The 144,179-nt window shown below is 43.7% G+C and overlaps 1 protein-coding gene and 2 non-coding genes across 4 annotated transcripts; 2 read left to right on the plus strand and 1 right to left on the minus strand.

Moving 5' to 3' along the window:
• Nucleotides 1–17,595: 17,595 nt before the first annotated feature.
• On the minus strand, nucleotides 17,596–17,733 carry LOC114812347. The gene has a single exon (XR_003760003.1). It is a non-coding gene; the product is annotated as a small nucleolar RNA SNORA7 (small nucleolar RNA).
• Nucleotides 17,734–22,011: 4,278 nt separating this feature from the next.
• LOC100074422 (solute carrier organic anion transporter family member 3A1) lies at nucleotides 22,012–89,761 on the plus strand. Of its 2 annotated transcripts, XM_029066240.2 has the most exons (9): nucleotides 22,012–22,121; nucleotides 34,583–34,846; nucleotides 53,240–53,404; nucleotides 60,273–60,471; nucleotides 62,781–62,919; nucleotides 73,545–73,720; nucleotides 78,152–78,216; nucleotides 88,309–88,551; nucleotides 88,866–89,761. In XM_029066240.2, the coding sequence occupies exons 1-9, from the start codon at nucleotides 22,037–22,039 to the stop codon at nucleotides 88,913–88,915; spliced, it is 1,386 nt and encodes a 461-aa protein (XP_028922073.2). In that variant the 5' UTR covers nucleotides 22,012–22,036; the 3' UTR covers nucleotides 88,916–89,761. The 2 variants fall into 2 exon arrangements, with proteins under 2 accessions (XP_028922073.2, XP_028922072.2); XM_029066239.2 differs by having other exon boundaries at nucleotides 88,309–89,761.
• Nucleotides 36,048–36,185, plus strand: LOC114812738. The gene has a single exon (XR_003760389.1). It is a non-coding gene; the product is annotated as a small nucleolar RNA SNORA7 (small nucleolar RNA).
• Nucleotides 89,762–144,179: the final 54,418 nt, after the last annotated feature.

A 144,179-nucleotide genomic window follows, 5' to 3' on the forward strand; every position in this document is an offset into this window, starting at 1 on the left:
CTCCATCCCAATTCTCCTCAACCTCTCAGCTGCCTTTGACATTGTGGACCATCCCCTTCTTCTCAATACTTTATCCAAACTTGGCTTCACTGACTCCATCCTCTACCTGGTTCTTCTCTTATCTCTCTGGCCATTCATTCTCAGTCTCCTTTGCGGGCTCCTCCTCCCCCTCCCATCTCTGAACTGTAGGGGTCCCTCAGGGTTCAGTTCTTGGTCCCCTTCTTTTCTCTATCTACACTCACTCTCTTGAAGAACTCATTAGCTCCCATGGCTTCAACTATCATCTCTATGAGGATGGCACCCAAATCCATATCTCCTCCCCATTCTCTCTCCCTCCTTCCAGGTTCGCATATCCTCTTGCCTTCAGGACATCCCTACTTGGATGTTCTTCCACCACCTAAAACTCAACATGTACAAGACAGCTCCTTATCTTCCCCCCTAAAGCCTGACCTCTCCCTAACTTTGCCGTCACTGTGGACAGCACAGCCACCCTTCCTGTCTCGCAAGCCTGCAACCTTGGTGTCATCCTTGACTCCGCTCACTCACTCATCCTACATATTCAGTCCATCACCAAATCCTGCTGGTCTCACCTTCACAAAATCTCTAAGGCTTGTTCTTTCCTCTCCATCCAAACCACTACCATGTTAGTACAAACGCTCGTCCTATCCCGAATGAATTACTACATCAGCCTCTTTTCTGACCTACTAACCTCCTGTCTCTCTCCACTTCAGTACATACTTCACTCTGCTGCCCAGTTTATCTTTCTACAGAAACGTTCTGGGCATGTCACCCCCCTCCTCAAAAATCTCCAGTGGTTGCCTATCAACCTTCATATCAAACAAAAACTCCTCACTTTGGGCTTCAAAGCCCTCCAACACCTTGCCTCTTCTTAGCTCACCTTCCTTCTCTCCTTATTGATCCTAGTCCATACACTCCATTCCTCTGGTGCTAACTTTCTCACTGTGCCTCGATCTCGCCTGTCCCACCGTCGGCCCCTGGCTTACATCCTACCTCTGACTTGGAATGCCCTCCCCCCTCAAAGCCCTACAGAAGGCTCACCTCCTCCAAGAGGCCTTCCTAGACTAAGACTCCCTTTTCCTCAGTTCCCCTTCCCTTCCACGTCATCTTGACTCGCTCCCTTTGCTCTTCCTCCCCTCTCCCCACCCCACAGCACTTATGTATATATGTATATATATAATTCTGTTTATATTGATGCCTGTTTACTTGTTTTGATGTCTGTCTCCCCGCTTCTAGACCGTAAGCCCAGTGTGGGCAGGGTTTGTTTCTCTTTATTGCTGAATTGTACTTTCCAAGCGCTTAGTACAGTGCTCTGCACTCAGTAAGTGCTCAATAAATATCAATATAAATATGAATGAATGAATAGAAACTGTCCTCTCAAAGGTCATGGGATATCCTTCTTGCCAAATCCAATGGCATCTTCATCCTAATCCTCCTCAACCTCTCAGCTGTCTTCAACACTGTGTACCATCCCCTTCTCTTTGAAACATTATCCAACCTTGGCTTCACTAACAACGTCCTCTCCTGGTTGTCTCTGGCCACACCTTCTCAATCTCTTTTACAGACTCCTCCTCTGTCTCCCATGCTCTAACTCTAACCCTCTAACAGTTCTGTCTCCCCTTCTATTATCCATCTATAACCACTCCATTGGCAAACTCATTCACTCCCACGGCATCCACTACTATCACTGCAGTAGTGATAGCAGTGAAGAGAAGCCCTTCTTGTTAGAGAAGCAGCATGGCTCAGTGGAAAGAACATGGGTTTAGGAGTCAGAGGTCATGGGTTCTAATCCCGGCTCTGCCACCTGTCAGCTGTGGGACTTTGGGCAAGTCACTTTACGTCTCAGTGCTTCAGTTACCTCATCTGTAAAATGGAGATTAAAACTGTGAGCCCCACGTGAAACAACCGGATTCCCTTGTATCTACCCCAGTGCTTAGAACAGTGCTTGGCACATAGTATGCACTTAACAAATACCAGCATTATTATTATTATTACACAGATGATTTCCCAATCTACCTTTCCAATCCTGACCTCTCTCCTTCTCTGCAGACTCTGATTCCCTCCTGCCTTCAGGAAATCTCTACTTGGATGTCCTGCTGACATCTTAAACTTAATGTGTCCAAAACAGAACTCCTTATCTTCTCACTCACTCCCTGTCTTTCCCCTAACTTTCCCATCACTGTGGATAGGAACCCCATCCTCTCTGTCTCACTTACCATGACTTTGGTATTAACGTCCTCATATCTCTCTCATTCAAACCACATAATTTGTCACTAAATCTTGTTAATTCTACCTTCATAATATCACTCAAGTCTGCGTTTTCCTCTCCACTAAACTGCTACTCCATTGATCACACCACTTGTCATGTCCCACCTCTACTATTGTATCAGCCTCCTTGCTAACATGCCAGCCTCCTGTCTCTCCCCTCACCAGTTTGTACTTGACTCTTCTGCCCAGTTCATTTTTTCAAAAAAGTTCATTTCCCATATCTCCATTCCTCAAGAACATCCAGTGGTTACCCATCCACCTCTGCATCAAACTGAAACTCTTTACCATCATCTTTATAGCACTCAGTCACTTCACCCCTTCCTACATTTCCTCACTGATTTCATGCTATAACACAATCCACACACTTCACTCCTCTAATCCCAATTTTCCTCCTGTACCTTTGACCTACTTCCTCACTCTGTCCTGGAGCTACCCTCTCACCTTTATATACTCTATAGACCACCACTCCCCATCTTCAAATACTTATTAAAATTGTATTTCCTCCAAGAGGTCTTCCTGAACTAAACCTTCCTTTCCTCTATTCTCTCACTCCCTTCTGCATTGTCTATACACTAGTATCTGTGCCCTTGAAACACTTGGTATTCACCCAACCCTCAGCCCCACAGCAGTTATATACATCCCCATAATTTATTTTAATGTTTGTCTCCCCGTCGAGTCTGTAAGCTTGTTGTGGGCAGGGAATGTGTCTATCTCCCAAGTGCTTAATACAGTGCTCTGCACACTGAAAGTGCTCAATACATACTATTGATTGATTGATAGGGAAACAGATGTTACTTATCTGTCCCAAATGGTATTGAGAATGAATTCTTGTTTATGATATTTTGAGTTGCCCAGATGATGGGTGCTTGTAGTGGTCAATCTTTGTCAGCCTGACTCGTTTCATGAACTATAACATTTTATCAAAGTAATTTCTACATTGAAAAAGCACAGGGAGACCCTAAACATACTAATTCCACATCTTCCCATCATTTGGGGCTCCTTCTTCTTCTGAATCTTCTTCTGAAATTTGGGTCCCTCTTCCTTCATTTCCCCCCTCTTTCTTCTCTTCTTCCTCCTCCTTCTGCTTTCTCCTCTTCCTCATCCTTCTTGTTCCCTCCTCTCTACTCTCCCTCCTCAATTGGTCTTCTACTTAAGAACAAAGGTATTCTCTTTGAAATGACCCTTCCCATCTATAGCAAATAACCGGCAGCTTCCTGCCAGAAGATGTCTAGAACTAGGGTAGACAGGTTTCAAGTTTTTATTCATTGCTTCAGAGTAATCCCAGGGTGGTATAGATCACCTGTCTATGAATATTTCTTTTCCCTGAAAGGGATGCTGTTGTTTTTTTTCCTTTTCTTTTTTTTTTTCCCAGCTTTTCTCCTGCTTGAAAGTTCCCTAAGTGACAGCAATGTCAGATAGAGACAAACTTCTCAAAGTGACAGATAATAAAGCATGTTAAATATATCCTGATAATCCCTTCCCACAGCCCTGCTGCCTGCTGTCCTCCACTACCACTGCAAGAAAATGTGGGACAAGCAAGGCTTTGAGATTATCTGCAGAGCTAGTCCCTGTGGCTTTAAAAACTGTCTGTTTAAGAGCTGGGTCAGGAACTGCCAAAGCCTAGCCAACCAGCCCCCTTCAGTGGACTCTCAGAGAAAGCCCTTTAAATACCATTGACCAAGGTGATAATGGAGAAATAGGAATCAGAAATTCCCTCCTGCTTGACCCTTGCCTTTTTCTTTCCTTCGAAACCTCATCTCAAGCAACAAAACATGCATCTGAAAGGCGAAGGATACCCAGAGCAAACTAGGTTGATTATTTCAATCTCTTCAGCTTCTCCAGAGTGGCAGAGGATTTAGACATTTATCAGATAATTTGGGCAAAAGTGCTTTTTTTCCTGGATTTTTTTTAAATGATCTGATAACTGTGGTAGATGACCATGAAGATCCGGTGCATGGGGGTAAGGTTTGCTGAACCTCAGAACTGATGACTTACAAATGACTACTGGGAGAAGTTGGACTGAGAGTCCTAACTTTTCCTCACTCTCACCTTTCTCTCGCTCATGTTTTGTTTCTCTGGCTTGGAACTTCTTCATCCACAAATTCACCAGGCCTCAGCACTCCCCACGTTTGGTGCCCTCTTAAAATCCCAGCATGGTCTAGTGGAAAGGGCATGGGCCAGAGTCAGAGGGCCTGGATTCTAACTGTGGCTCTGCCAGTGGTCTGCTATGTGACCTTGAGCATATCGTCTAACTTCTCTATGCCTTAGTTTCCTCAGCTGTAAAATGGGGATTAAATCTTACTCCTTCCTATCTAGACTCTGAGACCCATGTGGGACAGGGACTGTTTCAAATCTGATAATCTTATATCTACCCTAGCCTTAGAACAATGCTTCAAACACAGTAAGTGCTGTACACATATTATTCTTATTACAAACCTTCCCTGATTAATTCTCAGCAACCTGTCATACACCAGCAATTTTCAGTATTTAAGCACTTATTTATGTCACCCTGAGCACTTTTGCTATGAAACTGAACATTAATTTTTTTTCCACTGATTACTCTATTTGAAAATAGTAACATGTCTGGCTCCCCCAAGACAGAATGAGATCCTTGTAAGCAGGGAATGTGAAACCTCCTTGTTTTGTACTTCCCAAGTGCTTAGTACAGTGCAGTGGGAGCTCAATAAAAAATACTACTACCCTAATTTGCATATATAAACCATTGAGGACACAAGAAATCAAGTGAACTGATCCAAGATCCCCCAGAGAGTTTGAATGTGAAAAAAAAATAAGATGGATTGTCTCTTGCCATTTGGGAAGATGAGAATAAAGGTGGTTGTGGGGTTGATACATTAATAAAAACCTACAATGTGTTAAATGCCCAGCACACTGTATTCGTTACCCTTGTTCAACCATCTGAAGCAGAAGAAAAGAAAAATGCAACTCATTTGAAAGCCCATTTTTCTCCTAGGTTTGGGTGAGGTGAGTAGGTGGGAAGGAAATGGGTGGCGGGAAATTATAAATAGAATCTCCACTGCAGTGAGCACAAAGCTGAAGGAGCAGCTGATGTTATTAGGTGGGGAGGAGAAAGGGAGTTGTCCAAGTCATTCACAGAGTCCATATATCAATCAATCAATTGTATTTGAGAAGCGCTTACTGTTAGCAGAACACTGTAGTAAGTGCTTGGGAGAGTACAATAACAGTAACAGTTATTGTAACAGTAATATTCTAACATAATTCTAGCAAGTTAACAATATAATAGACACATTCCCTGCCCACAATAAGCTTAAAGTCTAGAGGGTTAACTACATACTCTGCACACATTTATATATAGGTTATTTGATTCTATGTGTAATTACTTTGTTTATTCCTTTTGTAAATATATCTATGTCAGTCTTCCCCATTAGAGTGTGTGTCCTTGTTGGTAGAAACTGTGTCTGCTTCTGTTTTTTACTTTTCAAAGACTTGGTACAGTTTCTTATATCTAGTGAGTACAAAAAAAAATGACTACGATGACTCCTGCTTCTGTTACTGCTACTACTATGGCCATGGCTATTGCTGTTACTGTTATTGCTCCCACTATGGCACATGAATGGCAGCATTCATGTAGCAGCTCTCAATCCCTAGGAGAGAGAGGCATTGTTGGTAGTACCTAGGCCTTCCTTCAAGTAGATTAAAGCACTCTCTGGATGTTTTCTCAATCAACCTAAATCTTGAGTGACAAAACTTGCTTCTCCCTCTTTCTCCACCTCTCTTTGTCCCCTTCTTCTCCTCATTCACCCCTGGAGTAAGTCAGGTTAGGGGGTAGAAACTGAATGGGAGGGTTGGGGAGGATAGTGGGGGGAGAGAGAGAGAGAGAAGCAAACATATGGAATCATGTTCTATCAGTCTTGCCCCCGTCTACATCCAACAACTCTTCCTATAACCCCTGTCAAGGCAACTTCCCTGAGAACTGGGTTGGCAGTTCTGTCCTCCCTCCCCGTTCCAACTCTGCTCAGGGGACTATCTTAGCCTGGCAGTTACGTTTCCTCAGCTCCACCTTCCCTCAGGCCTTTAGACTCCAGAAAGGGCAGGGGAGCATCTGTCATGCAGAGATCTCTGAGAGCCAATCCTGTGATGCCAATGAAACAGCGTGGCATAGGGAGTAGATCCCAGGCCTGGGAGTTAGAAGGACCTGCGTTCTAAACCCAGCTCTGCTATTTGCTTGCTGTGTGCCCTTGGGCAAATCACTTAACTATGTCTCAGTTACCTCAACTCTAAAAGGAGGATTAATACTAGGAGCACCTTGTGGGATCTGGATTATGTCCAACCTGATAAGCTTGTATCTACCCCAGTGTTTACCTACAGTACCTGGCAAATAGTAAGTGTTTAACAAATGCCATTAAAAAAAAAAGAAACTCCCTTCTCACCCCAGTGAGGTGGAAAGAGGTCAGGGAATAACTCTGTTTCACCACGGGGGCACTGGATGGAAGAGGCCAAATCATTTACTTAGAAAATCTTCAGCAAGTCAGTTTGGAAAACTCAAAAATAAAATTCAAGGCCCCTGATTCACCCAAGCTGGGGTCCTGTGCGGAATAGATTAACCTAGAATATTAGTGCCAGAGGGAACCTTTGAGAACTTATTGTGCCTGTGACTCCTTTTAATTCCTTTTTATCTTTGGAATGAAGGTCCTCTCCCCTCCTTGTTGATCTTCGGGCATGCACTTAAGGCCTTGTCATTTAATAAGAGCAGTCTTCCCAGCACTGAAACGTCAGTGCTGGCAAACGATTCCCCGGACTTCTCCCTCAAGACTAACCCATCCCAGATGCCTTTTGTTCCAGCACACGCTCCCCACACCCAGTAATACCTTTCCTTCAGCAGACTGTCAGAAACTAGGACGCGTTCCCGCTCCCTCGTCAGCCGAACAAATAACCTCAGATAACTCTGTCAGGCAGAAAGCTTGGTGGGAATTATCAAGTACATTTGTCTTGAACTTCCTAGGCCGCCTGCACAATGTGTAGTGCTAACTTGTTCGTCAGTCATGGATATTTCTGTCACAGTCGTCTGTTCCACATTGGGTGATCTGGCTGCTTCTGGTGGCAAGATGAAAATGCTTGTGAACCTTTGTCATTCCCCCCTTGCTGGAACTCCGTGGTAACGTCTGTTGAGGACATTATCCACGTGCATCCTCGTACCTCAGTGTTTCATAATGGCACAAATAAGTCCTAGTCCCTTTTCACTGCAACAGAAAAGAATTTGGTGAGATTTATGATGATATTTCAGGTTGTCTTGGGATACAGCAATAGCATTTGGGAAAACTCAGTTTGGGATAGGGGTTGAAATCTATGGGGAGCGAAAAGCACACATACTTTACCAGTGTCCGACAATGCTGCTATTGTTGATTACCAATAAATACTGTTGTCTGTGCAGCTAAAAAATATTAGCTGATGCTGAAGAGATGGAGGAGAAGGAGAGAAGGAGGAGCAGGAGGAAAAGGAAAATGAAAAATAGGAAAAAAAAAGGAGGAAGAAAAGAATATGAAAAATGAAAAAGGGGGAGGTGGAGGATGAGGAGACAAAGGGAAAAACAAGAGGAAGAGGAGGAGGAGGAGGAGGAGGAAAAAGGAGGGAGAGGAAAAGACAGGGAAGGAAGAGGAGGAGGAGGAGGAAAAGGAGAAAACTGGATAATAATTCCACTGTTCTTCCATCCCCCTGCTGCTGCTGGCATGCTCTCATTGCTGCAACTATCAGTTCCTGCTCACTATTCCTTACAGTAGTGAGCCTTAATGATTCCATCGGGGGGATTTTTAGGATGGAAGAAAGAATTCCCAAATTTTAGTCCACCCTGCCTTAAGTAGGACAGGAGGTGACTTTAACTTAGATTTGGCTCAGAATGGCTCACTTTAAGCCTGGGTGGATATGGATTTTGGGCCTTTTGATTCCATCTTCATGCATGCCTCCTGATTGGTTTGGCTATCTTCTTGATTAACAGCTGATGCTTAGGGTTGCTGGAGGCTCTAAGAGCTCTTCTCAGCTTTGCTACCAGCCTGCCAGTTTCCTGAAAACTGCCATGTGCCTCTCAGGCCAACAGTGGAGTAGGAGGACAAGGAATGAAATTGGAAAAGCCGCAAAAGCAGTTGGACGGGCAGGAGGACTGGATGTTATTGTGATGCCCAAGGTGATTTCTGTGGATTAAAGCTCCAAAAATAAAGTTACCTCTGTCTTGCTTATGCTCTCTCCAAAGACATGTTTGGTGATGGTGATAGTTTACCCATGCAGAATCCCCAAGATGTATTTCCATGTACATATCTGAAATTTATTTTAATGTCTGTCTCCCATTCTAGACTGTAGACTTGTTGTGGGCAGGGAATGTGTCCATTTATTGTTATATTTTACTCTCCCTAACACTCAGGACAGTGCTCTGCACATAGTAAGAGCTCAATAATTCGATTGACTGACCGATTGGCTTAATATCCCCTTGGCTCATGTGCACCTAGTTTATAAACTTCTATGGCATCATGCTTTAAGAACAAGAGTGTTAGGCAAAGATTCATTTGCAAGTGCTCTTGGGATCTCTGGCCATTCTCCCTAAATTTCCCCTGCTTTTTATAATAATTATTCATTAAATTCTGACCATGAGCTAAACACTGCACTAAACACAGGCCCAGATCTAATATTATTAGGTCAGAACTTGTATGCATATCCTTAAATTAGATATAAATTGCTTGTAAGTTCGTTGTGGCCAGGGAAAGTGTCTGCTAATTCTGTTGTATTGTACTCTCAAGTACTTAGTACAGTGCTCTGCATACAGTAAGTGCTCCATCAATTCCATCGATTGTCTGATTGATAGGCACAACTCCCCGCTCCCTTGGGGTTCACAGTCTAAGAGGTTACATATTTAATCCCCATTTTCCCCGACTGACTTGACTAAGGTTATTCAGCAGGCAATTAGCAGGTCCCCTGATTTTTAGTATCAAACTCTTTCCATTAGGCCGCTGCTTTGATGGGGACAGCTTCTTGGTTTTCCTTCTTCCAACAGCTTTTCAGGGTAATACCCCTGCTCCCATCCATTTCTAGTTCTCTGAAAAGGATTTGATAGATAGGGCAGGGATATCAAGTGTAGGAACAGGGTCCTGGAATGCCAGGTGGGGTCAAGGTGAGACTGAAAGACTTTCCCAACACTGGGATTAACTGTTCTCCAGTCCCTGCTGTTCTGGAGAAACACTACTGTACAGTGTCTACTTTCTGTTCCATATGCTGGGCCTTTTCCAGGTACCTGATCTTCTATAGAGAGACTCTCAACAGAGAGCCCAGGGTTCGGAGACGTCTAGAGAAAGGAATTTTTGTCTGCATCAAATAGCTGCAGAGTCTTTCCTGAGAAATATTCCAGAGACACTTCCCTCAAGCTGAAGGAGTAGAAATAGATCACTGATTCCCATCTCCTACTCCCAAACCAATGAGGAAATAGGGCTCTGAGTTAGTGTGTGAGACCCAGGCACTAGGAGAACCAAGCCCTCCGGCTCAAGGACTGTTGGGTCAGAGTGTTCCAGAGAGGATGACATGGTGGTTCAGATCTATCCGTGAAACAGCATGCCCTAGACAAAAGAGCATGGGCCTGGGTATCAGAGCATCTGGGTTCTAATTCCAATTCTGTCATATGCCTGCTGTACGATCTTGGGAAAGTCACCACTTCTCTGTGCCTCAGTTTCCTCATCTGTAAAATGAGGATTAAATACCTGTTCTCCCTCCCTCTTAGACTGAGAGCCCCATGAGGGAACAGGAACGGTGTCCAAACTGATTAACTTTTATCTACACCAGCACTTAGAACAATGCTTGATGTAAATTAAGGGCTTAACAAATACCAACAATTAATTAATGAACTAATTGCTTCTTAATGATGAGTAGAGCCACCAGTCAGGGGATCTAACCCTGCCCCTCTTGTCCACCTTCCCTAGAATGAGGGCAAGACACTGCCTTTCTGAAATTTGGAGTCTTCATTTGTAAAACCAAGATCCTAGCCCAAATCTCCTCAGGGATGCTGTGAGGGGCCATTAGGGTTATGAAGTGCTTCGGAGAAAAAAAAAACAACTGATCGGAGCTCTTAGGCAGAAGAGAACTCTTAAATAAGTAAATTTCACTGTTCAAAGCAGCTAGGATTCAGCCTGGAAAAGGTTTTCCACAGAAACTCTGAAATGTGTCCCATTTCACTAGAGGCCAAGTCTCCACCTCTGAAACATGACATTCTGGTCACTGTGATAATTTTGAATGAAAGTATTATACATTATATGTATATATAATTATATACAATAATATACAAGTAACAATTTCATTATTATAAAGGTATTTGTTAAGCACTTACTATGTGCCAGGTATCGTTCATACTGTACTGTATTAATAATTACAGTATTAATTGCTTACTATGTGCCAGGCACTGTACTAAGCACTGGAGTAGATACAAGCAAATTGGGTAGGACCCAGTCTCTCGTCCCATGTGGAGTTCATAGTCTCACTCCCCACATTACAGATGAGGTAACTGAAGCACCCAGAAATTAAGTGACTTACCAACACAGCGAACAAGTGGCGGAGCCACTTGTGGTGGGTCATTAGAACCCATGACCTTATGATTCGTAGGCCAGTGCTCTGTCCACTAGGCCATGCTGCTTCAGACACCATCTCCATCCCACATTGGACTCAAAAGCTAAGGAAAACAGGCATTTAATCCCCATTTGACAGATAAGAAAGCTGAGACCCAAAGACGTTAAGTGGCTTAGCAGGCTAATGGTGGATCCAGGATTAGATCTGGACAACTGCATGCAGAGCAAGGACAGTGCCAACTTTTCCAACACTTGAATTACAGCTCCCCGAATTCTAGTCTATCTCAAATGCTTAGGAGAGGAGGTCGTCCCTTGTAGTATCATTCTAGCAACCCAGCCCAGCTCTGACGATTCATTTCCCTGGACTCCTTCCCTCCATCTTCCCCTCCCTCCCTCCCGGGGCTAAGTCAGTCTATATCTTGAAGCATTTTAGAGGATTTTGTTTTTCATTCTTGAGCAATGAAACCCTCAGCACAGCTGGACTGCGTGTCATGGGTCTAAACAAGTGTATCCCATCACGGAAAGAGCTACCTTTACTTCCAGCATGAAAGGAAAGTTCTTCAGGAAAGATATTAGGTGTCATAGATGGGCATTACTGCCAGTCTGTATCCCAGTCGTCTGTCTCTTTCGCATCCTTCAAGCACTGATCCCTTTCGTCAATGCTTTGAAATCTGATCTTTCTCAGAAGCCCGTGCTGTGGGGGTTAAACTGGGATGCCTTGCCAACACAACCCTGACTCCACTCAGAACTTTGGCCCAAGCCCAAGTTTCCCGGAGTCCCAGAGGCAAGTCATTGTAGGCACCGGCTGATAGCCAGCTGATCACTGGCCGAACCACTGGCCTTCTTTTAAGGGCAAGAATGTATAAATCGGCCCCAGTGGTAGGTCAGCCAGGGAGGTTTTGACCTTAGCCTGAAAATATGTCATGCCAGACCCCAGAAATACATCACCAACATTAATTGTTTCAAGTTGGCGGCAACAGCTGTCACTACAGTTCTCACAAGGGAATTCTCTACAAAAGAACTCCTCCCATCCTCCTGGAGGCACTGGCTCCCCATGAACCAATTCTGACCTTCTGCTATAGACACCCCTCCCCCATACACTGCCACACTCCTTGAATTCCTTTTGCACTCTGCCATGGATGTGAGAGCTGGTTCTTGACTTAGTAACAGAAGCATACTTTTGGATTCATTAGGGAGCCAGCTATATTGTTAGTATATCTCCCTTAGTATATAAAGTAGAAGTTTAAAGACACAGAGCAACTATAGAGAAGCAACATGGCCTAGTGACCACGTCATAGGACTAGGAGTCAGATGACTTGGGTTCAAATCCCAGGACTGCAACTTGCCTGATGTGTAACCCTGGTTGAGTCACTTAACCTCTCATTCCTCGGTTTCCTCATCTGTAAAGGGAAGTTTCAAATCTTGTTCTCCCCTCCACTTGGACTTTGAGCCCCATGTAGAACAGGCATTGTGTCCAACCTGATTATCTTGTATCTCCCCCCAGGGCTTGGTACATAGTACATAGTATCCCAATCATTATTATTATTATTACAATTATTTGTCTTCATCTGGGTCACCACCAAGTGCCATGATTGTCTCTGAGGCTGCTTAAAGATAATGATCACTAGGGAAGGTTGGATTATTGGAATGGCAGGATTAGGAGCATGGGGGGGAAGGAAAGGAGAAGGAGAAATGGTGGAAGAGGAGGACCTTGGGCAAGCCGCTTCACTTCTGTGTGCCTCAGTTCCCTCCTGTAAAATGGGGATTAAGACTGTGAGCCCCATGTGGGACAATCTGATTATCTGGTATTTTCCCCAGGGCTTAGAACAGTGCTCAGAATGTAGTAAGTGCTTAACAAATACTGTCATTATTTATTTATTTACAAGAGGAAGATGCCACAGAGGCGGGAGGATTAGGATCTGAGAGCCTGGAGCCATCCAATTTAGCTAGCAGGGAACAGAAAGTCAGGCTCCAAAGGGCCGGAGACAGGGATATTTCAAGGAGCTAGAGCACCAGGTAGGGCAGGGTCGGGGGAGTGGCAGGAGCAGAATTGAGGGAAGGGACAAGGCAAGTTTTCCAGATGCATACCTGTTATTTCTGCCTATTTATCTCTGAAAGAAAGAAGAGAGGAGTTCTTGTTGACTTCCCCTCAGACATGGGGAGACAGTTGGACCTTTGGACCCCAGTTCTTTCATTGCCACAATTGAGCAATAGAGAGAGCAGTGGAGAAAGACCATGCCTACCAACTGTATTGTATCATACTCTCCCAAGCGCTTAGTACAAAGCTCTGCACATAGTAAACACTCAGTAAAAGCCATTGATTGGTTGATTAATAGATTGATCTCTCTCCCTCCCAGAGAGGCAAGGCAGGACAGTTGAATTATGGTTTCAATCAATCAATCAATCATATTTATTTAGCATTTACTGTGTAGAGAGCACCATACTAAGTCCTTGGGAGAGTAAAGTGTAACAGAGTTGGTAGATGTTTCCTTCCCCAAAAGAGTTTACAGTCAGGAAAATGATGTACTGTGAGGTTCAGAGTCATTTCTACTTAGCACTGGTGGTCCATACTCCTAATCTAAGGGGAGAGGGCTGATTCGAAGGTGAGAGAAGATGAAGAAGGTGAGAGAGGGAGATGAGTTTATGGAGGGGAGAAAAAAATAAGATCAGAAAAGCGATGCATGTGTCTACAACAAAAAAGCAGCAAAGCATGTCTACCAACTTTGTTGTATAATACTTTCCAACTTAGCACAGTTTTCTGCACACAGTAAGTGCTCAGTAAATACCAATGATTAATTGGTTGATAAGTGCATATATTGAGCCTTACCCAAGCAGAAAATATTCAGTGGCTCAGAGGAACATCCCCACATAACTAGGCAGGCACTGCCCTCTAGTGGGGCTAAGGAGGCTTCATATGATTCCCACTTTGGAAACCAAATTCCAAAGGAAAATTTCCAGGATCTCTAGGAGCAGCGCTGCCATATATCTAGAGGGACAGCTCTGAAGCTCGGAGCTATGCTGCGATCAATTTTATGTTTTAAGACCTTCCTGCCTCAGCTCTCACCTTCCTAGATTACTTGTTCAGCAGGAGGGAAAGTCCCTCCACACTCATTCCTTTAGGGCACCGGTCTTCCATGAAGAGGGCCACTAAATCCCACGACAATCCCGGTTACACAGCCACACATGATGTCACATGCATTACCCCAGGAATACAGTGTAACTCAGTGACATCACATGTGCCCTTTTGTAGAAGAGATGCAACAAGGCCCAGTGGAAAGATTCATTCATTCATGCAGTCATATTTATTGAGCACTAATTGTGAGCAGAGCACTGTACTAAGCACTTGGGCGAGTACAATATAACAATAAACAGAAACACTGCCTGCCCACAATTAGTTCACAGTCTACAGGGCGAGACAGACATTAATATAAAAATAAATAAATAAGAGATATGTATGTAAGTGCTGTGGGGCAGGGAGGGGAGATGAATAAAGGGAGCAAGTCAGACTGATGAGAAGGGAGTGGGAGAAGAGGAAAGGGGGGCTTAGTTAAGAAGGCCTCTTGGGGGAGGTGTGTCTTCAATAAGGCTTTGAAGGGGTGGAGAGTAATTGTATAACAGATTTGATAAGGGAAGGTCTTCCAGGCAAGAGGCATGGGCGAGAGGCGGAGGCAAGATAGATGAGATCGAGAGACAGTGAGAGGTTAGCATTAGAAAAGCAAAGTGTGAGGGCTGACTTGTAGTAGGAGAGTAGTAAGGTGAAGAAGGAGCGGACAAGGTGGTGGAGTGCTTTAAAGCCAATGGTGAGGAGCTGTTGCTTGATGTGGAGATGGATGGGCAACCACTGGAGTTACTTGAGAAGTGGGTAACATGCCCTGAGAACATTTCTGTAGAAAAATGATAATACTTCAGCAGAGTTAAGTGTGGAGTGACAGGAAGCTAGGAGGTCAACAAGGAGGCTGGTACAGTAATCAAGGTAGGATAGGATAAGTGATTGGATTAATGTGGTAGTGATTTGTATGGAGAGGAAAGGGTCGATTTTAGCGATGTTGTGAAGGTGGAAATGACAGGATTTAGTGATGCATTGAATATGTGGGTTGAACGAGGTGGGGAGTCAAGGACAACATCAAGGTTATGATCTTGTGAGACAGGAAGGATGGTGGTGCCATCTACAGTGATGGGAAAGTCAGTGGGAAGATAGAGTTTGGGTGGGTTTCTGTTTTGGACATGTTAAGCTTCAGATGACAGCAGGACATCCGGGTAGACATGTCTTGAAGGAGAGGGAGGGAGATCAGTCCTGAGAGTCAGGTAACCTTGGTTCTAATCCCGGCTCCACCTTTTACCTATAGTGTGATCTGGGACATTACAGTATAATGTAATATACTGTGCCTCAGTTTCCTCATTTGTGAAATGTTTCCTCACCCTTAGTGAGGCCCATGTGGGACGGGACCTGTATCTGAACTGATTATCTTGGATCTACCCTTGTGCTTAGTATAGTCAGTGCTTGGCATACAATAAACACTTATCCTTTTTCATTTCTATCAAATGTTTTACTTCGTGATTTCTTTTATTCCAAGCTCGAATTCCTTTGGGGCTCTGAGAGTGTCGGCCCTTGATAACACCCTTCATACTTAAATAAACCAACACTGACCATTTACCTATGTGTGTATATGTGGCTGAAAAGGCCAAAGAGAGGTCACAGTCCCAAAAATTGTGCACAAGAAAAGAAAGCCAGATAGGGAGACCTTATAAGTGAAGAACTTTCAGCTTCTTAGTAGCCCAGATGTTATAACTCTCCTATCTTACCAATATGAAAACTGAGGCAAGGTGAGTAGCCTGAGGACTCCTACCTCTGTTTAAGGCTTTTTGTGCTAATTAGATTTTTCCATAGTAATAATAATGTTATTCAGTACAAGTATAATCAGGTCATACACAGTCCCTGCCTACTGGGAGTAACAGTGTAAGAGGAAGGATGAAGACAGATTGAAACCCCTTTTTGTTGATGTGGAAACTGAGGCTCAGAGTCAGTCAGTCAGTCATATTTATTGAGCGGTTACTGTGTGTAGAGCACTGTTCTAAGTGCTTGGGAGAGTACAATACACCAGAGTTGATAGACACATTCCCTGTCCACACAGGTTTATAGTCTAGAGGGGGCAATGCCTTCCTCTAGACCATGTTATGTCTTCCCCATTTATTTTTAGTGGTGCTTGTACAAAGATACTCAAGTTGTATATAATCCATGACCCCCATGGGGCTCACAGTCTTAATCCCCATTGTGCAGATGAAGTAACTGAGGTTACTGAGAAGTTAAGGACTTGCCCAAGGTCACCCAGCAGACACGAGGAAGATCCAGGATTAAAACCAAAGTCCTCCTGACTTTCAGGCCCGTGCTCTGTCCACTACACCACTCTGCTTCCAACTTCCAAGAAATTAACCCACTCACCCACCTCCTAACAAATATTTTACCTATTACATTAGTTCCCTTAAAAATATGGCAAATTTACTTCTGACACCAGTTTTCTGGTGAAACTTGCACTTCAGCTCTATAAAGCATCTTACGAAACCTGAATGGAGAGAGAGGGATATTGGGCAAAACACTACCAGTTCATATCTGTTATATTGTGTTCTCCCAAGTGCTTAATAGCATGGCTTAGTGGAAAGAGCCCAGGTTTGGGAGTCAGAGGTCTTGGGTTCCAATTCCGACTCTGCCACTTCTCTGCTTTGTGGCTTTGGGCAAGTCATTTAACTTCTCTGTGCTTCAATTACCGCATCTGGAAAATAAAGATTAAGACTGTGAGCCACACCTGGGACAACCTAATTACCTTGTTTCTATACCAGTGCTTAGAACAGTGCTTGGCACTAGTAAACGCTTAACAAATACCATCATCGTCATCATTATTACTATTACAATGTTTTGCACACAGTATACACTCAATAAATGTTGATTCATTGCTTCAAATTTTCCCTCTCCTCTCTTCCATTACCCCAATCCCTTGACATTTGATGTTCAAAGTTCTTTGAGACAGTCCTTTGTTCCAGTGACTTCCTTAATCATTTACCATAGGCTTCCTGGCACCACAGAAAAGAGAAGAGTTTGGGCAACTTATTGATATTAGTTGTAATAGTAGCAGGCTACATCCCTGCTGTTATCTAATTATTCCTCACCAAGTCCTCTGGGCGGTGGCAAGTATTCTCCATCCTTTTGTAAGAATTTGGGAGAGTTGAGATGCAGATGGGTCTTATCAAATGTCACACACAAAGGAACAGTTCATTTGTTGCCGAATTGTACTTTCCAAGCACTTAGTACCATTCTGTGCACACAGTAAGTGCTCAATAATTGTGATTGAATGAATGAATGAATAGTAGAACCAATAAACCAACAATTGCCTACCCACAGTTCTATCTGGCATCACTGAAGAACTCCCAAGTGCTTTGTTCAGTAAGCACACAGTAAGCTCTCAGTAAATATGATTGAATTGAATTGAAATTGAACTCTGACAAGGATGGAGTCTCCCATCAAAGCTTTTCTTGCCTTATGCCGTCCAGTCGTCTTCAACCCATAATGACGCCATGGACACATCTCTCTCAGAACACCCCACCTCCATCTGCGATGGTTCTGGTAGTGTATCCATGGAGTTTTCTTGGTAAAAATATGGAACTGGTTTATCATTGCCTCCTTCTGCTCAGTAAACCTTTGAGTCTTCACCCTGGATTCTTGCCCATGCCGCTGCTGCCCAGCACTTGTAGCAGATTGCCTTCCACTCGCTAGCCACTGCCCAAGCTAGGAATGGAATGGGTATGCCTCTGCCTGACTCTCCCTCATGTAGTCGAGACTGGTAGAGTACTGGGAACTCTCCAGGTATGACACTGAGAAGGGCCCATCAAAGCATAATAATGATAATAATGGTATTTGTTAAACACTTACTAAATACCATGCACTGTACTAAGCGCTGGAGTAGATACAAGATAATTGGGTTGGACACAGTCCCTGACCCACATAGGGCTCACAGGCTTAATCCCCATTTTACAGATGAGGTAACTGAGGCCCGGAGAAGTGAAGTGACTTACCCAAGGTCATGCAGCAGAGAAGTGGGGAGCTGGGATTATAACCCATGTCCTTCTGACTCCCAGGCCCGTGCTCTAACCTCTAGGCCATGCTGCTTCTCACTAGGAAAGCATGACAGATTGGCCCCAGTCCTGAGACTGCAGGACTGAGGACCTGTGAAAGAATTGGTTGTAGCAGTAGTGGTTTTCACAGTGCTTCCCACACTCTTTTATCTTTCTGGTCCTGGCTAGTTATGTGGAGAATGGAGAGCAGTGACCAAATAGGGAGGCAAGGACATGGTCCATTGCAAAGCACGCACAAAGGTCTTGAGGGATGAGACCAATTTTTGAACAAAGTGACTTCCCCCTAGTGCTGATGCTGTTTTGTGGCTCCATGACCCAGAACATTAGCTTGGTAACCACTGCGATCTTTGCCACCCACATTAGCCAGCTATTTCCTTCAGATTCCTTCTGGACCAGCTAGCAGAATTCCCTAGGTGGCTCTTCAGGTGGAAAGTTCACTTTCCAAGATGACCCAGTCTCCGCAGACATACAGAAATGAGAGTAGAAGCCAGGTGTCCTGATTGCCAGACCAGTGCTCTTTCCACTGAAACAATAGCAAGCCTAGTGAAGACATCTCATCCTCTGAAGGCTCATATTCTAGACTGTGAGTTCACTGCAGGCAGAGAACATGCCTGCCAACCTTTTTTGCATTGTACTCTCCCAAGTGCTTAGTTTCCTGCTCTGCAAACAATAAGTGCTCAGTAAATACCATTATTAGATACTCTGTGCATACAGATACCTCCTGCCTAGTCTCTGGCAGTGCGTGGGATGGAAACCAAACTGCCTGATTCTCTTCGAGGAAGGATGTCAATCCCCACTAAACTGTAAGCTCATTGCGGGCAAGGAATATGTCTGTTATACTGTTATATCGTACTCTCCCAAATTTTTAGTACAGTGTTCTGCACACGGTAAACACTCAACAAATACGACTGACTGACTGACTACTGTTAATAGCACTGTGTCCAATCACCATCGTCTCTTAACTACAATAGGTTAAGCTTATTAATAATAATGATGATAATAATAATGGTATTTGTTAAGCACGTACTATGTGCCAAGCACTGTTCTTTGTGCTGAGGTAGATGCAGGGTAATCAGGTTGGACAGCCCCTGTCTCACACAGGGCTCACTGTCTTAATCCTCATTTTACAGATGAGGTAACTGAGGCACAGAGAAGTTAAGTGACTTCTCCAAAGTCACACAACTGATAAGTGGTGAAACCGGGATTAGAACCCACGACCTCTGACTCCCAAACCAGTGCTCAAAATGTGTTCCTTGTTTACACAGTGCTATAATCCTCCCTTGTCATTGCCCTTCTTGCAAGAACACAGTGACATATGTGGAACTGGGAGTCTCTCCTCCACATCCAACCAGCTCATCGGGGGGCAGAATGATAAGATGATGTCATATCTCAGCAGAGACATGGTGTGGGTAATCCTCTCAGAAGTTGGAGCAAGGGAGCTCTGAACTGCTGATTCATTTATGGTGGCAGGGACCAGGAAGTTTTCTATAAGTTTAGCCTTTTTTTTTGAGGCAAATTTTAGCACAGAATTTTTAGCGTAGAATCACCACCTACTGCCTAGCTCCGTTTCTGCCCACTCGATGTCTGGATCTTGGTATTAATACATTGGAAATACAGCAGGTGGCAGCAGTAGATCATAACAACAGTATTTCCTTAGGATCACAGTGAAATTTCTGTTGCCTCCTTTAGTACATATAAAACTCCTACAGAGAGCTATTGAAGATCATTGAGGATTTGTACAGAATTGGGGTTATGGATGGGATTCTGGCTTCAAAGTAGAGGGAAAGATACATGTTAGCTCTACTACAGAGGGAACAGGAGCAAAGTGGGCAAGGAAGTCAGGGAACAATCAGAGATCTAACAGTAGTGACTGAGAACTTGAAGGCTTTGGGGGAAGATGAGGTATTCCACGTAGGTCATGTTGAGATTGAGAAGCCACCAAGATATCCCAGAGAATACTTCAGGAAGGCCGAGGGAAGACGGCTCGTAGAAGAATAGTGAGGATTGAGGAGGCTATTAATCATCTATATGCATTTGGGAATAGAAGCCAATAAAGAAGTTAAAAAGAGAATGAGTGAAAAAGAAAGAGTGGGAAGGGAAGAGTATTAATTAAATGGACCCTCTCATCTTTCAAAGCCTTTCTTGACAGAGTAGTTCATGCAATCAATCGGTGGTATTTATTGAATGCTTACTGTGTGCAGAACACTGAACTAAATACTTGGGAGACTACAATAGAGTGAGTCAACGTGATCTCTTCCCTCAAGAAGTTTACAAATCCATCCTCATACTATTCAGCTGAGGGTATGGTTTATTTTTACAGTAGCTCCTGCCATTCTGCGGAGGAATGGCAGTGGGCAGTTTAGATATGGGCTCTGATACAATGAATCCTGGCCCCTTTACTCTCTAGCAGCATGAGAGTAAAGAGCAAGTGTCACAACTGTGAGAGAGAAGAATTAGGGGAAGCCAAGCTTAAAAGGTTCAGATCCACCAGTTTCACAATGTGAACAGTACAAACAACGTGGCCTTGTGGAAAGAGCACAGGCCTGGGAATCAGCAGGCCTGAGTTCTAATTCCTATCCACCATTTTCCTGCTGGGTGATCTCGGGCAAGTCACTTAAGTTTTCTGTGCCTCAGCTTCCTCGTCTGTAAAATGGGTATTAAATAGCTTAGTAGTCACCTTCAGAGTCTTATTAAAATCACAGCTCCTTCAAGAGTCCTTCCCCGACTAAAAACCCATTTCCCCTACTCTCTCCCATCTCTGTCACCCTGGGACTTGGATTTGTACCCTCTATTCACCCCATTTTCAGTACCACAACACTTATGTACATATCCATAATTTGTTTCAATGGCTGTCTCCGCTTGTAGACTGCAAGGTCGTGTGGGAAGAGAATGTGTCCTCCGACTCTGTTGTACTTTCCCAAGTGCTTAGTACAGTGCTTTGCACACAGTAAGCACTCAGTAAATATGATCCATTGAGAGACTGACTATTCTTCTTCCCCTTTAGACTGAGCCCACTGAAGGACAGGGACTGTGTCTGACCTGATTATGTCTACCCCAGCTCTTATTGTTATTAGCAGTAGTAATATAGTAATCAATCAATGGTATTTACTGAGCACTCACTGTGGACAGAGCACTGTATTAAGCACTTGCGAGAGTACAACAGAATTAATAAATGTGTTCCCTGCCCATAATAAACTTACAAGAGAAGCAGTGTGGCTCAGTGGTTAGGGCATGGGCCTGGTAGTCAGAAGGACCTGGGTTCTAGTCCTAGCTCCACCACATGTCTGCTGTGTGACCTTGGGCAAGTCACTTAACTTTTCTTTTGCTCTGTTACCTCATCTCTACAAAACGGGGATTAAGATTGCAAGCCCAGTGTGGGACAGGGACTGTCCAACCTCATTAACTTGTATCTACCCCAGAACTTATAACAGTGCTTAGCACATAGTAAGCCCTTGACAAGTTCCATAATTAGTAGTAGTAGTAGTAATAGTAGTATTATAAGGTCTAAACCCTGAAGTCTGGGAAGGTTCAGGCCCTTTCCTGGGATGAACTTTCTCAAGATCTCAAGGGCTCTGATGATCACTGTGTTTTGTTTTCTTTTGTTTTGTTTTTTCACTCTAGAGACCCCAAAGAATAAGAAAACAAATCCTAGATCACAAAAGAAAGGCCATAGTCGATTAAGGGAACACACATCCCTTTGGCCTCTGGCCTAATTCTTTACTGGTACGTCCAAAAGAAGTGTGGGTATTTTCAATTCATAATGGCACCTGTCCCCAAAAGTTCCTTCAGATTTGTTCCCAAACCACCCCCCAGCCTTGTACCCACCTGCTCCTCAAAAGCTTCCATGAGAACAGAAAAAAATTTCCACAAATCCTTTTCTGCCTCATTCTGTGACTTTAGTATGACCTTGCTATCATACCTTCAGCCTGCGTTGCTCAGAGCCACCTTGTGCTATATTTGACTTTGATGAAGCCATACATTGAACAATTTATGCCTCTTATCCCATTTTTATGGTTCCATTTTCTTGTCTCTTTGCAGGGATCCTCTTTACAATGCTGGTCTTCGGGCCAGCCTGTGGATTTATCCTTGGCTCTTTCTGTACCAAAATCTACGTGGATGCCGTCTTCATTGACACAAGTAAGACTTTTCTTTTTTCTAACTTCCCACTTCTGAACAATATTGCCCCAGCATGGTCTAGTAGATTGAATGAATGAATGAAGAGCACGAGTCTGGGAATTAAAGAACCTGGGTTCTAATCTCAGTCTGCCACTCACTTATAGTGTGACCTTGGGAAAGTCACTTAGCTTCTCTAAACCTCAGTTTCCTCATCTGTAAAGTGGAGATTCGATTCCTGTTATTCCTCCTACTATGGTTGTGAGCCAAATGAGGGACAGGAACTGTGTCCGATCTGATTATCTTGTATGTACCCCAGCACTTAGTATGGTGCTTAGCACATAGTAAGCCCTTAATGGATAACACTATTATTATCATTACTATTGCCTGTGATTAGATTTTAAGCTTCTCAAGCACATGAAACACAGCTTTTCCTTCTTTAGTAACGTTTCCCAAGGACCTCTTACTGAGCTCCACACCAAGTAAGGTGGTCAGTCAAGATTCTAGTCAGGTAATCAGGACTCAGTAGTCATAGTAATACTTATTAAGTGCTTCTTGTGTGCAGAGCACTGTACATAGCACTGGAAAAAATACACGGGTGGGAATTAAACTCAGTGACTGGCCCTCAGGGGGACTCACAATCCGAAAAATGTGAAGTGGAGATGGGGCTGACAACACATACAGAAAGAGAGATGAAACAATAAAACACTAAGATGAAATAAAGGCATGGATAGATACACAAAATAAAAACAAAGCTCAGTAGGGCACTGTGGCTATCATTATTATTAAGCACCGTCGAGTCGTTTCCAATTCACAGTGACTCCATGGATATACTTTCTCCAGGAAGTCCTGTCCTCTGCCATAACCCGCAACCTTTCTAAAGGTTCTTCCGTTATCGTAGTTATGGTCTCTATCCAGCTAGCTGCTGGTCTGCCTCTTCCACGTTTTCTCTGGACCTTTCCTAGCATTAGTGTCTTCTCCAGAGAAACAGTCCTCCTGATTATGAGTATAAAATATGCTAATCTAAGTCGAGTCATTTGGCCTTCCAAAGACCACTTTGAATTAATTTGCTCCATAATCCATTTATTTGTTCTTTGGGCAGTCCATGGTATTCACAAAAGCCTTCTCCAACACCACATTTCAAAAGAATCAATGTTCTTTCTATCCTGTTTTTCCACTGCCCAGCTTTCAGATCCATACATTGTCACGGAAAACACCATAGAGTTGACAATTTGTGATTTTGTGGCAATTGTTACATCAGCACAATTCATTACTTTTTCCAGACTCTTCATAGCAAGTCTTCCTAATATTAATCTTCTACATATTTCTTGGCTACTAGCTCCTTTATTATTATCAATCCCAAGTTAGAGAGCAGAATTTGAGGCTCCTCTTGGCTTAGGGTCCACAGTCACAAACATGGCCATGGCTATCGTGTAGTGGATAGAGCACGGTCCTGGGAGTCAGAAGGTCACGGGTTCTAATCCCAGCTCCATCACTTGTCTGCTGTCTGACCTTGGCTAAGCCACTTAACTTGTCTGTGCCTCAGTTACCTCATCTGTAAAATGGGAAAGGGACTGTGTCCAACTCGATTTGCTTGTATCCACCCAGGACTTAGTACAGTGCCTGACACATAGTAAGCACTTAACAAATACCATCATTATTATTACTACTTCAGCAACAACTGCTATGGTCTTCTCAAGGCTCTGTGGAGATGGCACCAGGCGGCAGCTGCTGTTCTCGGTCCCACCCGGACATGCCCGGAGCATTCATTCATTCAATAGTATTTATTGAGTGCTTACTATGTGCAGAGCACTGTACTAAGCGCTTGGAATGAACAAGTCAGCAACAGATACAGTCCCTGCCATTTGATGGGCTTACAGTCTAATCGGGGGAGACAGGCAGACAAGAACAATGGCAATAAATAGAGTCAAGGGGAAGAACATCTCATAAAAACAATGGCAACTAAATACAATCAGGGTGATGTACATCTCATCAAACAAAATAAACAAAATAAATAGGGTGATAAAGATATATACAGTCAAGAGGACGAATACAGTGCTGAGGGGGTGGGATGGGAGAGGGGGAGGAGGAGAGGGAAAGGGGGCAGAAGAGGGTTTATCTGTGGAGAGGTGAAGGGGGGTAGAGGGAGCAGAGGGAAAAAGGGGGGAGCTCAGTCTGGGAAGGCCTCTTGGAGGAGGTGAGTTTTGAGTAGGGATTTGAAGAGGGGAAGAGAATTAGATTGTCTGAGGTGAGGAGGGAGGGCATTCCAGGACCGCGGGAGGACGTGGCCCAGGGGTCGACAGCAGGATAGGCGAGACCGAGGGACGGTGAGGAAGTGGGTGGCAGAGGAGCGGAGCGTGCAGTGTGGGCAGTAGAAAGAGAGAAGGGAGGAGAGGTAGAAAGGGGCAAGGTGATGGAGACCCTTGAAGCATAGAGTAGTGACCCTGGGAGTTGTGATGGGAGGGTGGAAGGTTCCCAGAGGACTCACTCAGCCATCTAGGGGAGAGAGGACTCCTGTGAATACTCTTCAGATGTTTAAATTCTCATGGTCCGTGGTGCATAGGGCATGTTGGGAGTAGGGGCCTTGGGAGTTGTGATGGAAAGGTGGCCATTTTCAGCTATTTAGCTTGGTTGTCTGGGTGACAAGAGATACTATTTCCAATACAAGACTAATCTAGTAAAAATCCAATACTAATGCAATACTAATACAAAACTAATACAATGCCGATAAAATAGTAATGCAATATTGATACATTACTAAGACAATACTAATACTAAGACAATAGTAATACAATAGTAATACAATATTGATACATTACTAAGACAATACTGATACTAATACAATGCAGTATTAATCTAAATTAGTATTAGATTATAGAGCCCTTCAGTTTCACCTCTCTGGCTTCTCCTAGCAGAGCTGGACAGAGTCACTCATTTTGGCAACTTCATCAGCCAGTATGTAGTAGTAGTAATCATATTTACCAAGTGCCCCCTCAATGTAATGTCCTATATTAATCTCTTGAGAAAGTATCAGAAGTGAAAAAGACATTCCCAGCCCACAAGAAATTTCTATCATTCAGTGGTATCTATTGAGCTCTTACCGAGTGCACTCGGGAGAGTATGATACAAAAGATTTGTTAGACATGCTCCCTGACCACAAGGAGTTTGCAGTCTAGAGGAAGCTTATATGCAAGTGGGAGCTTATAAGGGAGATGTGAAGAGATGTCCTTAACTGAAAGGAATTACCAGGACTATTGCCGTGACAATCTCAGCATTGCTACCACTGTCAAGGAGATTGAGTTCCCCTCTTTGCCCTTTACGGAGAGTTTCTCCAGAGTCAAGGTAGAAAATGCTTTTATTCTTCCACTCTTCCATGCCAAACCATCCTGTGGATCAATAAAAGACTTCAAATCCCCTTGTTCCAATCCATCATTTTTCACCAGTTTTAAATTCACAAATTCAGGCAAAATTAGCAAATGTGGTTTTTAAATCCAATCAAGTCACCCTGAGATTCACCCCATTAATTCCTCAATCTATTTCCGCACAGTTAAAGATGTTACGAATTTCCAAGTTAAAAAATAAAGTGCATCATGATTTATTTATTAATTTTTAAGTGCCATATCTGAACCCTAGGAAATTGAACACAGTTGTTAGCCAACAATAGACTAATACATTTAATCCCTTTCATGGCTAAACACATTTTAACCCTGTTCATAGTTAAACAAGAAAGAATAAGGCACACAGTCAGAATTAACTGTTAGCATTTGAAGTCTATGGGGGAAAAGGCTACTTTATCTAACAAACCATTCAACCTTTACATCAAAGGTACTAACAGAGCTTGGGGAATAATGATAGAAAAAAGAGAAAAAAAACTGCAGAGCAGTGGGGAAATAAAGGGCAAGCAAGAAAAAAAAAACCTTCAAAAGAGGTCCAAAATATCAAAAGTTAATTTTGCTTCATAAGCCTGCATACTAATTCTACTTCAGCAGCTCAAGAAAGGTGAGAAGGGGTCTTATATTCCTGGACCAAGATACTTGGATATGACTTCTCAGTGTCAACTCCAATATTTTTAAATCAACGGAGACAACAGCGGGCGTCGCAAATTCTTTGTTTTCTTCCTGCTTGTAAGGTTTGGTAGTGCTGCTTGTGCTGACCAGCAGAGGTTGCTACAAAGCCATTTACTGCCTGAAATGTGTTTGGAGGATTCGGTGGTTCATTTTCTTTGTTGCTTGCTGAGTTTGAGAATCCTCGCTGCTCTCCATTTGAGGTCTTCAATATGTTTTTATGAGTGCTACCCCCCACCCCCCTTAATCCTTGAAAAATAGCATCCTTCTCTACTTAGACGGATGTGCCCTGCAAGGTGAAAGGAATAAGTGATGAGCATAGGTGGGGAAGAGGCTGAGGATGAAAAGGAAGATTAGAGAATTTATATTCATGAAAGACATCCTAAAAACAAAAGCAACTGAAACTGGGGTCAGACACAGCCAAGGATTTTGTGGATGTGACTACAGAGGTGTGTTCATTGATCGACTGATAGATTGATCCGACAAATTGTAAACCTTAGGGTAGCGGTGGAATCACTGGCCAGACTCGGAAAGCTTTTTCCATTGCTTGTTATAGAGGTCTTGCTAGGATGAGCTAACCCTTACTCATATCCTGATGTCCACCCAGTAAAGCAGCAATGTGCTAATTGTTCTGACTCAGCTGGTTATATCCCATTGTGACTGGTGCGAAATCAGTTGGAGGTTAAAGGAAGGAAGCACACTGATAGCATAGCCTCTCAGTTCTCCACACTCAGCTACTGGCTATGTCTCCTTCCAAGCCTTCCTGATTTGGGACTGATTATTCTTCAGCCTCTATAAGGAGCATTCCACAGTTGGGTCTCTCCCAGCTCTCTCTCACTCTCTCTCTCAAATAACAACCTAATAACTTTTTCTCCATTCCTGCATCCCTCAGCATTAGACAGCATAGAATTGAGAAAATAAATACGGAAATGATCTGCCCCTAAATTGCCTGAGAGTCTCCTGCCTCCCCACTTTCTCATGCACCATCATAACCCTGAAACAAATTTATTCAAAGAATATGACCAATTCACTCATCATCATCCCTGCTTGCCTAGACACACAGAGTCTCCTAACTGGTTAGTTTGCTTTCTAGCTGGCTTTGCCAAGGACTGGAAAGTAGCTTAATTTGTGACCTCAAACCAGCAAAACCACAAGTCCCTAAAGAGAGGGAGAGAGAGAGAACATGGAGCCATTTCACCCATCAAAATCACCCTTACCTTTCTGTACCTGTTTATTTAAAACATTTCCATTGTCTGTAATTTGATGTTTTATAACTTATTTATATTTTCTTGACATCGGTTCCTGCTTCCCTAATAATAACAATAATAATAATAATAGTATTTGTTAAGTGCTTACTATATGCCTGTCACTGAACTAACTGTCAGTATATGTAACTATATTACTGTCACTGGTAATTGGGTTGGATACAGTCTCTGTCCCACTTAAGGCTCACAATCTTAATCCCCATTTCACAAATGAGGTAACTGAGTCCAGAGAAGGGAATCGACTTGCCCGTGGTCACACAGCAGACAAGTGGCAGAGCCAGGGTTATAACTCAGGTCCGTCTGACTCCCAGGCCTGTGCTCTACCCCCTAGGCTATGCTTCTTCCCTAGATTGTGAGCCCTTGTGGGGCAGAGATGGCTTCTGATTATTGATCTTGCAACTATCTCAGCATTAGCACAGTGCTTCACAGAGTAAATTCATAATAAATACTACTACTAGCTAGCTAACTAATCCATCAGATGGTGAAATAGCTGAAGAAAGCTGCTCTTCCCGCCACTGCAGCAGACCTTTAGGTTTCCAAAGGTCAGATTCTAGGGCAGAAAGCTTAAGAAAAAGAAACTTCCACAGTGACAGGACCAAGGAAAGGAATAGTGCTTACTCTGTGCAAAGCCCTGTATTAAGTGCTTGGGAGAGTACAATATAACAGAGTTGGGAGATATGTTTCCAGCCCACAAGCTTACTGTCTAGAGAAAAAAATCCCAGCTGAATTCAGATGATGAAGTCAGATTTACCCTCTTACCCATGGAAGCAAATTCAGCAGATTTCTATTTCTCAAGACTGAATGTTTCATTGGTGATGGGAGAAATCCTAAGGACAAGATAAAAAATTCTGTTTCATTTGTGAACACCTCATCCACAATAAATCACCAACCCTGCTACACCTGACCATACATTCATCATCACCATCATCATCATCATCAATGGTATTCTTTGAGTGCTCTACTGTGTGTAGAGCAGAGTACTAAATGCTTGGGAGAGTGTAATACAACAAAGTTGGTAGGCCCATTCCCTGCCTACACAAGCTTACTGTCTAGACGGGGAGACAGACATTAATATAAATAAATAATTCACATTGCAAGGGAACAGTTACTATTCACACATGGTTCTTATACTGTGGGTTTAACTCATTCACTTTGTAGTTGTTTATAGCGAACCCATTCTAGGGGAAATCATGAAAGAAACGTAGAGAGGTTATCTAGATTATCAGTCTGCCTCCTCCAGAATTGGAAACTCTGAAAACTGTACTCTTCAAAATTTGTTGGCTAGAGTCCCCTTAAGTGGCAATTCATCAGGCCCTCGAAAAGCCTGTTCAGCTTTCCCAATTGACATTTTTTGGCTTAGTGGGAAGAGCATGGGCTTGAGAATGAGGGGAATGGGATTCTAATCTGGGCTCAGCCAATCACCTGGTGTGTGGCCTTGGGGAAGTTACTTTGCTTTTCTGGGCCTCAGTTTCCCTCATATGCAAATAGGGATTAAACTCCTCTTCTCCCTCCTTCTTAGACCAACAGGGACAGGGACTGTGTCCAATCTGATTATCTTGCAACTACCCCAGTACTTAGTAAAGGGCTTGGCATATAGTAAGCACTTAAAAAATACCATGGTTATTATTATTATTAAACAGGACTGGGGCCAGGATACTGTAATTTAAGCATCCTTAAGATGACAGTGTTCAACTCCAGAGCTTCAAGGGGATGCTTTTCAAAAGAAATTTCCAAACCAAGAATCCATGCTAAAACCCCAGAGTTTTTCTAGTCCCAAAGTAATTTCAAGTGTTGTTTTTTTCCTAACGACACTGTGCTTTGGACAGATAGATGGGAACTCCGCATTTCTCCAAAAAGGCAATTAACAATGTTATGATTTTCGATCTTCTACTTCTATTCCTCTCCTTCTTTCAGACATCTTCCCCACTTGTCTTTGTAGATAACGTTATTGTTTCAGTTCAAACACAGCTCTCTCCAGAGTTGCCCAATTTATGAACAGTGTTCAGCCATTCCACTCACATATTCAAATCAACTACGACTTAGTTGACAAATTCACAGAAACATTTTCCTTACATCCCCAGGATATTTTCACACACAGAGAGAGCACACATTGTTATGGCTTCTAACTAAACCATGACTTCTAATGTGTTACTAATTTTGGAGCCCCAAAATAAGTACCTGGTTTTCTCTTCCCTCATTCTCACATCTGCCAGCTTTCCAATTTCTCATTTATGGAGCACACAGGCAACAGAGGAGAAAGCAGTACGTTTTACATTCTTTTGTTTTCATTTATCGCTCTACAGCAGGTGAAAAAGCATAGCAAATGATTGGAGAATATATTCCTCCTTAGCTGCCTGAGAGCACTTGGCTCCCTTTGCTCTTTCCCAGTTTGCATTTATTTTTCAAAGGTTCAGGTTTATGTCAGAGCAGAGAGCCTCCATCTCCTAAGTTTGCATCTCTTCAAAGCCAAATCCCATTTCAACCTATATAAAGAAACGCCCAATCACCAATCTCAAGTCTTGATCCCAGAGTGGATTGCCACTGTACTTTTTCGATATTCAAATCCTGTTACCAACCATTCCCAGTGATCAGTTTAATTATCCCCATTTTCCAGACTGAGAAGTTGAGGCAGGAGGGGTTAAATTGTGCCAATGTAGACTGCAGCAAGTCTGAAGTAGAGCTAGAACCAGGAAGTTCCTCAGTTCTATGTTTACTAAAAAGACTCCCCTAACTTTCCCCTGGTGAGAATCCACAGATGCACACATATTCACAAGACACGGTTCGTGGGTAAGACCACACCATGAAGCTAATCTGAGTTTATGAACAGCGATCCTCATGCTTGGCAAATTCCCCAAGATTGAATGTTTTAGAGAAAGCTTTAAAAATAAGTGATTATTCCTTTGCTCAAGTCTTCTTCTAATGGTCAAATTTGGACACTGAGAGAGGAGTCAGGGTCCTGCCTGCTTTATTTTGTTTTGTATTTTTTTGTGGTGAGCAGTGCCAGGAAAGCTCTACTATGGACCCTCAATTTGGCAAATCACCCATTTACCCTCAATTTTCCTGGAGCTGAATGGCTCCTGACCTGTCCAGACTATTCTTTTTCCCCACTCTCAAAGTTTCTGATTTCCCTTTTCCTGCTGTTTTTGTTTTTGCTATGTAGAGAGCATGAGAATGATAGGAAACCGAGAAAAAGAGCTCCTGAGAAGCAAAATACAGTGGGCGCTCTGTGCCCAGGGTACCTATAATAATAATAATTGTAGTATTTTTTAAGCACTTACTATGTGACAGGAACTGTACTAAGTGCAGCATTCAAAAACAGAGGGGATGGCATGACTGGTGGAAGGGATTCAATAGACAGATTTTTTCACTAATCAGGTTCCTCCTAGGCATGATGAGCACTCAACAGGCAGATTTCAACTACCATCTCTATGCAGATGATTCCCAAATCTACATCTCCAGTCCTGACCTCTCTCGTCTGTAGTTTTGCCCTTTCTCCACCCTTCAGAACATCTCAGGATACCTGGATGTCCCACTGATTCTTCAAACTAAACATGTCCAAAACAGAACTCTTCATCTACACACCCAAACTCGATCTTGCCCCTATCTTTCTCATCACTATAGGCAATACTGTTGCCCTCCTTATCTCACAAGTCTGAAACCTTGGCATTGCCTTGACTCATCTATCTCACTGAACCCACATATTCAATCTGTCACCAAATGTTGTTGGTTCTACCTTCTAATATTGCTAAAATTTGCCCTTTCTTCCCCATCCAAACTGCTACTAAACTGATCAAAACATAAATCCCTCTACACTGTAAGCTCGTCCCTCTAGACTGTAAGCTTATTTTGGGCAGGGAAAATGTCTGCTAACTCTGGAGTACTGCATTTTCTCATGTTTAGTACAGTGCTCTGAACCTAATAAGTACTAAATAAATACCACTGATTGATTGATTGATTGATATTCTATCCTGCCTTGACAACTGCATCTGCCTTTTAGTGAACTCCCTCCTTCCTCTCTCTTACCACTCCAGTCCATACTTCACTTTGCTGCCCAGATCCTTGTCAGCTGAGTGACTGTGGGCAAGTCACTTCACTTCTCTGTGCCTCAGTTCCCTCATCTGTAAAATGGGGATGAAGACTGTGAGCCTCACGTCCGACAACCTCATTCCCCTGTATCTACCCCAGCACTTAGAATAGTGCTCTGCACGTAGTAAGCGCTTAACAAATACCAACATTATTATTTTTCAAGAAAAAAATTCAGTCCATGTTGCTCCACTCCTCAAGAACCTCCAGTGGTTGTCCACCCACCTGCACAACCAATAGAAACTTCTTTCCATTGACCTTAAAGCTCTCAGTCACCTTGCTCCCTCCTACCTTACCTCACTGCTCTCCTACTACAATCCAGCTCTGCCACTTGCCTGTTGGGTGATTTTAAGCAAGTCACTTAACAACTCTGATAGTTTCCTCATCTGTAAAGTGGGGATAAAATATCTTTTCTTCCTTCCACTTAGACTGTGTGCTCCATTTAGGACAGCATCTGTGTTTAACCTGATTATCCTGTATCTACCCTAGTGCTTAGTACCGTGTTTGGCACATAGTAAGCACTTAACAAATGCCACAATTGTAATTTTAAATAGCATTAATAATGTTACAATAGGGCTTCTGAGTTTTATGAGGCTACCAGAGAATTGAAAGAAATAGTCCTGCAGGTGGATTTGTTTTCATGCAACTGAGTTTGTCTGCCAAGTGCACTAACATTGATTGGTCAAGATGTTCACTGTGGGATAGTAGCTAATGCTTGAATTAATGACTGTCACCTTGGAAATGTTAATTTGGATTTAATAATGGAAAGGATAATCTCACAGGATTTCAGTTTGCTAAATTTGCTATTGCTAAATTTGGTGCCATTTAGCAATAGAAGTGAACCATAGGGAATGGAAAATAAATCTTTGGACCACTTGGAAGGGGTAAGACCATATGATTTAAGCCTTATCACTTAACACTTCACCTGCTGGATCATTCCAGGTTATCCCTTAAGAGAGCATCACTCAAAAAAACAGCAATGTGATCTGTTGAAAAGAGCACAGACCTGGAGTCACAGGACCCAAGGAAATCCCAGTTCTGCCAATTGCCCACTATATGACCTTGGGCAAGTTACTTTCTCATCTGTAAAATGGGGATTAAATACTGCCTACTTATACTGGGAGCCCCATTTCAGACTCTGATTGTCTTGTATTCACTCATTCAATTGTATTTATTGAGCACTTACTATGTTCAGAACACTATACTAAGTGCTTGGAATGTACAATTCAGCAACAGATAGAGACAATTCCTGCCCAACAACGGGATCACAGTCTAAACGGGGGAGACAGACAACAAAACAAAACAGAACAAAACAAAATAAGTAGTCTGGCATCAATATCATCAAGATAAATAGAATCATATATATATACACATCATTAACAAAATAAATAGAGTAATAAATAATATATACAAATACATACAGTGCTGTGGGGAGGGGAAGGGGGAAGACGAGAGAGTGGGAGAATCTACCTTGCTACTTAGTAGAGTGCTTGGCATGTAGTAAGTGCTTAAAAATACCACAAAAATAATAATTCTAAATCTAAGCATTATTATAATTAATAATAATGATAATAATAATAATGATGATAGTAGTAGTAGTGAGAAGAAAATTTTAAAAGTCAGGGACAGGAAACTCTTTTAAACTCTGAGAGAAATAGAACAGTGGTCTCTTGCTGCCCTAACTCTCAGGGATAATAATGATTGTTGTATTTGTTAAGCGCTTACTATATGCCAAGCAATGTACTAAGGTGCTGGGGTGGACACAAATAAATCTTGTTGGACACAGTCCCTATAATAATAATAATGATGATGGTATTTGTTAAGTGCTTACTATGTGCACTGTATTACTAAGCACTGGGATAGATACAAGGTTATCAGGTTGTCCCATGAGGGGCTCACAGTCTTAATCTCCATTTTACAGATGAGGTAACTGAGGCCCAGAGAAGTTAAGTGACTTACCCAAAGTCACACAGCTGATAAGTGGCAGAGCCGGGATTAGAACCCACAACCTCTGACTCCCAAGGCCGTGCTCTTTCCACCTAGCCATGCTGCTTCTCTGCTTCCCTATCCCACATGGAGCTCACAGGGATTCAGCCATTGATCCCTTTGAGAAGCAGTGTGGTCTAGTGGAAAGAGCACAGTCCTGGAAGTCAGAAGACCTGGATTCTAATTCTTACTCCACCACATGTCTTCTGGGTGACCTTAGGCAAGTCACTTTAATTCTCTTTGTCTCAGTTCCCTCAAAATGACAATTCAATAACTGTTCTCCCTCCTACCTAGGCTGTGAGCCCCATGAGGGACCCAATTACTTTGTATCTACCCCATTGGTTAGTAAGCCCCTAACAAATATCACAATTATTATCGTTATTATTATCACTTTCCATGTAACCTTCAGGTGGGAGGCCAGCAGTGACAGGAAACCTCTCAGTCAGTCAGTGGTATTAATTGAGCACTTACTCTGTGCAGAGCACTATACTAAGAGTTTAGAAGAATACTACGTTCCTCGAGTACTAACCTTCTCACTGTGCCCCAATCTCACCAGTTTCACTGTCGACCCCTGGCCCAAGTCCTGCCTCTGACCTAGAATCCCCTCCCTTTTCAAATCCTCCAGACAATTACCCTCCCTCATTTCAAAGCCTCATTGAAGGCACACCTCCTCCAAGAGTCATTCCCAGATTAAACCCCACTTTTCCTCATCTCCCACTTCCTTCTGGTCCCTGACTTGCTGCTCCCTTTTCTCTTCCTCCTACACCCCCCACCAAGCCCCACAGCACTTAGGTATATAATTTGTAATTTTATTTATTTGTATTGATGTCTGTCTCCCCCCTTCTATAATTTGAACTCGTTGTGGGCAGGGAATGTCACTGTTTATTGTTGTATTGTACATTCCCAAGTTCTTAGAACAGGGGTCTGCACAGAGTAAGTGCTTAATAAATAAGATTGAACGAATGAATGAATGAATGAGTAAGCAGACACATTGCTTGCCCACAGTGAACTCACTCCAGGCTGTGCCTTTAAGCCCGTGTATTTTTCACATGGGCAGCATAGCTGACATACGATCTTGCCCACACAGGTAAACTGGACATCACTCCAGATGACCCCCGGTGGATTGGTGCCTGGTGGGGAGGCTTCCTGCTCTGCGGTGCCTTACTCTTCTTCTCTTCGCTGCTGATGTTTGGCTTCCCACAATCCTTGACCCCGCACCCAGACCCCACAGCGGAGAGCGAGCAAGCGATGCTTCCTGAGAGAGACTACGAGAGGCCCAAGCCCAGCAACGGAGTTCTGAGGCACCCGCTGGAGGCCGACGACAGTGCCACCTGCTTCCAGCAACTCAGAGGTAGCACATTCCATTAGGGCTCACGGGATGGGAGAGAAGTGGGAGGACTGCCCAAGTCAGAGGGAGAAGCAGCGAGGCCTGGTTGATAGAGCCCAGGACTGGGAGTCAGAAGGACCTAGCTTCTAATCCCAGTTCCATCACTTACCTGCTGTGTGACTCCGGGCAAGTCACTTAATTTCTCTGGGCCTTAGTTACCTCATCTGTAAAATGGGGGTTAATGACCCTCATGTAGGACATGGACTGTGTCCAGCCTGATTAACTCATATCTAACCCAATGCTTAAAACAGTACCTGGCATATTGTAAGCGCTTAAAAAATACCTGTTGACTCCCTCTCAGACAAGAGGAGAGCCAGTCTTGACCGTCTTATTTCTCTTCTTCTTCTGATTTGGGCTCAGAAAACAGTTTCTTCTGTGACGATTTTTAGGTCCAGCTACTTTGTCAGGTTGATGTGCTGGTAAGTCAGGTTCCCCCCCCCCCCCGCAAAACTGCCTTCCTAGAGCAACAGTGTTGCCTAGTGGAAAAAGCACTTCAGAGGACCTGGATTTTAATCCCAGTTCTACCATGTCTGCTGTGTGACCTTGGGCAAGTCTCTTAACTTTTCTGTGCCTCAGTTTCCTCACCTGTAAAAAATGGAGATCAAATTCTACTCCCTCTTTCATTCATTCATTCTATTGCATTTATTGAGCACTTACTGTATGCAGAGCTCTGCACTAAGCACTTGGAAAGTACAGTTCAGCAACAAATAGAGACAATCCCTGTCCAACAAGAGCTCACAGTCTAGAAGGGGGGTCTGTGAGTCCCTTGAGGGACAGGGACTGTCCAACTGGATTCTCTGGTATCTACCCCAGTGCTCAATACAGTGCTTGGCACAAAATAAGTACTTAACCGGGACTATTTAAAAAAATGCACCCTTATGGAAAGAGCATGGGACAGGTAGTGAGGGGACTTGGGTTCTGTTTCTGGATCTGCCACTTTCCTACTCTGTGACTATGAGCAATACACTTAACTTCTCTGAGCCTTAATTTACTCATCTATAAAATGGAGATAAAATATCTGCTCTCCCTCCAATTTGGGGCAGGAACTGTGACTGGTCTGATTACCATGTATTTACCCTAGAGTTTAGCTTGGTGATTGGCGAATAGAAAACACTTAACAAATGCCCTTATCATTATTATTATTCATAGTAATAGCAGTGCTAGTCTGCTCTAAGAATTGCACCTGGAGAGTTTACAGTACTCTGCCAGTATCGATTATGGGAGGGAGAGTCAAACAGAGACATATCCATCCCATTCCTAGCTTGGGCAGTGGTTAGCGAGTGGAAGGCAATCTGCTACAAGTCAAAACTCACCTGTGCTGGGCAGCAGTAGCATGGGAGAGACTTGAGGGTGGAAACTCAGGATAACTACGTAGAAGGAGGCAATGGCAAACCGCTTCTGTATTTTTACCAAGAAAACTTTATGGGTACACTTCCAGAACGATTACAGGTGGAGGTGGGGTGTTCTGGGAGAGATGTGTCCATGACAGCACTATGGGTCATACACGACTCGACAGCATATGACAACAACAACAGCAGTACTAGCAGTAGTAGAAGTGGTCATTAGTAGAAGTAGTAGTAGTAATAATAATAATGATGATGGCATTTGTAAAGCACTTACTATGAGCCAAGTACTGTTCTAAGCACTGGGGGAGATACAAGGTAATCAGGTTGCCCCACGTGGGGCTCCCACTTTTAATCCCCATTTTATAGATAAGGTAACTGAGGCCCAGAGAAATGAAGTGACTTGCCCAAGGTCACATAGCTAAGTACCAGAGCCAGGATTAGAACCCAAGACCTCTGCCTCCCAAACCCAGGCTCTTTCCACTGCTTCTCTAATGATGGTATTTGTTAAGTGCTTACTATGTGTCAAGCACTGTTCTAAGCACTGGAGGAGATACAAGGTTATCAGATTGCCCCACATGGGGCTCACAGTCTTAATCCCGATTTTCCAGATGAGAGAACTGAGGCAGAGAGAAGTGAAATGACTTGCCCAAAGTCACACAGCTGACAAGTACCAGAGCCGGATTAGAACCCATGACCTCTGACTCCCAACCCCGGGCTCTTTCCACTGAGCCATGCTGCTTCTAGCCATAGGAGTAGTAGTAGAGCCCCTTCATAGGGCTTGCCAGGAAGATAAAGCTGTTCAACATCCTGTTCTGGCTCCTTGTGTTGACAGCGTGTATGTTCCACTGGGAACACCACAGGCTCAGAGTTCCTGGGAATGCCACTGGAGTTTGTGAAGATCAAAGAGAAAGGGGGCCCCTGTTCACCAAGGAGCTCTGCAAACTCCAGCTCCATAAATCACCCAACATTCTTGAGACTGGCAGCTCCCCAAAGGAAGCCTTGCCCAGAATAAACAGGTCCAATTCAAAGAGCTCTAAACGTCCAATTCAAAGAGTCCTAAACCTGGTTTTCAGCAATGCCATGGCAGTGACACTGGAATTCACTCCTCCTCAGGATGGAGCAGCCAGCCCCGGACATTGAAACCAAACAAGCAAAATGCAGAAAAAATAAGAGCCAGTACTCATTAAAACCTGCCAGATCCAATATAGAAACTAAAGTTGCCATCGACAAGCCAGGTTGTGACCTGAATGCACGTGGGCTCTTTTACTGATAATGAAGATGATTTTATATACCATTGCTCATTTCCAAAGACCATGGGGGCATTAGAAGCAGTCACACAAAAAAGGACCAAAATTCCCAGCAGCCCAAAAAATGAAATGCAAAAATCATGAACAAATCTCACAAAGGCAGAGGTTTGGTAAGCTATATGGGTCAAATGGGTATGATGCAAAACCTTTATTCAGGTCATGGAAACTAGCAAATCTTAACTGTTTCATATTTACCGTGTCTAAGCCCTCAGCACTCCATGAACTTCTTCAGATCATTTATCCACACTAAACAGTTTTAGTGTATCATTGGAAATGAGTTTTTATGTTCTAAGAGCTGGAATCTTTGTACAGAACTTCATAATTTTGTTTCAGTTTTTAGTGTGGAAGCTGTGTGTTTTTTCCCCCACTTGTAGCTCTCAAATTTTATTTTAAAATAGTAAGGGAAGCAGTATGTCCTAATGGATAGAACACAGGCCTGAAAGTCAGAAGGACCTGGGATCAAGACCCAGCTCCACCTCTTGTCTGCTCTTTGACCTTGGGCAAGTCACTTGACTTCTCTGTGCCTCAGTTACCTCATCTGTTAAATGGGGATCAAGTCTGTGAGCCCCATGCATGATAGAGACTGGGCCCAACCTGATTAGTTTGAAATCTACCCCAGTGCTTAGTACAGTGCCTGGCACAAAGTGAGCATAGAACAAACACCATAAAAAAGGGGAAAATTAGTTTTTCCATGTCAACATGTAGGAGAAGATCTGACTGTGATCAGATGAGGAAGAGAGACAACGCTTCGCAGAAATCTGAATTCCACTATCATGGCAGAGAGAGTCTATATGAAAGGAAGTTTCTTCTCTGGACATGGTTCTTCCTCCCTAGGGCTTATATTAAGTCTGTGGGCACACAGACCACTGTATTAAGCACTGGGATCAATACAAGATAATCAAGTTAGACACAGTCCTTCTCCCACAAAAGGTTCACCATCTTAACTCCATTTTACTGATGAGGTAACTGAGTCACAAAGAAGTTAAGCGACTTGCTCAAGGTCACACAGCAGACAAGGGGCCGAGCCGAGATTAGAACCTAGGTCCTTCTGACTCCCCGGTCTGTGCTCTATAGGCACAGAGTTATGTGCAGGGGAGTCCTCTGTAACCAAAAATTTCCAAAACAAGTTCTTATCTCTCCACTTTCTGTTGGGACCAGCTTCTCAATCTCAGAGCCCTCATGGGTATTTGGTATTAGGCAGCCAGCTCGATGCCCACTTCAGTTCTCTTCCAACCCAATCCAGCCTCCTAAAATAGGTCCAAAGGCCAAACTTGGAGCTAAAACACATCACTGGTATCCATCCAGTGGGGTCAGATCCCCAGTATTGACAGGGTCCTTGTGGAGTTGTTTAGTGCCTACTTTATCTGGAGTGGATTAGCCTGCTAGGGGTTAGTGAGAGGAACAGTTGGATTCTTTCTCTGCCTGTCATGTGCAAGAAGATCAGAGTTCACTGTCTATGACTAATCATTTCAGGAAGGTGCTCTTCCAGAGTGGTTCTTCCCCAGCTTTTCAGTGTAGGTTTGTCACCATCTGTCATCCACACAGAGAAGGTGAAATGGCTCTAACCTTAACCAGGATCTCACTCTGGATTTGAAGGGTTTGATCTGTTTCTTCATTCAGGCATTTGATAAGCACGTAAGTACATGCACATAAGCACGTAAGCACATGCCAGGCTCTTTATGAAGTGCTAGGTTAAATGCAAGATAATCAGGTTAGATACAGTTCCTGTCTCACATGGGCTCAGTCTTAATCCCATTTTAGAGATGAGTTAACTGAGGCAAAGAGAAGTTAAGTGACTTGCCCAAGTTCACACAGCAGACAAGTGACTGAGCCAAAATTAGAACCCAGGTCCTTCTGACTCCCTAGTCTGTGCTCTATCTACTAGATGATGCTGCATTCTTGAGAGAAAAATGGCAGTGTCAGAGTTCATTTCATACAGACATGGGTAAGTGCTGCTGTTTCTCTCCAGATATCTGTGCACGCATGCACACGTATGCGCGCGCGCGCACACACACACACAGACACACACACTGCGACCACCATGCAAAATCTTGGGCTCAAAGGCTTGAAAATGCATTCACATCCCCTGCAGGCCTATAGGAGAAGGGAGAATGCTCTACCTTGGAGACTGTGGCTTCTTACCCTCCCCTGACCCTGGGGAATATTTGTCCCTAGATGACAGAGCCCATTAACAGGAGTTTAAAATCTGAGGGGAAAGTCTCCTCTTTGATCACCACAAAGAAAAGCAGAGACATCAAAGGCTGGGCACTCTGCTGCTGAAACCATTTGGACCTTACCGCAGAGAGAGTCTCCTTCTGTCACCGACTTCTGTCTGAAAAGACAGCTGCTACTAGGACCAGTGGGAGGCCAGTGGAGAAGGAGGAAGACTAGATCTGGAGAATTCTCGGGGCACGCAAGAGGTTAGGGTGGAAGTAGTGGGCACAGCTAGGTGGTGTGTTCAGAGTGGGCACTCACTGATGAAGATGCTGATGCCCTCTGCATACAGTTTGTGCCCAGTGAAGCAGAGCTACTATTTTGTGCACTTTTGGGAGCCCACCAATCAATCAATCGTTTTTGTTGAGCACTTACTGTGTGCAGAGCACTGTACTAAGCACTCCGGAGAGTATACTACAACAAGATAATATTGAACAACACAAATTTTGGCTTCAGATGGAGCCCGGTCCAACAATGTTATCCAGAGAGCATCGGAACAGATTCAAATAAATTTGGTGGTCCTTTTTTGGAATCGAGTCTGCAGCAATTTAATTGTTGACTGCATTGGGCGGGAATGCTTTTGGAAGATCACTTTCCAAGGGAAAATGTGTTCGAAGGCCCAAATTTGCCCTTGGAAAACCCAATTATCAGGCGTGCTCCTGACAAAACTTTAGGGACCACAGGCCAGTTCTGTGTCCTGCCTGGACCCCCACTCATAAACCGATCTACTGAACTACCAGAGAAGCAGTATGGCGTAATAGATAGAGCATGGGCCTGGAAATCAGAGGATGTGCGTTCTAATCCCTGCTCCCTCAAATGTCTGCTGTGTGACCTTAAGCAAGTTACTTTACTTCTCTGTGCCTCATTTTCCTCATTTGTAAAATGGGATTAAGACTGTGAGCCCCATGTGGGACAGGGACTGTGTCCAAACTGATTACCTTTTATCTACCAAAGCACTTAGAACTGTGCTCGGCAGACAGTAAGCGCTTAACAAAAATCATTATTATCATTAGACAGGCCAAAATTGCCTGTTAAGTCATGCTGCCTTTCTGGAATGTCTAGGATATAGGCCTCTTCAGGTAAATCTAGCTGCCCCAAGCAGATCCACTTGGATGTCTCATTCAAAGTTCTTGGTTCCTGAAGTAACAATGAAAACCTCCCCCAAAACCTCAAACCTACTCCCCCCCAGTGTTTGAATTAAAATATGTCCCATCTAAGTTTCACAAGGAAGGTATAGTAAGCACTTAACAAATACCATCATTATTATTATATCTACAAAATCTTCAGCATTGAGGAAATCTCAGGAGAGACCTAAATAAAATCAGGTGACTCTGCGGTTCATTCTCTTGAACGGAAGAATTCCAAGCAGGTGAGGAAATAGCATGTGCTTGAATAGCTTCTGATGGCATTTTCTGAACAAGTGGCACTGGAGAATCAACAAAGACCCCGCTGAGCTAAGCTAGTCTGGACTGTCTCAGGATGTAATTCCAGTAACCCTTGAATTCCAGGCATGGTGCCAACTTCTTGTGTCTCTCCTAACTTCTTAGGCCAGGACAGGATCCCCTGACACCTGAATAACTTGTCCTGTGCCCCATGTCCTGACCAACCCACTCCCTTTGATGCCCCTTTTATTTCAGGCAAGTTATTGTTTCAGGGAAGAACCTAATCACTGGGTAACTTTGAAAACATTTGGATGCCTGCATGATCTGTTTTGGACAGAGAACAGTTCCGCTGTCCTACCATCTCTGACTCATTCATCTTTCCTTCTCTTCTCCTGCTGTCACAAATCCTGTCCTCCCCCATCTTTCCTATCACTATAGAAAATACCACTATCTTCCCTATTTTGCAAGCCCATAACCTTGGCTTTGTCCTCAACTCATCTCTCTCATTCTACCCACGTATTCAATTTGTCTCCAAATCCTATTGGTTCTACCTTCACAACTCTGCCAAAAATCCACCCTTTCCTCTTCATCCAAAGTGTTGCCATGCTGATCCTATCCTATCCTATCCTATCCTATCCTATCCTATCCTATCCTATCCTATCCTATCCTATCCTATCCTATCCTATCCTATCCTAATCGTGGCTACTGCATCTGCCTCCTTGCTGACCTCCCGGCCTCCTGTCTCTCTTCTCTCCAGTCCATACTTCACTCTGTTGCGTGGATCATTTTTCTAAAAACAAATTCAGTCCATGTCTCCCCATTTCTCCAAGAACCTCAAATGGCTGCCCATCCACCTCCGCATCAACAGAAACTCCTTACCATCGGTTTTAAAACACTTGATCAGCTTGCCCCATCCTACCTCACCTTACTAATCTCCTACTACAGCCCAGGCTGCATGCTCTACATCTCTAGCATCAGCTTACTCACTGCCCCAATCTCATCTATCTCACCGCCCTTTTCCACATCCTCCCTAGCCTGAAACTCCCTCCTCCCTCCATAAATGCCAGACTACCACTCTCCCCACCTTTAAAGCATTATTAAAGTCACATCTCTTCCATGAGATCATCCTCTATTAAGCCCTCTTTTCCCTGATTCACTCTCCCTTATGCATCGTCTATGCACTTGGATGCATGACCTCTGGGCATTTGATATTTGCCCCACCCTCACCCCCATAGCACTTATTTACATACCTTTAAATGATAAATTATAAATCACTAATTTATATTAATGTGTGTCTTCCCATCTAAACTGTAGGCTTGTTATGGGGCATGTCTGCTAATTCTGATGCACTGTACTCCCTCAAGTGCTCAACATAGTACTCTACACATAATGAGTGTTCTATAAACACCACTGATTGATTGATCTCCCACTCCCTCCCTCTGGGAAAACCTTTCCCCACCTCTTCTGAATTTGCAAATAGCCATGAGCTTTTATCTGTGGTTTTAGCTTAGTTTGATTCTGCTACTCTTCCTACCCTAGAACAAGCTATATCACTGTCTACAAAATTAATCCTTAATTTCCTCTTCAAAAATTATGGGAGTGGGGGTAATTATGCAGTAGACACAATTACAGAAGTGAATATAGTACTAACTGATAATAGTAAAGTTCTCTGCACCTAGTAAGTGCTTAATAAATAAGGTTGATTGATTGATAATATGATAATATGAATAAGATATATGTCTCCCCTGCCAACCTACTTGTTTCTTGGCCTAGTATTTTATAGACTACCTTAAGCACAAAACAGGTACCACTTTCCATCAGCTTTCCAGACTTGCAAGTTCCTAAGTCTCCCCCATCCTAAAAAAACCCGCTCTTGACCCCACTTCCCCCTCCAGTTATCGCCCTATCTCCCTACTACCCTTCCTTTCCAAAATCCTAGAACGAGTCGTCTACAGTCGATGCTTAGAATTCCTTAACTCCCATTCTCTCCTAGACCCCCTCCAATCTGGCTTCCGTCCCCTCCACTCTACCGAGACTGCTCTCTAAGGTCACCCATGACCTCCTTCTTGCCAAATCCAATGGCTCCTACTCCATTCTAATCCTCCTTGACCTCTCTGCTGCCTTTGACACTGTCGACCATCCCCTCCTCCTCCATACCTTATCTCACCTTGGCTTCACGGACTCTGTCCTCTCCTGGTTCTCCTCTTACCTCTCTGGCCGGTCATTCTCGATCTCCTTCGCTGGACCCTCCTCCCCCTCCCATCCTTTAACTGTTGGAGTTCCTCAAGGGTCAGTTCTTGGCCCTCTTCTGTTCTCCATTTACACTCACTCCCTCGGTGAACTCATTCGCTCTCACGGCTTTGATTACCATCTCTACGCAGATGACACGCAGATCTACATCTCCGCCCCTGTCCTCTCCCCCTCCCTTCAGGCTCGCATCTCCTCCTGCCTCCGGGACGTCTCCACCTGGATGTCGGCCCGCCACCTAAAACTCAACATGAGCAAGACTGAGCTCCTCATCTTCCCTCCCAAACCCGGTCCTCTCCCAGACTTCTCTATCACCGTGGATGGCACGACCATCCTTCCCGTCTCTCAGGCCCGCAATCTCGGTGTCATCCTTGACTCGTCTCTCTCGTTCACCCCACACATCCTATCCGTTACCAAGACCTGCCGGTTTCACCTCTACAATATCGCCAAGATCCGCCCTTTCCTCTCCACCCAAACGGCTACCTTACTGTTACGGGCTCTCGTTATATCCCGGCTAGACTACTGTGTCAGCCTTCTCTCTGACCTCCCTTCCTCCTCTCTCGCCCCGCTCCAGTCTATTCTTCACTCTGCTGCCCGGCTCATCTTCCTGCAGAAACGATCTGGGCATGTCACTCCCCTTCTTAAACAACTCCAGTGGTTGCCCATCAACCTCCGCTCCAAACAAAAACTCCTCACTCTAGGCTTCAAGGCTCTCCATCACCTTGCCCCTTCCTACCTCTCCTCCCTTCTCTCTTTCTACTACCCACCCCGCACGCTCCGTTCCTCTGCCGCCCACTTCCTCACCGTCCCTCGGTCTCTCCTATCCCGCCGTCGACCCCTGGGTCACGTCCTCCCGCGGTCCTGGAACGCCCTCCCTCCTCACCTCCGCCAAACTGATTCTCTTTCCCTCTTCAAAACCCTACTTAAAACTCACCTCCTCCAAGAGGCCTTCCCAGACTGAGCTCCTCTTCTCCCTCTACTCCCTCTGCCATCCCCCCTTTACCTCTCCGCAGCTTAACCCTCTTTTCCCCTTTTCCCTCTGCTCCTCCACCTCTCCCTTCCCATCCCCACAGCACTGTACTTGTCCGCTCAACTGTATATATTTTCGTTACCCTATTTATTTTGTTAATGAATTGTACATCGCCTTGATTCTATTTAGTTGCCATTGTTTTTATGAGATGTTCTTCCCCTTGACTCTATTTATTGCCATTGTTCTTGTCTGTCCGTCTCCCCCGATTAGACTGTAAGCCCGTCAAACAGCAGGGACTGTCTCTATCTGTTGCCGACTTGTTCATCCCAAGCGCTTAGTACAGTGCTCTGCACATAGTAAGCGCTCAATAAATACTATTGAATCTAAATTACCTGGTGGTCTCTTCAACGATCCCTCACAGCATTTATTCCAGACAAACAGGGTGTCCAGAGAGTCACCCACATTCTAGCATGAAGACTTAATGAGGTTCTTGACTTCTGAGGTTCTAGATAACCGAGGTTCTAGTTCGCTGAGGCTCTAGGTTCCCGAGGTGGCTGCATTACCCCAAGGCTTTAGGTTCCCAAGGCGGCTCCAGCATCTGCGCACTCTAGGTTCCTGAAGTTCCAGATCACCAAAGGTCTACACTCATGAGGTTCTAGATCACTGAGGTTCTAGATCACTGAGGTTCTGGATCACCGAGGTTCTAGATTAGTGGGGTTCTAGATCAGTGAGGTTCTAGATCTCCGAGGTTCTAGACTGTCGATGTTCTAGACTCGTGAGGTTCTAGATCACCGAGGTTCTAGGTGTCGGAGGCGCCTGTTCCAGGTCACAGAGACTCTAGGTTCCCCAGGCACCTCTGGCACCCAGGCTCTAGGTCTGTTTACCTGAGATGACTCTGATGGTTCCCGAGGTGGCTCCGTTGCCCCGAGGCTCTAGGTTCCCGAGGCAGCTCCGGCGTCTGGGTGCTCTAGGTTCCTGAGGTTCTATATCACCAATGGTCTAGAGTCGTGAGATTATAGATCACCGAGGTTCTAGATCGCCGATGTTCTAGACTCGTGAGGTTCTAGATCACTGAGGTTCTAGGTCACCGGCGGTCTAGACTCATGAGGTTCTAGATCACCAAGGTTCTAGGTTTCCGGAAGTTCTAGATCACTGATAGTCTAGACTCGTGAGGTTCTAGATCACCGAGGTTTTAGGTGTCTGAGCTCCAGGTCCCAGAGGCTCTGGGTTCCCCAGGCATCTCTGGCATCCTGGGTCTCCGGCACCTCAAGGTTCCCGAAATGACTCGAGCGCCCCAAGAGTCTGGGTTCCTGAGGCGGCTCTGACTCCCAGTAGGTTCCCAAGGCAGCTCGAGCACCCTGAGGCTCTAGGTTCCTGAGGCGGCTCCATCACCCCGGGGTGTCTGAGATCCCTGCTGCAGGTCCTGGAGGCTCTGGTTTCTGAAGTTCTAGATCACCGATAGTCTAGACTCATCAGGTTCTAGATCACCCAGATTCTAGACTCCTCAAGTTCTAAGTCACCGAGGTTCAAGGTGTCCCGGAGGCTCCGGGTTCCCCAGGCATCTCTGGCATCCTGGGTCTCTGGCACCTCATGGCTCTAGGTTTCCAAGGTGGCTCCGTCGCCCCGAGGCTATAGGTTCCCGAGGCGGCTCCCGCATCTGAGTGCTCTAGGTTCCTGAAGTTTTAGATCTCCAGTGGTTTAGATTCGTGAGGTTCTAGATCACCAAGGTTCTAGATCGCTGAGGTCCTAGACTGTTGAGGTTCTAGATCGCCGGTGTTCCGGGTTCCTGTGGTTCTAGATCACTGAGGTTCTAGATCGCTGAGCTTCTGGGTTCCCGAAGTTCTAGATCTCTGATGCTCTAGGCCTGTGAAATTATAGATCACCAAGGTTCTAGATCACCAGGTTCTAGGTTCCTGAGGTTTGAGATCACTGAGGTTCTAGACTCACGAGGTTCTAGATCACCGAGTTTTTTGGTTCTTGCGGTTCTAGATCTCCGAGGTTCTAGACTCGTGAGGTCTGTGGTGAATGGGCTGTCATTAATGTGTGGGGAGTTTTGCATCAGATCAGCAATCATTTAACTAGGTCGGGGTTACATTTCCGATTTGCATACTTTTTTCATTGTGACCTCCCTTAGAAATGAAATCAATATTAAAAAAATAGGACATCAGCACTACCTCAGACTTCATACGCACCATTTATCGGTGAAAAGGACCCTTAGTCCTTGACACATGCCATCAACCTGGACTGAATTCTTCAGTAATTATGGTTCGCACAATGTCTACGAACAACAAAGCATCATCTGAGCTAGGCCAGGAATTACCCCCTAAAGAGGCTTTCAGAAACTGTACCTCTTCATTTTCTGTCTGTTACCTGCAATGTGGTAAGAAGCACTATATGATTCTGAATGAGAGTTTTCTTCCTCCCACATTCATTCTCCTGATTGATCCTGCAGTCATCCTGTGTTTATGACTTCATATTCCAGTGGCAATTGTTAAGCACTTACTAGATACCAGGCACTGTTCTAAGCGCTAGGGTGAATACAAGCAAATCAGGTTGGACACAGTCCCTTTCCCTCATGGCGGGGGGGGGGGGGGGGGCTCACAGTCTCAATCCCCACTGTCCAGATGAGATAACTGAGGCACAGAGAAGTGAAGTGACTGGTCCAAAATCACACAGCAGACTTTGAAGAGCTGGGATTAGAACCCTTATATGGGGCAGACACTTTGTCCAGCCCATTATCTTGTATCTTCCCCAGTGCTTAGAAGAGCGCCTGGCACATAGGAAGTGCATAGTAAATACCATGATTATTAGTTATTATTAGCACTCCATGGTTTGGTAGGATAAAAGCTGAGAGGGGACATAACTGAAGTTTTCAAAATCATAAGGGGAACACAGATTACTCTTCACCAAATCCCACCAAATCTCACGGGATAACATGTTACCCAATTATTTGTTTTTTGTAGTATTTGTTAAGGGTTTATTATATGCCAGACACTGTGCGAAGGACTACATACAAGAAAATCAGATTGGACTCAGTCCATGTCCCATCTGGGGCTCACACTCTTAATCCCCTTTTACAGATCAGGTAACTAAAGAACAGAGAAATGAAGTGACTTGCCCAAGGGCATATGGCAGTAAAGTAGCAGAACTGGGATTGGAACCCACATCCTTCTGACTCCCAGGCCCGTGCTCTATCCAGTAGGCTATGCTGCTTCCCAATTCCCAAATGAAGGTGGGAAGATTAAGTGAAAGAAAAAAAAATATTACTCACATGGAGAATGTGGGGTGCCAGTGGAATTTATCTCAATAACTCGTGTGAACCGAAGTTATCGATAGGCTAAAAGTCCATAATGGGTTACTAGAGGGGAGAAAAGGGAGAAGAGAGCAAAGGTAGGGATGATAAATGGTCTCTCTATAACCATTATGATGCTTGTCAAGGAGAGTAACCGTCATATGTTTCCTCCAATTTCTTTAGGTGCCACTGTCAGAGTAGTGACTGGGCTGGAAGGACAGTTTGGTCTAACCCATCAGTAATGGCATTGCTGTTGGACATATTTTTTTTAGGAAATTACCCTTTGTCCTTTGGGTTTAGCAATTCAGTGATCAGAGGAGGGAAAGGAAGCAGTATAGCCTCGTGAGAAGCAGCATGGCCTGGTGGAAAGAGAATGGGCCTGGGAGTCGGAAGACTTGTATTCTAATCCTGTCCATCACTAGTCAGTTATGCAACCATGGGCAAGTCACTTAACTTCTCTGTGTCTCGCTGCCTCATCTATAAAGTGGGGATTAAGTCTGTGAGCCTTTTTGGAATAAGTACTTTGTCCAACCTGATTTTCCTGTGTCTACCCCAGCACTTAGTACAGTACCTGGCCATTAGTAAACGGTTAACAAATACCATTAAAAAAGATAAAAAAAGGAAGGGATATGTTTTGAGGGAAAGGCAGATACTGAATGGTTTTGTTCCCAAACACATGAATGACTTAACATCATGGAAATTATGTCATAGTAATTCTCTTCTGACCCATCTCAGGGTCTTACATGGAGAGTTTCCAGTACTCTACCTGTCTCAGTTATGGGAGGGAGAGTCAAGCAGAGGCATATCCATTCCATTCCTAGCTTGGACAGTGACTAGCGAGTGGAAGGCAATCTGCTATGAGTCAAAACTCACCCAGGCTGGGCAGCAGCAGGTTGGGAGAGAGTTGAGGGCAGAGACTCGAGTTTACTGAGCAGAAGGAGTCAGGGTAAATCACTTCCATATTTTTACCAAGAAAACTCTATGGATACACTACCAGGATGATTGCAGAGGGAGAATGGAGCATTTTGGGAGAGATGTGTCACTGGGGTCACTATGGGTCGGAAATGACTCAATGGCATAAGACAAGACAATTCTCTCCTGAGGTAAAGAATTGGGGTTATCAGGATTGACCATAATCTTGATAAACCTTTCGTAGTCATTTAATCATTAGATGCCTTCACTTCTAGCAGTCCAAATTTCTTAAGAGAAGCAGTTTACCAAGGTGATCTTTCAGAACCCGGCTATTTCATGGCCACTCATATATTTGGTTATTCAAGGTCTGGCATACTTCATCTTGGCTCCCTCAATTCCTTTTAGTCATTCTTCTCCCTGATCCTTCCTTCAATGATGTATTTTCCTTGTCCTGCTCTGTTGTGCTTCGCTTCTACTGAGTTTGCTTTTCATTATTTTAAAGGTGGATGTTCATTTTGAGATTATTCTCCTTTGCTCATCTGTTTGCTCTTTTCTAGCCTTCTGGGACAATACAACTCATCCTAATGTCTTACACTTGCAGGTTTCTGAAGGGCAGTGTTTACGAGTACTTAATTTACTCTGTCTCACACCAAGCACAGAGTTAAGTGCAAGAAAACTCTAAATATATACTTTCAAGGATAGTGATTTTCTAGGGTGTTTTGGGTTATGGTTTTGAACTTTGTTGCCAAAAGAAAGCACGTTCTTTCTCAAGGGGTCATTAAAAATAAAAGAATTTCAATGGTTTCATTGTGAATTTGTTAAGCATTTACTATATGTTATTATTATGGTATTTGTTAAATGCTTACTATATGACAAGTGCTGTTCTAAGTGCTGGGGGGGATACAAGGTAATCAGGTTGTCCCATGTGGGGCTCACAATCTTCATCCCCATTTTACCAATGAGAGAACTGAAGCACAGAAAAGTTAAGTGGCTTGCCTAAGGTAACACAGCACATGAGTGGTGGAAACACGATTAGAATCCATGTCCTATGACTCCCAGGCCCGTGCTCCACCCATTATGCTATGCTGCTTCCCTTCATGAAGGGATGAAAACAGGGAGTGGAGCAGTCCAAAACAGGATGTTGGGATGACACCAGGGGATGTGCCAGGCACTGAAATAAGCCAGGAGTCCCAGAACTACTAAAGCACTATAGGCTCCACCTGCCCCCTGAAGATGTTTTGACCAAGAGTTCTGGTGAGGTAAAGTTGTTTGCAAGTCATGTGATATGATTCCCTTTCAAATGAAAGTCTTGTTGTCAAAATCCTAAATAAATAAGTCTTTCTTACTGGTCCCCTAAGCAGTAGTCAGCTCTGCTGATATGGTACCTTCCTGTGGACCCTGGCCTTGGATAGCTCTCCCACCATCCACTACATTCTGTGGGCAGGAGGTGATAGATGTAGATCCCAGGAGCTGGTGGGTGGGGCAGCTCAGGGCTAGGAGTCAGCTGACCTGGGTTCTAATCCTGGCTCCCACACTTGCCTGCTGATTGACCTCAGGCTTGTCACTTAACTTTTTCTTTTCAATTTAAATTCATTTGAAAAATAATTGAATATCTGTTTTCCAACCCCCTTACAATGGGCGGGGGGGGGGGGGGGCTCCAGTGTATGACAGAGAATGTGTAGCACATTCATTCATTCATCCATTCTATCATATATATTGAGCACTTACTGTGTGCAAAGCACTGTACTAGGTTCTTGGGAGAGTACAATACAACAATCAACGGACACATTCCCTGCCCACAATGAGCACATAATAGGGGCTTATCCAATTACTAGGGAGGGTGTTGGGAAGCATCAGTTCAGATACCAGCATATTTATTTAATTTCTGCAAGATATCCTGGCATCTTTCTCGACCCTCTTTTTGTTATTTTCTACCACTTGAAGAAAGGTTTCACTATCAAACCTCATCATTGTGGGGATGTTGGTTGAATAGTTGTTGAACTCTTTCAGAAGGACAGGACACCCACAGTGCTCCTCCTCCAGGCTGGCCTCTGCCCTTGCATCTGGAACACAAAGAACCTGAAAATGCAAACTTTATTTAAAACAGATGGGATTTTAGAAGGCATCTGTAAATCAAAAAAGGAAGCTTGTCCCTGTAACTGCTGACCTTCCACCCCCCACGCACCTCAGTATTTGAGCACTCTATCTCAGAATTTGTTGAGCATCAGCTCTTGTGGACCTTTTTTTTTAAGGATGTTTAAGACTCAGCTGGATCCGTCAGGCAAATTTCAAGTTTGCTTTTCCCCTCACCATCTCCTCTCCCTCCCCAACCATCTTCTAAGAAATTCAAATCAGTAGGAGGCTCACAGATGACTGAAAGAAGTAGCAGGTGGTTACTTGGTATGATGATGGGTTGGTTTGCCATTCTGTGTTTCTCCAGATGCTATGTCTTCTCTCACCTAATTATACTTCCTCCATCCTTAGGAAGTGAGGATTCTAGGGGCTTTGAAAATATTTTGGGATGAAAGGACTGGAAATGCCAGAATGGCCCAAGAATCAAGCTAATTATATCTCCTTCTGAATAGAACTCATAAAGGTCGGGCTGGGTCCTTAAAATGCACCTTGTATGAGCCCAGACAATGCAATTAAACTAGGAAAAAATGAAGTGAATCCTGGGGAAAAAAACCAACAAGAGGTCCGGATGGGTGAAATTTGTCATCTCTGGGTCTGTAATATGTTCAGTAAGAGGGGAAAAAAATGTAATGCAAACAAGACCCACTGAAGCCTCACCAGCCCTTCACTCAGATGAGCCTGCAACTTAATGATTTTCCCATCTCATTCAGGGAGAAATTAGTCACTAGGTATTGAGACAAAAGCAGGCAGGCTTCCAGCTCAATGAGGAATCCTTCCTGCTGAAGCTGAGTTATCTCTGGAATAATTAAAATGTCCATTGAAGTAGAAAATGTACCATGTATGGATTAATCAGAGTTTGCATTTGTTAATTAGGCTTTCCCCAAATCCTGTAGGCTTAACCCCAATCTAGAAAAGGATAAGAGGGATATTGGGGGTGTTAAGATCAATCAATCAATCATTCAGTGGTATTTATTGATTGTTTACTGTGCAGAGCTCTGTTCTAAGCACTTGGGAGGTTACAGTACAATAAAGTTGGTAGACATGTTCTCTGTCTACAAGGAGCTCACAGTCTAGGTGGGGGGGGGAGAGGGGAAGTGCATTAATATGAATAAATAAATTATGTAATAATAATAATAATAATGTTGGTATTTGTTAAGCGCTTACTATGTGCCGAGCACTGTTCTAAGCTCTGGGGTAGACACAGGGAAATCAGGTTGTCCCACGTGGGGCTCACAGTCTTCATCCCCATTTTCCAGATGAGGTAACTGAGGCACAGAGAAGTGAAGTGACTTGCCCACAGTCACACAGCTGACAGGTGGCAGAGCTGGGATTCGAACTCATGACCTCTGACTCCAAAGCCCGTGCTCTTTCGACTGAGCCACGCTACATAAGTGCTGTGGGGCTGAGGGTGGAGTGAATCAAGTTCTTAAAGATCCAAATGCAGAGATGATGCAGAAGGGAATGGGACCAAAGAAAAATAGGGCTTAATCAGGGATGGCCTCATGGAAGACATGATTTGACTTTGAATATGGGGAGAGCGGTGATCATCATCATCATTACCAATGGTATTTATTGAGCACAGGCAGTACAGTGCTTCGGACAGTACGATACAACAGATTTGTCAAATATAAAGGAGGAGGGAGGTTCAGACTAGAGGGAGATTGTGGGCAAGGAGTTGGTGGAGAGGTACATAAGAGGAACAGTTTAAAGATGCTGCGACCAATTTCACTCTTAACAGAGACATATTAGGGGCAGAACTAGGTCCCCAACCTTGGGACATGGCATTAACTAGTGGACTTTAATCTCATTTGTCTGAATTAACAACTCTTTCTGTGAGCTGGCAGAAAGACTAGGATACTTCAATTTGTCAAAACGGGGCAAAGGATTAAGGGGAATTTGTTTGACACATCCCTTCCTCTGGCTACAGGAAGACATGCTTAGCATCATCATGGTTAAACCTTCCTCAGCTTGCTGAATAGTTCAACCTTAGGGTCATACAGGATGTTTACTCAAATGGCAACAAGGGACTCCCACAGGTCAGTCTCCCCCCCCAACACCCCTCAGTCCTTGTCCTTTTCAGATTAACTTCCTTAAAGGGTCCAGTCCACCACTGGCCACTGGAAATGATGCCCTTATACCAATTATCTGACCCCAAAGACCAGTGGATTCCCCCTTTGATTATCTTAATGTGCTTGTGTGGTTGCTGCACTTCTTGGCTTTCAATCTTGCCTATAGAGGGATGATTTAAGCACTGGCAAGTGAACTAAATGTAGCAAAATTGCCCTTGGATGAGGTTGTCCCCTTGAGATCAGAGAAAGGAAAGCTGAAAGGTCTGGGGCAGAGGAGACCCGGGAAGATGCAGAAGGGGCAGATGTAAGCTTACTGTGGGCAGGGAATGCATCTGTTTATAGTTAGATTGTCCTCTCCCAAGCACTTAGTACAGTGCTCTGCATACAGTAAGTGCTCAATACATACAATTTGAATGAATAAATGAATGAATAAACGTAAACCCAGAGGTGGAAATTGATCCTTTGCTCCCTTTTACTTCCTGCAGTGATCCCCAGAGTGACGAAGCACTTGCTCTCTAACCCTGTGTTCACCTGCATCATCCTTGCGGCCTGCATGGAGATCGCTGTGGTTGCCGGCTTCGCCGCTTTCCTGGGGAAATACCTGGAGCAGCAGTTTAACCTCACCACTTCCTCTGCCAACCAGCTGCTGGGTGAGTGGCTTCACAATTGGGCTTGGGATTTCTTTGATTCACGAGCCGAAGATGAGGGAAAGAGAACTGGTTTACACTCATATGGGAGGGTACTAGAAAGATACTTTGAGAAGCAGTGTGGCCCAGTGGAAAGAGCATGGGCCTAGAAGTCGGAGGACCTGCGTTCTAATACCAGCTCTGCCACCTGTCTCCTTTGTGATCTTGGGAAAGTCACTTCACTTCCCTATGCCTCAGTTTCCTCATCTGATACATGGGGATTTAATAACTGTTCTCTTTGACTCAGAGACCCAAATGGGACAGGGACTGTGTCCAACCTGATTATCTTGCATCTACCCCAGCACTTAGTTTATCACTTGACATGTAATAAAAATAATAATAAATAATAATAATTATGGTATTTGTTAAGCAGTTACTATGTGCCAGGCACTGTATTAAGCCCTGGGATAGATACAAGCAAATTGGGTTGGACACAGCCCCTATCCCATGTGGCGCTCACAGTGTCATTCCCCAATTTACATATGAGGTAACTGAGGTCCAGAGAAGTTAAGTGAATTGATCGAGGTCTCACAGCAGACAAGTGGTGGAGCCGGGATTAGAACTCATAATCTTCTAACTCATTCATTCATTCTTTCATTCAATCAATCGTATTTATTGAGTGCTTACTGTAGGCAGAACACTGTACTAAGCGTTTGGAAAGTACAATTCATGGACTCCCAGGTCCATGCTGTATTGTGCTGTTTCTTAAAACAGTAGTAAGTGCTTAACAGATATCATGATTATTTCTGAAGTTAATGCCCTATCAACTGGCCATGCTCAATGAGGGAATCCACTGAAATCAACCCCTCCTGGATTTTTCCACAAATTCGCATGCACTCAAAGTCATCTAGTCCATCATTTTCTCTGTAAGCATGATTGAAACTCATCATTCTAAAAGAATTATTAGCCAACAGAAAGCCAAACTGCTATAGAGACATCAGTGATGGCTGCCCCATGGGCCCCTGGGGTAAAAAAATTCCAGTGAGTGACAATTTGAATAGAAATCATTACCACAGGAAGTGACAAAGGCCAGAAATATCAGTAGATTCAAGAGAGGTTTGGATAGATTCATGGAAAAGCATTTCAAGAAAGAAGCTTCAAGACTCAGCCTGGGTAGTGGAAAGAACATGGGACTGGGAGTCAGAGGACCTGGGTTCTAATCTCCACTCTGTCACTTGTCAGCTGTGTAATCTTGGGCAAATCACTTAACTTCTCTGTGTCTCAGTTTTCTCACCTGTATAATGGGGAATTAAGACTGTGAGCTCCATGTGGGACATGGACTGTGTCCAACTTGTATTTACCCCAGTGCTTGGTACAGTACCTCACTCATAGTAAGTGCTTAACAGCTGTGTGACTGTGGGCAAGTCACTTCACTTCTCTGTGCCTCAGTTACCTGATCTGTAAAATGGGGATTAACTTTGAGCCTCATGTGGGACAACCTGATTACCCTGTATCTACCCCAGCGCTTAGAACAGTGCTCTGCACGCAATAAGCACTTAACAAATACCAACAGTATTATTATTAGTATTATTAGTATTATTAACAAATACCATAAAAAAGTTTAAGGATGTAGATGAAAAAGTTTGGGAAGCTTAGTTGACCCAATCCTGGGTGGATATCCACATTGTCCATTATTATATGTTTCCTCCAAGCACCTCGTTGTTAGTGTTGGAGACAGAATAATCGGCTAGACACAATATTGGCATTGCTCAGTGTCTCACCTCTGTCTGTGGATTTTCGGGGCCACCCTGAAATGGAATCAAACTTGGGTACATCATTTGGAGCCTGGGGCTGAGAATATTGTGTGTTTCCAGTGCACCTATTCTAAGCCTCTAACTCCAAGACCCAGTAGTATCTGGAACTTGGCTCCATTGTTCCCTGCTCTCCCATTCACCCTAACAGGCAACAGAGGGAGATTTCCCTTCTCCACAGTGCCCAAGCTGAAGCTCTGCCTCAGGCCTTGGGCCTGCTAGAGTTATCTATTCTATTCTTCAAACTGTCCAGGGGAGGAGATTCCACATCCTTCTAAGGAAAGCCATTCCAGGATCTAAACCCTCTTCCAAGATTCAGGGGAGCATCTGATATGAGAGCACCCAACTCTGTAGCAAATCTTAAAGCTTTTAATGTGCTTCTTGGCATGGACACTGAAGGAGGATATGAGAATCACGCAGAATATCTACAAGCTCAGGGCTTTGGAGGGCAGAGGCAAATTGAAGCGGCTTCAGCTCTGGAGAGGTTATAGCACAAGGCAATCAACCCACTGCTGCCTGACACAGCAAAGGTCTCCAAGAGATAGAAGGCAGAGTTTGTCTCTTCATTTAAACATTCTGCCCTTCTATGTTATCCTCACACACACATAACTTCTTCCCACTTAAACTCTTGGGAACTGAAGAACTTAGTCTATCACCTCCTGACCCATTTACTTCCCTTCTTTAAATACTGATTTCCTTCCAGTCCGACTCAGCTGTTAACAGCCAGGAGGCCGTGCCAGAGAGCGGCTCTTACTTTTGGATTGATTTGGAATAGATTCTTAACAGGGCCCTGCCTCTTAAATTCCAATTGTCTTCTAGGCCAGAGATTCCCCCTTAACCCATGGCTATCCCAAAAGTTTGGATCAACAGAGTGCCCAGTGTATTGGGTATTTCAAACAATCCTTTGTATTTCTTGAGCTCTTGCCATGTGCAGAGCACTGAACTAAGGGTTTGGGAGAGTAAAATGCAATAGAGTTGGTACACAAGATCCCTGCCCTCAAGGAGTTTACAATCCCAACTTACGGGAAAGGTTCTTCCCTGAATCCCAAACCTCCCAGCCATCAAGATAACCAGTTGCATGTGGTGGTTGGCTCCAGTCCATATTCATTAGAAATTTGGATGCTGGATCATTCTGGCAATGGGGGCCCTGGAGCATCCCATATTCATCTGGGAGTAGACCCTGTTGATGGCTTTTGCCGGTTTGGAAGAGGGACATTTTCAAGCAGCACTAAAACCCCATTCACAGCCCTGGGCAAAGCCCCAAAGTCGTCAACAGATTGGACAGAGTTCAAAGAAGAGAAACAAAGATGATTAATGGGCTAAAGGGATTGATTAATGAGGGAAGGTTAAAAGAGCTAGAGCTGCATAAGTTAGCTTAAATAAGGATGGAATTTCATGGGGAGTTATGGTAACTGTCTCCCAGTATTAGAAAGGTGCATACATCAAGGAGGGTAACTATGGGCCTATAGGAAAGATACTATAAAAGAGTTGTCCTAGTCATTAACTGTTTAGTCAAACTTTTACCATGGAAAAGAACTAGGGTTTCTGCAAGGGTAGATTGGAATATCATCACTTTCAGAATAACTCAGGGAAGCAATGTGGCCTGGTGGAAAGATCCTGGACATTGGAGTCAGAGAAACTGGAGTCTAATCCCAGCTCTGCCATTTGTCTGTTGTGTGGCCTTGGGCAAGTCATTACCTGTTCTCCCTCTTACTTAGACTGTGAGCCTCATGTGGAACTTGATTATCTTATATCAATCCCAGAACTTAGTAGAGGGCTTGATACATAGTAAGAGTGCTTGGTACATGTAAGATCTTAACAAATCCCATAGTAATAATTGTGGTATTTGATAAATGCTTACTACATGCCATGCACTGTACTAAGCACTGGGGTGGATACAAGCAAGTCGCATATGACACAATCCCTATCCCAAATGGGCTTCAGAGTGTCAATTCCCATTGAACAGAGGAGTTAACTGAGGCATAGAAAGGTGAAGTGACTTACCCAAGGTCATACAGCAGACAAGTGGCAGAGCCAGGATTAGAATAATAATGTTGGTATTTGTTAAGCGCTTACTATGTGCAGGGCACTGTTCTAAGCGCTGGGGTAGATACAGGGTAATCAGGTTGTCCCTCGTAAGGCTCACAGTCTTAATCCCCGTTTTACAGATGAGGTTACTGAGGCACAGAGAAGTTAAGAGACATGCCCACAGTCACACAGCTGACAAGTAGCGGAGCTGGCATTCGAACCCAGGACCCTCTAACTCCCAGGTCCATGCTCTATCCATTATGCCTCACTGTTGCTCTATTATTATTACTATAACTATCCATGAGAACTGCAGGGCCAGAAAACAGGAGGCTTAGAAAAGCATGGTCAACCAAGATTCCTCAAAGAGTTCTCCTAGCTGCCTTCTGTTTTGCCATTTCTTGTGGTGACAGTTATGGAAGCCACTTCTCCAGAAGTCATCCAGACCTGCATAGGGATCTCCCCACCTTCAAACCTCATTAAAATCACCTCTCCCACAAGAAGCCTTCTCCAACTAACCCTCATTTCCCCTACTCCCTCTCCCTTCTACATCATCCTTGCACTTGGATTTGTACACTTTATTTACCCCACCCTCAGCCCCACAGCACTTACGTACATATCCACAATTTATTTTAACGTCTGTCTCCCTCTCTAGACTTTAAACTCATTGAGAGCAGGAAGCATGTCTACCCGCTCTGTTACAGTGTACTCTTTCAATTGCTGAGTCCAGCACTCTGCACACCGTAAGTGCTCAGTAAATGCCATTGAATGATTAATTGATTGATTGATCAAGGCCTCAGACTGCAGCTGATTGATTCTCCTACTCAAGAGGTAGCAGATGAGTGATTTACAATCTAACATTTCCTCTAGCCTACAGATAGATGGCTTTGCAGCCAGCACCTCTAGCTCAAAATGTCTCTTATTTCCTCCCAAACCCCCTCACCACCTAACTTCCCATGCAATTGCCAATAAAAATTATTAAGCAAATCAATGTGCTTACTGTGGGCAGAACACTAAGTATTTGGGAGAATATATTAAAATGGAGTAGGTAGACTAAAGTGTACTATCTGCTTTGTCCCATAAACCTTGATTCTTGGTATTATTTTAGACCCATTGTTCTCCTTCAATTCTCACAGAAGCAGACCATGGGCCTGGGAGTCATAAATACCTGAGTTCTAATCCTGGCTCCACCACTTGTCTGCTGTGTGACCTTGGGAAAGTCACTAAGCTTCTTTGTGCCTTAGTTACCCCATCTGTAAAATGGGACCGTGAGCCCTATGTGGGGCAGGGACTCTATCCAACCCAATTATCTTGTATCTATCCCAGAGTTTAGTACAGTGCCTGGAACATAGCACTTTAGAAATACCAGAATCATTACCATTATATTATTTAGTCTTTGCTAAATCCTGTCACTTTTGGTACCCCGGAATTTTCTGGCTCCAGGTCTTCCACTCCATCTAAACAGCCACCCTGATCCACATGCTTGTCACAGACTTCCAGCTCAGCCACCTCACTGACTGCTCTCCTTGTCTTCAATATTTCCCCTCTCCAGTCTATCCTTCATTCTGCTTCCCTGATCACTTTCTAAAATGTAGTTTTGCACACATCTCCCCACTTTTCAACTTCCAGTAGTTAAGCATTCCAATCTGCATCAAACAGAAACTCTTGACCACTGGCTTTAAGGTTCTTCATTAGCTCTATCAGGTCTTCCCCCACAAAACCCCAGCTTGCTCTCTGTTTCTCCCAAGCTAATTTTGCTCCACTGTTCTCTTCTCTTCCACCTTCCACCCTTTGATCACCATCCTTCTTCCTTCCTGAAACTCTCTCTGACTTCAACTCTGCCAGACCACAGGTCCTCCCGTCTTCAAAACTTCCTTGAAATTCTACCTTCACTAGGAGGCATTTCTTGATTAATTTTTTTCTCCTCAGCTCCCACCCTCTCAATTACCCCCTCAATTATCATCTCAACAATTATGTGCACATAGCAGCCTGTAACATTTAGTCCCATATCAGTTTACACATCTACTATTTAGCCATTTGTTCACATATCAACCTTTCTATTATCATTTTCCTCTTCTAAGTAATTTGTACTCTATCTCTCAGCTGTTCTATTGTAAACTCCTATAAAACAGGGATTGTGTCTTTTCCATTAATTTTACTCACCCAAATGCTTAGCACAGAGTAGGTATTCAGTATGGATTCACTATGGATTCACTATGTGAATTCACTATTCAGTATGAATTGATGTCTCTTGAAAGCAAGAAAAAACAACTCCAGTCCCTGGTTTTAGAAACGAATAGGCTTCAACAGGCAATATTAACCTTTACATGTAGAAATAAAACATGAAAAGGTAGTCTCATCTAGTAAAATAACAGTCAGTTCTGCAGCCTTGCAGATTACTAATCACCCAGAGAGAAAAACTATTTATTGAGTGAGGAATCATTCTGGATTAATTTACTATGATTATTTTATTTTCATTATTATCATTATTATCATTACTATCACCATTATTGTACTAATAAGTGCACAGTCTTGGCACATAGTAAATGCTTAATGAGTACTATTCATTCATTCATTCAATAGTATTTATTAAGCACTTACTATGTGCAGAGCACTGTACTAAGCACTTGGAATGTACATATCGGCAACGGATAGAGACAGTCCCTGCCCACTGACAGGCTTACAGTCTATTATTATATACCAACCACTGTTCTAAACACTGGGGCAGATGCAAGATAATCAGGTTGGAACAGTTCCCCTTCCCACATGAGGCTCAAATTCTAAGTACTTATGTTTTATGAAGTAAATTGAGTTGATTTTTTTTTAAAGTAGACTGGTAAATTCTAGGATCTTTTAATGAGGTCTGAAGAATTGAATGAATCACCTCTTTGCTGTGGTTGGTACCTTATAATGTGTTAGATCCATCACTGGAACTCTTGTCATTAAGTGTGAACTATTTCTGGAGAAATATATTTGTTCTTTGGGGCTGATATGCCTTGACTGTCAGCCTTCTAGTTCCTCCAGGAACAATCTTTGATCCTTTCTTTCCCTTCTAGGGATGACTGCTATTCCATGTGCATGTCTGGGGATCTTCTTGGGAGGCCTCCTCGTGAAGAAGCTCAGTCTTTCTGCTCTAGGAGCCATTCGAATGGCCATGTTAGTTAACCTGGTGTCCACGGCTTGTTACGTCTCCTTCCTGTTCCTGGGCTGTGACACGGGGCCTGTGGCTGGGGTTACTGTTCCCTATGGAAACAAGTGAGTATTGGGGTAACATGGATGGGGTGGTATCCCATGGGGAAGAGAAAATATAAGGGAGTCAGCATGGCCTGATGAAAAGAACATGGGATTGGGAGTCAGGGGTCTGAGTTCTAATCCTGGCTCTGCCACTCACCATGTGGTGTGACCTTGGGCTTCCTCCTCTGTAAAATGGAGATTTACAACCTGTTCTCCCTCCCTTTTCAATTGAGAGCCCCATGTGGGATTTGATTATCTTGTATCTTGGTACATTTGGTACAGTACTTGGCACATAGTAAGTGTTTAACAAATCCTACAGTGATTCTTATTATTCTTACCCATCTGAGTATGTGGAGAGCAGATACTCAAATCTTTGAACCAGAACCCCATCCCTAGCCATAGCAACAGCCAACAACATGAAATGGCATTATCATGGCCATGCTCACCAGCCCACCCCATTTTCCCCTCTTTTCTGAGCAGTGAAATAGCAGTCTAGGGCAGTTCCCAGTAAATGACTTTGCATGGGAATTTGACCTCAAATGGGTAAACAAACAAATCCTTACCTATAAACTGACTGGTCTTCTGACTTGCTTGTTTCAACTTGTAATTTCAATCAAATAGCAAACTAGCCCACTATTCTTGCAGGTCCCAATCCTTTGGGTGAGGTTAGGTTATGCTTTAATGAAATCGGGCCCTAGTCCAAAGCAAATCATTTTTGCCCATAGATGTGGTGGTCTGTGGGCCCCAGAGACTGTGGGAGATAGAGGACTTGAGTTTTAATCCTGGCTCTACCACTTGCCTCCTGTGTGACCTTGGAACAGTCATGTAACTTATCTGGGCCTCAGTTTTCTCATTTGTACAATGAGGATTTAATTATCTGTTCTTGCTCCTACTTAAACTGTGAATCCATGTAAGACAGGGACCATGTCTTTTATCTGCCCTAGTTCTGTGTGTAGTTCTTGGTACATAATTAACACCTAACAAATATTACTATTATTATTACTGTTGTTGTCATACATATAGCCCTTTATACCTAGGGCTATACCACCCTTCCAGGGCCATGGTGAACCTGTTTATGTGACTGATCATACCCCCTTCCTACTAACAAAATACAGTATTGAGGATGCAGGTGTATCGTATCTTTATTTGGTAGTTATTTTCTATAGGCTCATTTCTTCTCTCCCTGGGCATAACTGATATGTATAAATATATGACATGTAGGGAAGAAAATAAGAAAAAGCATATAAATCCAACCACACATATGAAGCTGTAAAATAATTGTGACTGAGGAAGGCTCTCTAAAGACTAGGATCTTTTTGTCTCTTCAAATAGCCAGTTCATCCATCAATCAATCACTCAGTCAGTGGTATTTATTGAGCGTTTGCTGTATGCAGAGCACTGTACTAAGCACTTGGGAAATTGCATTACAAATACTTGGAAGACACGATCCCTTCCCACAGTGGGCTTACAATCTACAGGGAATAGGTTGGAGAGAGGAGAAGTAAGTCAGGGAAGACCTCCTGCAGAAGATAAGATCTCAGAAGGGCATTAATAATGGGTCTGCTGGATGTGAAAGGAGACAGAGTTCTGGGTAGGAAGGAGGAAGTGAGGAGAGGGTTGATGGTTGATAAAGCTAGAGAAAGGGGAAATGAGTAGGTTGGTGTTAGAGGAGGGAGGTGATCTTTCACTTACGTTGCTAACAGTAGCAGCCAGAGTTTCAATGAGACGTATTTGACTGCTTTGCCCAAACAGGTCAGATCTGGGTCATTGTGGATATTGTTCTCCTGGACTCTAAAAAGGGCTTTTCCTTGAATCTCTGATCTCTTCACAGTCCTCCAGAATGTCCTTTTCCATAATTGGATTTCCTGGAGGTGGTAACATCCTGAGTCAGGGCCCCCATTCCTTTCCTTTGGTTTTTCCAGAACTGTTTTTGACCTACAATGGAGATGTTTGCTGAGTCCAACTCAGCCAGGACCTACAATTATTCTCTGAGAATAGGTTAGTCCGTCTGAGAGGGGACTGATCAAGTGTAATGCCTATCCAGAAGAAGAACAGTTGGACATGCCTATGGAGTGTACTGCCCACAGAGATCTGAAAGGCAGAGCTCCTTTCAAGGAGGAGCTAGACATGGGCTTACTGAATCTAGTTCTTCACCGGAAAAAAGGAAGGATGGAGAAAAAGAGGACTTTGACCTCCTCCCCACAGCCTCCTTTCTTACCAACTCTTTGTACTAGATGCCCAAATATTAATGGACTGAATGAACATGTTCCTTTTCTTGGGGAAACTAGCTGGATTATTTGGGTTTTGTTTTGTTTTTTTCTCTCTTCCAGCTCAACACCTGGCGTAGCCCTGAACCCATATTCCCCATGCAATAATAACTGTAAATGCCAAACTGATTCCTTCACGCCGGTTTGTGGAGCCGACGGGATCACCTACCTATCTGCCTGCTTTGCTGGCTGCAACAGCACGGTAAATATGGTTTATTCTCCACTTCTCCAGGAGGGGGGAATGGCGATGGGAGGGATGGGGAAAGAGTCCAGAATGGGAAGCTGTCTGGGAATTGAGGTGACTAGGGTGGTCTGACTCCTGACCTAAGAATCATCTTCTCCCAAAATAAGAAAAATTCATTTTAAAAAATGTCTATTTTTGGAGAATTTTCCCCAGCTACCTTTCTCTTCTAATTAGGAGCGTCCTCAAGGGGCTGGAAATACTATTCAGGTTTTCAAGAATAGTCTATATCCAGAATCCAGATGACTTTAAAGAACTTATGCTGATATCTATAGCCCAAAAATGCAGTGGGAGCTATTTACCAATCAGTTTGATCATTCAGTGGTATTTACTGGGTGCTTACTGTGTGCAGAACACTGTATTAAGTGCTTGGAGGGGAGTACAATACAATAAAGTGGTAAACATGATCCCTGTCTTCAAGGAACTTAGATGATAGATTTTGGGGCAGTGGCATTTTCAATATTTTTTACCTGTTTCCTCTGGCCCCTTGTTGCTTTCATTGGTACTAATAATAATAATACTTATGGTATTTGTTAAGTGCTTACTATGTGCAGGGCACTGTTCTAGGTGTTGGGGTAGATACAGAGTAATCAGATTGTCCCACGTGGGACTCACATTTTTTAATCCCCATTTTTACAGATGAGGTAACTGAGGCCCAGAGAAGTTAAGTGACTTGCCCAAGGTCACATAGCAGACAAATGGCAGAGTCAGGATTAGAACCCATGACCTCTGACTCCCAAGCCCATGCTCTTTCCTCTAAGCCACACTATTAGAGGTTCCAGCATCCAGCTGTGGGCCCTCTTCAAGATCTTCCTCTCTTCCTTTGCCCCATAAGGCCCTTTTTGTTTGGGGTTGTTGGCAGGGAGGGAGAGTGGAGCAGAATTAATTTCTTGTTCCTGTTTCACTCAACCCTGCCTCAGCAGCAGCTATCTTCCTGCCAGCTACCTCAGGGCTATCCACAGACAAATAAAGGACATCCTCCTTTCCTGGTACCCACCTGCCACTACTGGACCAAAGTCTGGGAAAACCACCCTAGCTTTTCCAATAGATCTGTCCTTCAAAACCTTCCACATCCCCTATAGTATCCCTAAGCTTGGTGACATAGAATAGATTGAATCTACTAGTAGAGCTGTCCTTCAGTTCGAAGATAATACTAGCCAAAGATTGAATAGCCGTTGGGCCTACCTCAACCTCTGCTTTATTCCAATGGTGAAGGGAAAGGGTTAAATAGTTGGAACAAGACTAGAAGGTCTAAGTGAGTGTGAGAAGCGCTGCAGAAATCATTAACACTATAATCCGTTCCTCCGTGAAAATTCTAAGTCCTAAAGTTTCAGGACAAAGACTTGTTCATTCTTGAAGGGGAATTTATCATCATCAGATCCATCCTTATCCTCTGGATTGTAAGCTCTTTATCAGCAGGGAATGTGTTTACTAATTCTGTTGTACTCTCCTAAGCACTTAGTCCAGTGCTCTGCACATAGTAAATGCTCAATAAATACCACTGATTGATTTATTGATTGATTTCCCCTGTCTCTTTCTTTATCCTTTCCCCTCCTTATTTCCCTCCTCTCTTCCTCTCCTTGTTCTTTAGAATTACTCTTTCTTCCTCATCACTATTTTGATGTGGGCCAGAGTCTAAAAAATATCAATAAATGCTAGGCACCAATAGGAAGGACATAAAAACAAAAACAAAAGGGAGAGTTTGGACTCTATAAAATTGTGGTGCAGATATTCCTGAAATACAGCACTGCTTTTAAAGAAAGACACACTTGGGTGGTAGAAAGTACAGAGAATGGCAAACAAGGTCATCGGGTAGAGAGAGCAACTTCCATAATAAGCCTGGGGACGATGTAGACATTTATAAAACCACAGTCGTTGTGGGTAGGGTCAACCAGAATTGCTATTTACCAGATCCCACACCACCAGAGCAAAGGGGTAACCCACTGAAGTTTGAAAAGATCAAAGGAAACACATCTTCCTATAGGAGGTGGTATGCAAATGAACTTATCCATCCATCGATCAAACTTATTGATGGTGTCTATTGAGTGTCTGTTAAGTGTAGAAGGCAGTAATTAGTGCTTGGTATAGTGAGCTATAAGCAAAAGACACAGTTCTCACCCCTGGGGATTTTACAATCAATTGGATTAGTATTGAAATGGAAACTACCTTGTTACCAGAAGAAGCTTTTGCAATTGGGAAACATGAGGAAACTCAAGAGGAATTTGTTCATTTCAGGGACAGGAGGCCCATAATGAGCTACTAGATAGAGAGTTAAAAATGTGGAGGTGAAAGTTAGGAATGTTAAATGTCTGCACCATAATCCATTAGGATGGATGTCAAAAAGGACAATCATCACATAACTGGTTACAGAACACTGGATGGATGGGCCAATGGTTTTATCCTTAGTGCTATCCATGTAGGCAGGAAATGTGTCTATCAGTTCTGTTACCTTGTACTCTCACAAGTGCTTAGTACAGTGCTCTGCACATAGTAAGTGCTCAAGAAATGTGATTGATTGATGGGTTGTTTTCCTATTGCTAGCCAACTGGGGAGGGGATTGATAAAGCAATAACGTCATGAATCAGAAAAGGAAGAAATAGAGCTGATATATTTCTATTTTATTTTAATTAAGTTTTTGTTGATTTAACATTTGAATTGCTCCCTTTATTAACATTTTCCAACAAGGAAGATGGATGAGAGGGTGTGGGGAAAGCGATTTTAAAATTTGATTAAAAAGCAATTTTTTAGGTGAATGAAAATGATTGAAAAAGGATCGAGCATTGGCTTGAATAAAAACTCTCATGTCATGATTTTCTGTGACAACAATTCCATTAAAATTTTAATATCGGAAGAATTATATTGTAAATTAGTCTTTGTTATTGTCTTGTTGCCGGAATTAAATTAACTCAATATATAGTGCTGTCCTGAGACTAAAGTAGTCTCTGTTTCAAAAATTCACTGACCCAAAAAAATATTGGGGGATGGGGGATGCATTTTTCCTGATCTTGCATGTTCAGAGGGTCTGATTAAATAAAAGCCTAACTGGGTATAGTGACTGCTTTCAGCTGCTGAAACAGCAAAGCAGCAGAATCCAATTACCCCGATCTGCTTTTCCCTCCTTTATTTGCAAAACTATATTGCATTAAGATCCCCCAGCTTCCACTCCAATTATTTATTTTTCCCCAACACTCTCCATAGGGCCTTTCTCGAGCCTGAGGAAAGGCTAATCAGAAGACATGCAGTCCAAATGGAGAACGCTGTCCACTCACCCCTTCAGGAGCAAAGAACAAGTGAGGGTCAGTCTCAAGTGTTAGGGATAGGGAGGTTCCCGGTGCAGGGAACCATATCAGGCTTTAAGGCAGCAGAGGGAAGAGGACTCTCAAGAGAAAACTGCAGTGATGGTTATAGTTTCCATGACAACTGTCACAACCCTCCCCACTCCCCTCACCAGCCCCAGGGCCATTGAAATCACGTCTGTTTGCCTAGTTTTATACCTGACAGACTATTCCTTGTTTGGAGTTAAAGGAATAGGGGTCGACATAGGAGTGCTCAATGTTTTTGCGTCCCATCAAGTGGTTGGGTGGCCACTGGTGGCTCTAGGAAATACTGGACTTCCCATTGCCAGACTGGAAGTAATGCACATAGGTTACCAACGTTTCATTAATGATGCAACTCAATAAAATGGCATAATTAGCCATTTTATTTTCCCTCCCAAGTACCTGTCATTCAGCATTGCTTCCAAGCCCCCAGGGTCGAGTGAAAGGAGTAGGGCTGGCAGGAAGGTGGAAGTTTAAAATAGAAAAAGAGAACCAAAGACGCCCGATGATGTATCAGCCTGAAGATAGCTCGACTTGTAACCAGGCCAGATCCATGGCCACCCTAGTTGGTGGCCACTGACTCTGCCCTCTGGCCAGAAATGGGAGCCACCTTATAGAGGCATGCCAACAGGGTAGACATTAGTGGACTTAGGCTTCGCTAAAGCCCCCCTCAGACGCTGCACCAAGTTTGAACTGGTTCTGCCCTGCTCGAACAGGTTTTAGGACCACCAGACTGCTGGCAAGGAGACAAGCAAGTGGCCCGTAGATCCATTCGCCAGCCTCCACCATGCTTGATTTTCAAGCACCTCTAACTGACTGGGCTACTTTCAATCTTCCTCCTCAGGCCCTCTGTTGTATTTGGATCTTGCCTCTCTTGCAACTTGCAACTTGTATTTGGATCTTGCCTCTCTTTTGTTTCCCTTTTGTTTTTTCCTGTTTGTGGTGTAATTCCCGCGTGGCTGAACTGAAGATCCCTGCTTCTGGAAGGTTTAGGGCTAGAGATCTTGATCTTGATCAGACATAGGGATTCCAGTTAGAAGACTGGAATCTTCTAATTGGGAAGCAGCGTGGAGAGAGCACCGCCTGGGAGTCAGAGCACCTGGGTTCCAATTCTGGCTCCGCCACTTCATTTATGTATTCAGTTGTATCTATTAAATGCGTACTGTCTGCACTTGCCTCCCGTGTGACCTTGGGCAAGTCACTTAACTTCTCTCTGCTTTAGTTTCCTCAACTGTAAAATGTGGATTCATTACCTATTCTGCCTCCTTCTTAAACTGTGAGCCTTGTGTGGGACAGGGACTTTGTCTGACCAGATTAATTTGTATCTACCCCAAACACAGACAGACATAAGAACATAAATCCTGAACAATGCCATTAGTATATTTAGCCAATTATTTTGTCTTCAACAGTAGCACCGGGGTGTTTGGAGGAACCATATAATGATAGCCAATTTGAATATCCAGCCAGGATTGGATCATCTAAATTTCTGAAACTTTCCCCTCTACATCCATAACCATTTTTTTATGGTTATTTGTTAAGTGTTCATTATGTACCAGGCACTGGGGTAGATACAAAATATTCAAGTTGGACCCAGTCCACGTCCCACTTGGGGTTCACAGTCTTAATCTCTATTTTATAGATGAGGTAAATGAGAAACAGAGAAGGTCAGAGAATGCAACCAAGATCAAACAGCAGACAGGTGGCAGAGCTGGGATTAGAACTCCCAAACCCATGATCTAACCAATAGGCCATGCTGCTTATTCCTGACTCTCAACTCACCTGCCCCCATCCCCTTTGTTCATAATGTTCTTCCAATTTGGAACTCCCTTCCTCCTCACGACAGACAGACCACAGTTCTCCCCACATTCAGGTCCCTCCTAAAATCCCACTTGCAGCATGCTTTCCCCAACTGGTTTCCCAACACCCTTAACCAAGTCTAGTACCCACCTAGCACTCATAGGAGAACCAGTGAGGCTTAGTGGAAAGAGCCCAGGCTTGGGAGTCAAAAGATGTGGGTTCTAGTCCCGGCTCCACCACTTGTCAGCTGTGTGACCTTGGGCAAGCTGCTTAACTGCTCTGTGCCTCAGTTACCTCATCTGTGAAATGGGGATTAAGAGTATAAGCCCCATGTGGGACAACCTGACTACCTTGTATCTACCCCATCGCTTAGAATAGTGCTTAGCACATAGTAAGAGCGTAACAGATACAATTATTATTATCATACATGTATTCTCAATCAATGTATTTTTACCCATATAATTGTAAATATTTGTATTAATCAATCACTTAACAGTATTTATTGAGGATTTACTCTGTAGAGAGCCTATTACAGAGTGCTTGGTAAAGTACAATCCCAGCTCTGCCACTTTTCTGCTGTGTGACCTTGGACAAGCCACTTAACTTCTCTGTGTTTCCCTGTCTCATCGGTGAAATGGGGATAAAGACTATGAGCCCCATGTGGGACAACCTGATTACCTTGTATCTACCCCAACACTTAGAACAGTGCTTGGCGCATAGTAAGCGCTTAACAAGTACCATCATTATTATTACAATAGAGTAGGAAAACATGACCCTTTGCCCTCAAGAAGTTTAGAGAAGCAGTGTCACCTAGAATATAGAGCATGTGCCTGGCAGTCACAAGGACCTGGTTCTAAACCTGGCTCCACCATGATTCTGCCATGTGATCTGGGGTAAGTCATTTTACTTCTCTGAGTCTCGGCTACGTCATCTGTAAAATGGGGATTAAGACTGTCAGCCCAGTGCGGGATAGGGACTGTGTACAACTCAGTTGCCTTGGATCTACCCCAGAGCTTAATACAGTGCCTAGCACATAGTAAGCGCTTAGCAAATACCATAATTATTATTATTTTTATTACAGTCTAGTGGATTTTATGTTTGTCTCCCTAGTAGAGTGTGAGATCCTTGTGGTGTGGGACCTGGTTCATTTCATTATTCTGTACTTCCTAAATGCCTAGAACAGTAGCACCACACCAAGTGGGTGAAAAATTGTGCTACTTCTACACTACTCTAATATACATATATACTCCCTTCCTCTTTACTTTTACTTTACTTTATATGCCCTTACACTTTACTTTCAAAAGTAATTATTCCAACGGGGCATACACTATCAAGTAGCGAAAAAAAGTCAAAAGGGACCAAGATGGCTGTTGAAAAGCCTACATTTACAGCCTTGATTGTAAGCTTGTTATGGGCAAGGAATGTGTTTGTTATATTGTTAAACTGTACTCTCAAGAGCTTAGTAGAGTGATCTGCACAGAGTAAGTGTTCAATAAATACGACTGACTTACTGACTGTCTGACTGCACTTGGGAAATCGGGCTGTTTTTCGGGACAAAACCTGGATGGAATTTCTCGAATCTACTCACCCTGTTGCTGGGTATGGTTTAGTTTTCATCTGAAAGTTTTTGTTTCATGATGCCAATTAGGATATTTATTTTATAAAGCTAGAGAAGATCCTGGAAAGGGAACAATTCAAAAACGATGGGCTAGTTTGGTCTGAAATAGCCCTGAGGGGAAGCCAAATTGCCATATCAGGCTGGAAACCTGGAATCCAGGTAATGGACTGTCAAGAGGGTCTCATATATATTCTAAAGCTATGGCCAACCAGGGCATTTAGAGCCCCTGAATGCTGCCTTCTTGGCTGTGCTTGTACCCTTCAGATCTCTTCTCTCTGTTCCTTCCTCACTTTCTAACTGGAGTGGCTGGTGCAGACAAATTAATTTGCCTTGATAATGGCCACATTTTCTCATTCACCTGCTCCTGCTGACGATTCAGTTCTTCTGCAGTGACAAAGCTACGGTTTCAGGAGTATCAGAGTTAAAGGTGGGAAAGACAGTACTTTCATTTCAGGATTTTTTTTATTTTATTTTTTTTTAGTCATTATTCTTCTGTCAGTGACCCTGCAAGTGAGGACAGAGACAGTATTTCTTTTTGCTGTTTTCAATTTCCCCTTTGGCTTGAGGCATATGGATTTCAAACCCAGCTCTTAGTGATGAGATTTCAGGGCTTTGTAGAGTAATACCAACCCAGTGTGGGCCAATCAGGAGGTGAGATTCTAAGCCACAAAAAGACAATGATAAATTACAATGGAATTCCTATGGAACTACAGTGAATTCTGAAAGAATCTATAAATGCCTATCACCCATAGCAAAATGTTACCATTCAAAGTACAAAGGCAGAATTCATTGTTTGTGGGGTCCCTGTCTATCACTGTGCCAGTTATGGGCATGTCAGCCACAAAAGGTCAAAGATCTCATGAGTAAGAGCTTAAAGTAAACCAGATAGATTACTGTTCTGTCAGATGTCCCCTCTAAACTACACAAGTGTATCTTGAAATGTCATGGAAATCACTATTTCTTCTTACACCCAGTGATTTTCAACAGAATGAGCATCCCAATACTTTTAGTAACCCCTGCTCGAACAAAGTTGCTTGTGCATTCAGAGAATGGGAGGAAATATATATATACAGAAAGCCAGTTTTCAGTGGTCTGTTAATACCTTTCATTAGCAGCTTTAGTCCCAGCCTCCTTAAAAATTATTTTTAATAGCTTTGAAATTTACAACTTGAGAGATATTGAGTCAGAAAGTAAGACAGCAAAGCAGTTTGCATTTGTTGGTGCTACTGAATCACTTTTGAATTTCATTCCACTCCTGTAATTTGAAATGAAAAGATACTGGATGTGTAACCTCCCTCATCCTAAGAAAATTATTAATCAAAAGTTCCTGCAATAAGTGATTTTTTAACCCTCCATTTATCCTAGGTCATGGATTCTTTGTATTTAAAAAAAATCTCCATGGTTGCGTGTTTCTGAATGGAAACGTGTCTCAATCTAAATTAACACCTGAATACATAATTGGAGTAAAATTATCCAAGTGCCATTTTATTCCTCTTTCATCACTTTCTTCACTACTTTATTTGAAACTCACAATCAAGAGATTAAGAAACATGCATTTCCTCTTTCATTATATCTCAGTGATCTTAGGGTTTGCCAAATCTCTGTTCTGGGTTCAAAAGACAAGGACTCACTACTGATTGGAGTTCCAGCTTTTCTCTTTGGTGTCATAACGAAGGCACCCAGAACAGCCTAAATATATCTCTATCTTCCTTCTAAACCATAATGACTTCTTTTTCTTTTTCTACAGCTATGAGAAGGGGTGGGGGATAGGAGAGAGGAGGCAAATCTCAAGTAAATAGAGGAGGTTTCACATTTTTTCTTCAAAACCGTATTCAATTCTGAAGTCTGTGATATTTGTGACTCACAAGTAAAAAAGTCCAGAATTTAGTGGAGATCAGTCTATCTGTAGATTTTCAAGGGCCAGTCAGACACTCTTTTTTTTAGCATGAGATATTTCTGGATCACCTGTAGAAAGGTATCTCTGACTAAAAGTGATTGGAGTTCAATAAGTCAATCAACCTGTATTTGTTGAGTGCTCTCTGTGTGTAGCGCACTGTACTAGGCACTTGGGAAAGTACAATAGAGTTAGAAGACATGGTCCCCACCCTCAAGACACTCTATCTCTCTGAAGCTATTCGGTAGCATAATTATAATAGTGATAATGAGATCTGTTAAGCGCTTATCTACTATGTGCCAGGCACCATACTAAGTGCTGTGGTATATACAAGATCATCAAGTTGGACACAGTCCATCTCTTACATGGGTCTCACGGTCTTAATCCTCATTTTATAGATGAGGTAACTGGGGCACAGAGAAGTCAAGTGACTTGCCCAAGGTCACAGAGCAGACAAGTGGTGAAGCCCGGGTTAGAACCCAGACCTTTCTGACTCCCAGTCCTGTGGTCCCTAAACTAGGCCATGCTGCTTGGAACATGTAATAGGCTGAGGGAAAGAGAGAGAGAAGACAAGAAGGGAAGGGCAGAAAGAGAAAATTAAAGTAAAAGGGAGACCTTTGTGACACTTTTCTGATTGAGCACATGACATGAAAGCCAAGCAGTTGGGGGAAGATAAAGATTACATCATTTAAGATTGTTTTCCTTTTGTTTTCATTACACATCCCTGCACTTTATCTCAGCACTAGAACTGCCCCACAAAACTCTTTTCTCCTCTCTGCACATTTGAAATTCCACATTGTCAGTTCAGGACTCTGTGCCTAGAAAACAAAAGTTATTTGCTGCAAACCCTTCTAGAATGATCAAATTTTATATGGTGATGTTTTTCTTTCTTCTGATCTTATATTGATCAAGTTTACCTTGTTTGGCTCTGGCTTTGCTCTCACCATCTTTTCCAATCTAGATGGAGTCCAATATCCCTGATTATTTTCCTCTAGTATACAGACGTTTTCTTCTACACTTTTCCCTTTGTTTCTTGGCTCACAAAAGGCATAAACTCCATGAGTGAAATTACAGTCCCTTTCGGTCAAGGTTCCAAATTAGGTAATGGACCAGCAACATTGAGCAGTTTATTTACCTCTTTCAGAACACCCCAGAGTAATCATAACTGAAAAGAAGAGAGGACAAATTGCTAAGAAATTGTAATGTTAATGGGACAATGTTTTGTCATAATGTAGAAATACAACTTAGAAGGGGGTTTGTATGTCTCTAGCAAAATTTAATTGAGGGATTTTTGTAATGTAAAATGAAATAAAGTACTGTGGTCTGGTGGATAAAGCATGAACCTGAGAATCAGAGGACCTGGGTAATATTCCCAGATGTGTCAATTGCTTTCTGTGTGAACTTGGGCAAGTTGCTTAATTTATCTGTGCCTCAGTTTCCTCAATGGTAAAATGGGGACTAAATACCTGTTCTCCCCCCTACTTAGACTGTTAGTCCTGTGTGGGAGAGGAGCTGCCCTTAGAAAATACAATAAAACAATATAATGAAGATGGAGAAAGCTAAAATATAGAAGGTTTTCTCATCATAAATATTTCTGCACCAAAACAGTGGTGGGTGTTTGGGTATATGGGTAACAGGGTAAGAGAGAGAAAAAGGTAGGGTATGGGGACAGGAAGAGGGAGGGGGAAGAGAGAAAGAGGTAGGATGGGGAGAGAGTGGAGAAGAGGGAGCGGGGTACAGAGAAAGAGGTCAGATGAGGGAGAGAAAGAGGGAGGAGAGGAAGAGGGGAAGAGAGAGGATGTGGGCTTTTTCAAGCTGCCTTTTGACAAAATCATTTATTAAAGGCTAATTAATGGAACATGACAGCGAGCATAATTGCCAGTTGACAGCTCCCCCTGATGGAGCTCTTCGGATATGAAGTGTGAAAACCCGAGGTTGAGCCCCTTGTCTTCCCTTTCAGAATCTCACCGGCTGCACATGCCTCAGGTCCGTCCCGGCTGAGAACGCCACAGTCGTTCCCGGAAAATGCCCCAGCCCGGGATGCCAAGAGGCCTTCCTCACATTCCTGTGCGTGATGTGTGCCTGCAGCATGATCGGCGCCATGGCTCAGACCCCATCTGTCATCATCCTCATCAGGTTAGAGCAATGCCTGACCACCTCTCCGGACATCAGTGGCCCAGAGCCTATCTCCTTTTTCTTTCCGTGACAAAGGAGCACACTGCCCCAAGACTGTTTAAGAGAGTTACTGAGCTGACAGACTCAAAAGCAAAAATCTCCCTGCACTGGATGCAGTCTAATTTGCAGCGGTTGAGTAAGTTTCCCCAACCCCACAAATTCTTCGAGGGCAGGGATCATGTCTACTCATTCCGTTTTACTCTGCCAAGTGTTTAGTATGGAGCTTTGCCCAAGGTAGGTGCTTAATCAGTGTTATTATTTGGACAACTGTTACCTGAAAGAAAGGGAAGGGCAGCCAACAATCAATCACTGGTATTCACTGAACACTCCCTCTGTGCAGAGCCCTGTTCTAAACAGTTGAAGAGTGCAGTGGTTAGGTAGACATAATCCCTGCTCCAAAAGAGTTTGCAGTCTAGCAGACTCATCTAAAAGAAATGGGGAAAAACTCACCTTATGTACTGCCCCTTGTCACCCACAAAAATCCTTAGGTCCAGTAAGATTGACTCAGAAACAAGATTTATGACTAGGGTTCCCAAAGATCACTTGGAGGTGAGCTGGAGATATATGATTTCATTAAACAAACAAACCAAAAAACCACAAACAAGCAAAGCAGAACAAAACAACAATAAAAAATCAACAGGTGGTCAGTCTGTTTCTCTTCCAGCTCCAATAACTCCATGTTTCACACATGCTTGCAAAGGTAAGTTTTCTAATATGCATATTGAGACAAAAGCCCTTTATTCAATCGAACTATTGTACTCTAACACCAGACACAGATGTGCCCCGCAGGTAAATGCAAGTTGTACTTTGTGTCCTGCATCATGGTTGTACCCCATGTCTTCCTTTGATTTGGGTTATCCAAGGTACTTTAATGGCAGAATTCCATGCACAGCACAAAGGCAATTAGAAGCTGTAGGGAGGGTAATCTATTTCCAATAAAGTTATGTCAGTGAGACCTGCATTTGCTCATGATTGGATGTGCAATGGATGCATCCTACAGGACAAAAGTCTCCCTCTGGGGTATGAAATGAGATCATACCATCTTGTTCATTTCTACTCCCTCCATCCACAGGGCCTAAAACAGGGAAATCAAATTTCAAATGGCGAAAATATACCAGGAGGAATAAGCTTTTTGTTAGGGTAAAATTGCCTAGCCCTGAGTGTCTATTATACAAATATCTTCAAATGAACTAACCTTGAGATAAAAGTATTCAGAAGGGGAATCAGGAAGAAAATAGTCATCATAAAGTAAGTGGCATTGAGGTGCAATATGTGTTTCTTAGCTTGGATGTTTCTCGGCTTGGACTATCATAAAGCGGATTTCCTATCGGAACCCTTGGGTATTTATTAAACAGCAATTAGAACAAATACACAGACTCTCGCCCCTTGAGGGTCAGACATCAGGGCTGTCATAACCGATTAAAGATTTCTTCTCCTCAACCAATTAGAAATGTGTCAGGTGTGCCCTGCAGATAGGCCTGGAAGTTGGACCCTGATGGCTGAAGACATTTTCTAATAGCTCCTGAGAAGTGTTCAGAATTGCCCAGTTCAGATTTCCCTGTGTTTTTAGGAGAATCTGAACATATTAATGTCTTTAATCACTATGGTTTCCCCTTGGAAGTATCTTTGCTATGCAAAAAGAGTTTTTTGTTTTTCTGACAATTGGTCCCAAGATAAGTAGAGGGGATGCCCTAAGAGGTGGGGTGCTGCCCCTAACTAAATGAGCAGTTTCAAAAGCCCTCTTCCTTCTTCCAGACCTTCTTTCTCACAACTCCTATCCCCACTCACTTATTGAGGGAAAGCACCGTGGCCTAGTGGATAGACCACGGGCCTGGGAGTCAGAAGGACCTGGGTTCTAATCTCCTTTCCACCACTTGTCCGCTATGTGACCTTGGCCAAGTCACTTAACTGCTCTGTGCCTCTGTTACCTCATCTGCAAAATGGTGATTAAGCCTGTGAGCCCCATCTGGGACATGGACTGTGTCCAACCTGATTAGATTGTATCCACCCCAACACTAGAGAAGCAGCGTGGCTCAGTGGAAAGAGATCGGGCTTGTGAGTCAGAAGTCGTGGGTTCATATCCCAGCTCTGCCACTTGTCAGCTGTGTGACTGTGGGCAAGTCACTTCACTTCTCTGGGCCTCAGTTACCTCATCTGTAAAATGGGGATGAAGATTGTGAGCCTCCCATGGGACAATCTGATTACCCTGTATCTACCCCAGCGCTTAAACAGTGCTCTGCACATAGAAAGCGCTTAACAAATGCCAACATAAATATGTTCCAGGCATATAGTAAGTGCTTAATAAATACCATTAACATAATAAAAAAGAGCAGAGGTCTGGAAGTCAGAGGATGCGGGTTCTAATCTTAGCCCTGTCACTTTCCTGCTCAGTGACTTTGGGTCTGTCATTTAACTTTGTACCTCAATTTCTTTATCTGTAAAATGGGGATTCAATCAATCAGTAAATATTTACTGAGTACTTCCAAAGTGAAGAACACTGTTCTAAGCTCTCGGGAGAGTACAATACAATAGAGTTGGAAGATACATCCTCTGCCCATCACAAATACCAGTTCTATCTCCTACTTAGATTTTGAACCCATTGTAGGACAGGGACTGTGTCCAACCTGATTATTTTGTATCTGCCCCAGTGTTTCTTACACTGCTTTGCACATAGTAAGTATGCACATAGTAAGCACTTAACAAAAAGTGTTACTAGTACTGGTATCTGTTAAGCTCTTGAGGCAACGCAGAGCATTGTATAAAGGGCTGGGAGAAAATACACAAGAGTAAATTAGATTTGGTCCCTGTCCCCTGGGGGTCTCACAACCTAAGAAGGACTTATAATTATTATCATTATAATTATTATCAGCATTACTATTATTACTGTTATTTTTATACCTATAGGTGGAATTTCTAATAACTTGCCCATTTCAAGTGATTTTATCCTTCCCAACTGTTAAAGTGCAAGCTCCTTGTAGGCATAGATTGTGTCTCATGTTTTTCTTGTACTTTCCAGAGTCCTTTGAATTTTGCATTGTACCCAACAGGTACTCAAGCAATGCCATTACTACTATTAAAGAGTGAAATCCACTCCTTTAGAAAATTCCTCCTGACTTTACTCCATAAGGCTCCTGAAACTGTTCAATATCTCTGGTGTTTAGTTTTGGTTGTCCATAGATCAGTGGTATTTTTTGAGCACTTACTCTGTATAGAACATGGTTTAATGGAAAGAGCACGGGATTGGGAGTCAGAGGTTCTAATCCCACCTCTGCCACTTGTCAACTGTGTGACTTTGGGCAAGTCACTTAGCTTCTCTGTGCCTCAGTTACCTCATCTATTAAATGGGGATGAAGACTGTGAGCCCCACGTGGGACAACCTGACTACCTTGTATCTACCCCAGTGCTTAGAACAGCGCTTGGCACATAGTAAGCACTTAACAAATACCATTATCATTATTATTATTACTGAGGGCCTGGGAGAGTACAGTACAGTAAGAAGATAAGTAGATAAGTACATTGCTTCAAACAGTGCTTTGCACATAGTAAGCACTTAAGAAATACTACATTTTTAAAGTTGTTATTGTTATTGTTATTACAGGAGCTTACAATCTATTGAGTTGTGTATCTATACTTTTTTAAGTCCATGGGTCAGTATCCCCAAAGCTCTCACTTTTCTAGATCAGCCTAGGGAATGATACACAGCCAGGAATAGTATAGATGATATAAGTGAGAAGTTGTCTTGTGAAGAACTATTGTAAGATGAATGTCTGTTTGGTGGACTCAGTGCCATTCTCAATTAAGATTGGTTATAATTTTCAGCTATCTTTCCAATTTAAAGTGAGTTCAGAAAACTAATTTGAATGAATGAACAATGGTAGGGTACCTGCAGGTCAAGGCATCAAACCCATGCTGATTTGGCTGATTCAGGTAATGTAACCTGAAAATGACAAGTTGGTCATTTATCTGTAAGATTTCCCACTCTAGCATCTCATATTTCCTCTGAAGCTTGAAGGACAACATTTTCTCTCACCACCCACTCTCCTGAAAACTCAAGCCCCTTATCCCAGCCCTCCAAAATGCAGAGGTTTGAAGCGGTGATTTAGTAAGAGAAAATTTGCATGTTTTTACTGTCAGTGATAAGATTAGCTACATACTATTAGCAACAAGGTTAAATTCCTACATTTATGTATCAGCAGTTGCAATTATTTTTCAGACTCTAGGCAGCAAAAACAACAAAAAAAAAGGTTTTTAATGATTTTCTGAAGAAAGGACAAAGTGACAGGAGGATTTGAAATGACAACAGAGTGTGGTTGGGGGGGTGGGGGGTGTCTGTTAATTAAAGTGTTATAGAAGTATCAATTTACCTTTTTTGTTTTTCTTTCCTTTGTACAGGACAGTCAGCCCTGAACTCAAGTCTTATGCTCTGGGGGTTCTATTTCTGCTTCTTCGTTTGTTGGGTAGGTGTAATCAAATTGCTCAAGTAGTTTCAATTGAATGTTTAGTAGTAAGCGAGCCAGTTCAGGTAAAATCCATTGTTCATTGGGCTGTCTCTGAAGTGTAATTTTCACTTGCCATCCCCTATCCCTAACCCACTCTGTGGGCACCCAGGATATGTGCTCCTGAATGGGTTCCAGTGGTTTATCCCCTTCCCCCTGAAGAGTGGAAAGAAGGAACTCCAGTAATCCCTCTCTCTCCTGTTGTCCCGGCCACCTCTCTCATCCCTTCAAGAGAAAGGAACATCGACACTGAGGAAAAAAGGCCCCATTTACACTGGGTGTTCATTATGAATGGATGAGCTTTACAGGTGAGCTATTCATGGAGCTGCCAGCCAAAAGGGAGACAGTAACTCTCCCCACCTTCCAAGCCTTATTGAAAGCACATCTCCTGCAAGAGGCCTTCCCTGACTAAGCCCTCCTTTCCTCTTCTCTCACTCACTTTTGCGTCAGCTGGACTTGCTCCCTTTATTCATCCCCCTTCCCAGCCCCACAGCACTTAGGTACATAGTACAGTGCCTGGCACATAGTAGGTGCTTGAGAAGCAGCGTGGCTTAGTGAAAAGAGCATGGGCTTGGGAGTCAGAGGTCACGGGTTCGAATTCTGACTCTGCCACTTGTCAGCTGTGTGACTTTGGGCAAGTCACTTCACTTCTCTGGCCCTCAGTTCCCATCTGTCAAATGGGTATGAAGACTGTGAGCCCCACGTGGGACAACCTGACTAAGCTTGTATACACCCTGGTGCTTAGAACAGTGCTTGGCACATAGTAAGTGCTTAACAAATACCATCATTATTATATCTGTAATTTATTTATTTATGTTAATGTCTGTCTCCCCTTCCAGACTGTAAGCTCGCTGTGGGCAAGGAATGTGTCTGTTATATTGTTATATCATACTCTCCCAAGCGCTTAGTACAGTGCTTGCACACAGTAAGTGCTCAGTAAATACAATTGGCTGCCTGAGGGGCCAGCTCCCACAGTATCACCAGTGGAGGAAACGTTGGCATTCTTCTTGATTTCCCCTTAGACTGTGAAACCCACATGGGTCAGAGACTGTGTCTGACTTGATTATCTTCTATTTACCCCAGTGCTTAATACAATGCTTGACGCCTGGTAAATGCTTAACAAGTACCGCAGTGATTATTATCATTACTGTTATTCTCAAAATCCCAGACTTGGATACAGAACCTTTCCCTGAGCTCTCTGAGCATGGCTACCTGGGGGTGAACCAGAGAAGACTTGGTACTAGGCAAGAGCTGGGCTCAATTTTGAGATCAATTTTGTGTCCTTTCACTCTTGAGCAGGGGAGTAAGGACCCCAAATTTACCAGCCTATGTCATTTACCAGCCCACCATCTCCTTAACAGGAACATAGGGAAATCAAAAAATGCTTTAGATTTTTGCTTTTGGCTCCACCTGTTTGGTTTTTTTTTTAATGTGGAAAGGATTCAGAGTTTCTCTGGGGGTTTTTGCTAAAACGTGGAATTAAAATCTCCTAGCCCACTTGAAGGGATTGCATTCTCTTTCCCTCTATAATGGAAATTGCTTCTGATAACTATGAAAAACTCTCAACAGGATCAGGGCATTTGGGGAATGAAAGGCCTGCTAGAGGTCTGAAGGAGAGAAACTGCACTAAAGCATAGGAACCCTTGCCTAGCAGAGGTACATTAGCCTTGCCAAAAGCTACCAGCCTATTGACCCTGGGAATGTAACAGTTTGACCTGGTCAAGAGGAAACAGCATAGCCTAAAAGAAACAGCATGGCCTAGTGGCTACAGCATGGGCCTGGGAGTCAGAAGGATCTAGGTTCTAAACTCAGGTCCACCACTTGTCTACTGTGTGACCTTAGGCAATTCAACGAACTTCTCTGGCCTCAGTTCCCTCATATGTAAAATAGGAGTTAGGCCTATGAGCCCCATATGGGACAAGATTTTGTCCAACCTGATTAGCTTGTATCTGAAAACAGTGCTTGACATATAGTAAGTGCTTAACAAATGCAATTATTATTATTCATTTGTTCATTTCCCTATGTGCCTTTTATGGAGAGGGTGGGCTGGCAAACAACTTAGACTGCTGAGATTGGGGTCCTTATTTTCCAGCCTGACTTCCAACTTCCAATACTTCTTGTACACGGGATTTGTTCTTTATGAATGTTGAAGAGATCTCTCCAGGAGCCAATCATCCATTCAGTGTCAAGACCAAGAGTGAACAAAGCCTCCATCTTCCTTTAAATGAAGCTTATCTGCCAAACCCTCTTTTGACTAACTCCATTTCATGCTGAACCCAGCAAGAAGGAGCCAATTTAGTGATTACCAAGATGACTGACTAAGAAAGCCTAACTGACGGAGTTGCAATAAATTCACTACCTACAGAATAGTTTTATTCCATCCAGTAGGGATTGCCTGTTGGCTGGCCTACCTGCCTGTTTGTCTGGCAACAGGAAGATTGAATTTACCATTCAGCTCCTGGGGTCTGAAATTGGCCCAGGTTCCTGTGAATGGAAGAGAAAATTGAGGCCACTGATGTAAGGATCTGTGGAGATAAATGTGCAGATAATGTGCAGTGGTACCTCTTGATTTGGTCAGCTAGCCCACATACAGTTCTTCACATACACCTCCTGGCTAACCACCAAAAACAAAAATATAAGAGTGCATATCAGAGATCAATGTGTGTTATCCCTGACCAGTAAGAAGAAGGCACTTGAGCTCTCATCATTAGTGGCTGCCCCAGGGAGATTGTATCTTTGAACTTACTCCAGGCCTTCTGAGTTTCCAGAGTATTTTTATACTAGTGAGGGTGAGCGGACATAGTTTATTTTCCAATATTACCTCAAGAGGCACCCCTTAAGATGTCATTTAAAAGCCACCCACTCATTCCCCTCGTCTCCTTGAGAACGGAATAGGTAGAGAAATTGGATCCCCATGTCTGGGGGAAGTTGAAATCCTCCCATCCCCCCCAAAAAAAATCACTTAGTTTTGAAGATACTTTCAAGTGCCTTCTTTGGGTCACCAGAGCAAAGATCCCAGCCCATTCCCTAAGGAGTCTGTGCCTTGGACAGTCTCCATGGTCTGATGAGGTCTGCTTTGGTGAGATGAATACTGAATCTCAAACTAAAAATGTGGCAGGTGAGTTCAAAAAGAATTGATGCCTTTTAAGATGTAAATGTTAGGGTTATTTCAAAGTTCCCAGTATATTTTAGAAATGATTTGGGATTTATATTTCCCACAAAAAGCTTTTCAATTCACCTTTAAGTTTATACTTAAGAACATAAATAGGCACAGCCTTTTGAACTAGTAGATGCATTAAATATCTAAGGTATGAGACCCAGAGGTATAATCTAAGATAATGGATTTCAGGGTGGGGGGGCAGTGAAAAGAAAGACAATTTCCTTAAACTGTGCACAATTTCTGCATCGAAATATATATAGCAGCAATTTGGGCTACACTGTAATAAGCAACAAAGCAAGATTTAATCCTTTTAATATTCAGTGAAATAGCATGTAACCCAGGCGGACCTTCCCAGAATTCCATTCCAATGGATGGCTGCCATGAAGGAGCGTCGCTGAGACCGGATGTGTTTTATTATATCCTTATTGCCTGAGTCTTTTCACAGTTTCCTAGATGAGGCTCCAAACTGCCCATTTGGGAGGCAGGAAGCATCATGAGAGGTTGTGATCAACTGACCTATCTCCAGTTACAGCATGGTTAGGCAAAATCTGAGGCCATCCATCAATCAGTCAGTTGTATTTAATGAGTGCTTAAAGTGTGCAGAGCACTCTACTAGGCACTTGGGTGAGTACACTATAACAGAATTGGTAGACATGTTCCTTACAGAGAGAGCTTACAGTCTAAAGGGGGAGATAGACATTTATATAAATAAACTATGAATATGGATATGTTGCGGGGTTGTGCGTGGGGTGTAAATCCATGTGTCCTCATGGAAAGAGCATAGGAATTGGAGTCAGGAGATCTGGATTCTAGTCCAGACTCAGTCATTTGCGTGTTGTATATCCTCGGACAAGTCATTTAACCTCACTCTGCCTATTTCCTCATCTGGAAAATGAATATGAGAAACCTGCTTTCTTTGCCTCCTAGACTGTGAGGCCTGTGTAGGATAGGGACTCTGCCTGTTCTGATTATTTTGCATCTACCTCAGCAAAGTGCCTGGGATATAGTAATTCATTCATTCATTCATTCAATAGTATTTATTGAGCGCTTACTATGTGCAGAGCACTGTACTAAGCGCTTGGGATGAACAGGTCGGCAACAGATAGAGACAGTCCCTGCCGTTTGACGGGCTTACAGTCTAATCGGGGGAGACGGACAGACAAGAACAATGGCACTAAACAGCGTCAAGGGGAAGAACATCTCGTAAAAACAATGGCAACTAAATAGAATCAAGGCGATGTACAATTCATTAACAAAATAAATAGGGTAACGAAAATATATACAGTTGAGCGGACGAGTACAGTGCTGTGGGGATGGGAAGGGAGAGGTGGAGGAGCAGAGGGAAAAGGGGAAAATGAGGCTTTAGCTGCGGAGAGGTAAAGGGGGGATGGCAGAGGGAGTAGAGGGGGAAGAGGAGCTCAGTCTGGGAAGGCCTCTTGGAGGAGGTGATTTTTAAGTAAGGTTTTGAAGAGGGAAAGAGAATCAGTTTGGCGGAGGTGAGGAGGGAGGGCGTTCCAGGACCGCGGGAGGACGTGACCCAGGGGTCGACGGTGGGATAGGCGAGACCGAGGGACGGTGAGGAGGTGGGCGGCAGAGGAGCGGAGCGTGCGGGGTGGGCGGTAGAAAGAGAGAAGGGAGGAGAGGTAGGAAGGGGCAAGGTGATGGAGAGCCTTGAAGCCTAGAGTGAGGAGTTTTTGTTAGTAAGCATTTAGTAAATACCATAATTAGATATACAGGTTTTTTTAAAAAAGAGAGAATCGCATTCCACCCCTAAGGTAAGGGAGGATATTTCTGGGATGAGGATGTTAAACTGAAAATGGGGATTGCTGTCTCCCAGCACCCAATCAGTCAATTACATTTATTGAACACTTACTGTGTGTAGAGCACTGTACTAAGCACTTGGGAGAGAACAATATAATAATATGAGACACATTCCTTTCCCACAGTGAGCTTACAGTCCAGAGGGGGAGATAGATATTAATATAAATAAATAAATAAATGACAGATATGTACTTAAGTGTTGTGGGGCTGGGAAGGGGGATGAATAAAGAGAGCAAGTCAGGGCAATGCAGAAGGGGGTTGAAGAGAAGAAAAAGAGGGCTTAGACAGGAAAGGGCTTTTGGAGAAGATGTGCCTTCAAAAAGGCTTTGAAGCAGGGGAAAGTAATTGCCTGTCAGAGGAAGAGAGAGGTTGTTTCAGGCCAGAGGAAGGACATGAGTGAGAGGTCAGCGGCGAGAGATGAGATCAAGGTACAGTGAGAAGGTTAGCATAAGAGGAGAGAAGTAGTAGGATAGTACCAAGGTGAGGTAGGAGGAGGCAAGGTGATTGAGCGTTTTAAAGCCAATGGTGAGGAGTTTCTCTTTGATGCAGAGGTGGGTGGGGAACCAGTGGAGGTTCTTGAGGAGCGAGAAAACCTGAATAGCCTGAATGCTTTTGTAGAAAACTCCGCCCAACCTCACCCAAAAAAAGTTCCAAGTTCCAAAACCTTGCCATTTCCAACTGGATTTAGCCATTGCTTGGAAGACTCTTTGCAATTTTTTTTTCTTTTTAATGGAATTGAATCTCCGCAGCCTAGAATGGTTCAGACCCGGTCCTAATTAGGGCTAGGGGGATGAACTTGTTGATCTTTCTGGAGCCCTTACTATTTATTTATGGTATTTGTTAAACACTTACTCTCTGTGAAGCACTGTGTTCTTCTAAGCTAAGGGGACATATGATTAGAAGGGAAGGCATGAGGTCTTCCTATCTAATCAGACCAACCCTTCTGTCAACACTGCCTCCCCATTTAAAAGGACAGAAAGTCCTGCTGAGTGTGAGGGTGAGTCACAGACACCACTTTGGCCTCAGCAACTAATTGGTGACTGGACTTGAAATCTTCAGCAGCTCATCTTGTTTTATTCACTGCATCCCACATCCCCGACATTAAGATCTGGTTAAAGGGGACCTAGAAAATGACATGCTGTCACTTAAATTTCCATTTGTTACTGGCCACTGAGGGAGCCTAAATGGAAACCTTAGCGATGTTAGTCATTAACAGGGAGACAGAGAAGGCTGGCTTCCGACAGGAAGGAAGCCAGCACTTTTCACTTCCCACCACAAAGCTGCATTTAGATCATTAAAAGGAAGAGTTCTTTGTACAATACTTTTCAATTATTCCTGAATTCCCAATACTCCTATAATTGAGCAAGTGGAAGCATATTTGGACCCGGTCTGCAAAAGGAAGAATGTTTGAGGAGAATGTTTTCTTACTAGAAAATGCCTTTGAGAAACCAAAGTGTCATGAGGCCAAGAAAACGTAGAAAACTTGCAGCAGGATTCTCAGATTTCTACATTCAGAATGTAGCTATTTTCTTATTACCCATATAGAGAGCAGGATTTATCACACTGAAGTTCTCGAATAACTGAGGGTATTGTCCCAAACACTAAAATCAGGAAAGTACAAACTCTGCTCATTACTGTTATTGAATTTTTAGCAGTAAGACTGATGATACCTTCAAAACTCTCTTCCAGAATGTTTATGAGCACCAGGTGTCCAGAGAGTTACTGGTAGAGCAGGCTCCTTTTATCAGTCAATCAATCAATAGATCAGTGGTATTTATTGAGCACTTACTATGTGCAGAGCACTGAACTAAGCACCTGGGAGAGTACCATATACCATAGCTGGCAGACACGTTCCCTGCCCACAATGAGCTTTTATGGAATATTCTTGTTTAACGATGGTAATGGAGGTCTGAAAAAGAAAAGCAGTAGATAATTATTATTGTATCTGTCAAATGCCTCCTATGTGTCAAGCACTGTTCTATGTGCTGGGGTAGATACAAGTCAATCAGGTTGGACACAGGCCCTGTCTCACATGGGGCTCACAATTTTCAACCAAACCCCCCCCCCCCCCAACCCAGCCCACAAAATGCCCTTACCAGAGCTGCTGAAGTGAAACAAGCCAGTAGAAGTTCGGCCCTTATTCCCCTTGGGATGGAGGACTTTAAAAACAAGGGAAACACTCTAATGTTAGCCTGCAGAAGTTAGTAATAATATCTATTTAGTGATTAATGTGTGCAGAGCACTGTCCTGAGTGCTGGGAAAGACTGCATAGGTGGGAATTAGAGACATGGACTCTGGACTTCACAGAACTCACAATCAAAGATGGAAACATCTTGGGAAGCAAGATGCATCTTGGCTCACGAGAGGAGTGGTTTGAGTGAAATTTGACCTAGAACTCCTCAGGGATTTGTTTGTTTTGTTGTTGTTGTTTATAATAGCATTTTGTTAGGCACTTACTCTTTGCCAGTCAAACGTATTTATTGAGTGCTAACTGTGTGCAGAGAATTGTACTAACCTCTTGGGAGAGTATAATATAACAATAAACTGACACATTCCCTCCCCACAGTGAGCTTACAGTCTAGAAGCTGAGTTTACAGTCACTGTACTAAGCGCTGAGATAGACACAAGATAATCAGGTTGGACTTAAGTCCTTGCCCTACATGGGGCTCATGGGTTTAATTCCCACTTTACGGATGAAGTACCCGAGGCACAGAGAAGTTAAGTGACTTGCCCATGTTCACACAGCAGATGAGTGTCAGGGCTGGGATTAGAACCCAGGTCCTCTGACTCCAAGACCCATTCTGATTATCGAGATGTAGATAGTTGGATTCTGATTGGGTTCTTCTCATCGGACATTTCCTAGTCACTCTCCAGCTTAGCCTAGTGGATAGATCATGGGCCTGGGAGTCAGAAGGACCTGGTTTCTAATCCCAGCCCCGCCACTTGTATGCTTCTTGACCTTAGCCAAATCACTTCACTCTCTGTGACCACATTTGTAAAATGTGGATTTAAGACTGTGAGCCCCAAGTAAAACAGGGGTTGTGTGCAACCTGAGTATTTTGTATCTACCCCAGTGCTTAGTACAGTGCCTGGAACATAGAAAGCACTTAACAAATGCCATAATTATTAGTTTTAGTGCCAGCCAGTTCTGGGGAGGCCAAGGGAAGCAGTGTGGTCTAGTGGATAGAGCACGGGCCTGGGGAGTCAGTAGGACCTGAGTTCTAATTCTTGCTCTGCCACTTGTCTGCTGAGTGACCTTCCGCAAGTCATCATTAGGAGCAAGAGGAGGGCGTTCCCTAAGATGGGATCTGTGGAAAACCGGGACCATCCCAGGAATCGGACCTGCCGTTCCCTCCTCAGCGTCTACTCTGTTATATTATACTCTCCCAAGTCCCAAGAAGCAGCATGGCTCAGTGGAAAGAGTACGGGCTTTGGAGTCAGAGGTCATGGGTTTGAATCCCGGCTCGGCCACTTGTCAGCTGTGTGACTGTGGGCAAGTCACTTAACTTCTCGGTGCCTCAGTTACCTCATCTGTAAAATGGGGATTAAGACTGTGAGCCTCACGTGGGACAACCTGATTCCCCTGTGTCTACCCCAGCGCTTAGAACAGAGCTTGGCATATAGTCTGCGCTTAACAAATACCAACATCATTATTATTATTATTATTAAATGTTTAATACAGTGCTATGCGTACAGCAAGCACTCAATAAATACAGTTGACTGACTCAACTTCTCCATGCTCTGTTCCCTCATCTGTGAAATGGAGATTAAAACTGAGAACCCCACATGGGACATGGACTGTGTCCAACCTGATTATACAGTATCTATCCCAGCACTTAGTACAGTGCCTAGCACAAAGTAAACTCTTAACAAATGCCATTAAAAAAATCAGTGGTCAGGTCTCAGTTCTGGCTTTCCAGCATTTCTAGGTGTAACAGAGTTCCTGCAATGAACCATTCTGAAAAGGGTTCCCAGTGCCCAAACCATAGCCAGAAGAGTTCCGCCCACCAGATGACCATTACAGTAATAGATCCAGTTACCCTTCCTGAAGGGACCCCTACCTTGAACCCACCCTCTCCCATCAACAGCATGGCGTAACGGATAAAGCATGGGCCTGGGAACCAGAGGAACAGGGTTCTAATTCCGGCTCCTCCAAATACAAATAATGGTATTTGTTAAGTGCTTACTATGTGCCAAGAACTGTTCTAAGCACTGGTGTAGGTACAAGTTAATAATAGTAATGATATTTATTAAGTGCTCACTATGTGGCAAGCACTGTTCTAAGCTCTGGTTAAGCACTTATATGTGGCAAGCACTGTTCTAAAAGCTGGAGTAGATACAAGGTTATCAGGTTGTCCCACTTGGGGCTCTTAGTCCCCATTTTACAGATGAGGTAACTGAGGCACAGAGAAGTTAAGTGACTTGCCCAAAGTCACACAGCTGACAAATGGCAGAGGCGGGATTAGAACCCAGGTCCTTCTTACTCCCGGAGCCGGGACTCCCAAGCCTGTGATCTTTCCACTAAAACACACTCCTTCTCTAATCAGATTGGACACAGTTCCTGTCCCACCTGGGGCTCACACTTTTAATCCCCATTTTACAGGTGTTGTAACTGAGACCCAGAGAAGTTAAATGATTTGCCCAAGGTCACACAGCCATGTGGTGGAGCCAGGATTAGAACCCAGGTCCTTCTTACTCCCAGGTCCAGGCTCTACCCACTAAGTCATATGGCTTCTCTTGCCCTCTTTGCAACCTTGGGCAAGCACTTAACTTCTCTGGGACTCAGTTTCCTCAACTGCAAAATGGACATTAATTATCTGTTCTCCTTCCTACTTGACTGGGAGTCTGGGATGGGCCAGGGACTGTATCCAGCCTGATCACCTTATATCTACCCTGATGCTTAGCATAGAGCTCGACACATCATAAGCCCTTAACAGATGCCATTAAAGAAACAAAAAAAGGCAGGGCAGCTCAGCTTCCCTGGTCCCTTTAGCAGAAAGGTGGGTGCCCGGCCACCCTGACCAAACTCAGGGAATTAACCCTCTTGGGGTTTCTTCTTCGGTCCCTGGCAGGTTTCATCCCACCACCCCTGATCTTCGGCGCAGGCATTGACTCCACGTGCCTCTTCTGGAGTACATTCTGTGGTGAGCAGGGGGCCTGCGTCCTCTACGACAACGTGGTCTACCGATACCTATATGTCAGCATCGCCATCGCCCTCAAGTCCTTCGCGTTCATCCTCTACACCACGACGTGGCAGTGCCTGAGGAAAAACTATAAACGATACATCAAGAACCACGAAGGAGGACTTAGCCCGAGTGAGTTCTTTGCCTCTACTCTGACCCTAGACAATCTGGGGAGGGACCCGGTATCCCAGAGTCAGTCTCATAGGACAAAATTTATCTATAACCTTGAAGATCATGAGTGGTGTGAAAACATGGAGTCTGTTTTATAGTGACTTAGGAGGGACAAACTCTATATTAGTAATCAAAGGGTCCTTTTTTTCTTATTAAAAAAAGTTAAAATATATTAAAAAAAAAGAAACCATGGCATCACAAACCCACCCCACCAAAAAAAAATAACCTCACAAAAACCACATACAAACCGACCTTTGTCCTTTTCTCAAAATCAGAGCCAGACAGGAATGACAATAATGAACTATTAACGGGATCATTCGTTTGACATCCTGTGGGTGCCGCGAAGAAGCCACCGTCCATCCGGGTTCCACCCTCGTGAAGGTACCGTGCAATCTCCCGGGAAGCAAAACTGCTCAAGCTACAGATGCTGCCTGGTCCAGGGCACAAGGCGGTGGGATGCCCGACGAGGGACATTTCAGGACACGCAAACCAACCAACCATTAAAAAAAAATCCAACTAGACAACAATTCTGGAATCAACACTAGTACCACCCTATGTCACCTTCTTCCTCATTGGTAGGGAGGGAGGCAGGGAGGGGAAAGGTCACTTGGTCCCCTCTAAGCTTTGCTATATGGGTCAAGGTGTAGACTGCTTGCCTGTTCTGTTGGTCATTGCAAACCCCAGAATGTCCAAGCGATGTCAGTGGGGGGAAATGGGGCGAATTAGGATCTGATCCCCCCTCACCAGGCGCACCCCCGCGTGTGATGCCAAGGACTTTGAGAGGATGGGGGAGGGGCAAAGTGGTCCCCACAGGGTCGCATCTAATGGGATGTCAGTCACCTCCAGTCAGGAGCTGAATCCCAGATTTCAGGTTGTGACTGGAATCTCAGTGGCTGTGGCCCGTGGTGCTCAGAGTCATTCGACCTTGATTAGTTCCAAACATTTGCTTCCGTTTGCCAAACATTTTGCCATTTTAAAAAAAATGGGTATGAATTTCAAACAGCTGTATGTATAATCCTCTAATACTATTTTTAATCTCCTACCCAAATCTATGTTAACCCTGAAGTCACTAACCATATTCTATAAGAGAGTTTATTATGCTGGCTGCTTTCCTTTCCTGTTTCTTTTTTAATGCACCAAAAATATAATGCAATTCAAGGGATGTGATTAATCCATTGTAATTTTTATCCTTTTATCCTAATTCTGATGCGCTACAAAGCCAATGAGAAAATACATGTGTTACAGAAAAAATGTTAGATGAGAATGTGTGTGTGTGTGTGTGTGTGTGTGGTATATTGCTAAAAAAGAATCATACAAATGGGGACGATCTATCAGAATAAGTCTCAGGCTCAGACTTGCCTTTCGACTCCCCCATGACTCAGAAATCTATCAGTCAGTCAATCAGTGGTATCTATAGAGCACGTACCTTGTGCAGAGCACTGTACTAAGCGCTTTGGAAAGCACAGTACAACAGAGTTGGTAGACACATTCCCTGTCCTCAAGGAATTTACAGCCTAGAGGGGGAATAAGACATTAAAATAAATTACACATATGTACATAAGTGCTGTGGGGCTGAGGGTAGGGTGGGTTGAATATCAAGTCTTAAAGGGTACCGATCCAAGTGCATAAGCAACACAGGAGGTAGAAGGAGTAGGGGAAATGAGGGTTTAGTGGGAGAAGGTTTCTTGGAGAAGATGTGATTTTTTTGGAGGGCTTTGATGGTGGGGAGGGTGGTGGCTGTCAGTCATGGGGGTGGGGGGAGGGGTTGTTCTAGATCAGAGGGACAATATGAATAAGGGGTTGTCATTGAGATAGACAAGATTGAGGTATAGAATTTAGGTTGACTTCATTTCCACACTCCAATGGAATAGGTCCCCATACAGAATTTTTAAGAGGGCCATGTGTGTGTGTGTGTGTGTGTGTGTGTTGTTATGCTGTTTAGGGGGAAAGGAAGAAAGAATACATGATATCCTGAATTCCTGCTTAGCTATTTGTCCTGGAGTGCAAGTTGATGAATAGACTGTGGTGCTGGGGGGAATATCTCCCTCAGGTTAAATGGGGCAAAACCAAGTTAAGGACATTGGGAAAATACTGTTGTAGTCAATGAAGGAACCATTTGGGAAAGGGTTCTTGTGGGTACAGAAGAACCCCTTACACGTGTGCACGTGCGCGCGCACACACACACACACACACACATGCACACGGGCCATGAAAGGGCTCAAATAATTTGCTCTCTGGATCTATTTGGTAACCTTATTTCAAACGTGGCACATCTGAAAAAGTTGGCCTGGGAGATCGTCCTTCCCAGATGATTTACTTGACCTTCACTCCTCGGGTATTCACCACTATTTGCACAGGATTGGAAGAGCAAATAGGAAGAAAAGGACTCTGTGCCAAGCACTTAGTGTGAAGTGGGCCCATTCTGCATGCAAAGCCAGAGAGAGTCACTGACCAAAAAGAAAACACAGAGCCACTCCAGGGCCTGCCCACCAATGACATCACGATCAGCTGCCTGGGATATATGCCGTTTGAAATACAGGTCTGTGATTATTTTGCTTTAGTCTATCCTCTTTATTAAAATAGAGTTACTTCATAACTCAGCTCGACAAAGGAGAATACTTTAACCTTGGTGTACAATTGTCAAGTATAAGCCTTTGAAATCAATCTGTATAGTTTCCCTAATTTTGAAAGCATATTGCTGGTAGATTGCTTCTTTTTTGATATCTTAGGACCTAGCTCCAGATGTCATCACCAAAGCTCCTTGCTGCTTGGTTCTTGGTGCCATTTGCTTCAAACCCGTAAACCCTTTGCAGTTTGGATTTTATTTTTTCTATGCGTCTAGGATAAATGAGGATAATACGCTGGCATGGTGCTAGACAAACAGAAAACAACTCAAGGGCTGTTCTAACTCAGTAATTGGATGTACAATCAAAAGCCCCATCTTGCAAGAGGAATCCAGAGTGTGAAATGTCACCTTTTGAAAATTAAATTATTCTCTTGTTAGAGGAGGGGAAAACCCAGCCCAGATCTCTTCTGCTTTTTGTGCTAAAAGGAGATATTGTCATATACAATTTGCAATAAAGAAGTGTTTTGAAAAGCTCTTCTTAGGACATAGCCAATCTCCAGTGTGTTTTAAAGACACCACAATAGAGGGTTGAAATTGAGGGGCAGAAACAACCTTAGAAATTAAATTGGGAAGAACTACTCCTTACCCAGTGGTCAAATCCACTACGGTCTTTTATAGGATGCCCAGAGTACTGGGGTCCCTATAGTTGAAAACCTTAACTTTTAGCTATAAAATGCTCAGTGGTGGAAAAATTGGCTTTGCTCCTCAGCGGAGAGAAAGGAGAATAAAGAGGAGGATGGGGAGATGGATAGGTCTTAAACACCTACGGAAAGGCTAAGAACTTTAACCAGAGTCTTCATGGAACCGAGACCACAAACCCTTGACCCTTTAGAAGTTCCTCACTTGGGGTAATCAGAAGAGGAAAACATCCTTTGGAAATCTGCCTCTCCCTAGAAGAGATTGGGTTTGCTGCCTAACTTCAGCTTCAGCTTCCTGGGGACAAGACATTAGCTTTCTTTTTTAAAATGGTATTTGTTAAGCACTCATTATGTGCCAATGTACTAAATGGTGGTATAGATACAAGCTAACCAGGTTGAACACAGTCCCTGTTCCAGCTGGGGCTTACAGGCTTAATCACCATTTTACAGATGATGTATCTGAGACACAGAGAAGTGAAGTGACTTCACCAAGATCCCACAGCAGACAAGTGGTGGAGTGGGGTTTAGAACTTAGGTCCTGCTGACACCCAGGCCCATGCTCTTTCTACTAGACAATGCTTGCTTTCTCTGTTGCCTCTAGGAGGGAGAGTTACAAGCTGCTCCTGGGAGCCTGCCACACCAGGAGGCTCTGACTCGCTAGTTCTCAGGACAGAGTTAATGAAGGAGTCGTCGCATCTTCTCCCAAAGCCTCCCAGAGGACTCATGCTAGTGACACTTAAAAAGTAAAATAATAAGGGGAGGCTGAAGCATCTGAGGGAATGATTTGAGAGTGTTCAAAATGTTTTTGTGGCAAAGTGTGCTTTGAAACCTTTTCCTGTGAAAACATCTGCCTTTTTCTCCTGCAAAATAAAACTGCTTCCTCCCAAACATTTTAATGAAAAAAAATCAAAAACTTAAGAGGGTCTCTTAGTGCTTCCTGCCACCTCATTTTCCCCATTCCCCATGACCTACCTCACCCTATCCAGGACTCCAACCCTCAGATCTGTGGGTTGCCCTCAGGAGATTTCAAGTCTCTTTCCATTGCAGACCTAAAAGCAACCCTCAGGTGGCCTTGAACCTCTCCATCTATTGCTGCTGCATGGGGTTTCCTGCTCTGTTTGAGGGTACTGGATTCAACTGGGTAGAGGGGTCTGCTGAGGTGAAAGCCTGTCTCAGTACTGCACAGAGAATTTGCATAGGCGATCCGTTGGAGAGAGGTGTTTTTCTTTTACTGCTGACTTCCTGTACAGATTTCCCATCTGCTTTCTCATTCAGGTCCAGCTGATTCACATTTCTCCCTTCTCCAGTAACATAGGCGTTTAACTCATCTTCCTCATCTGCATGCAGGCTATCTCTATGAGCGTGCAGTCCCTGGAAAAGCATCTCCTGAGTTTTAAGCAATGAAGGCCCTGCCTGGAATGTGTTGGGGCAGATTATCCTGTCCAATAAGAAACAATAAGAATAGATCAGATCTCTGGTTTGATCCAGCTCAACTTCAGACCTGGCGTGGCAAGCTCAGAGACCCAGCCATTGGCATTGGAGAACTTAGGGGCCCTAGCACCATTGAGATTATGACATTCTAATTATCGGGGTGTTGATGGTTGGATTTTGATTAGGTTCTTCCCATCAGCCATTTCTTCATAACTCTTCAGGATCACCTAGTAGATAGAGCACATGCCTGGAATCAGAAGGTCATGGATTTTAATTCAGGCTCTGCCACCTGTCTGCTGTGTGACCTTGGGTAAGCCACTTCACTTCTCTATGCCTCAGTTACCTCATCTGCCAAATACAGATTATGACTGTGAGCCCCATGTGGTACTGCAACTGTATCCAAACTGATTTGCTTGTACCCTCTGCAGAGTTAGTACAGTGCCTGACACTTAGAAAATGCACAATTATTAATATTATCTTCATCTCATGGACAGAAAATGTCTATTTATTGTTATATTATACTCTCCCAATTGCTTAGTGCATCGCTCTGCACACAGTAAGTGCTCAATAAATACAACTGAATGAATGAATAAGTTCAAGCTGTATGAAAACACCACTCATTTCTTCTTTTCCCTAGGAAAGGATTTTGCTTAAAACCCCTACAGGTGCCTTCAGAATGGAAGTGCCAATGGCACCACGAATCAATCAATCAATCAGTGGTGTTTATCAAGCACTTACTATGCACAGAACACTTAACTAAGTGCTTGGGTGAGTACAGTACAAGAGAATTAGTGGACACGACCCCTGCCCATATAGTCTAGAGGACAGTAAGGATTAATACAAATCCTCCTTCATTCCAAATCTAGTGATAGGAACTTGTGCAGGGGAACAGAGCTGGAGAGACTAGGAAAGGGAATAATAATGATAATAATAACAATAACAACAGTAATAATAGTTAAGCACTTAGACTATGCCACGCATTGTGCTGGGTTAGATACAAGACGGCTAAATCGGACCCAGTTTCTGTTGCACAGTCTAAGGGAAAGGGAGAATAAATATTTATGCTAAATTTTAGCTGTCCTGGGATAATAAAATCTTAAGCTTTGCCTCGAGTCCTCAAGGCCTTGATAATTTAGTCATGGGCTACAAGAAAAAGCTTCACTTTTGGACCACCTAGTTAATGCTCCTCTTTTCTTCTTCTCCAGCCATCCTTTCCCCCTTCTCCCACTGTCAACTAGTGCCATTAAGAAGCTGATTTGATGTCTCTTCAAAATGGCTTTGGAGGATCAAGGAAGAACTGAGTGGACCAGTGAATTCCAACCTGAACTGGCAGCGTCAGTAAAAAAAACCTATACCAAAAAGGTTATTAAGCCTCGACTATCCTCTTTACACCCACAATGAGGGTCTCAGAATAATGCTATTGGCAAAAGCATTTTGGGAAAGTTAGTTCCTTTGATTTATCCCCCACACCCCTGTTCTAGAATGTCAACCTACAGTCATCAACCCAAAAATTAATAAAAAACAAGCATTTTTATGCACAGTGATGTTGATTTGGGAATGGGGAGGTAAAGGACTGGAGCATATTTGATTTCCTCTAGCGGTCCTAAAAGAGTTAGTTAGCTCTCCCATGACAACATGTTTTCAGAGATTTGGCCATCCACATTTTTCCCAAAAGCCAGAACAGCTCCTCTTGGTGTTTGCCTATCGGGTAGCTCCTAAAAAGTCAGGTACTCACTCATTTTTTTAATGGTTTTCTTAGGTGTCAGGCACTGTAATAAGAGCTGGGATAGATAAAAGCTAATCATGTTGGACACAGTTTAATCTCCACATGGGGCTCACAGTCTTAATCCCCATTTTACAGATGAGGTAACTGAGGCACAGAGAAGTTAAGCCACTAGCCCAAGGTCACACAATAGACGAATAGTGGAGTGAGGATTAGGACTCACGTCCTCTGGCCCCGAGACCCAGTCTCTATCCACTAGACCATGCTGCCATTCTTCCTCCTTCTCCTGGTTATTAAAGCTGGCCTGGCCCTGTACCTATTCCATACTGATTTCACGAGGTTGTCATAGAAAAAGTCAGATTTTCACATGAAGGCCCTAGGTTAAGATGTTCACTGAATGACTGGAATATGTCTAGCCTATGCTTCCAGACTCTCAGTCTCCAGATCAGAAAGGATCCTTTTGCCAAATCTTTCTGTAGCCTTAAGTCAACAAATCTGATCCTTTAGTTTCCTCATCTGTAAAATGGGGACCAAATCCAACTCCCTCCTACTTAGACTGTGACACCCATGTGCTACATACAGGGACTGTATCTAACCTGATTGTTTTGTATCTAACCCACACTTAGGGCAGTGGTTGGCACATAGTACGTGTTTAATAAATACCAAACTTATTGAGGGACTTATCGGCATTGTCAAAAGGCTGTCCTTCAAGGATAAATGAGAAACCATGAAAAATAAAACTAAAATCTAATCTAATTATCCAAGGTTCAACCAAAGAATCTTCATGAAGGTACAATCAGACTTTTTGTTATGTCTTCAATGACCTTGTGACAACTTGGATTTTTTAGACAGACTGATTTTCAATCAATCAAATAGCATTTGTTTGAGTGCTTGGTAAAATACAAGAGAAGTAAAGCGAGTGTTCCTTACCCTCAGCGAACTTCCAGTCTTCTGGGAGAGTCTGAAAGAACAAAAATTATATAAAAATAGTGGGAGTAGGAAGAGAACAAGGATACAACAAGTTGTAGCACAAATATATCCAGATGAAATAGCTGAGTAAATAATTGAATATACAAATAAAACATACAGCTAAATATACCAATAAGCTATTTGATGTATCATGTCTTTGAGGATTTCAGTCTTTAGATGATCTGAATTTAACTGGTTCATTTTAGACAATTAGGAATATTTGGTGATTCCATATCTATTGGTTAGAGGTCAGTCAAACCCTAGTCCCTTTTTGGAATGTTCACAATACTGTGGTTTTTAAACAATGACAACAACAACAAAAATTAATCCTAAATTCATCTTTACTTAATAAAAGGAAAAGCCTCACTGGGTGTAATTTTATCATTCATCCTTCCTCTAAGAAAATTAACTATGCATACATTCACATGCAAAAATAAAAGGTGTTGCAGGTAACTGATAAGAATGAAATCCTTATATGAAAAAAGCCACTTAATTGTGTTAATTGTTTGTGGCTTCAGAGTCCTAATGAGAGTAGTTTTATGTATGGAATGATCTAACAAGTTGCTTCTAATAGGACTTTGATGAAGCAAAGGAGAGCTGCTAGACATGGTATCCTTACAGCTGAACATTATTCTCCTCTCCTCTCCACTATCAGGTGTTCCTCTAGGAAATTGCTACCCAAACTGGTAATTAGCACCTCTTTTTTTTAATGGTATTTGCTAGGCACTTACTATGAGCCAGACACTTTATTAAATTCTGAGGTAGATGCAAGATAATCAAGTTGGACACAGTCCCAGTCCCACATGGCATTCACAGTCTTAATCTTTATTTTACAGATGAGGCAATCGAGGAATGTAGAGGTCAAATGACTTGCCCAGGTTCAGATAGCAGGTATCTTAAGAGAACTAATGTTAGAGCCCAGGTCTTCTGACTCCTAGATCCATGTTCTTGTCATTCAGCCATGCTGAGTCTCTTTAAAATGACTCCTCTTCCCTGCTCAATCCAGTCACAGTAATCCCAAACATGTCCATTCATTGTAGTCTGTATTTTCTAACCCCTTCAGGCCACTTAAAATTAATACCTCAGACAGAAATCCAACTGCCCCCATCCATTCCATTCTCTGCTGCCTTCAGCAAAGCACAGGAGTGTCAAACTGGAATCTTGTAGCTGTCCTTTTACTTTACTTGGAGTCCTTGGTGACTCTTCCTCTGTTGGTCAGTGCTTTGTTGTAATGAGGTGTGGGAAAGTGATGACAATTTCCCCACGGAATCATCTCTGATTTCTCTGGAGCAAAGCCCAAAGAGAACCAGAAGAGCCATGATCATTTATAATGTCCTAATGCCTACCTTCAAAGTGGAACTTGTTTGTCAGAATTAATGAACCAATTCAAAGTCACTGCTGATGGGTTTTTAATAGAGAAGATCAGTTTGTCCAGTCCAATGTCCAGTAAAGATTTGCGACTAGATGAATAACAATATAACACGAGAGACTGGATGAAGAAAGTTGGTACTAAAAAATTGATTTGTTTCCTCTGACCCTAAAACACTCATTACTAGATATGGTTATTGCTCTCTCCATCCACTAACCCTATTTGAAACTGACCCCACAATGCCTGAGATGTGAGGGGTAACAAAGTGGTTGACTTTAAGTCACCATTGTAGAACTCAGATCTGTTTCTGACTCAATCAATCAGTGGTATTGATTGAGTGTTTTCTGTGTGCAGAGCACTGTATTAAGTGCTTGGGAATGTACAATACAAAAGAGTTGGCAGATGAAACAAATGGCCTAGTGGAAAGAGGAAGGGCCTGGGTTTCAGAGGACCTGGTTTCAAATCCCAACTCTGCCCCTTGTCAACTGTGTGACCATGGGCAAGTCACTTCACTTCTCTGTGCCTCAGTTCCTTCATCTGTAAAATCGGGATTGAGACTATAAACCTCATGTGAGACCAGGACTGTGCCCAACCTGATTGGCTGGTATCTCCTCCAGTGCTAGTACAGTACTAGGCACATAGTAAGCACTTAACAAGTACCATAAAAAAAAACCCTACCCACAAGGAGTTTACAGCCTACTGACTCCACAGCAATAAACCCTGGACTACATATCCTTCTTCTGGTGCAGAAACATGACCCATTGGATAATCTGGTGGCTATGTGGGAGGGTGGATTTTGTAAGAGAGTCCAGACTGGAGACAAGACTAATCAATTTATCACCTTAGGATCCTAAAACACACCTCCAAATTTATGGAATTGTAGCGACAACATGGCCAGATCACTGAAATGTGCTATTGGCCTAGTTCCTGTGACTCAGTATCACATCCCTGAATGAAATAATGGGACTCTTTTCTTATCCTTTCACATCTTAATTATAATGATTGTAGTATTTGTTAAGTGCTTATTATATGCCAGGCATTGTACTAAGAAATCGGGTAAGTACAGGTTATTTGGGTTCAACACAGTCTCTTCCCATATAGGGCTCAAAGTCTTAATCCCCATTTTACAAGATAAAGTAACTGAGGCAAAGAGAAATTAAGTGACTTGTCCAAGGTCATACAGTAAACAAGTGGGAAAGTGGAGATTAGAACTCAGTTCCCCCTTCCACCCCTCACCCAGGAGGCACAAAATGCTAACCTAATGAAGATGAGAAAACCTGTCCCATTTCAAGTGAGCTATTTCTTCCTGAAGCAAGCAGGTTTATTGATGAGGATTTTTTTTTAAATTATCTATTTGGGGCCCAGATCTGCTTGAGGAAACTTAATGTGGCATGTGCCATGATCTTCAATCCTATGTATATCTTTGGAGTCACTCAGTGCCTCTGAGCCTGCTTGTAGAGTGGTGATATCACCATACCTAATAATAATAATTGTGGCATTTGTTAAGCGCTTACTATGTGCCAGGCACTGTACTAATTGCTAGGGTGGTTACAAGCCAAACAGATTGGACACAGTCCCTGTCCCATGTGGGGCTCACAGTCCAATCCCCATTTTACAGATGAGGGAACTGAGGCCCAGAGAAGTGAAGTGACTTGTCCATGGTCCCCCAGCAGACAAGTCATGGAGCCTGGATTTGAACCCATGACCTTCTGACTCCCAGGCCCATGCTTTATCCACTATACCATGCTGTTATATCAGGATGTGCCTCTCAAGGACCATGTTTCCCCACCCCACTTCTCCTTGGAAAGCCTCAGGACAATTACTAGAGTCCGAACAGGCTAGTGAAGGGCTAGCACAGAGCCCAAGCATCCTCAGGCAGCAGCTGTCAGTCAGAACTTCGGTTCCATCTACAGGCTCCAAGGGGGGCACAACTCCACCACAGCCTGTTATCTTTCAACCTCTCAACTTGAATCATGACAAAGAGTACTTGAAGCAAATGCCCTTATTGTTAGTGAGGCAGTGAGTTGGATATCATTAGTTCTGCTTAGCCCTAGGCGGGATGTTTCACCCACCCATATGCTTTTGGCCTGTCTTTCGGTGTTCCCTGTGCAGTCATGGCTGTGTTAGCTTTCAGAAGAAGGCTTAATTGGGGGTTGATGATCAATCACTAAATTGCATTTATTGAGCACCTACTGTGTGCAGAGTATTGTTCTAAATGCTTGGGAGAATACAATATAAGAGAGTTGGTAGTGTTGTTCTTTGGCTCAGAAAAAACTCCCAGTTTTCCCTTTTGACTATAAAGCTCACATCTAGACTGTAAGCTTGTTGTGGGCAGGGAATGTGTCTGTACTCTTCCAAGAACTCAAGTACATGCTCTGCACACAGTAAATGCTCAATAAATATGATTGAATGAATTATACCAAGGCCAAACCTTCAGAAGGGTGCCCAGCTATGTTGCCTGTTGTTTTCTCAGGACCTCCCTTCCCATCTCTGCCCCAAATGTTGCTGTCGACTTTCCTGGAATTGGCTTGAATTAAATGTGTCATTCCCAGGATTCTTCTGAAATGCCTCCCAGAGAATTGACCTTGAGAGCATTTTCCCATAGAGAATTTCAGAATAATCAGTGTCTTCCGATCCCATTTCCCTCCCTCCATGCTCTCTCGTGTTTCCTCTAATCTCCTGCCACCTCCCTTTGATTCCCAAGTAGATGGTTTACTAAATGGAAAGCCAACCTCTATATACTAATAACAATGATAATTGTAGTATTTTTTAAGCACCTACTCTGTACCAAGCACTGTGCTAAGCACTGGGGTAGATACAAAACAACCAGTTCTGACACAGCCCCTATCCCACATGGGGCTTACAGTCTAATGGAGAGGGTGAACAATCATCCCAGCTTGCTGTGGTGATTGAGGACTAGCAACTGTTCTTCCCAAATAAATCAAAGCTCGATTAAAATACAACTGGGCAGCAAGGGAGGGAGGGGGGGACAGAGAGGTGAGATGGGAGAATCTGTGCTGTACAACTGAAATAAGCAAAAGCACATGCTCAATAGTTTGAGTATGGTACTCTGTATTTTTGCAGTTTATATTTTCCAGATGAGCGATTTAGAAATACGTGATGTGAAATCCATACTGTAAGTTTGCTGAAAATGATATTAAAAACACTATTTTAAATTTTCCCTGTCTCACACTGTAATCTCATTTTTTTCTTTCTCATTTGCCTGCTCTTTGCATCCTGCACTGATCCCCTTTAAACGCAGCAATAAGAAGGAATGAGGTTTTTGGCTGCAAAAAAGTGTCTCTCTAGTCCTGTTTTTTAACACTTGGGTTATTTGTTGAGGGTGAATGGGACGAAGTAGCCTCCTCCACCAATCCCTTCCCCTCCCCTTTCATGCCTCATGAGAATGTCTTTAAAGGCACAGAAAGCTCAGAAATCAGTGAAAAAGATCACCATCTTCAGTGAGGACAGGAGTGCCAGTGTTGATTAAATCATAGAACCAAGAGGTAGAAGACCTGGGTTTTAATTCCAGCCCCACCCCCTTGCCTGTTGTAAGACCTTGGGCAAAACATTATCTTTTCTTCATCATCTGTAAAATGGGGATTCAATTCCTGTTCTCCCTCTATCTTGCTCACTGTGGGCAAGGAACATGTCTACCAACTCTGTAATATTGTACTCTCCCCAGTGCTTAGTACAGTGTGGTTTAGTGGAAAGAGCAAGGGTTTGGGAGTTAGAGGTCGTGGGTTCTAATCCAAGCTCTGCCACTTGTCACCTGTGTGACATTTAACTTCTCTGTGCCTCAGTTACCTCATCTGTAAAATTCATTCATTCGTTAATTCAATCGTACTTATAGAGTGCTTATGGTGTGCAGAGCACTGTACTAAGCATTTGAAAAGTACAATTCAGCAACAGATAGAGACAATCCCAACCGAACAATGGGCTCACAGTCTAGACGGGGGAGACACACAACAAAACAAAACAAGTAGACAGGCATCATTACCATCAAAATAGACAAATAGAACCATAAATAAATGCACATCATTAATAAAACAAATGAAGCAATAAATATGCACAAATATATGCAAGGGGGCAGAGCAGAGGGAGGGAGTAGGGGCAATGGGGAAGGGAGGAGGAGCAGAGGGAAAGGGAGGCCTCAGTCTGGGAAGGCCTCCTGGAGGAAGTGAGCTTTCAGTAGGGCTTTGAAGGGGAAAATAGAGTTAGTTTGGCGGATGTGAGGAGGGAAGGCATTCCAGGTCAGAGGTAGTACGTGGGCCAGGGGTCGATGCTGGGACAGGAGGGAATGAGGCACACTGAGGAGTTTAGCGGCAGAGGAGCAGAGTGTGTGGGCTGAGCTGTTGGAGGAGAGAAGGGAGGTGAGGTGGAAGGGGGCAAGGTGATGGAGAGCTTTGAAGCCAATTGTGAGGAGTTTTTGCTTCACATGAAGGTTGATAGGCAACTGCTGGAAGTTTTCGAGGAAGGGAGTGATATGCCCAGAGCATTTCTGCAGAAAGATAATTCGGGCAGCTGAGTGAAGTATAGACTGAAGCAGGGAGAGTCTGGAGGATGGGAGATCAGAAAGGAGGCTGATGCTGTAGTCCAGTTGGGATATTATGAGAGATTGTACCAGCAAGGTAGCAGTTTGGGTGAGAGGAAAGGGCAGATCTTGGCAATGTTGTGAAGGTGAGACCAGCAGGTTTGGGTGACAGATTGGATGTGTGGGCTGAATGAGAGAGCAGGGATCAACCTGATTACTTGTATCTACACCAGTGCTAAGCACAGTGCTGCACACATAGTAAGCACTTAACAAATACCACAATATTTTTATTACTAGAGACTTAAACAATTGAAGAGGGAAAGAAGTGGGAGAGATGGCTGGGTGGGAGCACCTGGTTGATTCCAAATTGGTCTTTCAGTCACATATGCTCCATTATCATCAGTGACATCACATCAGTGAGCTTCGCCACAGCTTCTTCCAGTACAAAGGACGACTAAAAGCACCCAAAAAGTCTTACACATACAGCATGTTTGAACACATGACAAAGCAAGACCACAAATAGGATCCCTCATGTAGCTGAAAAAGGTCCTTGTGGGCAGGGAACATGTCTACCAATTGTGTTGTACTCTCCCAAGCATTTAATATAGTGTTCTGTACAGTCCTCAATATATACCACTGATTGATGGATTGATTGAGAGATCAATCATTCCTGTTGTTGGTCCAGTGGAGAGAAAGAGCACTGTTCTATGAATCAGGAGAACCTGGAGTCCAGACCCAGTTCTGCTTGTCCTTGGCAAAGTTAGATTCTGTGTGTAGTGAAGCAGCACGGCATAGTGGATAGAGCAAGTGCCTGGGAATCAGAAGGTCATGGATTTTAATTCCAGTTCTGCCACCTGTCTGCTGTGAGACCTTACGCGAGCAACTTCACTTCTCTAAGCTTCATTTACCTCATCTGTAAAATGGGGATTGAGATTGTGAATCCCCATATGGAAGAGGGACTATGTCCAACCCAATTCCTTAGTGTAGTGCCTGGCACAGAGTAAGCATTTAACAACTGACATTATTATTATTATTATTCTCCAGAAGAAATATGATTGGCCAGAATGAGAAAATGCACATGGAACTCTTCAGTTCCTTTACATGGGTTCTTGATCCCTGAAGACTCAAGACCAAGGCTTGTCCACTGTTCCTGATGGGAGATCCCGTCGCCATCAATGCTGGAATGAGAAGGTGAGGGAAGTGACTCAGGCCACAAGTCTTCAAAGAAATGTTTCAGCCAGAGATTCTCCAATAATGACAAAAATGTTGATGCATGTCAGGAAGAAGACAGGCACATAGTTTGAAAAGTTGTCCCCTGCTGCACCACGGGCTCTGTCTCTGGCCAAGTGGAGGGTTTGGTAGAGCCAGAGAAGAGAGGATTTTGAAGTGTTAACTTCTGTCCAACTCTCCAGGCGCAGATTAATGGGATTGGGGGATCTGCAGGCCTCCATGGGACCTGCTGGGTTATTTATGTGTTTGTTTATTTTTGCTAAGCGAAGTGATTTATCTCTCCAGCAGGAAAATCCCAGTAAAGTGCAGCTTCAACATTCTTTGTCCTGATGCCTAAAGATGCTGAAGGTGCGGAAAAGTGGATATGTATGTGTGTATGAGGGCAGGCCCTTGGGAAATGGACCACATTTGTGCTGGAAAAACATTTAAGGGAAGGAGAGGAGGATCGTTGTTCTTTTCCCTCCAATATTTCCTATCACTTTTGTTTTCCACCTATTCAAAGTTACAGAGACAGCTGCTTCTCTCTTGGCACTAAATATTTCTTAGTACTATTTCTTTCCTCTCCTGATTTCTCTTGCTTCTTCCCCTGGAAGCTTTATTCCTTCCTACCCTGAGGCCATTTGATTAGTACAATATAAATCGATTTTATCTCCTCCCTATTTACACACACTTCTCTCCCAACTCCTCAGGATTACTCTTTTAGACAGATGATAAGCACCAGGACTCTAAGACTCTCAAATGTGAGGTTTATGTAAAATATTCTACCCTAAGGAGTGTGCTACCCATCCTGCTATAGAGATAAGTTTACTGAGATTCAGAGAAGTTAAACAAAATTCATCTGTGCACATAGGAAATGTTGTTTCTTCTCTGTTTAATGAATGACATAACCTCTTGCATTATCTTATAATGTTGAAGCCATGACAGCAGCAGCAGTGATTGGGTGCCTATTGTGTTCAGAACACTACACTGGACACTTCCTTCTCCAAGGCTATCATCATGGGGATAGTTACAATAATAGTAATAATAGTATTTGTTTAGTGCTTACTGTGTGCCAAGCACTGTTCTAAGTACTTGGGTAGATACAAGTTAATCAGGTTTGATATAGTCCCTGCTTCATAGTGGGGCTCACACTCTTAATTCCCATTTACAGATAAGGTAACTGAGGCCCAGAGAAGTGAAGTGACTTGCCAAAGGCCATGCAGCAGACATGTGGCTGCATGGCTCAGTGGAAAGAGCTCGGGCTTGGGAGTCAGAGGTCATGAGTTCGAATCCCAGCTCTGCCACTTGTTAGCTGTGTGACTGTGCACATCACTTAACTTCTCTGTGCCTCAGTTACTGCATCTGTAAAATGGGGATTAACTGTGAGCCTCACATGGGACAATCTGATTACCCTGTATCTACCCCAGCGCTTAGAACAGTGCTCTGCACATAGTAAGCACTTAACAAATGCCAACATTATTATTATTATGTGGCAAAGTTGGGATTAGAACCCAGGACCTTCTGACTCCCAGGCCCGTGCTCTATCCACTAAGCCACACTGCTCTCCTAAACAGATCAGCAGATCTTGCATTCACATTTAATCTACCTGTCCCTCTACTTAACCCTTTTCCCAGTGTGGGAGGTGTGGAGTCTGGGTAAGCATGATAGGAGGACATGATTTGATGTGATAACAGCCAGAAAGACCTGGCCACTAAGCTAGATATTGAAGATAACAAAGGGTCACCTGGATGCATTTTTTTTCCATGTTAAGAAAAAGCAAATATGTTATAGACAAGTCAAATCTTGGAAAGCAAACATAACAAATCATCAATCTACCTTTCCAAAATCAAAAGGATTCCCAGGGAGAGATATTCATTATTGACTGGTTACTTCCTTTTCAAGTTGTCCACTATGGCAAATCATCTGTGGGAAATTCATTTTGGGGAAACATGGGTTTCCAGGTACTACTTTAGGAATCTGCTTCAGTAAGAAGATATAATAGTGGTATTTGTTAAGTGCTTACTATGTGCCAAACATTATATTAAAGACTGGGGTAGATACAAGAAAAACAGGTCCTACACGGGGCTCACAGTCTAAGTAGGAGGGAGAATAGGTATTGAACCTCCATTTTGCAGATGAGGGAAGTAAGACATGAAGAAGTTAAGTGACTTGCCCAAGGTCGGCCAGCAGACAGGTGACAGAGCTGGGATTAGAACCCAGGTACTCTGACTCCTAGACCCATGCTCTTTTCACTAAGCCACTCTGCTTTCTTGTGTTTGTAATAGGCAATTACTTCTTGACCTACCAGCTGCTTTTTACTGTGAGTGATGAGGAAGTGGAACTGGTTACCACAGGAAACTCTAAGTGAAGAAAATATAGTTGCAAGAGGAGTTGGATCAATCCATGTCCAACAGGTCAATAATGGATTATTAGATATAAAGTTAGCAATATAGAAAGAAAAATTAGGGATGATAACTTGTCCATCCCTTACCCTTAAGGTAGATCAATAATAATTGTGGCATTTGTTAAGCCCGGACTCTATTTCAAACACTGTACCAATGGCTGGGGTAGATTCAGATTAATCAGGTTGAACATAGTGCCTATTCCACATGGGGGTCTCAGGCAATGTAGGAGGGAGAACAGGTATTGAATTACCATTTCCAGAGGAGGAAATTGAGGCAGAGAAGCCAAGAAACTTGACTAAGGTGACACATCAGACAAGTGGCAGAGGCAAGACAAAAATCTTGATCCTCTGAATCTCAGGCCAGTGCTCTGCCAACTTTCTGCTGGGTAGCCTTGGGCAAATCATTTAACTTCTTTGTGCCTCAGTTCCCTCATCTGTCAAATGGGGATTCAATACCTATTCTCACTCCTACTTAGATTGGGAGCCCCATTTAGGACCTGATTATTTGTATCTAACTCACTGTTTCATGCAGTGCTTGGCACAGAGTAAGTACTTAACAATATTAGTCATTATTATTATTATTATTGTTAACCTTACTGTAAATATTACTGTAAGCTCTTTGTGGGCAGGGAATTCAATCACATTTCTTAAGCACTTACTGTTTGCAGAGCACTGCACTAAGTGCTTGGGAGAATACAGTACAACAATACACAGATTCATTCCCTGCCCACAACAGGCTTACAGTCTAGAGGGAGAGAGACAAACATTAATATAAATAAATTACAAAAATATACATACGTTCTATGGGGCTGGGAGTGGGGAAGAACGTAGAGAGTAAGTCAGGGCAACGCAAGAAGGGAGTGGGAGAAGAGGAAAGTGGGAGGCTTAGTCAGGGAAGGCCTCCTGGAGGAGACGTGCCTTCAATAAGGCTTTGAAACAGGGAAGAGTAATTGTCAGATTTGAGGAGGGAGGGCATTCAAGGCTAGAAGCAGGATATGGATGAGAGGTCAGTGGCAAGATAGGCATGATGGAGGCACAGTGAGAAAGTTAGCATTAGAGGAGCAAAGTGTGCGGACTGGGTTGTAGTAGCAGATTAGCAAAGTGAGGTAGGAGGGGGCAAGGTGATGGAGTGCTTTAAAGCCAATTGAGAAGAGTTTTTGTTTGATGTGGAGGTGGATGGACAACCACTGGAGGTTTTTGAGGACATGTCATGAACATTTTTGTAGAAAAATCATCTGGGCAGCAGAGTGAGGTATGAGCTGGAGTGAGGAGAGGCAGGAGGCTGGAAGGTCAGCAAGGAGGCTGATACAATAATCCAGGTAGGATAGGATGAGTTATTGTATTAATGTGATAGCAGTTTGGATAGACAGGAAAGGGAGGGTTTGAGCGATGTTGTGAAGGTGGGACCGAAAGGATTTAGTGATGGATTGAATATCTGGACTGAATGGGAAAGAGGAGTTAAGGATAACACCAAAGTTACAGGCTTTTGAGACAGGGAGGATGATGGTGCCATCTACAGTGATGGAAAAGTCGGGGAAGACAGAGTTGGAGTGAAAAGATAAGGACTTCTGTTTTGGACTTCTTAAGCTTGAGGTGATGGGAGGCCATCCAAGTAGAGATGTCTTGAAGACAATAAGAAATGTGAAACTGCAGAAAGGAGAGAGATCAGGTCTGGAGAGGTAGAGGTAAAGAAGCAGCGTAGCTCAGTGGAAAGAGCATGGGCTTTGGAGTCAGAGGTCATGAGTTCGAATCCCAGCTCTGCCACTTGTCAGCTGTGTGACTGTGGGCAAGTCACTTAACTTCTCTGGGCCTCAGTTACCTCATCTATAAAATGGGGATTAAGATTGTGAGCCCCATGTGGGACAACCGGATTCCCCCGTGTCTCCCCCAGCGCTTAGAACAGTGCTCTGCACATAGTAAGTGCTTAACAAATACCAACATTATTATTATTATTATTAGATTTGGGTATCATCTGCTTAGAGTTGGTAGTTGAAGCCACAGGAGCTAATGAGAAGCAGCGTGGCTCACTGGAAAGAGCACGGGCTTTGGAGTCAGAGGTCATGGGTTCAAACCCCGGCTCTGCCACTTGCCAGCTGTGTGACTTTGGGCAAGTCACTTAACTTCTCGGTGCCTCAGTTCCCTCATCTGTAAAATGGGGATTAAGACTGTGAGCCCCACGTGGGACAACCTGATTCCCCTGTGTCTACCCCAGTGCTTAGAACAGTGCTCAGCACATAGTAAGCGCTTAACAAATACCAACATTATTATTATTATTATTATTGATTGCTCCAAGGGAGTGGCTGTAGATGGAGGATAGGAGGGGGAAACAGAATTGAATCTTGTGGGACCCCCACAGTTAGGGATGAGAGGCAGAGGAGGAGCCCAGGAAGGTTTTGCTGTTCATACATCTATAATTCTATTTCTTTATATTGATGCTACTGATGTCTTTTTACTGTTTTTAATGTCTGTCTCCCCCCTTCTAGACTGTGAGCACACTGTGCTGAATTGTACTTTCCAAGAGCTTAGTAGAGTGCTGTGCACACAGTAAGCCCTCAATAAATACAATTAAATGAATGGATGAATGAGACTGAGAATGAATGACCAGAGAGATGAAGAGAATCAGAAGAGGAAAGAGTCAGTGATGCCAAAGTTGGATGACATTTCCAAGAGAAGGGGATAGTCCACAGTGTTGAAGGCAGCTGAGAGGTCGAGGAGGATTAGGATGGAGTAGAGTCCGTTGGATTTGGTGAGAAGAAGATCACTGGTGACGTTGGAGAAGGCAATCACTGTGGAGTGAAGGGGATGGAAGCCAGATCGGATGGGGTGAAGGAGAGAAATGGAGGAGAGGAATTTGAGACAGTGGGTATAGACAACTCACTCAAGGAGTTTGGAGAAGAATGGTAGGAGGGAGATAGGGCGGTAACCGGAAGGATCTATGGGGTCAAGGTAGAGCTTTTTTAGCATAGGGGAGAAATGGGCATGTTTGAAAGCAGTGGGGAAGAAGCCACTGGAGAGCAAGCAGTAGAAGATGGATATTTAGGGAGGGAAGAAGGGACAGGACAAGAGTTTTGATAAGGTGAGAAGGAATAGGGTCAGATGCCCAGGTGGAGGGGATGTTAATATTATACTGTACTCTCCAAAGTGCTTAGTACAGTGTTCTGCACACAGGAAGTACTCAATAAATATGAGTGACTAACTTCCTGACTGACTGACCACAACCATTCTACTGGCGACAGAACACTGAAATGGATGAAATGCTGATTGCTCTCAGTAATAGCAATGTTAATGACCTCATGTTCTTATTTGAGTTTTGACATCCTTGAATATAAAATTCTTATAAGAAACGAACACATGCTTTATTGAGTCAAGTTGAAAAGATAGCCATTAACGATAAAGGTTGGGCCGCTTTATTCTTTATATTCTCTGTTTTATTCTTTCATCAGTCTCCCCTTCTAAGATTTGAAAAGTGAACCCCCATTGAAGTCGCTTAATTGGAGAGGTGGGTCTAAAATAGTTGGGAGTCATAACTGCTCCTCGAACATCATAGGTTCTTCAGAAATTAGAGCAATTAAAAATCCTCTGTATGTCCTCATGACAATTCCCACTGAGGTTTGAGCTGAAAATAAGTATGATCATCTATGTTGGCATTCATTTCCCATCCCCATTCTACCTGACTAGTTGGAGCTGGCAGTGGAAGGTAAGATGCAGAAATATCCTTGTTAAGCTTTGTTAAGTGACATTTCATTACTGTTTCATTTCATTGCATTTCCCCTGCCATGCCCTTGAGAAGGGATTTCATCTCTGGCCAAACAGAGAGTCCTCAGGGAAAGAATGAAGGTTAGAATAGCCTCTCTGTATTCACTCCAGAGTCATCCTCCTGGATCTAGGACTTGTATTTTCTCTGTTTTTCTCATCCGTGGAGTTTCTCTTTGGCATCCAGTATTTTATTTCGAAAGAAGCCTCTTCAGGGTTAACATCTATGGGTAAGTAATTGCTCCGGAAATGATCCAACTCAGGACAATTAGGCACAAGCCCAAACAGATCCCTCTGAAATTGCACACGTAACAAACATAGTCACCTCATTGGTATATAAACATAATTAAAAAGAACACCAACCAACAGTTGACTGTATTAATAAAAAGAGTTTATTCCCCAGTGAAAAATCCAGGAACGATTTTCCAGCCCAGGCTGGAAAATTATTAAATTATTAAAACTTGTAATTTCAATTCCGATCCTGTATTAATTTCTCATCCCCAAAATTCAACATTCCACCAATACTTCTAAACTCCCTCACAAACTCTGATCCTTTCTATCTCCATCCAATGCAGGCTTACTGTTTGTTTTTTGTTTTTTAAGACTTCTCCAAAATCCACAGCCATCAAAGTCCTCAGAGGCAAAAGCATTTCAGCAGAAAGGATCATGACTTAGTAAAATGGTAAACATGTTTACCAAATCAGAGAATGTGTTTGAAAGATGGACAGTAGACATGCTAGGCTATTTCCTCTGTTTGCAAAACCCTCATCTGCTATGCAATTCCTTCTTCTTTGTACACTTCAGTGTACCTTAGAGATGTGGCATTTTTGATGTGCCCCTGAGGTCCTGAAATTGAAAAGTAGAAATAGAAGATGTGATTGGCCTTCTTGTCTGTTTCTCAGGTGTATCATTCTGTACATTAGAGCTGAGTAGATGTTACATTCATATGATATTCCCATTCACCCAAATAACAGTCTTCACTGTTCCCCTTTGGGCTTATTTCTAAATTTCACTCTCGCTGGCACAATCCTTGGGATTTTTGGCTTAGATTTTCAGCTTACATTTTCATTTCCTGAACTGAACTCCAGTCCTCACTGTTTCTAATACTCAAGGTGTATCGTTCTTTTCCCTCCTTGATACTTCCACCTTCAGTGAATTTCTAAGGAGTTCTCTCAAACTAGTTCACTAGCAGCAATCTCTCATGACTGAAAGGGAGTTGTTTCTCCATGGGGGCTTAGGTTTGAGTTCTAACTCCTACCAAAGGAAAGCAGCGTGATCTAGCAGAGGAAAGAAAGCAGAGCTGGCAGTTAAGAGACCTGGATTCTAGTCCCTACTCTGTCACTTTACTACTGGGTGACCTTGGGCAAGTCACACCCTGTAAAATGGAGATAATGAATGCTACCTCTCCATACCACACAGATAAATTGTGAGATAAAATGGAAATAGCTGATGCTAAAATTTTTTAAGTAAATGAGAATGCTCTACAAATTTGAGGTAATACTGTGCAATTAATCAGGCTAATCTGAGACCAGATAAGGTTTCTGCACATCTGAAATAGTGGATAGAGGTACTCTCTTCTCCTTTTACAGTGAAAGGCTTTGAAAACATCAATTCCTATATTACGTGCTCTCCCACATGGTTGATCCTAGACCCTGGTCTTCAGGCTGCCAAATTGAATGAGAGAGAAAGAGAGAGAGGGAGAGAAAGAGAGAGAGAGATAATGATGATAATTAATAATAATGTTGGTATTTGTTAAATGCTTACTCTGTGCCAAGCACTGTTCTAAGCACTGGGGTAGATACAAGGTAATCAGGTTGTCCCATGCAGGGCTCACAGTCTTCATCCTCATTTTACAGATGAGGTAACTGAGGCACAGAGAAGCTAAGTGACTTGCCCAAGGTCACATAGCTGACAAGCGGCAGATCCGGGATTAGAACCCATGACCTCTGATTCCCAAGACCGGGCTCTTTCCACTGAGCCTGAATTAACAATAATAATTGTGATGTTTGTTAAGCCCTTACTATATCGCAAACACTGTACTAAGTGACTTGCTCAAGGTCACACAGCAGACAAGCATCAGAACTAGGATAGGATTAGAACCCAGGTCCTCTGACTCCCAGGCCTCTTATTTTTCCACTATGCCACACTGCTTCCCACAGAAGATAAATGGACAGAGATAGAGTTAGCTTTTGCATTAGACTTAGAAAGTCTTTATCGTATGCTCTCTTCCCTCCTCAAAGACATCATCTTAGACTTAACTTAATAATGTTGGTATTTGTTAAGCGCTTACTATGTGCCGAGCACTGTTCTAAGCGCTGGGGTAGACATAGGGGGATCAGGTTGTCCCACGTGGGGCTCACAGCCTTAATCCCCATTTTACAGATGAGGGAACTGAGGCACAGAGAAGTTAAGTGACTTGCCCACAGTCACACAGCCGACAAGTGGCAGAGCAGGGATTCGAACTCATGAGCCCTGACTCCAAAGCTCATGCTCTTTCCACTGAGCCACGCTGCTTGCCATAGGTTTTTGAAGGCAGGGATCCTATCTGCCAACTTTATTGTATTGTACTCCCCCAAGCTCTTAGTACAGTGCTCTGCACACAGTAAGCGCTCAATAAATAGCATTGATTGATTGGCTGGAATCCATTCTGTGCCTCGCTTGGCTGTAAAATATCTCTATGGGGCAGATAGAAGAAACTGAAAGAGAAGTGATGTGTCCAAGAACACTTAGAAAGTTCATGTTCCAAATGGGAATGGAACCTTTCAGCTGCTGATTCACCAGGCGACCTCCACTCACCACCCTCAAGAAGGAGGGAAGTGATGCTTGTAACTGAACCACGGATCCATTTCAATCTTCTCCCACACTTCAGTTGCTGAAAAAAAAAAATCCAAAGGGAGAAGTGTTGTGAGGTCATGCTCTCTGTATTCATCCACAAAAACTGTATCAAGTGCAGCTGAAGTGTAGACACTTGGTGAGCACTGAGCATTTCAAGATGGAATTTTAAATTATCTCTGACCTAAGCTAAGCGATATCCAGTTCCTCATCTAGGGATAAATGAGGGAAAATCTGGAGCAGAGCCAACTATCTACTTTCACTCCTGCTCCTGCAAAGTGCTTTTCATTATCTTTTTCCACATTTACTGGAAACTCATGGTTACGAGGTTTATTTTTTAATTTAAAAGAATCTGGACGATGACTAATATTGATGGTAGCAGGCTGTCTTGTTCATTAAGTCCATCAGAGGCATAGGCATATAATGGTAAGTTCATGAATTTATCCATCCAAATCAGCATCTGTTTGTGTTTATTTCTCTTCCTATATGTGTGTGTCTTTATTTTGATCAATCAATATATCAGTGGCATCTATTGAGCACTTACTGGATGCAGAGCACTACACTGAGTATTTGGGAGAGTACAGTACAGCAAAGTTAACAGGCATCCTTACTGCCTACATGGAGCTTATTTTCTTTTTATTGAATACTAAGATTGCTATATTGTGCTCTCCCAAGTGCTTGGTATAGTGCTTTGCACACAGTAAGAGCTTAGTAAGTACTATTGAAGGAATAACTACACCTCTATTACCTCCACCTGGATGGAAAAGCAAGACTGACCATCTTCCCTCAGCTAAACACTCTCAGTTCCCTCTTCAGTTCTTCCCCACCTTCAATCCTACTGCTCTTTCCAAGTCCCTTGCTCCCTGTGAAGTCTGTATTCATACATTCATTCATTCAATAGTATTTTTTTAAGCACTTACTGTGTGCAGAGCACTGTACTAAGAGATTGGAAAAGAACAATACAAACATAAACAGTGGCATTCTCTGCCCACAATGAGCAATCAGAAATCACAGAGCAGCCTGCCAATCCTCCAGGAAATCTAAAGTTTTCCAAGTAGCCCTCCGCTGAGCCAAATATGCCCCCTTCAGGCCCTCAGGCATATCTAGGAGGCTGATGATGCTCTGCCATCCCCCAGGACACTCTCGATACCCTGGCTGGCTGTAATAGCAACTCCTGGGCCTTCTTGGTCCCTCTTCACCTCCAGAACCAAACGAGACATTGGCACTGGCGGTCTTGACTCTCTGCATACTTTCAGCTCCCCTCACTGTGGCCAAGCTAAATGCCTTCCCTCTCTGTCACCCAGGGCTGACAGTGGCTCCCCTCTGCTTCACTGAGGAGCTTTCCACCGCCTCGATGGGAACAAGAACAGCTCCTGCAGCCTGAGATGTCATATAACCTCAGGAAAGCTGAGTCCCCATTTTACAGATGAAGGAACTGAGAGCCAGAGAAGTTAAGTGATTTGCCCTAGATCACCTAGCAGGCAAGTGGCGGAGCTGGGATTAGAAGCAAGGTCCTCTGGCTCCCAGGACTCCGCTCTTTCCACTAGGCCACACTACTGCTGAGCAGCATGCAGCATCATAGAAAGCTAGTGCTGTGAAACCAATACTGAGGACTCTGAATCAGGAGGAGAAATTATACCCTTCTAACCACAAGTCCCTTCTCTTTTGTTTTTATTTTGTGTTTTGCATATTTGTCTTTGTCCTTTATGCCACTTTAACGTTTTAGTGTTTCACTGCTCCTGATGTGTCTATCTCCAATCCTCCCTCACTTTTTATATTGATAAATTGTGAGCCCCTCAAGGGACAGGGTCCATATCTAATTCCCATCTGTATATTCTTTCTAAGAGCTCAGTACAGTGCTCCACAAAGTAAGTGCCTAATAAATATTATTACTATATTTAATATAATTATATTAATTTTATTAATTATTATTAATAAATTAATTTATTAATTATATTAATATTATATATTACTATAACCCCTAGTATTTCTATTACTACCATCACTACAACTAAATAGCAGGACCTATTAGCATATATACATATATATATTGGCCACTTCAATCAATCATTCACAGAATGCTATTCTTATTGTGTGCAGAACCTTGAACTAGGTGCTTGGGAGAGTGCAGTACAACAGAGTTATTAGACATGTTCCATGCCCACAAGAAGCTTACAGTCTAGAGGGAGGGACTGACAATAAAATAAACTATGTATCTGTACCTAAGTGTTGTGGGGCTGAGAATGGTGTGAATAAAGGGTACAAATCCAATTGCAAGGGTGATGCAGAAGTGAGAGGGAGTAGAGGAAATGAGAGCTCAGCTGGGGAAGGCCTCTTGAAGGAAATTAGTTTTTAATAAGGCTTTGAATGTGTGGAGAGTGATCATCTGTCAGATGTGAAGGGAGAAGTAGTTCCAGGCCAGAGTCAGAACTTGGGCAAAGGCTACTTATGATGGTATTTGTTAACTGCTTACTATGTGTCAAGCACTATTCTGAGCACTGGGGTAGATACAAGCTAAGCAGGTTGAACCCAGTCCCTATCCCACATGAGGCTCACAGACTTAATCCCCAATTTGCAGATGAGGTAATTAAGGCAAAGAGAACTGAAATGACTTGCCCAAGGTCACACAGCAGACAAGTGGTAGAGTGGGGATTAGAAACCAGGTCTTTCTGACTCCCAGGCCTGTGCTCTTTCCACTAATCTTTGCAACTTGCATTCATACTGGGAAATAAAAGGATTGCCCAGCTTTCCAAATACCAAAAGGTAAAATGCCATCAAATCTAAGAAAAGAGCAGCCCAGAGCTCATTTTTTCTGCTTCCATACTTGTAACCTAATAACAGCCTTTCCATGTGACTCAGGGTTTCATTAGCATGGATGTTGTTCCATTAAAATAGTTATTTGATTTTTCTCACTGAGGCACCCAGGAAATACATCCCTCGAATTGGACCCAATAAAGTAGAGCCCGTGTGGAAATGTAATCATAGGCTTCTGATTCCATCCCAGGGCCTTATTACCAGACATGGCAGTCTTGGGGATATTTGAAATGTGGTAGTCAGGTCCCCCAGACCAGGGTCTTGCACTAGAAGCAGAGGTATGGAGGGAAGTGATTGAAACTGAAGGGAAGTGGCAGGAGCTGGGATGGGTTCGGATGAAGTAAACCATCACCACAGAGAGCCGGGGCCGAATAGCCACCCACATGACCTTTCAAAGATGGCAACAACACAACTCTTCCCAAGGATGTCCACTCCCAGCCCTTCTCAAGGATGGTGGTGAGATGGAAGTGATCCATTAGAAGACTAAATCACCATCCCATCCAAGTCTTTCCAAATACACTGCAGGTCTTGTATTCTAGTGTCTCTCATGGCTCCGGCTCTTCTTTGGAGGGAGAGACCAGGTCATGGGGGAGATGGGAACTTTGGGAGCAAAAGAGGGTGGCTGTTTTTCTGATTCAATTTCTCAATCTAATTACCTGAGGAGTCCTGAAGGTCCAGTAACATTTTTAACTACAGCACAAGTAAGAATGATCCATTAGAAAAACAACCACCCTCTTTCCTCCCAAAGTTCCCAACTCCCCCATGACTTGGTCTCTCCCTCCCAACTTAATCACCATCCCATCCAAGTCTTTCTGAATATGCTACAGGTCTTGTATTCTAGTCTCTCTCATGGCCCATATCCTGTGGTCTTCACTCTCTCTTCCAATCCTTCCTACTGATCCAGTTTCCTGATATGCCTCCAGCTTCCCCACGATCTCAACTCCCAAACATAGGTGCAGTGGGAATGGAGGTTAAAGGATACACACATCAATCTATCAATCAATCAATGGTATTTATTAAGTGCTTACTATGTGCAGAGCATTGTACTAAGCACTTGGGAGAATACAACACAACAGAATTAGTTGACATGTTCCGTGCCCATGATGAGCTTACAGTCTAGCAGGAACGACACTATTGATTTGTCATGAGACACAGCATTGTGGGGAACCTAAAATGAGATCAACACCTTTTGTTGGGTAACAGTAACAATGCACAAATTAGAGACCAAAAGTGGAGCCATAGCTCAAGAGCCCAAGGGGGTCTGAGAACCAAAGAGAGGGAGCATACTTAGGAGCAGCAGGATCAAACTTCTAGAAACTGAAGACTTTCCTCCAGCACCAACTTACCTCTAACCTCTCTACCTCCCGATGTAGCTCCACCAATCCCCTCAGGTGCTGAAGAGCAGCCAGCAATGTTTTTGGCAAGGGTGGCCCCAGAATACTTGGGCTGTGAGGTGCCACAATCTCCCTTGCACTCCCTGGCCCCTCATTCCACTCCAGACCACAGCCTTAGCCACCACACCTCCATTCCATCAACCCTCTCCAGGCCCCCAACCCAAAAGCCTGGAACAGAGACTGCCCACCCCTTTCCCCAGGCCGCCAACCCTACCAGATGACTTCCCTCCCAACCATCAATCCCCAAAAAGAAAATATAACCATTTCCAAAACACAGAAATAAAGATCTTCATTCTCAGCACGATTTGAGTTGGGGGGTGGAAGGTTGGGGAGAGGAGGCTCCAGCCAGGTCCCTCCATATTGGGGGCTGGTGGTCACCTGCCACATATGAATCAGGTTGTCCGTGTAGCTGGCGACCAACATGTGGCCTGCATGCAAAAGATCTGTGTGTTAATTAGTGAGCTTGTGCATTCATGTGTGAAGTGGATGAGTGGGCTTTTTATTTCTTTTTAATTCATTCAGACCGAAGTGCATTCAGTCTGTTCATAGAAAGATTGCTGAGCTAGGTGATCTCATCCTAAGCATTTTGGGACCTTGATTAGGGTAACTTCATGGAAGATCACTGCCTGACTACTAAGTGGAAAATCAGGGATGCAGAGGGAAAAGTGCAAGAATGTTCATTCCTGATCATAAAGTTGGATGTACAGGAAGACAACTATCACCCTGTATCCCCAAGCATCCTGCTACCAGTGACAGAGACAGAATACTGAGCTGGTTAGATCTTTGGTTTACATCAAGGAATAGCACTTCTTTTTCTGAGAACAGGTATGAATAATAATAATGATAATTACTATTATTATGGCATTTGTTAAGCACTTACTATGTGTCAGGCACTGTACTAAGCACTGGGGTGGATACAAGCAAATCGGGTTGGACACAGTCTCTATCCCACATGGGGCTCACAGTCTCAATCTCCATTTTGCAGATGAGGTAACTGAGGCACATAGAAGTGAAGTGACTTGCCCAAGGTCACCCAGCAGCCAAGTGGCAGAGTCAGGATTAGAACCAATGACCTTCTGACTCCCAGGCCTGTGGTCTATCTACTATGTCATGCTGTTCCTCACCACCCTACACCTATAAGACCTTCTCCTTGAAGCTGGAATTCCCTCCTGACTGAGTTTGGGACTTGTGTTCCCCTCCTGTCACTCCTTTTGCCCATTCCAACCTCCCCATGTTCAAACAGAGCCATTCCAGTACACCTGCTTCTATGAACAACACAGTCACTGATTTCAGTGAGTCTTCTCAAAACATTACAACCCTCTTCTACCTCACCGCTCCCTCTACACACTGCTGACTTCATGAAGAAACTTCCCTTTTAAAAGAAACAGACACTGAGATGTACATCTATCTGTAATTGTAATTGTGGTAATTGTTAAGCACTTACTATGTACCAGTGCTAGGGTGGATACAAGCAAATCGGGTTGGACACAGTCCCTGTCCCATGTGGGGCTCACATTTTACAGATGAGGTAACTGAGGCCCAGAGAAGTGAAGCTCTGAATAAATGCCAATGACTGATTGAATGATTTCTCCTTGAGTCATAGCATCCTATGAGAATACAAACCACTTCTAACATATCATTAACATAGCTGTATAAATTCCCTTTTTCAATATTTTCACCACATTCTTTGCCTCACCCTTCTCCTCTGCAAATTCAAGCCTTGGATTACTTAACAAGAAAGGATACAGTCCAAGTACATGGGCTAAAATATAAATGAATTTTTGCTGGAAGAAGGGCCACATCGTGGTTGATGAAATGTTCCCACTCAAACCTCCCTCCTACTGGCTTTGTCCCAAGGGGTCTGAAGTTCAGTGACCACATCACCTAGAATCACCAAGTATAGGCGACTGACCATCTTCAGGCCTTTGGGTGGAGGGAGGAATGAGAAATCTGGTCCATGTTATATGGAAGAAAGAGTTAAAGCCCCCAAAGTTAGAGTAGAATTCAGCAATCAATCCATAACTGGTGTTTATTGAGTTCTTACTGTGTGTGAAGCCCTGTACAAAGCACTTGGAAAAGCGTAATACCACAAAGTTGGTAGGCACTATCCCTTCCACAAAGAGCTTACAGACTATGGCAAGGTCGAGTGGGGGGCATTAAAATAGATTTTAGATAGGGAAAATAATAGTGTATTAGAATATTTAGATAAATATCATGGGGCTAGGGTGAATACTGTGGTCAGCCTACAACAACCTGCCTTGTTAGTGACTGTTTGCAATCCCAAGAACAACAAGAAGGAAGAAACTCGCAGAGGCACTAATGAGCTCTATTTGGGACAGGTGATTGCTGGACTGTGGGTGCAAAGCATAGAGGGAGGTGTGGCCTTCTCTCCTTGTTCTACCCGGTAATAGGCCTGGACCAATCAGTGACTGTCAAGTAGAGCCCCAGCTGCGATGCCTAAGGCAGATAAAGGGCACTCGTTTTGAATCTTGAGGAGGTATACAAAGGAGCAGAGGTTTGTTGAGAGTGGTGGGAGAGTGGCAGAGGCACTTGGAAGCAGAAAGAAGAAGCACTGGCAGAAGGGGCTCTTTTGACTACAGACTGGTATTGGACCCAGTGAGTGTGTTCATGTGTCACTCCTTGCATGCTGGTAAAATTAAGTAAAAGACTTTTCACAGTAATCTTGGTGATGGGAGCTGTGGTTTGACTTTTTTTTACATGTCACCAAGGCTCCCCTGGTCCAGGAAGGTCCTGGTTGGTATGAACCATGGGTTTGTTACATGTATTAAAAACAGGGGGCTCAGGACTAAGAAACTATGGAAAAGGGTGAAAGGTGGAGTTAAAGATTAAGATGTTAAGGAGGAATCTAAACCCCAAGAAGTGGCAGATTGTCAAGATGTCCTGTGGGCATTGCTGCATCTTACAGTGATATTCTGCAGAATGGGGATTCAATGTCTATTCTTCCTCTACTGTGGCCTCTCTGTGAGATCCAATTATCTTGTATCTGCCCCAGTGCTAAGTATATAGAGAGCTTCCCATATTAAGCACTTTAAAAATCCCAGTTATTACTCCCACACACTACCAAGCAAGCACCAGTGAAGTCATCCTCATTCTCTCTCTCTCTCCCAGACCTCCCCACTCTGTTTCTCTGGAATCCTTGGAAAGCAAGAACTGCTCCTGACTCTCCACACCACTGTGTTCTGTGTTTAATAGGCGATCACTATCACTTGACAACAGGTAGTAACAACAGATGTCCTGCTCCAGTCCGAGTAGTGATCTAATCAATGCCCCTAGCTGCAGCTGAAAACCAGAATCCCCCAGATTCCAGGGAGTCAGCCTGAAAAATTGCTGCTGCTGCCTCAGCCAATCGTGCCACTAACCCAATTAAACTTTTCTGGCTGGCTTTACCATTCACCTCGCTTTCATTAAAGCTATTTTTAGAGGGTGAGACAGTGTGTCTCGCCTCAGGACACAACACCTCATGATGCTGCTGGGCAGAAGAGGAAGCAGCACTTGAGATTGGCTCTTGGGTGTCCTTGAAGTGTGACAGAAATTCCTCGGAGATCATCTGCACAGTGACCTGGTCCATTTCCTCCTACACCTCCTTGCCCCAGCCTGCCTTGCTCTTGTCAGAGAACAGCATGTGGTGTCTCACTATGCAGCCTAAGTGACACCGGGGAAGCTGGGTTGATGAGATGACTCTTACAGAGCTTCAGGAGAAGTGGGTGGGAGAGGTTACATTGCCTTTCTGACATTCAATTTTCACATCCTAATTTCCCATCTACAACTGACACCTGGATTTTTTTCTCCCTCCTCCTCTGCCAGGGCTCAGACTGTGACAGCTGTCTTGAAACATCTGGGACCCATTCCATCAATCAGTCACATTTATTGATCATTTGTTGAGTGCAGAGCATTGTACTAAACACTCGGGGATGTACAGTATAACAGAGTTGATAGCCAAGTCTCCTGCCCAAACAGAGTTTACAGTCTCAGAGCATTTTTCATCTCCATCCATTTTTTCTCTTCTTCCCCACTCCATAACTTCTCAAGCAGAATCCCATTTTGGTGAATTCAGGCAGGAGAGAACTAGCAGGAAGTAATTAGAAAGTGAAAGAGATGAAAGGATTGCACTCTAGAGAGAGGCAACTAATTGGTAAATATCAGAAGTCCATAAGAACTGAAAAGAAGGAAAAGAACCCCAAAAGTTGGGAGATGCAGGGTCTAACTTTCCCCCTGCCTCACTGTGAGGACTAAAAGGAGTGCCATGTGATTTCTCTGAGCTCCATTTTGCTCATTTTGTGAATGTGTAGGAGCCAAAATTCCAAAAAGAAAGCTATAATACATTGTTAACCAATTCTGAGCCTTCTCAAAAGACAAGCCTATGGTCTGCACATCAGCAAGGAGTGGATCAGGAGAAAAGAAGAAACCCTAATAATATTGATGTATTTGCTAAGCACTGTGTACCAAGTTTGGTATTAAGCACTGGAATAGATGCAAGACATCCAAGTTAGACACAGTCCCTGTCCCTTTTGGGGGTCAGAGTCTAAATAGGAGATTAATTTTCCAGATGAGGAACTGAGGCACAGAAAAGCTGACTGTTAGCTCATTACAGGCTGCTGTATTGTATTATCCCAAGCACTTAATACAGGGCTCTGTACATAAGTGCTCAATAAATACCACTGATGGATTGATTGAAATCCAAAGGCACACAGTCTCGCCTATCCCACCGTCGACCCCTGGGTCACGTCCTCCCATGGTCCTGGAATGCCCTCCCTCCTCACCTCTGCCAAACTAATTCTCTTCCCCTCTTCAAAACCCTACTTAAAACTCTCCTCCTCCAAGAGGTCTTCCCAGACTGAGCTCCCCTTCTCCCTCTACTCCCTCTACCGCTCCCCCTTCACCTCTCCGCAGCTTAACCCTCTTTTCCCCCCATTTCCCTCTGCTCCTCCCCCTCTCCCTTCCCATCCCCTCAGCACTGTACTGGTCTGCTCAACTGTATATATTTACATTACCCTATTTGTTTTGTTAATGAAATGTACATCTCCTTGATTCTATTTAGTTGCCATTGTTTCTATGAGGTGTTCTTCCCCTTGACTCTATTTATTGCCATTGTTCTTGTCTGTCTGTCTCCCCCGATTAGACGGTAAGCCCGTCAAATGGCAGGGACTGTCTCTATCTGTTGCTGACTTGTTCATTCCAAGCGCTTAGTACAGTGCTCTGCACATAGTAAGCACTCAATAAATACTATTGAATGAATGAATGAATGTTACAGCTTGGATTAGAACCCATGTCTCCTGACTTCCAGGCCTGTGCTCTTTCCACTAGGGCACACTTGGATGCTTATTGATATCTTCCTCTTTTGGCAGGGGAAGGCATAGGCCAATGGGAAGGTAAGAGTGGAAAACCACTGAAGTTCTATTGAAAGCCAGAATGGAAACCAGATCAGTTCCTTAAACTGCTAACCAAAGACACTCGATTCTACTCTGATTTTCCTCTCTACTCTACTCCATTCGTTTTTAAATGTCAAGGCACCTAAACCAGCTTGCACAGATGGGTGCCTCATGAAGGCATAAAAAGCACCAAGAAAGACTAGTCTCAACCTTCCCACGGCTCTCCGTTCCAGCCTTTCAAGACCTTTCCCATGAGGCAGCTCTGAATTATATTTAACCTAAATGCCGCCTCCCACAGTAGAAATCCATTTCTTTTTTTCCTTGACTCAGTCAGAGTGGAAGATATTGGTGCCTCGTCTTTACCCCCAAAGCCTCTCCTCTCCTTAACTTTTCTTTCTCCATCGATAACGCCACTCTCATCCCCAACCCAGAAGCCCACAAACAGTTATCCTAGACCTTTTGCTACTGCTCAACTCTCACAATCAGTTGACTGCCAAACCCAGCTGACTTTTACTGCACAATTGATACCAGGCCTGCCCCTTCCTCTATACCCAAACTGATACTGTGTGGCACAAGTTCTGGCCTTACCATGGCTAAGTTATTGCATTTGCCACCTTACTGGTCTTCCCATTCCAATCTATTCTACATATTGCTCAATGGATTATCTTTCTGATGCATCACTCAGTTCACAATTCTCCAGATTTCATCGCTGATTCCCTGTGTCTCTTCACATCCAACAGAAGCTCCTCAAAAATCAGCTTCAAGACTCTCCGCCATCTGGCCTCATCTATCTCTCTGCTCTGTTTATCCATTATCCCTCAACTCATTGTCTTTGCTGCTCCCAAGTCAACCTTTTGCAGTTCTTAAGTCTCCACTCTCCCACCTCCATTCTCTTGCTCATGTTGATTCCCCCAGCTTGGGACGCCCTCCCTCTGTCCCTCCCTCCCCACAGTAGACAGATCACAACTCCTCCCAAAATTGAAAATCCTCCTAAAATCTCACCTCCTCCAAAATGTTGTCCCTGATTGATCTCAAAGTACCCTCAGCAATGTCATCCCTTCAGCCAACTTGAGTATGAACTTGAACTTCTTTACACCCTCTTCAACACTCATGTATATATGACTACTCAATTATTTATCTTGATCACTTGGATTGTAAATATGTTTGTTTCTCTCCACGTTCAAGTGTAAGTTCTTTTTGGGCAGGGAATATGTCACTTCATGATTATGTAATGCTCAAGCACCTACTACAGCTCCTGGTACCAAATGGTTATTCAGTAAGTACTTCTGCTACTACTGGGACTGCCATCAGATTGCAGAGACACCTCATGACAAGAGCAGTGGCATGAGCCTACACAAAACTAGCAACTGCTTGATTCATTCATTCACTGAATCATATTTATTGAGGGCTTACTGTGTGCAGAGCTCCGTACTAAGTGCTTGGGAAAGTACTATACAGCAATAGACAATCCCTGCCCATAATGAGCATAAAGATGATGGTTAATGACATGGCTCAGGTCTCAATCAATGTCATTTGTTGAGTGCTTAGTGTGTACAGAGCACTGTACCAAGCACTTGAGAAAGTACAACATAACAGAATTGGTAGACACATCCCCCTGCCCTCAATGAGTTTACAGTCTAACTCAAAGGTGACAACCCCTCTGCATGTCACATGGCATAGTGGATAGAGCATGGGCCTGGGAGTCAGAAGATCATAGATTCTAATCCTGGCTCTACCTTTTAATAATAATGATGATGGTATTTGTTGAGTGCTTACTATGTGTCGGGCACTATTCTGAGCGCTGGGATAGACACAAAGTTATCATGTTGTCCTATGTGTAGCTCACAGTCTTAATCCCTATTTTACAGAGGAGGTAATTGAGGCATAAAGTTGTAACTTGCCCAAAGCCACAGAGCTGACAAGTGGTGGAGCCAAGATTAGAACCCATGACTTCTGACTCACAAGCCTGTGCTCTTTCCACTAAGCCACACTGCATCTCCTCTGCTGTGGGACCTTAGGCAAGTTCCTTCACTCCTCTATGCCTCAGTTACCTCATCTGTAAACTGGAGATTGAGACTGAGCCCCATGAGGGACAGAGACTGAGTCCAACCAGATTTGCTTGTATCCACCCTAGAGCTTAGTACAGTGCCTGGCATACAATAAACTCTTAGCAAATACGACAATTATCAATATTATCATTATTATTATTATTGTGGCAGAACAGGTATAATTGCTCAGCTCAGACTCCCTTAAATTCTGCTGCTTCTCCCATCTGTCATTTATTTTAATGTACTAGTAGTAGTAGTAATAGTATTAAGTGTACAGAGCAATGTATTAACTTTGGGAAAGACTATCTAGGTGGGAATTAGTCACAGTCTCTGTCCCTCAGAAAGGTTACAGACTAAAAGTCTGCTTCCCCCAGCTAGATTATAAACTCCTTATGGGCAAAGAATATGTCCACAAATGTATTGTAATCTCCTAAACCTTTAGCACAGTGCTCCATAGACAGTAAGTGCTCAGATACTTCTATTGATTGGTTGATGGATTGATTGATTAGTGGACATAGTCCCTGCCCTCAAGGATTTTACAATCTTGTGGGGGAGAAAGATATCAAAATATATTTCAGATAGGGGAAGCAACAGAGTATAAAATTTGTACATAAGGCTCTGGGAGCTGCCGGGGATGAGTATGAATGCAAATTAAGACGGTAGAATAAGGTGGGGACATGAGAAGTTAGTCAGGGAAGGATTCCTGGAGGAGACATGCTTTAATTAGGGCTTCATAGATGGGGAAAGTGGTGGTCTGTCAGAGATGAAGAGAATTTCAGGCAGAAGGGAGGGAGCAAAGGGTCATAGGTGAAGGAGGCTAGATTGAGGCACAGTGAGTAGGTTGGTGCTATAGGAGTGATACGTGCAGACTGGGTTGTAGTAGGGGAGAAGTGAAGATAGTGAAAAGGTGAGAGCTGATTGCCTGCCTAAAAGATGAGGGTAAGGTGTTCGATCACCCTTCAGTCTTGTCTTTCCCTGATTAAGCAATCCAAATCCTTTCATCTCGCCTCATTAGTCCTATTTTCCAACCTTTGAGCAATTCTCTTCACAGTGGATGAATCCTCACAGTTAACTCCTAGCAACAGCAGCACCTCATCAAAATCATCATGCTCACTCCTAAATATTACATATTAAATGCATTTTGATAATGCCAAGCTCTGTACTAGGCTCGAGGGATCAATACATTAAAAATGAGCAGTCACCCTCTCTGCCTTTAAGGAGCCACAGTTGAAAAATGGGGGAAGAGTATGACAAGTATTTATCAAAATTAAACTGTAACAACTAGTAGGGAATTGCAGAACAATTCCAAGAGTCATCAACCTTCAACGAAAACTCACATGCACAGAAGCCAAAATATTCAATTTTGACCAATGTCCTATTAGAGATAGAAGACGGTTCCTCCTTGACATTTCTCACATCTGTCTCTTCCTCTGAGGTATCAGTAGAGCAGGGGGAGGGTGGGAACATTGGGTTGTTTAACCTTTAGAAAGAAAGTTCCAGAGTGGGACAAGAAGTGCTGGGAAACCATAAGCTTACTGTGGGCAGGGAATCGGTCTATCAACTCTGGTGCATTGTACTCTCCCAAGCACTTAATGAAGTGTTCTACATACTATAAGTATCATAGATAATGATGAGAGCCAGTCAAATCAGCAAAAATAAATAACATGAGAGAGACTCACTTGATCATAGTTAGATCCCATAAAAAAAAAAGATATTTGATGTTCCTTTGATCACAACAAGCAGTGACCAGTGGGATCATCAAGGAAGACCCACCACAGAAGCTGGGTCTCAGCCTGTGACCTCCAGAGTTTAGATTTGGGGGTGGGGGAAATCACAGACTCACAAGACAGACTCTGCCGTGGTTCCTCCTGGTGACTAATAATAGTAATAGCCACAATAATTATGGTATTTGTGAAGCACTTACTATGTGGCAGGTACTGAACTAAGCACTGGGGTGGATGCAAGCAAATTGGATTGGACACCGTTCCTGTCCCACATGGGGCTCACAGTCTTAATCCCCATTTTACCAATGAGGGAACTGAGCTCAGAGAAGTGAAGTGACTTTCCCAAGGCCACACAGCAGCTTCACAGTAGAGCTGGAATTAAAACCGAGGTCCATCTGACTCCTGGGCCCATGCTCTTTCCACTAGGCCTTGCTGTTTCTCATGGACATGCTGGTCTCACAGGATGTAAAGTTTCCTCCTCTCCCCAGAGCTGTTGGGAAGGGAGCAAGACCTGAGGCATCCCCCACTACAGTATCTGGGGTTGAAGTCTCTTCTAAGCCTTTCTGAAGGTACATCTCCACATTTCCTCCAAGAGGTCTTCCTTAGCTAAACCCTCATTTCCTTGTCTCCCACTCCCTTCTACACCCCCTGATTTGCTCTTGTTATTCATCCCCCCCACCCTAGCCCCACAACATTTATGTACATGTCCGTAATTTATTCATTTACATTAACGTCTGTCTCACCCTCTTAACTATAATCTCATTGTGGATAGGAATGTGTCTATTATATTTTTATATGTACTCTCCCAAGCACTTAGTTCAGTACTCTGCACACACTAAATGCTCAATAAATGATTTGTTGACTGATGCAGATTCCCAGAAAATAACCTACCATCTGGATTATAATCCCTCTTGAAGACTCATTGATTCAGTCCTATTTATGGAGTGCTATGTGCAGATCAATTGTACTAAGCATTTGGGAGTGTTCAAGACAACAATAAAAAGAAATTCCCTGCCCGTAAGGAGCTTACTGCCTAGAGGGGAGGAGACAGACATTAATATAAATTCCAGATATGTATATAAATGCTGAGGGGCTAGGAGGTAGGGTTGAGGGATGCATAACGCTCTGTCTAGAAAACAGAAAACAATGGAAGGAACCAAGAAAAAATGTTCCCTCCCTGAAAGATTGCATTTAAAAAAAAAAGTTGGACTGCACAAAAAGGGAAAATGCTGACAATGATGAGGAACTTGAATTTCAACAGCTTGTCCAAACAAATGAGAAGGGTGAGTGGAAAGGGGAAAAAAAATCATTTTATTAAGATGTCCAACAAACGCTTAGAACTTTGGGTTGGAAAATCACTACAAGGGTCAAATATTAATTATTATTCTTGTTCCTTGGAAAGAGAACATTTCCCTAGGCTGTAAGTTCCTTAATAATGGTGATCTTTAAGTGTTTACTCTGTGCCTGGCACTGTACCAAGCGCTGGAGTGGATACAACCAAATCAGGTTGGACACAAACCCACATGCGGCTCATGGTCTTAATCCCCATTTTACAAATGAGGATAGAAGTTAAGTAACATGCCCAAGGTCATTCATTCAATCGTATTTATTGAGTGATTGCTGTGTGCAGAGCAGTGTACTAAGTGCATAGAAAGTACAGTTCATCAGTAAAGAGAGACAATCCCTGCCCACAGTGGGGTCACAGTCTAGAAGGGGGCAGACAAACATCAAAACAAGTAAGCAGGCTTCAATATAAATAAATAGAATTATAGATATATATACACATGTACATAAGTGCTGTGGAGGGGGTGGGGAGAGCAAAGGGAGTGAGTTGAAGTGATATGGAAGGGAGGGGGAGCTTAGGAAAAGTGGGGCTTAGTGTGGGAAGACCTCTTAGAGGAGGTCAGCCTTCAGTAGGGCTTTGAAGGGGAGAAGAATGAATGGCGGATTTGAGAAGGGAAGGCATTCCAGGCCAGAGGTAGGATGTGGGCCAGGGGTCGACAGTAGGACAGGTCAGATGGAGGGACAGTGAGAAGGTTAGCCCCAGAGGAGTGGAGTGTTCAGGCTGGGATGTAGGAGAGAAGAGAAGTGAGGTAAGAAAGGGCAAGGTGATGGAGAGCTTGGAAGCCAAGAGTGAGAAGTTTTTGTTTGATATGGAGGTTGATAAGTAACCACCGGAGATTTTTGCGGAGGAGGGTGACATGCCCAGAACGTTTCTGTAGAAAGATAATCTGGGTAGCGGAGTGAAGTATTTACTGAAGTGGGGAGAGACAAGAGATTGGGTGGTCAGAAAGGAGGCTGAGGCAGTAATCCACTGGGGATAGGATGAGTGATTGTACCAACATGGTAGCAGTTTGGATGGAGAAGAAAGGGTGGATCTTGGAAATGTTGTGAAGGTGAGACCGACAGGATTTTGTCACACAGGTCACATAGACAAATGGCAATATGGGAATTAGAACCCAGGTCCTTCAGATTCCCAGGCTCTTGCTAAGCCATGCTGTTTGGCCAGGGAACAGGTGTACTCATTCTGTTATATTGCACCCTCCCAAGCAACTAGCATGGTGTTCTGCACACAGTAAGTGCTCACTAAACACCATTAATTGACAGATTGATTCCCTCTGGAACTCAATCCACAGGTCATCTGATACGTTCTTCAGTTGTACTAATCACCAGAACCCTTCGCAGGTATTCCCTCAAAGAAGCTCATTTCCTGGCCCTGATGGAATGAGTTCTGTTTTGAAATGCCTCTTAAACTGGTAAAATTACACAAAAGTAGTCATTTCCAAGTTAGTCTCCAAATGCTTCACTCACTGCTGAGCCCTTAGGCCATAAGAAAGGATGCTTTTCATGTTATTTAAATGGCAGAGCTTTGGCATTTGATATCTGAGCTAATCTTCAAATGCAGCTACACTTGTCAATGCATTCGAAAATGGGGTTATCGCTTGCCCATGGTGTTTGAATTCCTCCACATCTTGGGGTCTCTCCTGATCATACATGATCACTTCCCCCCTTATTCTTCCTTAAAGGGCCAGAGGAAGCCTCAGCAAAGGGGTGTGAGAGATTTCCATTTGATGGTAGGGTGGAGTGGATTTACTCCAGAGGACAACCTACCCACCAGTCTAAGAACACGCTCTTCAGGTGCAGCCATCCCTGGATTGTTTCATTCATTCCATTGTATTTATTGAATGCTAACTGTGTTCAGAGCACTGTATGAAGTGGTTGGAAAGCACAGTTCAGCAATAGAGACAATTCCTACCCAACAACAGGCTACAGTCTAGAAGGGGGGAGACAGACATCAAAACAAGTAAACAGGCATCAATAGCATCAATATGAATAAATAGAATTATAGATATATACACATTATTAATAAAATACATAGAATAATAAATATGTACATATATGCACAAGTGCTGTGGAGCAGGGAGGAGGGTAGAGCAGAGGGAGGAAGTCAGGATGATGGGGAGGGGCGGAGGAGCAGAGGAAAAGTGGGGCTTAGCTTTCAAAGCTGACAGCTTATTTGGGTCATGCATTCCACAAAGAGACTTCTCCTAGTGGCTGAAGAAACAAAAAAAATATTTCCAACAATTTTCAGCCCCAGTGATCCCAGATTCCTTCCTCCTTTCCGCTATTCCTCCCTTGGTCTTTTTTTAATGGCATTTGTTAAGCCCTCACTATGGGGAGAAGCAGGTTGCTCAGTGGAAAGAGCACGGGCTTGGGAGTCAGAGGTCATGGGTATGAATCCTGGCTTTGCCACCTGGCAGCTGTGTGACTGTGAGCAAGTCACTTCACTTCTCTGGGCCTCAATTACATCATCTGTAAAATGCGGATTAAGATGTGAGCCTCAAGTGGGACAACCTGATTACCCTGTATCTACCCCAGTGCTTAGAACAGTGCTCTGCACATTGTAAGCACTTAACAAATACCAACATCATTATTATTATTATTACTGCACTAAGTGCTGGGGTAAATACAAGATAATCAGGTTGGACACAGTCCCTGACCCATAGGGGGCTCACAGTCATAATCCCCATTTTACAGATGAGGTAGATGAGGTAACTGAGGCACAGAGAAGTAAAGTGACTTGGCCAAGGCCATGCAGCTGACAAGTGGCAAAGCCAGAAGTAGAACCTATATCATTCTGACTCTTAGGCCTGTGCTGTATCCACTAGACCCTGCTGTTTCTCACGAGATTGCAGCATTTCTATAATCCTAGACATTGCCAAAATTACCTATAGGAGGAGTCAGTTTAGTTTCTCTAGGAGCCGCACAGATTATGAATCAATGGCATTTAATGAGCTCTTACTGTTTGCAAAACACTGTACCAAGTGCTTGGGGGAATTTAATACAATAGAGTTGGTAGTCATGTTCCCTGCCCATAGTGATCTTACAGTCTAGAGGAATTTGACTTCTTTCCTATCCAGCTACATAATTGAACTACCCCCCTCCAACATCAAATGTGCTCCACCTCATCTCTGGCATTCATTTTGCCATTGCTCCCCTCCTAGCTAGGGTGAAAGGACCCCTTCTTAAAATACCCAATCTTAAATCTACCCTCCATGAGCTTGCCTCATTCTACTGCAAAGAACAGGTAGGCAGGATAGCAGCAAGACGTGGGGTGGAGAATCTCCTCACCTATAAGCACATGTGCCTGTCTACCTTTCTCCCTCTCCCTTTGACTGTAAACCCCATGTGAACAGAGACTGGGCCTCATCCAACTCATTCATTCACTGTCATATTCATTGAGCACTTACTATATACAGACAACTGTACTAATCACTTGGAAAATGCAATTCAGCAGTAAAGAGAGACAAATCCCTACCTATACCAGGCTTACAGTCTAGAAGTGGGTCGACAGACATCAAAACAAGTAATCAGGAATCAATATATGTAAATAGAATTATAGATATATACACATCAAAAGGAGCACACAGGCATCAATATAAATAAGTAGAATTATAGATATGCACATATATACACAAGAGCTGTGGGATGGGGAGGAGAGTAGAGCAAAGGGAGCAAGTTGGGGAAATGCTGGAGGAGCTGAGAAAAAGGAGGGCCTAGTCTGGGAAGGCCTCTTGGAGGAGGTGAGCCTTCAGTAGGGCTTTGAAAGGGGGAAGTGTGATTGTTTGACGGATTTGAGGAGGGAGGGTGTTCCAGGCCAAAGGTAGGGCCAGGAGTCAACGTTGGGACAGGTGAGATAAAGGCACAGTGAGAAGGCTAGCACCAGAGGAGTGGAGTGTACAGGCTGGGATGTGGAAGGAGAGAAGGGAGGTGAGGTAAGAAGGGACACAGTGTTGGACAGCTTTGAAGCCAATAGTAGTTTTGTGTTAGTAGTTAGTAGTTTTTAGTAGTTTGTTAGTAGTAATTTGTTAGTAGTTAGTTTTGTTAGTAGTTTTTGATACAGAGGTTGATAGGCAACCACTGTAGATTTTTGAGGAGAGGGATGATAGGCCCACAATGTTTCTGTAGAAAGATAATCTGGGCAGCGGAGTGAAGTATGGACTGAAGTGGGGAGATCCAGGAAGTTGGGAGGTCAGAAAGGAGGTCAGAAACTCATTGCTGCTACTCCAGCATTTAATACAGTGCTTGGCACAGGGTACGTTCTTAATAGCACAATGCTCATTACCACTCTTATCACCACTAGCCTCAGATCTTCTCCTTGGAGCCCTGTTACTCAGCAGTTGCAAACACCTCCACCTCCACCTCCACCATGGGGCTGGAGAACAGTTAGCAGCAGAACGTCAGAGCTGCCTCCACTACTCTAGCTGCACCCCATATTCTGTCCTAGATTTAGAATAAAGAGAGGCATAGAGAGGCACAAGAACCTGGGTTCTAATGTTGGCTCTACCACTTGCCTGCTGTTTGTCCTTGGGCAAGTCATTTCACCTCTCTGTGCCTCAGTTACCTCATCTGTAAAATGGGGATTAAGACTATGAGTCCTATGTGGGACAGGGACTGTGTCCAACCTAATTAGCTTGTAGTTACCCCAGTGCTTACTACAGTGCCTGGCACATAGTATGTGCTTAACCAATTTTTAAAAAACGAAAGAGAGAGATAGGGAGAGCCTGGGGTGTGGGAGTGGGAATAGGAAGTCTTCAGAGCAGGAAAAGCTGGGCTGGGAAGAATGGGAAAACCCTACTGAACAGGAAATTTGCTAAACTGGGGAGATCCAACCTTTGCCTGAATGGAAGCATTGTCACCCAATCATGGTCACCAGATTGTCCAACCCATTTGTTTTGTATCTACCTCAACACTTGGTAGAGTGCCTGGCACATAGTAAGTGCTTAACAAATACCATACCTATATTAATATTACTCTCATTATGTATTGCCAGTTGGATGAGCTTCCCCATCAGCAAATAATCGAAACAAGGTCACTGATGTGAAATCTTATAAAGCTGCTGGGAGTAGTTTCGAGGTAACAGTTTGACCTCCTGTCTGCGGTTCTTCCCTCAAATAAGATGCGAATTCTTCTGCATATGTTACCCCCTTCATAGTGGAAACCAAGGAACCTGTTTGCTTTGTTTGGATCACTAGAGCGAAAGAATGGGGTCAGAAAAACTACTGACTTTTAGCACTCACTTTTCAAGCCATCTATAACAGTGCACCTCTTCTAGGAAGAATCTCAGGTCACGGGGCTCTCTCCTCATTTTGAGATGTAATAAAATGAAGAGATTAAATTTTTAAAATATGAAAGAAATAAGTCCCTAAATTCTGGAGCTACGTTGGGAGATATCAATTCTTCTGAAATCAAACATCTCACTGATTCACAGAAGGCAAGATGTTACCAGTTGAAGTTCAGTATCTAAGGAACTGCTTCTCCTTCACAAGGGAGAGTTGATACAAAGAAAAGAAACTTATCTAGGATTCGTTTTCTCCGCCCTCCCCCTCCCACCACCCTCTCCACTGCACCTTATCCGGATTGAACACTAGGGTAAAAAAAAATTAAAAACCAACACAACCCAGTTGAAATCTCACCCAACCCTTGCTCCCTATAAAAATGAGTCTCTTCGCAACTTGGAGCCGCCTGCTGGTTGCCACGGTAACAGCAACATCTGCTACTTCTAGTGGTCAGCAGATTTGGCATCTTCTAGGCTGTTCCTGCTTCTCTGCTTTGCCTAATATATTGCCCTGTTCCTCAAGGATGACTTCAGAGAGCCACCCTCCTATGGCAGCAAACATTTACCAGGAAAGCAAGGGTAGGAAAAAAGGAAGATTAAATCTATTTCAGCTACTGATTCTGAAAAACAAGATAGCTCTCATTTTCTGCCTCCATTAGCTATGCCTGTCTTTTGATTAATAGCATGCGTATGATGATCTCAACGCCAACTGTAACCATCCATACAATTTTTTTATTAGAATTTGATAAAAACATTCAAAATATATTTAAATTCTATTTTTTGGTACTACATTACCAGTCTTAGAACATTCCCACTTCAGTAGATTACCGTTCTTTCATTTTCAAAGCTGTGACTAAAAGAGTAACTGTCATATTTTTCCCTGTCTGCCCATTTTCATACCTGGAGTCCTGTTATTTTTCTACTTCTCCCTACATGTGAATTATCCTCTCTGTTTCTGGACTAATCATGTCCTCATGTTTCTCACAATTTGAATTGAACATATAAAACACACACAATATTAAGGTAACCTTTCTCAGTTGAGCACATTCTGTTGCGCTGTCATGTACTTGCTTAAAGCCTAAAATGGAATCTTCTCCGATCTTCTGACTTTGCTTGTCTGAAACCCTGTCTACAACATAAAACATTTTTCCTAGAGTTCCAAAAAAATCCCTTTCCAAACCACAGACCTAAGAGTATTGACCCACAGGAAAGGGAAACCTATCAATCATTAGTGCTTATTGAATGTTTACTATGTGCAGAGCCCTGTACTAGGCACTTGGGAAAGTACAATAGAGTTGGTAGACCCAATCCCTGCCCTCAAAGAGTTTACTGTTTTGTAAAACACTTTACAATCTGGTTGTTTACAATCACCATTTTTGATTAGGGTCATGATGAAGCCTCTGGCTAAAAGGATAGGATGAGCTTCAGCCCAGTTACAATAAAATTAGGCCAAGAATCTGCTTAAAGGAAATAATTATAGTTTTTATAGTTTGCACAGCTGTGGCTCTCTCTCATCCCTGCCAGGGATAATAATAATTATGGCATTTCTTAAGTTATGTGCCAAGCACTGTACTTAGCACTGGGGTAAATACAAGGTAATCAGGTTGTCCCACATGGGACTTTACAAATGAGGTAACTGAGGCACAGGGAATTTAAGTGACCTGCCCAAAGTCATAGAGCTGACAAGGGGCAGAGCCAGGATAAGAACCCACAACCTCTGACTCCGAAGCCCATGTTCTTTCCACTAAGCCACACTGCTTCTCATCTTGGATGCATCTTCTAAGGCAGTGGGTGAAACAAGTAAGAAAGCAGGAAGGAGTGCCACAAACTGCAAAGTTCACCCAATAATTTTACATACAAAAGGGATTTACTGTTAAAGGTGACTGTAGGAAAACAGCTCATGTAGATCATTCCCCCAAGTTCACCCCAACTTAACCACTTAATTATATTTATTGAGTGTTCAGTCTGTGTGAAAAAGTAGACTAAATGCTTGGGAGAGTACAATAGGGTAAGTAGACAATATCCTTGCCCTCAAGCACTTTACAGTTTAGTTGGGGAAACAGACAGTTAAAATAAATTACAGATAGGGGAAGCAGTAGAGTATAAGGGTATGTACATTAATCAATCAATTGATGTTTTTTACTGAGAACTTACTGTGTGCTTGAGAGAGTGCAATACAATAGAGTTGGTAGACACATTTCCTGCCCACGAGCTTATAGTGGAGGGTAGGGTAAGTATCTGAGTGCTCAGGTAAGGACTCGAGTGTCTAAATGGCATAATATGGAGGGAAAATGGGTGGACAGAGAGAAACTAGTCAGGGAAGACTTTCTGGAGAAGTTGTGAATTATTAAGGCTTTGAAGATGAGGAAAGTGGTGATCTGCTGCGTTTTAGTAGGAAATCAGTGAGGTAAGGTAAGAGGGGGCAAAGTAGTTGAGATTCAGCAGCAATCCTCAAAATGATAGGCTAGGATGGGCTGTGAAGAGCACAGTGGCTACTCAGGCAGCAACCTCACTGACTGGTGAGCTGTGAAAGAGAAAAAGGGGGCATGAACAGCCATGACTTGTGGCATCAATTATAGGTCTGGGGTTCGGGGATGATTTAATAACCCCACCTTCTCCAGGTTTAAAGAGCAATATTCTTGTGTACTGGCAAGAAAGTCAGTAAGTCAACTGCTCCACTAAGGACAATCTACTCATTGTACCTCAATCTTGTCTATCTTGACAATGACTGGTCTCCCATTTCCTTACTGCCTTTGGCCTGGAATTCCCTCCCTCTTTATATCTGACGGATGATCTTTTTGTCCACCTTGAAAGTTTTATTAAAAGCACATCTCCTCCAAGAGGCTTTCCCCAACTAAGCCCTCATTTCCTCTTCTCCCACTCCCTTCAGTGTCGCACTTACACTTGGATTTGTACCCTATACTCACCACTGCCTTAATCAAACAATACTTATGTACATATCTGCAATTTTTTTATATTAATGTCTGTCTCCTCCCCTAGACTAGCAGCGAGGCTCAGTGGAAAGAGCACGGGCTGGGGAGTTAGAGGTCATGGGTTCTAATCCCGGCTCCGCCACTTGTCAGCTGTGTAACTTTGGACAAGTCACTTAACTTCTCTTTACCTCAGTTCCCTCAACTGTAAAATTGGGATTAAGAGTGTGAGCCCCACGTGGGACAACCTGATCACCTTGTATCCTACCCAGAACTTAGAACAGTGCTTTACACATAGTAAGCACTTAACAAATGCCATCATTATTATTATTATTAGACTATGAGCTCCTTTTGGGCAGCGATCATGGCTACCAGCTCTGTTATTTTGCACTCTCCTTCAATTACTCTCCATCTTCAAACCCATATTGGATACACATCTCCTCCAAGAGGCCTTCCCTCACTAAGCCCTCCTTTCTTCTTCTCTCACTCTCTTCTACATCATCCTGACTTGCTCCATTTATTCATTCCCCATCCAGCCTTACAGCACTTATAGACATATATGTAATGTATTTATTTATGTAAATGTCATCTCCCCCTCTGGACTGTAAACTGGTGGTGGGCAGGGAATGTGTCTGCTTATTGTTGTATTGTACCCTCCCAAGCACTTAGTATAGTGCTCGGCACACAGTAAGCACTCAGTAAATATGATTAATGAATGAATGAACTCTCCCCAGTGCTTAGTTCAGTGGTCTGCACACAGTAAGTGCTCAATAAATATGATTGAATGATTTCAAGAGGCTGTGTTGTCTCAGCAGGGATCTCTGGCCAGATGGAATGGATGGGCTTATGAAAAGCAGAACTGGTGCCAGAGCACACCAGGATCTGTAATGAGGAAAATGATGTTCTCCAGATTGATAGAAATCTGTCTCTAAATTCACAGCCGGAAAGGGTGGAAACTCCTGAAAAGGAATTGGCAGCTGGTGTCACGTTTAGCACATTGAATTTGCATGTGCTTTCAGTGTCTCAGTGAAAAACACCTGCTTTGAGTTACTCAGGTAATTTAATTGGAACTAGGGGGAAAGCTGGGCTGATTGTATTGAAGATCTGAGGGTCTGGTTTGGGGAGGGTAAATCCAATTTTTGGAAGGGATTTTTCAAGAATAATTCTCCTTGTGATCTTGAGTCTGCAGAAGACAAATCTGGAAAGGACCGATAATAATAATAATGCTGGTACTTGTTAAGTGCTTACTATGTGCAGAACACTGGTCTAAGTGCTGAGGTACATACAGGGTAATCAGGTTGTCCCATGTGAGGCTCACAGTTAATCCCCATTTTACAGATGAGGTAACTGAGGCACAGAGAAGTTAAGTGACTTGCCCACAGTCACACATTTGACAAGTGGCAGAGTGGGATTTGAACCCATGACCTCTGACTCCCAAGCCCGGGCTCTTTCCACTGAGCCACACAAACCGAAGTTTTTTGGTGACCCAAGGTAACCAGATTCTGCCCTAAGGATTCTAATGTTGACACTCCACCTCTAGATTGTAAGCTTGATGTGTGCGGAGAATGAGTCTAACACTACGAGAAGGATTAAAGATGGGGTGGAACATTCTGGGAAATATATGTCCATGGCGCCGCTATGGATCGGAGACGACGACAGCATAAGACAAGACCCTCCCAAGTGCTTAGTATAGTGCCCTGCACATAGTAAGCACTCAATAAATACGATTGAATGAATAAATGAATCTCAGAGCCAAAAGGTCCTGCCTGCCCAGCTTCCAAGTGCTCTGAACCAATCCCATAATATCATGTTCAGTTTGACTATTTCTGTCTCCTTGTGGTTGGAGAGAAGATGGAGCCTGAATTGATCTGGTAGCCCAAGTTAACACACCTGCACAAAGACTGAGGCAAGGAAAGCTCATTTTGGAGACCCCAACAATACCCAGCAATCAGTCAATCAATGGTATTTATTGAGTGCTAACTCTGTCCAGAGCACTGTTCTAAACTCCTGGGAGAGTACAATACAGCAGAGTCGATAGATATGTTCCCCACCCACCAGGAGCTCACAGTCTAGAGGAAAGAGCAGTGAACCCCCTCTCCCGCCCAGTTCAACCCATATTAATAGAGGGCTTTAATGGCCCCGTGTCCAAAGCACCTTTGTAAATCAGAAGGAAAATTCATGAGAATCACCTCATCTCTTGGCAAATGATCAATGCTGCCATGCTAACTCACCTAATCCTCAGAGTATGTCTGGCTGCTGTTGCTTCTGCTGATCTCCAACTCCTTCTAGTCACTTACTGCTCTTTCTCCACTTCTGACAATGGATCACTGCCCCAGACAGCATGCTGTCTGATGGTTCAGCTCATCCTATGGGTTTTGAATACCTCTGTTAAAGAAGGCCTGCTAGTTATACACCACTAAACCAGATTATACAGTTCCTTGTTCCTATGTTCTCCTTCAGTTAAGAGGCTTTCTATACCACAGACCCCTCGTGGAAAGAGCACGGGCCTGGGAGTCAAAAAGACATATGTTCTAATCCCAGCTCCCCTACTTGTCTGCTGTGTGACTTTGGGCAATTGACTTCTCTGTGCCTCTGTTACCTCATCTGTAAAATAGGGATTAAGACTGTGAGCTCCAAGTGGGACACGGACTGTGTCCAACCTGGTTAACTTGAATCTACCTCCGCACTTAGAGTGCCCGGCACATAGTAAGCATTTAACAAATACCATCAAATAAGCAAAGAAAGAGTTTGGCCTAGGGAGCAGCCATGGGGAGGGGTCTGCTTCATGACTATAGGCAGATTTTGTCAGCAAGATTTCATTTATTCATTCATTCATTCAATAGTATTTATTGAGCACTTACTATGTGCAGAGCACTGTACTAAGTTCTTGGAATGTCCAATTCTGCAACAGATAGAGACAATCCCTGCCCAATGGCGGGCTCACAGTCTAAACGGGGGGAGACAGACAGCAAAGCAAACCAGAACAAAACAAGACAACATCATCAAGATAAATAGAATCAAGGAGATAGACACCTCATTAACAAAATCAATAGGGTAATGATATATACAAATGAGCACAGTGCTGACAGGAGGAGAAAGGGGAAGAGAAGAGAGGGGAAGGGGATGGGGAGCAGAGGGAAATGGGAGTTCAGTCTGGGAAGTCTTCCTGGAGGAGGTGAGCTCTCAGTAGGGCTTTGAAGAGAGGAAAAGAGTTAGTTTGGTGGATTTGAGGAGGGAGGGCATTTCAGAACAGCATAGGATGTGGGCCAGGGGTCGATGGCAGGGTAGACGTCAATGGAGAACAGTAAAGAGGTGAGTGGCAGAGGAGCAAAGTGTATGGGGTGGGCAGTAGAAAGAGAGAAGGGAGGTGAGGTAGGAGGGGGCAAGGTGATGGAGAGTTCTGAAGCCAAGAGTGAGGAGTTTTTGTTTTGTGCTGAGGTTGATAGGCAACCACTGGAGGTTTTTGAGGAGGGGAGTGAAATGCCCAGAGCATTTCTGCAGGAAGATGATCCAGGCAGCAGAATGAAGAATAGACTGTAGTGGGAGAAACAGGAGAAAGGGAGATCAGAGAGGAGGCTGACACAATAATCCAGTCGGGATATTATGAGAGCTTGTACCAGCCCGATAGCAGTTTGGATGCAGAGGAAAGGGCAGATCTTGGCGATACTGTGAAGGTGAGACGGGCAGGTGTTGGTGACGGATTGTATGTATGGGGTGAATGAGAGAGCTGAATCAAGGATGACACCAAGGCTGCTGGCCTGTGAGATGGGAAGGATGGTCGTGCCGTCCATAGTGACAGGGAAGTCAAGGAGAGGACAGGGTTTGGGAAGGAAGATAAGGAACTCAGTTTTGGACATGTTGAGTTTTAGGTGGCAGACAGACATCCAGGTGGAGATGTCCTGGATGCAGGAGGAGATACGAGCCTGAAGGGAGGAGAGAACAGGGGAGGACATGTGGATTTGTGTGTCATCTGCATAGAAATGATAGTTGAAACCGTGGAAGCAAATGAGTTCACCAAGGGAGTGAGTATAGCTGGAGAACAGAAGAGGGCCAAGAACTGACCCATGAGGAACCCCTACAGTTAGTGGATGGGAGGGGGAGGAGGAGTCCATGAAGGAGACGGAGAATGAACTGCCAGAAAGATAATAATGTTGGTATTTGTTAAGCGCTTACTATGTGCTGAACACTGTTCTAAGCGCTGGGGTAGACATAGGGGAATCAGATTGTCCCACGTGGGGCTCACAGTCTTCATCCCCATTTGACAGATGAGGTAACTGAGGCACCGAGAAGTTAAGTGACTTGCCTAAAGTCACACAGCTGACAAGTGGCCGAGCCGGGATTTGAACCCATGACCTCTGACTCCAAAGCCCGTGCTCTTTCCACTGAGCCATGCTGCTTCTCAAGATAAGAGAATAACCAGGAGAGGACGGAGTCTGTGAAGCCAAGGTGAGATAAAGTATGGAGAAGAAGGGGATGGTCTACAGTGTCAAAGACAGCTGAGAGGTCGAGGAGGATTAGGATAGAGTAGGAGCCATTGGATTTGGCAAGAAGGAGGTCATGGGTGACCTCTGAGAGGGCAGTTTCGGGTAGTGGAGGGGATGGAAGCCAGATTGGAGGGGGTCCGGGAGAGAGTTGGAGTTGAGGAATTCAAGGCAGCGAGCATAGATGACTTGTTCTAGGAGTTTGGAAAAGAAGGGTAGAAGGGAGATAGGACAATAACTGGAAGGGGAAGTGGGGTCGAGTGAGGGGTTTTTAGGATGGGGGAGACATGGGCATGTTTGAAGGCAGAGGGGAAGAAGCCACTGGAGAGTGAGTGGTTAAAGATAGAAGTTAAGGAGGGGAGGAAGGCAGGGGCGATAGTTTTAATAAGGTGAGCGGGAATGGGGTCTGAAGCACAGGTGGAGGGGGTGGCACTTGCGAGGAGGGAGGAGATCTCCTCTGAAGATACTGCAGGCAAGAATGGGAAAGTAGGGGAGAGGGTTGGCAGCAGGGGAGGGGACAAAAAAAGGGGAAGGGTGACTTTGGGGAGCTCAGACCTGATAGTGTTAATTTTCCTAATGAAGTGGGTGGCCAGATCGTGGGGGTGAGGGATGGGGGAGGAACAGGAAGCCTGAAAGAGAGAGTTAAAAGTCCGGAACAAATGGCCGGGGTTATGGGTATGGGCGTCAATGAGGGAAGAAAAGTAGTTTTGCCTGACAGAGGAGAGGGCAGGGTTAAGGCAGGAAAGGATAAATTTCAAATGAATAAGGTTGGCTTGGTGCTTAGACTTTCACCAGCAGTGCTCAGCAGCACGAGCATAAGAGTGAAGGAGGTGGACAGAGGCAGAGATCCAGGGCTGCCGGTTAGTGGAGCAAGAGCAGCGGAGGGAAAGAGGAGCGAGTGAGTTGAGTTGAGTAGAGAGGATGGAGTTGAGAGCAGTAATCTGATCATCGAGAGTGGGAAGAGAGGATAGGGAGGCAAGGTGGGGTGTGATGCTTTGGGAGAGATGGATGAGGTCAAGAGAGCAGAGGTCTCTGTGGAGGAGTAATACAGATTTGCGGGGTGGGAGAGTGTGAGAGAGGAGGCAGGCGAGAAGGCTACGGTCAGAGAGAGGGATTTCAGAGTTGGTGAGGGTGGAGATAGTGCAGCGGTGAGAGATGATGAGATCGAGGGTGAGAATAAATTGGTGAGTGGGTGAGGTGTGGTGGAGCAGGAGGTTGGCAGAGTCAAGGAGTGATAGCAGGCAGGCAGCCGTGGGGTCACCGGGTAAATCCATGTGGATGTTGAAGTCTCTGAGGATCAGAGTGGGCAGGGAGAAGGAGAGAAGGAAGATGAGAAAGAGGTCAAGGTGGTTAAAGAAGTTGGAGGTGGGACCAGGGGGCCGGTAGATGATGGCTACAAGAATCTGAAGGGGATGTTAGAGGCAAATTATATGAGCTTCAAAGGAGGGGAAGGAAAGGGAAGGGGGAGGAGGAATAGGGCGGAAGCTGCACTGGGGTGTGAGAAGGAAGCCAACGCCTCCTCCTTTCCTGGTGAGTCTGGGGGAGTGGGAGAAGGAGGGGCCTCCACTGGAGAGAGCAGCAGAAGAGACTGTGTTCCCTGGGGTGAGCCAAGTCACCGTAAGGCGAGGAGGAGGGGAGAGCAGGAAAGGAAAAGGTCAAGGATGAAAGGGAGTTTACTTATCAAGGAGTGGGGATTCCATAAGCCACACTTGGTAGCAGCTGTGGGGGAGGAGGAGGGAGAGGGAAAGGAGCTGGAGGAGGGAAGGGTTTGGATGGGAATGAGATGGGCGGGACCTGGGCAGGGAGAGGGAGATGAGGGGTGGCGATGGGACAGATTAGACTGTGAGCCCAACATTGGGCAGGGATTATCTCTATTTGTTGCTATAATGTACATTCCAAGTGCTTAGTACAGTGCTCTGCACATAGTAAGCGCTCAGTAAATACTATTGAAGAAGGAGAACTGGGATGGGAGATGGGTGGGGAAGAGGGAAGGGAAGTGGGTGGGAGGAGGGGGTTCGGTGGAGAAGAGCGCAAGGGGAGGGGGATGAGGGATGACGCTGGTAAAATGGGATTCTAGGGAGGGGTTGGGGAAGAGGGAAGGAGGCAGAGAAAAGTGCGGGAAAGAGCTGGGTGGGAGAGGAGATGGGGAAGATGAGGATTGGGAGGGGCAGATGGGAGGCGGGGGGGGGGAGGAAGGTCATGCTGAAGGCTGGGGGGAGGAAGGTCATGGTGAAGTCAGTGAGGTAAATGGCAGCACTGAGAACAATTGACAATAATATGCGATAATAATATAGTAATATGATACAATAAAATATTATTAATAAGCGGGTGATGTCCAGGGTTGAATGTTGACCTCTCTATGGCTCTGTCAGATTAAAATCAAAAGGCTAAGCAAAATGCGAAGTCCACACTGGAATCTGACAGTCTCAAGCTCCAAATGGTTCCATCCCCAGTTTCGGGTGTTTAGTTATTCCCTTGATGTCCATCAAAAGGGTCTTAACCTACTTATCAGTGGGGAGGGAAGGCAAGGTGGGAATGATCTTCTGATTCACCTTCCCTGCTCTATTGCTGTAGCTAGAGACTCTGTTTCCAGAATAAGGAGTTTCCCTGCTGGATTCCCAGAGAGTCAGTGTGGAGAGGAAGGAGAATTCTTCAGGGTAAAGAATGGGAAGGAAGAACCTGGTGGCCTCTGCTCCCTTGAATCAATCAATCAAGTTTTTCGAGCACTTACTGTGAGCGGTAAGCTTGTTATCCAGGTTTATATATTTTGGATCCCTGCCACCAAAGGTCAGAGTCAGTGGGTGGGAGCAATCCAAGGCCACCATCTTGAGAATGGCAAGAGATATGACTGGAGGAGGTGAGTCTGGGAAGGTGTGGAGTAGCTCTTGTAGATGAGACCATTTTGGAAGGTATCTGACCTTTGGGTCTGGAAACGGCATCTCTATGAATCTCATTCAGATAGTTTCATTTTTGGCCAGATCCTCTAATGGATCTGAGCAAAGGTGAATTTATGACTCTGGCTAGAGAAATTAAGCTTATATGTGCCTGAGGGACAGGAAAGAAATTTCCATTAATCAATCAATCAATGGTGTTCACTGTGCACTTACTGTGAGCAAAGCACAGTACCTAACACTTGGGAGAGTACAACAGGGGGATATGACATGGCTAGTGGAAAGAGCACAGGTCTCAGAGTCAGAAAACCTGGGTCTAATCCTGGCTCTGTCATTGCCTGTGGTGTGACCTGGGCCAAGTCATTTCCCTTCTCTGGGCATCAGTTTCCTCATCTTTTGAATGGGGTTTTAATATCTGATGTCCCTCCTACTTAGACTGTGAGCCCCATATGGGAGAGGGACTCTGTCTAATCTGATTATCGTATACCTACCCCAATGCTTAATATGATGCTTGGCACAGCGCTTAACAAATATCATAATCAATAAAATAGGTAGATCTTTACGTAAAGATCGAAAACAACAAGCAGTGTGGCTTAATGGAAAAAGCATGGGCTTGGGAGTCAGAGGTCATAGGTTCTAATCCTGACTCCGCCACCTGTCAACTTTGTGACTTTGGGCTTGTGCCTCAGTTATCTCATCTGTGAAATGGGGATTTAGACTGTGAGCCCCACGTGGGACAGCCTGATTACCTCGTATCTACCCCAGTGCTTAGAACAGTGCTTGGCACATAGTAAGTGCATAGTAAGTGCTTAATAAATACCACTGTTATTATTGTTATAAATGCATAAATGGGGCCTAGTTCTGGCTCTTCTATTATTTGTAGATTGGGGAAACAGCCAAGCCGCAGAAGGGATACATCAAATGAAGTTGAGATTTTTGTGGAGTTGAGAGAAAAAAACAAAAAAAACCACACATCAGATCTATGAATTTTTTTTCTTCTCCCTCCAGAAACCATTTTAAGCTAATGGCTGCTTCAGCTCTTGTGCATCGGATGTCATTTACAGGGTCGGAGAGTGGAATTGAAAGGGAAAATGACAGTCTTCAGAGAGGTGTGTACCTGGCATTTAGCTAACACTGTCATAGTAAAGGAGATACTTTTTGAAAAGCTCAGGCACAGAGTATACAACTGCAGTGGTAGTGCATGGAAGCTAGGGGCAGGAGTAACATGTTCAAAGCCTGGACAATTTGGGGGCATGGCCCCAAAAGGGAGGCTGAAGTGATTTAATGGCAGCCAGTGAGCTTCACCCAAGAGTCTCGCCTAATGGGTATACAGTGGTCTTATCAATGAATTGATGGTATTTATTGAGCATTTACTGCATGCAGAGCACTGTACTAAATGCTTGGCCAAGTATAATATAATAGACTTGGTAGACACTATCCCTGGCCAGAAGGAATGCATTGTCTCCATGGGGAGAAAGGTGTTAAACTGTAAGCTCTTTGTAAGCAGGGTGTCTATTGCACTCTCCTAAGAGCTTTGCACAGTGCTCTCAACAAGTACCATTGATTGATTGACTTGGATCTGTACCCTTTAATCATTTGATACTTGCTCCATCCTCAGGCCCCACAGCATTTATGTACATATTCATAGTATATTTTAATTTCTGTCTCCTCCAGGCTGTAAGCTGGTTGTGGGGAGAGAATGTAAAACCCACTCTAATGTGTTTTACTCGACTAAATACTTAGTGCAGTGCTCTTCACACAGTAAGTGCTCAATAAATATCATTAATTGATTGTCTACCAACAGAAACAG

The sequence above is a fragment of the Ornithorhynchus anatinus genome, chromosome 5 (assembly GCF_004115215.2).
Source record: "Ornithorhynchus anatinus isolate Pmale09 chromosome 5, mOrnAna1.pri.v4, whole genome shotgun sequence".
NCBI classification, from domain to species: Eukaryota; Metazoa; Chordata; class Mammalia; order Monotremata; family Ornithorhynchidae; genus Ornithorhynchus; species Ornithorhynchus anatinus.

Excerpts from the sequence above, each read along its gene's own strand:
- LOC100074422 (XM_029066239.2), top strand. The coding sequence starts at position 22,037 with ATGCTGGTCTTCGGGCCAGCCTGTGGATTTATCCTTGGCTCTTTCTGT. Across the intron at positions 22,122-34,582 it reads TGCCGTCTTCATTGACACAA|GTAAACTGGACATCACTCCA; the intron begins GTAAGACTTTTC and ends TTGCCCACACAG. Across the intron at positions 62,920-73,544 it reads TTGCTGGCTGCAACAGCACG|AATCTCACCGGCTGCACATG; the intron begins GTAAATATGGTT and ends CTTCCCTTTCAG.